General features: G+C 38.7%; 1 protein-coding gene across 1 annotated transcript; it reads right to left on the bottom strand.

The window, feature by feature from the left end:
• Nucleotides 1–61,405: 61,405 nt before the first annotated feature.
• LOC149182739 (plasma membrane-associated cation-binding protein 1-like) lies at nt 61,406–63,328 on the bottom strand. Its single transcript, XM_089418622.1, has 4 exons — nt 63,124–63,328; nt 62,781–62,870; nt 62,428–62,512; nt 61,406–61,882 (listed from the first exon to the last, which is right to left on the bottom strand). The coding sequence occupies exons 1-4, from the start codon at nt 63,232–63,234 to the stop codon at nt 61,584–61,586; spliced, it is 585 nt and encodes a 194-aa protein (XP_089274748.1). The 5' UTR covers nt 63,235–63,328; the 3' UTR covers nt 61,406–61,583.
• Nucleotides 63,329–144,179: the final 80,851 nt, after the last annotated feature.

Below are 144,179 nucleotides of genomic sequence, written 5' to 3'. Positions count from 1 at the left end.
AGCTCTCTGAAATGTTGGCATAAGGGGGTGGTTTAAGGATGACCACCAACATTGGAATGCTTAGTGCAGTTCTCAAAACTCTTCCAAATCTGGCAAGAAGCTGAAGTCTTCTACTAGAGGAAGTGCTCCTAATTCTTTGAAGAGGGAGACCTTCAACCTGGAAAAGGAGGTCTGCAACCTGCATAAAAAGGGAGAACCTCAACCTGAAAAGGGAGGTCTCAACCTACGATGGTTTAAGGATGACCACCAACTATGGAATGCTTAATGAAATTCTTGGAACTCTTCCGAAAATGTAAAGAAGCTGAAGTCTTCTCCTAGAGGAAGTGTCACCAATTATTTGAAGAGGAAGAAGCTCAACCTAAAGAAGGAGCTCTTAACCCCGCATAGATGGTTTAAGGATGACTGCCAACCAAAGGCATGCTCACGGGCATCTTTGTCACTGGCTACAACTTTGAATCTGGTATGGAATGTTGCGGCTTAGGCTGGCTTTATGTGGCTTTGAAGCTTGTAGATGACCATCATTTCTCCCCCTGTCAGATACAATGTCAGATGATGGAGAAAACTCAACTGCAATATTCTTTAATACTCTACAACAAGTTCTGACATATGACTAAAATATCTTCTTGGTTGTTGAAGCCCATTGCCAAGGAGCGATCCATCCAAGGTGAATATTTGTTCTTGCAATCAGTTTGATTTTGAAGCATCTATTTGAAGAATGATTGGTTTTATGAAAATTCTTACATGGATGAATATCAAAATAGTGATCCTTCAAATGGCCAACTAGGTCACAGTGTTGGCATTTAACAACTTTTGGTTGCAAATGTGGAGGAGCAGAATCTGGAACAGGTGAAGGTGAACTGCCATGAAGAAACCCATCACTTTGAAATTGAATGGGCTTGGAATAGTCTGGAATATGAAAGGATGCCTCCTTGTCATATCCAAGACCTATTCTATGCTTTTTGTTGACAAGCTCTTCCCAAGGTTTGATGATTGGCTTGGGAAGTGCAGCTTGAATTTCTTCTTCTGCATGCAATTCTGCTACTTCATTGGACACTGGATCTGAATCAACTTACTTCTTATGGGAGTATGTTTCAATGTTTTGAACATAAATAGGTTCAAAATGATGCTTTTTATGTTGTAACTCAACTCGTTGAAGGTTAGATTCAAGCTCCAAAAATTCTATTTCATCGAGTGTATTCTGTAGACAAGTTTTAATGTCACATAGAGTGTTCTTGCTGACTATCATCGTTCTTTTAGTAGTATACACAATTATATTTCTCAATAACTTTAAAAATTTGTCAATTTGAGCCATAACAAGTGCATCGAATAAAAAATAAATATGCAATAGTTCTTAAGGCAAGCTACACAAATAACTGAAGAATTCTTTTAATTTCCAATTCAATATACTTCTCTCTTAGCACTGATTTGTCGTGATTTAATGCGAGACTGAAATCAGCTATGAATGCACTTACATCTAGCGTTCCTTTTCCTATAGGCCACATAAATCAGAAGTCAATCACTCACTATTTATCTAAAGTTCAAGATTTTAGATGGATGATTAGAGTAGAGTGGAGAATAATAAAAAATCTCGTTATGCTCATTTATTCCAAGACAAGTCACCTATAATTTTTTACTTGACATATAATTTGTTTCGGTGATCAATGCTTCAACTCATACCCTTGAATGAATGGTAGAAATACTTGAATGGAGAGATAATTGAATGGATACCTTTTCTATTATAGAGAATCATCCACAGGAATACCTTTTATGTAGGTAGCATTCACACCATATGCATACACGAGTTTAATCAACGCACAGTTCTCATGAATCCATTCAAACTATTCAACGTTTAGACTTAGCTATTAAAATGGTGTTGAATACCACTATACTAGTGTTTTATGTCTGCTAATCCTGAGTGCACCAGGCCCTCAATGATCAGGTGCTCAAAATTAGGCTCAAAACTGAAAGTGGTAGAATTGCAATAAACTTAGCTTCAGATCAAAATGCTCGTCATCCTAATTCCAATGGTTTGAACGGAACTCGAATCCGAGCTCATATGAAGAAGTTATAGCAAGTCAAAGTTCAAGTTTGACTTGGAAAAATGGCAGGAGAAGATGATGTGGCAGGACTCTTTAGCGAATGGGGAAGCACAAAGTAGCAGGCCGACATTGGCCTCACATTTTTCAAATCACATATCATAGGTAGGTTGGCATTAAAGAATCGACCCCAAAACAATCCAAGGTGTATGCGATAATCACAATCGCACGTCGCAGAAGGGAAGTACTATAGAAATTGGCCCCTAGCGTACTAGGTTGCGATGTGATAATCACAATCGTAGATCGAATAGTGCAAAGTCCCATATATATCTTACCCCCTAACTTTGTCGATTGCGATTTGCAATGGATCCTAGATGCGATAAGATTATGGGTTCATTTGATAGTTCTGTCGGGTCCAGTGTTTATTGCAATCGCATATCGCCCACGTCACTTTCACAAACCATAAGACCCGTCGATTATCCCCAATTGCAATTTGGGATGAAGCTGTCAGTGCCAATAGTTTATTGTTGCCGCGCGGTGAAATTTTCAACCAGTTAGCACTTTTTGGAGAGAAATTGTAAGATCATGTCGGAAATGGTGCAATTTGTGGAGAAAATATTGGGAAAACTAGGAGAGGTCATAACTTTAGTTTTCCACCAAATTGGATGCAAAAAGAGGCTAGATAGCCATTTTTGGACATTCTAGACTCATTGGAGTAGGTTTCAGAAACATTTGAGCATTTTAAACACATATTTTTACACTTTTAAGCATAATAGAGAGGCCCAAGCCAATGGAAGTTGAACCAAGGAGACGTAGCCCAGGAGGGGTGAACTCCTTTATCATGTTCTTGTTGTAATGTGTTTTTGATGATGTTCTATACATGTTTATGTCATTGTTCAATCTCTTATTTATGTTAAATTTATGATAAAATTAACATAAAAACTCATCATTTCACTTTCAAAAATTCATGAATACTTAAGCACAATGAAAGCATTTTGTTTCTAATATGAGGATGATCTTAGCGCATCAATCTAATATTCTAAATCAGATCGTTTTGGTATAAGAGCCAGGTTTTCTTTGTGAAAGAAGGATTTAACTTTTTGTAAGTTTATTTCATGCTTACAAGTTTGAAAATCAAAAGAAGAGAAGGGAAGCTGGTTGGAAGCCCTGAAGTTGGGTCAAGGGGAAGGAGAGCAAGGTAGCCACAATCTCCAACGCTAGTTCAGCCTCAAGTTGCAGTTGAGACTCTAGAGATCATGTCTCATGAAGGAGAACCTACAAACATGATAGAAGATGAGAAGGCCTTCAAAAAGGATTTCTTTGATATGATAGAGATGGTAAAGGTCCTTTATGAAGAGAGGAATACTCGATTGCAAGGGGAAAGTTCCAAACCTCCCAAAGGAGAAGGCTCTTCAGGAGGAGGTAATGGAAATGGATACAAACCTCCACCCTCTCCACCATATTCTTCATCTTCTTATTCACAAGCATATTCACCCTCTTCCACTAACACAACCCTTACTCATACTCATCATCATACTTCAAAAGGAATTGGTAAATCACCTTTTTTAAAACCTGATGTTAAATTTGAGCTACCCATGTATAATGGTGAAGTGAATGCAGAGAATATTGGTAATTTGATTCGTTAGTTGGAGGTATATTGCAGGATTCAAAACCTTCATGAGGATGACATAAAAATTCAGTTGGCTTCCTTGAGAATGGAGGGTGAAGCACTTGGTATGGTGGGAATTAAAGACCCAAGAGGGGATTAAAAACATGGTAAGATCTCAATTTCTTGGAATGATTTCATTGCTACAATCAAAAGACAATTCTACCCTCTAGCTTATATGCAAAAAGCCATCATAAATTGGCAAAACTTTAGAGAGATTAAAGGTCAAAATGTGCAAGATTACACCAAAGAATTCAGAAAAAGGTCTTTGATGTTAGGTGTAGATTTGCAATCACAAGACACATTACCGAAGTACATAGGGGGTTTACACATTTACCTTAGGCATAATATCTTAATGTTTAATCCCAATAATCTAGATGATGTGTGTGTGCAAGCCACTCATCTTGAGGAAAGAGGGAAAAACACCCCAGAAGAAGGTAGTAAAAATCCATTTAAGAGTAAACGAAAGGAAAAGGATTTCAAAGGGAAGGAAAAGAAAAATGTGTCTATCAAAAAAGGAGAGAAAGTTACATGCAAACATTGTTCCAGAGAGGGTCACGATGAAGCTCATTGTTGGAAGCTTCATCCCGAAATGAGACCAAAGAGAAACAACAACAAGGGAAAACAAAAGATAATTGCAACCACTTAACAGGATTTGGGATCTGATTTGGGTGATGAAACTAAAATCATAACCATGGGGTTAAAAGGAAAATAATCCATTTGCTAGCACTAGTTCTTCAAACTCACAAAACGAAACTCCAAACGAAAAGAGGAGAATATAACTTTTTCACATAAGGGTGATCTAAAAACATAACAAGTTTGATACGCTTTTTGATGGTGGCTCTCAAGCCAATATTATCTGTGAAAACATTGTCAAAATTTTAAACTTGGAAACCATTCATCACAAACCATATCCACTTGGATGGGTGTGTGACAATGCGAAATTGCAGGTTACTAGAAAGTGTAAACTGAAATTCGCCATTACTGCAAATTTCATAGATGAAGTGGAGCTTTATGTTGTGTCATTAGATCTATGGCATAGTTTTGGGCAACCCGTACCTTTATGACAGAAAAAATATCTTCCATAGACATGAAAAAAAAATATCATTTATTCAAAGATAGAGTAGAATATATTGTGAGAGCTCATAGCAAGAAAATAAATCTTTCGCTTGTTAATGTAGGGCAGATGAAAATACTAGTCAATTCGAGCAAGAATTTTGTGCTTCTAATGATCAAACCCAAGAATGATGTTGATAATGAATCTTTTAAAGGTTGTGATTCAAATTTTAAATCTGAATTGGTTGATGTAGCTAACCAATATGATGAGATTTTTCAAGAACCAAAGGGATTGCCTCCCAAGAGAGGAATCCAACATGAGATATAGTTGCAACAATATTTTCCTCTTCCTAACATTGGCATGTACAAGATGTTAGTGACGGAAAGTGCAGAAATTAAGAAGAAAATTGAAGAGTTGTTGAATAATTTGATCATCAGACCATCTTCCTCGCCATGTGATTCACCTATTGTCTTAGTGCCAAAGAAGGATTGAACATGGCGCATGTGTGTGGAGTTTTGTGCATTGAACAAAATTACGGTAAAGAACTGCTACCCACTACCTAGAATAGATGATTTACTCGATCAATTGAAAGTTGCAAAGTATTTTACTAAGATGGACTTAAGAACTAGCTACCGTCAAATTAGAATAGCTGAAGGAGACATTTGGAAGACAACATTAAAAAAAAATAAGGATTGTTTTCATGGTTGGTTATGCCTTTTGGTTTATGTAATGCTCCTGCTACATTCATGTGTGTGATGAATGATGTGTTGAGGCCATTTCTTGATGAGTTTTTCATAGTCTACTTTGATGACATCTTAATTTTTAGTAAATCTCACGATGAACATTTCATGCATGTAAGAAAAGTACTTGATGTCTTGAAGAAAGAACAGTTTTATCTTAAGATGTCAAAGTGCAAGTTTGGAAAAACTTCTTTAGGTTACTTGTGTCATATTGTTGGAAGAGGTGAGTTGAAAATAGATCCCTCCAAGGTTGTTGTCATTTTGAATTGGCCAAGGCCCAAGATAGTTACTGAGGTAAGAAGTTTTTTTGGACCAGCCCAATATTGGAGGAAATTCATTGCTAATTTTTCTCTTATTGCTGCTCCTTGGCATGCATTGACAAGTGTGAAAAAGGCTTTTCAGTGGGGAGGAAAACAACAAAAGACATTTGACGCATTGAAGGAAAATATCAGTACAGTTCCAATACTTTCACTTCCAGAATTGAGACAGTCATTTGAGATTTAGACTGATGCTAGTGACTACGCCATGGGTGCAGTCCTCATGCAATATGGTAAGCCTATTTGTTTTCATTCAAAAACTTTTAATGGTGTGATGATTAACTATCCTACATATGACAAGGAATTGTATGCATTGGTGCAAAATGTGAAAAAATGGAAACACTACTTGATGGGTAAGGAAACAGTCATTCACACTGATCATCGACCATTGCAATACCTGCAATCACAATCAAAGTTGCAGCAATCAAGGAACTTATGATGGATGGGTTTTCTTCAACAATTTCACTTAGTAATCAAGTATAAGAAAGGTATCTACAATAAAGTTACTGATATACTTTCTAGGCCTATTGTTAATGCATCTACTTTACCCAAGCATAATTTTGTTTGACATAAAAGTTATATTGAGAAATATGCATTAGATAATGACTTTAAAAATGTTTATGCAAGCTTGAGTCAAGGTAACCAACTAGAGGAGTTGGATTATAATTTGCATGATAACTTGTTGTACCATCTTGGCAAGCTTTGCATTCCACAAGGAGAAAGAGTTAACATCATAAGAGAGGCACATATTTTTCTTATTGCTGGTCATTTAGGTGTAAGTAAGATGACGACACATCTACAAAGGTATTTTTATTGGCCTCGTATGCTTGAAAATGTGTCTCGTTTTATTAAAGGGTGTTCATTATGTGCAATTAGTAAGCCTAGAAATAGGAAGTTAGGATTGCACACACCACTTCTAGTTCCTTCACAACTGTTGGAGAGTGTTTCTATGGATTTTGTAGGAGGTCTTCCATTGTCAAAAATGGGTCATGATTATTTGTATGTAGTTGTGGATAGATTCAACAAAATGTGTATTTTGATGCCCTGTAAAAAGCAAGTTACAACTGAACAAACTGCTTAGTTATTCTTTCAGAATGTTTGGGTGCATTTTGGATTGCCCATATCCATTGTTAGTGATAGAGATTCTCGCTTTGTTGGGAAATTTTGGTCAAGCTTGTGGGGATTCATGGACACCAAATTGAAAAAGAGTACATCTTTTCATCCACAAACAAATGGTCAAACAGAAGTGGTGACCATAACAGTGTTACATCTTCTTTGTGGCTATTGCAGCGAGCATCCTAAGTCATGGGATGAACATTTTCACTATATTCATCATGCTTACAACCAAGCCAAGCACTCTTCAACTCAAACTTCGCCATTTGAGGCATGCTTGGGATACTTGCCTAAATATCCTTTGGATTTTATTTTTGTCAAAGATGTTGTTATTGAAGGTCATAGCGACATAGATAAAGTAAGAAAGTTCATTGAACAAATCCAATTAGTACACCAAAAGGTTCAAGATCAGCTTGAGAAAAGCCCAAGCAAGTACAAAGCAAGGCATGACAAGCATCTTCAAGATCACAAGTTCCAAGTTGGTGATGAATTTTGGCTTCACATTGACAAAGAGAGGCTCCAAGGAGAAGGTAAAAGCTAAAACCAATTAGATATGGTCCATTCAAAATTTCGGAAAAGATTGGTAATAATGCCTTCAGGTTGGATTTGCCTTCATATATGCAAATTTATGTTGTTGTTAATGTTGAGAATTTAAGGTTCTATGAGCCTCCTTCGATTGAAGATCATGGAGAGAATATTCAAATTCCATCTATCGAAGACTTTTCTCCAGAATTCCTTGATGAGCTTCAGCAAGACACTATACTTGACAGAAGAAGAAGGATATCAAAAATGGGAAGTGTCGATTATCTTCGAGTGGGGATTAAGGGTAAAAATCCTTTAAAAGCCAAATGGATAGAGGTTGGAAAGGTGAGGGAACTGTACCCTCACCTGTTGGACAATTGAAAGTGATATTTTGGGGTCCAAAATGATTCCAGTGGGGAGGAGTGATCACGTGCTCAAAATTAGGCTCAAAACTGAAAGTGGCATAATATCGATAAACTTAGCTTCAGATCAAAGTGCTCTTCATCTTGATTCAAATGATGTGAATGACACTCAAATCTGAGCTCATATGAAGAAGTTAGAGCAAGTCAAAGTTCAGGTTTGAATTGGACATATGGCAGGAGAAGATGATGTGGCAAGACTCTTCAGCGAATGGGGAAGCGCCAAGTGGCAGGATACCATTGGCCCTGCATTTCGCAAATCACATATCGTAGGTGGGTCAACGTTAAAGAATCTACCCCAGAACAAGCCAAGGTGTGACGCGATAATCACAATCACACATCGTAGAAGGGAAGTACTACAGAAATCGCCCCCCATCATACCGGGTTGCGATGCGATAATTACAATCGTAGATCGCACGGTGCAGAGTCCCATATATATGTTACCCCTTGACTCCACCAATTTTGATTTGCGATGGATCCTAGATGCGATACAATTATGGGTTTCAGTTGATAGTTTTGTCGAGTCCATCATTTATTGCAATCGCATATCGCCCATGCGGTGTTCACAAACCATAATACCCTCTGGTTCTCGTCGATTGTGATTTTTAATGGAGATGTTAGTACCGATAGCTTATGGCCACCGCACGATGAAATTTTCACCCATTTAGTGCTTTTTGGAGCGAAATTGTAGGATCATGCTGGAAATGGTGCAATTTGTGGAGCGAATATTGGGAAAACTAGGAGAGGTCATAACTTCTTTAGTTTTCCACAAAATTGGATGCAAAAGAGGCTAGATAGCCATTTTTAGACATTCTGGACTCATTGGAGTAGGTTTCATAAGCATTTAGGCATTGTAAACACATCTTTTTACACTTTTGAGCATAATAGAGAGGCCCAAGCCATTGGAAGCTGGACCAAGGAGATGTAGCCCAAGAGGGGTGAACTCCTTTATCATGTTCTTGTTGTAATGTGTTTTTGATGATGTTATGTACATGTTTATGTTATTGTTCAATCTCTTATTAATGTTAAATTTATAATAAAATTAACATAAAAGCTCATCATTTCACTTGCAAAACTTCATGAATCCTTAAGCACAATGAAAGCATTTTGTTTCTAATCTTAGGAGGATCTTAGCACAACAGTCTAATATTCTAAATTAGATCACTCAATGTGTAGGAAAATCTTGACACATTCTCTCATTTGTCAGAGCAGATGTTAGGTAGTGACTGCATAAATGATTTGTATTTCTCATATGTGTAAAATATAATGGATGAATAAGGAAGTCAATGAGAAATTGTGACCAAATTTCCCAAAAAAAAGCTATGGTTCCTTCCTCAGAAACAATCTAGGATGAATCATTGAAAATACTTGCTTTATGAAAACTCACACCATCAGAGTGCATACCTTGACCCTGAAACAAAATGGTACGCCGAGCCAATGGAGCAGTGCAGGTCTTGCTGACAACACCTGCAAAATCTCCTACTAAAAATTGTGAAATTGTCCCAATCTGTGAATGTTGTACTGATTTCTTCACAAACATTTTCACACCTCTTCCTACATCACCATGTTGGAACTGGTCTGAGCTATTCAAACATTGCATAACCTTCAACACATTTTAAACAACTTCTCAACAAACCTCCAAACTAAGTTTCCAAAATACTATTATAAAGCATATAACACGATGTTATTCTTCAATACCATCACCATAATATTCAATTCGACCTTCTATAATATGATACATGCCATAAGCACTATATTCCAAAAATTTCTACGCACCAGATTCAATGGTATTAAGTGCACATTAAAAAAGCAAAATCATAGAAGTCATAGTTATTATTATTTTATTTTATTTTCACACCAACACACTCATGGAATGGATAGGCGTTCATCGTAGCATCGTTCACAGTCTCTAAAACACATTCAACTTGGTGATTAGCACTCGCTCATCGACTTCATACACTCATTCAACAACTCTACTCATGAGCAATTCTCTTTAGAAATAAAAAAAGAGGTTGAACCATAACCGCAAGAGATTTTCTGTTGTCATAAATTGAGTCCGTTGAATGGAGCATTGGAGTGGAATACTCACTGCATCCTCCTCCCATGGCATTTCCAGTAGAGTGGTTGCATCTCTCTCTTTTTTTACAACACATCGACTATGTGAGAGCCTGAGTAGGAGTTAGGTAACGGATGTCAGAGACCAAGCTATCAAAAATAACTAAGTGGTAGCTGAGAATGGTGCTGATATCGCTGAGGGAAGGAGCGTTTCAACATAGGGTTTGAATCTTCAATGTTGTCAACGCATATGACGTACCAACCAGATTCATGGAATTCAATAACTTAGATATAATGCTTCAACTCTTGGACAGAGACTCGATGCTTCAACGGGCATCATAGGTCGGCTTCATGCGTACACATTGTTCACAAATTTAACGCAACACACAAAGAATTATCTCTTCAAATTTCCAGAGAAGGAAACGGGATACCATTCAAGCAAGGAGTCAAATGAATGTTTATAGTGAGGGCAATATTAAATGTGGTATTAAATAGCATATGGACAACGTATGGGAGGAGGCGATAGAGCGCGTAACAATCACCACCATTCAACGTAATATCAAAGTCGAGACACTGTATATAAAAAAATATTTATGTATACTAACACTCCAACACTCCAGCATATTCATAAAACAGACACAGTCATTAAATATTGACATTCCATTCACACAGGAGATATTTAATGCACCTTCATTCAACTCTCACCACACAACAACACCTCCAAGTAGCAAACCTTCAGCACCCTCATGCATTCAACATCTCCAGGAAGTAGACTATAAATGGGAGCAGAAAATTTGTAGAATAAAAGTTTAAAAAAGGGACCTGTGCTCTGATACCATGTCGGGAGCATATGAATGTAAACAATCATAAATGATATAACAGTGAATTGCCTTTACTATTACATAGATGTGCATTTATAATACATTCTTGTGACTGTTAGATTCATCTTCCAACGTCTCTTGGACTCCTTTGACCATTCATCTCCCACACCTTAACCCTTGGTGGATTAGGTGTCCAACCAGAAATACCTTGTATTCTCATCTTGTTTATGGAAAGAATCAACAAATTCTGAAACATTGCTAAATTTGTAAGGTTTCCCAGACTAGACAACCTTAAATTTGAGCAATAAGTATCGTTCCAGCAAATATAAGGCGTAATTCCTAGCTAGGGACCTGCATAACAAAGCATCCTAGTATATAGAGTAGACTTATTTTATTTGTTTTGTGGCTTTTTCAAGTTGTTTCTCCAAATTTTTAATTTTTTTCTTGGCTTCTCGCAATTTAGCATAAGTTTCATCTTCTGTGACTGTCAATGCCTTGAAATTTTGCAATAGGTCATGATGTTATTTTTGAGGAACTACCTCCTTTTGATATTGTATGATAGTCTCTCGTTGTTCTTCCATATTCTTTTTCAAGACTTGAATAGTAGCTTCCACTATCAAAGGAGTATATGGAGGCACGAGCTTAATCTGTGCTTCTCTTGTGATAAAATTTGGTACTTCTATCTAAATTCCAGCTTCGGCAGTTAAAACACCAATATTAGCCATGTCTGACTCAGTCTAGGTCCCTACAATAATGGAAACAACACAATTTTCAGTTTCAGTTTGGGTCCTATTTTCTCGAACTTCCTTCTTTTTCTTGTTTCTTTTCTTAGACTTCTTTTTGGTTTTGATATTTCAAAACCATTTCTTAAGTTTTCAGACCCTTCTCTGTAATTTCTTGTTTTCCTTCTTTAACAACTTGTTCTCTTTACTATTATTATCTTCTTGTTCATTTCCCAATCCTCTATTAACCTTCTCCATAAAATTTCCGGCGAGGGTGAGTGGAGAAGAGGGAACAACAACAATGATCGCTAGGTTTTCAATCGCCAATTCATTAGTAGGCTCAATTGTAGCATCAATTATAGACTCAACAAGGTTTCTATCATCTCAGGGTCCCTTTGGAGAGTCGACATTGACTTATATTTCCATACTTTCACAAGGAGATTCTAAGGATACCTCTTCAGTAGAGGAGGGTTCCCAGATTGTGGCGATAGAATCAATAGAATTTTCTCGAAGAAACGTATTCTTAGTTTCTCCCAAAGGTTCTAAGATAACAATAGCAACGGAATTGGAAGGAGAGACTGGAGATATGGGTGATGTCCTTTAATAAGGAGAATCCTTTGAGCAACCTACAACTCCTTCAAAGTCCATAAAATTCACAAAATTTTCCAATCCCTTTAACACTTGGGTTGCCTCCATTTCATGTTCTAGAGGAGGGTCCTCCTCATGATTTTCGCTATGTTCAAAAAAATTGTGGTTCACTACCCTCCAATGGATATTCTGCATAGTTTATGGAATTTCGGGACTTAGCCAACTTGGATGATTTCCTTATTTTCCTGGGTAAGGAGGCCAAGAGAGAGGCCATCCTCTTTTCTAACCTTGTTAATTATTGAGGGACAGGGATCTGCAAAGTCTCTTCCATTGTAATGTTCACATTTTGATTGGTTTCTTCATTTCCCTTCAACTGCTTATCATCAAACAAAATATGTTCGGGTTATTCACTAGGTGCTTCGTTTCTTGGTGGAGTTTTAGGAATTCCCAATAATGCTTCCCAATTTTACTGTGATTTATTTAGGTTGCAGATAATTATCAGTTTTATAAGCCCATGGTGGCTCACCACTAAAGGCCGATCCTTGGACCTCTTTAGTCTTACAACGGTCTCATGCAATAAAGAATTCAGAAAATGAGGTAGGTTCAGGGTTACCTTTTGTCTCAGTGCTGCCAATAACTTTAGGTGTTGCCCCTTTACTACATCATAGCAACCATCGTATGTAACATATCTTTGGACCACACCTGCTAATTATTTCCACAGTTCTTGTAGTGAAGTAGGGTTGTACCCCTTCCCTTTTCTTACCAATTATTCCCTAGGATTTACAAATAAGGATGATGCATTCTGTAACAGAGTGTGCATCTTGAACCATTTCTCACCTTCCAAGGGTAAGCCTATTTCTTTTTTCTAGTACATCTGTATTAACATGGAATCGTCTACCTTTCACTGTTGTTGTTTCATTTTTTAGATTTTTTGTGAACTCCAAAGCCACTTCACTGTCGAAACCTTGCAACCATAGGAAATACTCTGACCATCCTCCCTGGTCTAGAATGCTTCATGATGCTCGAAAACCTGTAGCTCTGAAGGTTCACTTTGTATCGAGTGACCACCCTTTTCTACAGGGAGAAACTTGGAAATAAACTAGAAACAACAATCTTAGCAGATACAGGGTCAAAAATATTGTATAGAGTAGAGAATTCAAAGAAAATAGCATACAATGATTGTTACAGAGTTTGTATGCATATCCTACAATGATTGTTGCAAAGTTTGCACGCGTCATGTATTTAATTTTTAGCCCCCCCCGATGAAATTAATGGTCGTCCTTAACCATTCATTATGTATTTGATTTGGCAGGACAATTGACATGACTATTTAGATAAGAATGCATTAATTCGGCATAATGGAGCAACCACCAGATAAATGAGAGTAATGGTGAAGTGTGCGATATACTTATTGAAGGAAATAATAAAAAAATATGCTGACGAGACTTAGATATTTACGACGCCCGAAGCATTAAAATCAGAAAAGAAAAAAAGGACGACGCCCAAAGCATTAAATTCGAAAAAAGCATGTGGAGAGATCTTTGAGCCGTGATCGTGGATAAGATAGATTACCTTGAAATATTTCTTTTGGGAAAAAAACATAAATAAAATTTAAAACAGATTTAATAATTCTCTGAAAGTTACATCTGTTAACACCCAGGTTGTTCCCTATGACTCCCAAGGGAATACAGCCGGGGTAACCACTAACCAATCTTTGGATTACAGTTTCTAGCCAAACTGTAATCAGAGAGGGCTCTCTCTTTATGATTTGTCTCTGTTATGATAGTATTTTAGGCTAGCTATTATGCTCAGGTTTTTGTTTATGTTTTGGTTGAAGGATGTCTTTCAATACCTAAGATGTAATGTTTAGACAGTTGTATTTCATTGGGCAATGGAGTCTAGAGCTGTGAAATGTTTGAAATGCTTCAGTGGGAATGTTCAGACTGCAGGGCCTATTGGGTATCTCAATAAACAAAATTCAAAGCTTAAATGATGATGTATGATGATGCATGTTTAGCCAATGGAAAGCAATTAAGAATTCTCCATTAAGCTAATGCTGTGAGAGTGAAATATATTGCTCAGGAGCAAACTTGAATTCCTGAACAAAGGATCACTGTGAAAGATATATTCTGAAAGAGTAGCAATTAAGAATTACACTTATCAAGATTATAACTGAGGAAAACATTCATTAACAACATAGATTGAGCTCAGGGTATTCCATGAATAAATCCTGAAGGCTATTCTTTTTCTTTGCTGCCAAATACTTAGAACTTGGAAACATTTATGGATTGCAAAAGACAAAAACACAAAACGAAGAGAGTTACAGAAAACTTATTGTATATGAGATGCACAGGGATCCTGCCAACTTCAACAAACACCATGAACGCATTTAAACAACTCAGAACTTCAGAAATTCCATTACTTCTGTTATTAAACTTTTGCAAAGATTACAGCATAGGAACTTCTTCAAAAGAAATCAACAACAACCCCTGCAAGCTTATGCGAGGGGCAAATATATACAAACGGTAATACAAAATATCTAAGGCGTTGAGTCATCTGAGAAATAAATGTTTCACCAACTTTGTACAGAACAGCAGATAAGAAGTTATTGTTGCTTTTAATACAATATAAATGCTCATTTCTATCAGTCAAAAGATATTTTGGCCTTTGGAGGCCACCGAGTCGGTTGGAATGATCTGCTTTAAATGCTGGAAAATGCGCTTTTGTGGATGCTCTGCTGTAACTTTTCGGCCCTGTCACCTATAGCTGTCCATCTTGACCTGATAGCCGAAAGTTCTGCTGAGTTGGCTCAGCTTTCACCTTTTATGCATGCTGGTTTTATTAACTTTTCCTGTGCATGCCACCTTGTAGTTTTGATGAAAAAACTTAGTGAATGGCTTCCTGGTCTATAAGATCATTTGTATTGCCTTAGTCCACCATTCCTGTGTGGGCAGTTGATGCCTAAGAATTGCATCCATATTCTCATCTGCCTCTGTGTATTTATAGAAGTTAGGAGGCACTTCAAACAGGTGATTAATTTCGTTCATTATAAAGAATAAATTCTCTACTCTGTTGTAGAGACTTTGTCCTGTAGCTGGCCCTGTTTCCTCTGAGGTGCTGGGCCTTTTAGTGATCTGACTTGTGGCGAATGTATTGACCCTCTTGGCATACTGCTCATGGGTAAGCAGTCTTCCTGTACTGTTCAGTAAGCCAGGGAGACCTCTGTTCTGTAATACCACAAATTTGTCCATAAATCTGTTCACCTCGGTCTGCATGTCTTGGGTCCTTCTCTCCAATGTCTGCACTAAGTTTCTCAGTGTAAGGACCCTTTTTATCAACAAAATAGTCTCAGTCCTGTTAGGAATTCCCATAGTTGCTAACTGAGAACTTGTTCTATTATTGAGCACATTGATCATCCTGGTGGCAACTTCAGGCATATTGCCTAGAGCTTCCCTTGATCTCTGAATTTCCTTCTGTGCTTTTGCAATGAGCTCCAACTGCTCATGGATTGTGTCAATATACTGCCATTAGTCAGTAATAGACTGGCCAATATTAGCCCATAGCACTGTCTTAATCTCAGCCACTACTTTATCCAGTTGGAGCTCCTTTTCTAGCTCCTTTATCCTGTCTTTGAGGGCTTTTATTTCCCTGCCCTTTTTTGCCACAGTCTGCTTGGATTTGTCATATCTTTCATTTACCTTGGCTAGTTTCTCCCTGGCCTCATTCAGTTCTGTCATTTGTGCTTCCAAGGCCTGGATCTCATTTCTCAGCTTTTGCATGTCCAGGCTTGGGGCCTGCTCTGTTGTTGGTGGTGGTGCTGAGGTGGATGGTGCTGCCTGTTCTGTTTGTTGAGGAGGAGGAACAGTAGTTGGAGCAGTTTCCTCAAGGTTAATTATTTCAGGAGGAGGCTGGGAGGTCTGACCTTCTCCTTTTTGCTTCAAAGCTGCCTGTAATGCTGCTTGTGCAGCCTCTGATTCTCCCAGCTTTTCTTGACTCTGGATTAGCTGCTTATATAGAGACACTAGCAAAGCTGTGGCATCTTGATCATGCCTCTGCTGGGCAACTTCATCTGTTTGAGGGTGAATTGTGGCTGGAATTTTGATCTTTCTCCTCAAATCTACCATGTCTACATCCCTCAACTTCAATATCTCTTGTATGCCCTTGATATCCTTGGGATCATGCCCAATCTCTATGATTATATCTTCTAAGGACCTAATTCTGTTGTCCTTTGCTTGAGAGGATGCTCTCTCCAACTCAAGTTGGGCTGCTGTATTATTAAGGCTATTTTCTAGCCTATAATTATCCAATGTCTTGTCTGCCAACGAGGCATACACCATCTCACCCGTTTGCTTATGTAATTCAATTTTGTCCATCGGGTGGATGTCCTTGGCAAGGACCTCAAGATTGGTCCTTATATAATCTGCATGGGACTGAGGCTGTGCTACAGCTGGCAAAAAATGGCTCATGATCATTTTCATATGCAGACATCAGTCTTTGCTGGTTAGTGGGAGCCATTTTCAACAGATGATTGTATAGTTGTATCTTTATTGGCTCATTCCTCCTCTTTATGTCAATGAACTGTTGTTTGATGCTCAGTTCACCTTCCCTCTGCTGGCTTGAGGAGCTGACCTTTCCTCCCACTGTTCTGTCCTCTTCCTATTGAAAGGAACTTGCGAATGCTTCCCTGCTAGGTGGGCCCATGCCCAGAGACTGTCCCATTGGCATTTCCTCCTCTGAGAAAGGATTCATTCTCTGTCTTTTCTCCCCATAAGTTGCCGATGTTGTAAGGGGAGTCTCTCTGTCTCTTTTTCTGCTTGTATCCTCCTTTTGTGGAGTTTGGAGGATTGATGCTTCAGCTGATGTTTCTTGCCTTGGAGGCACAGTTTGTTGTGGTTGTTGCTCAGTGGATTTTGGGGTTTCCACTGTCTGCTCTTGCTGTACAGGCTGCTACTGTCTTTGTTCTTCTTGTTGTTGCTGTTGTTGTTGATGTACTCCCTGCTGCTGCACTCCTTCTTGCTGTTCCACCTCTTTTTATGTTTGCTCTTCAGTCATGGGAGGTGGTTGCTCTTGTTCCACCTACTTTTCTTTGCCTTTGCTGGATGTCTGTTGAGTGTCCATGGCAGCTTGCTGATGTGTTGTTGAAGAAGAGGCAGCTGCTCCAAGTTGCCTTTGATAAGAGAAGGAAACTTGTCCACAAGTTTCCAAGTCAGCCTCTCTTTCTAGCGTCTGCTCTCTAGTAATTGGCTCTTCTAGAGTGCCCTCTTTCCAGCTCAAAGAATTTGCATACTTTTCAACATGAGGCAGCCTTACATGTGAATAGTTACCCAATTTGTATTTTATCCTTCTGAGGGAGATAAAATGATTAGGGTCATAAGGTGTCCATTTGAAGCTGGTTTGCAATTTGAAGCCCTCTAGGATCATATCTGCCTCCTTCCATCCCTCCTCTCTTTTGTTGTATAAAAAAGGGCCTAGCTGGTTCCTTACCTTCAGCTGCACCTTCTTATTCCTACTTTGGAAGTGGAAGCAGTCTGCATTTCCAAACTGCCTGAAGTATTCTAGGGCAAAAAGTCTCATAGGGACATACCTTGGCAGCCTATAAGGGTCCAACTCACAGCCATATACTCTGATTACTGTGTGGTGTTGGTAAAAATACCAATCACCAATGCTGTAGGATTTGGAGAGATGGAGAACTCTCTGCATGTCATCGGTCAACCTTGGAGGAGGGACACCATACAGCAATGTCATAGCTGGGTGAATGAACAGGTCTATGAATTCATAGTATGTGTATGGTGATTTAGAAATATCATGAAAAACTGAAGTCCAAAACACAACTGACCTTGGATTCCCCTGGGCATTAAGTTTCTTGAGGGGAATGGAGAAACTGTCTGGTTGATAAAATAAGAACAGATGGTAAATGTATGAGGTGTATCTAAACACCCTTTCCCTTTGTAAATTCATTAACTGTTCATCGATCTTCTCTGCAATATATGTGGCATAGTCATAGTGCACAGCTGGAGGTTTTCCAGGAGAAAATATGGACAGCATTGCCATTATAGTGTCATCAACATCCTCAATTCCCCTGTACCCCAGGACGTAGCTGATCAAATCCACCAGCATTCTGCCCAGGTCATTTAGGTAGTGATATCCAATAGGAGGAGTTCTCATGGTTTCAGAGCTTGGCTGTATGAATAGCTGATTAATTTTTATGATCTGGGCACTTGAAAAATTACTCCCCTTCTTCACTAAGTCCAACATGGAGAGAGGAGTCAATGGCCTTGCAGTGTGGAAATGCAGCATCTCATTTATGGTTTCTGGGGTGATATGGAACAAGATTGAGCCTGTAGGACTGAGAACAGCTCTTTGGCATGGATCATAGCATTTCTGGCACTTGTGGATCAAGTCTGGAAGGGCATTGACTTGAGGGAGGTTGTAAATGGGCAAATTTGAGTCCCAAATCCCTAAAATATCAGCTACACCAAGGTGTTGGGCTTTCAATTCATTTAGCATGTGAATATTGAACTTGGAACCCATTGGGAACCAGTCTGTCATCTGATAATCTACATCTCCCAGGGCTTTCCATTCTAACTCCCTTTGAGGGGCATTCAGAGGCTGGATATTCAGGGCTATTGGTGTTTCCATGGCTAGTAAGGCTTCTGAATTGTATGTAAACTGTTTTGAGTGAGAAAAACAACGCAGAGGAGTTTCTTTACAATGTAAATGTGAATTGTAGGGAACAGAGGGTGAATTGAGCCAACAGCAATTGAAATACCGTTTATAGGACTAATTAAAACAGTAGCAGGACTGACAAGAGTGTTTCTATGGTGAAATTATGTAATGGAGGTTTCTAGTTCACGATTGTGCGAACTACCTGTGAATTCAGGTTAATTTTGTCAAATGCAGGCTTGGCAGAAGGTTTATTGCCTCGCTGGTTGGAAATGAGTGCAGGTCACTGGATGCTTAATGGTGATTTCGGTGCTTTATACTCTCTTAAATAGTTTGCTTGCAGAAATATGGATAAAACCAGGTGCAGGGAACAATTTTGAGAAATACCTTGCGAATTGTCGGTAACAGTTGCAAATGCAGGTACGACGGAGGTGCCCACAGTTTCAGAGTCGAGTTGTGCAGGTTGGCGCTAATTTGGTTGTAAAATGCATGCAGGAAAATCAATAGTTGCTTTGGCAAAAGTGGGAAAAACACACATTTTTTGGCTAAAATATGGATTTTTGGCATATTGGCGCGTTTTTGGGATGACGTCAGCATGACATCATCAGGTGGGGTCAAGGTCGGATGACGTCAACATGACGTCACTGGGTGATGTGGCAAGCTGTGATTGGTCCACGAGGATAATGAGGTGGAAGACATATCAGCACAGGGGCGGACAAGAGTGCTGACGCGACGGCGGGGTGGCACTGACGTGGGTCTGACGTGGTGATGACGCAGGCATAACAGAACCAGCGGCAAATCATAAGCGGTAATGGTTTTTCTCGGACCGCCTTAGATACGGTCGCAGTTTTGTCAGAGGGCGACCCGAGAAATTGTGAGGGCGACGCGTGGCAGAGGCCTGACGTCACCCTCTGACAGTTTCTCGGGTGCTAATCTTCGGACGTCGGGCCCAACCCGATATGCATAATGGCCGTCCGATCAAAGGCGCCCGATCGGACGGTTGACGGGTCGCTGAATAGTGCGGAGGATACGGCAGCGGGGAAGTAATAAAATATTATTTTCTTTTGAACGGCGTGCCCAGCGGGACATTGGGTTTCGGCGGGTTTATATGGTTTTTCAATGTAAAATAGAAATAAAAATATTACCGCGCCGATACTTTGGATAAAATGGAAAAGTGGGTATTTTGTGCGCTTTTTGCAAATGAAGCGGGTTATGGGAAAAAAAAAGGGTTTTTCATAAGGTTTTCTTAGCAAATGAAGGTTTAATGGGTCAAATGGTTTCAGAAGGGGGAAGGGGGGTAAGGCTTAGGTTTCTCAAACTGACCAGATTTCCATTTGATCCCTGACAGAGGACATATGGCTATAGTGCCAAGGGGAGGGATATTTATACAATGCTTGGGGGTTTATACACCATGGTGTTATAATAGTAGGGAAAGGGTAACATAGGGGAATTATATAATAGAAGTTAGGATTTAATGTGGATGAAAGAGTGGATGAGGGGTGATATCACTAAGTTGATTTGAAAATAACTTGCCTTAGGGAGTAGATCAAAATGAAAAGAATTTTTAGACAAGAAATGTGGCTTTTAAAGGACTAAGAACCACCATAAAACCACCATTTCTTCCATGAATCTCAACTGATGAGAGGATGTTAGTAATGAATGGAAAAGGGGAAAATTGGGAAGTTAGACATGCTTCTTTGCTTTGCTGCAACCTGATAGAGAAGAAGACCTTCTCAATCCATTGATTTTGCTTTGTGAAATAGGTTAGCACACCTTCAATTGTAAGGAGTGACACTTCTGCAACCCCATCTGCCTACCCATCTATTTGCCTAGCATTTTTTGTTTCTTCTTGGAGGGTGCACTTAGACTTGCAGACCCTTATTTGCCTTTTCTTTTCTCTGGCTTTTTCCTTTTGACTTTCTATCTAATGCTACCCTTATTGCTTCCAAGGTCCCTGATTAAGCAGTTGGGAGCCTTACTTCTCTACCTAAGCTACGGCCTGCCAAGATTAAACAGTTTGGACAGACTTCTTTCTCTATTCTACAACTGAAAATTTAAAACATGGCATGATCCAGATTAGGCTGTTGGACCATCCATCAAAATTGAGTCCAGATCAAGCTATATACACACCTTGTCTTTTCTTGGAAATATGGGATCTTTGCATCATCAAAGCAGAGCATATTTGGGACTTTCCTTGCCAATCATGAAATATGAAACCTATTGGTATAGGTAGCTAACAGTGGCTCCACATGGGGATGGTTTTTCATTAGAAAGACCAAGAACAGCAGGTCAGAATGCCTTGGCCTTTGCCTGCTTTCACCAATATTTGAAGTATGCTGCTTTAAAATGCCAAATTTGTGTTCTTCCCATCTTGGTAGGTCTCTGATTCTATTTGCCTTTTGCTGATAGTTAACAAAACTTAAGAAACTGCATTTTTACCTTTTGACAGAAAGTAATATATACACTTGAATATCTACAATGGAAACTCAGGCTGCACTTATGGGTAGTAGTCAAAATAGTGCTTCAGCATCCTGCCATTCACAGGACCTTCGTCCAAATCAGTTTCATTAAGACTTTTAAGGAAATAAGTATTGTTTCCTTGTACTGCTTGGACAACAAACGGTCCTCTCCAAAGGGAATCAAATTTTCCATGTTTTCCTTTATCTTCCCTTCTTGAATCCCATTTGAGGACCTTGTCACCAATGTTGAAATCTTCTGCCTTAGTCCTTCTGTCAAAGGCCTTCTTTAATTTTTCTTGTAAAACTTGAACTCTGCTGTAAACCTGATCTCTAGTTTGTTGCAAACATATTATTTGATTGATCCTTCTTTGCATATCATTTGGTTCAGCTTGGCTTTCTTGAAGAAGTTTCATAACAGGAATTCCTAGTGATGAAGGGAATTTGGCTTCTAATCCATAAACCAACTCATATGGGCTGACCCCAATTGATCTCTTGGTTGTTAGTCTATCTGCCCATAGGGCATTCACAAGCTTCTTATGCCAATTCTTTTTGTTCTCTTCTAGCACTTTCTTTATAATGTTTACCAGGCTTTTATTTGATGACTCAGCAAGGCCATTTCCTTGGGGATAGTATGCAGTAGAATGGCCCAAGGTAATGTGAAATTTGTGGCAGAAATTCACCATCTTCTTGGATCTGAAAGCAGCAGCATTGTCTATTATTATTTTGTCAGGACAACCAAATCTAGCCAATATGTTATTCTCCAGAAACTGAATGATTATTGAATCATTTGCTTGTCTGCATGGAGCAGCTTCAATCCACTTAGTGAAATAGTCTGTAGCTGTCAGAATCCATCTGTGCTGGCCTGAGGATGAGGGATGAATTTCCCCAATGAAATCCAAGCCCGATTGTTGAAAAGGTCTCTTTGTTGCAATAGGCCTCAAGGGAAGTGGCAGTAAATGTCTCTTTCCCTCAAACACTTGACATTTATGACATGAGGTGGTGAATTTCTTGACATCAGAGAACATGGTGGGCCAGTAGTAACCAGCCCTCAGTATTTTATCCACAGTGGACTTCCAGTACAAGTGTCCACCACAGTCACCTGCATGAAATTCTTTTATGATATTGTTAGTTTCATTTTCAATTAAGCAGTTTAACAATATCCCTTCATGGTTTTTCCAAAGTAAATTTCCATCTATAACACAAAATTTAGAAGCTTTCATTTTTAGGAACCTACATTTAGTTCTGGACAATCCTGGGGGAGCACACAGGTTTTGTAATACATAACATATATCAGAGTACCAAGGGGATTGTTCAAAGGCTACATTGATCTTTGGAGTCGCCAGCTCCGGTTCACTGTCCAGCTGGTTGATGTCTAAGGCTTGGAAGTTTGCTTCTGTCATTAGTTTGGCCAAACCTTGCCCTTTTATTAGTTTTGTAGGTTTTATCTCAATATCAAATTCCAAGATGTTGGCAATCCACTTTCCTCTTCTGCCCTCTAAATTTTCTTGGGTGAGAATGTCTTTGACAATGGGACTTGGCACATAAGCTATAACATGGGAATAAAGGATATAAATCCTAAAGTCCTTAATGGCTTTAACCAAAGCATAAGCTTGTTTTTCCATGATTTGGTATTTCAGAGGTGCATCTCTAAGAGCTCTGCTAAAGAAAGCAATGGGCTTTTCATTTCCTTGGTCATCTTTCTGTAATAAAACAACAGCAATAGTATGTTGGGAGGCAAAGGAAAAAATGATGAATTCTTTTTCAAATTGAGGATTTGTTAGGACTGGAGTCTGAGTAAGGGCCAATTTTATACCTTCAAAGGCTTGATTTGCTTCAACAGTCCATTTCACTTTTGAATCCTTCTTTAGCATGTTATTCAGTAATCTGCTCAATTCAGCCGGATTTGGGATAAATCTCCTCAGGAAGTTGATTTTACCCAAAAAGGCTTGTAATTCCTTTATATTTCTTGGGTGGGGCATTTGTAGGATAGCTTGTATCCTATCTGGGTCAATTCTAATGCCATGGTTTGAAATGATATGTCCCAATAGCTTACCTTCCTCTAAACCAAATAAGGATTTCTTGGGATTCAAGGAGATTCCATATTTCCTACATGTTAGGAAGATCTGTCTCAAATGTTTCAAATGTTCTTGGTCTGATTTTGAGAAAGGTGTAAGGTCATCTAAGTAAATGACAAGAAAGTCATGAATCTCCTTGGCAAAAGCAATATCCATTGCTCTTTGAAATGTTGCCCCTGCATTTTTCAATCCAAAAGGCATTTTTACATATTTGAAAGTTCCCCATGGGGTTGTAAATGCAGTTTTGTCTTGATCATCAGGGTGTACCAGGATTTGATTAAAGCCTGAGAATCCATCAAGTAGTGATATCCTTGAGGCACCTACCACTCTTTGGAGGATGTGATCCATCTTGGGTAAGGGATAATTATCTTTGAGGGATACTTGATTCAGATTTCTTAGATCTACACAAAGCCTTATTTCACCAGTTTTCTTTCTTGTAGGGACCAAATTTGAAATCCAATCAGAAAACCTGATTGGTGCTATGATGCCTGCTTTAAACATTTTTTGCAATTCCTTTTCAATTGAAGGGAGGAGCATGGGATTAATCCTTCTCAATTTTTGTTTGAATGGCTTTTGATTAGGCTTGAGAGGGATAGTATGTTGGATAACAGAGGTGTCATAGGATTTTAAATCCTCATAACCCCATGCAAAGACATCCTGAAACTCTTTGAAAAGGTCAATGTATTTGGGTTTTTGATCAGGAGGCAGAGATGCAGATAGCTTTATTATCTTGGGCTTGTCAACAGTGCCAATGTTGCATTCTTCAATGGCTGCATTTAAGGGCTGCATTTTTGGTTTTCTAGGGATGTCATTGGAGTCAAAGATGTCTTCTAATGGAGTTAGCCCTGTTGGGAGAAAATTGTCTCTCAGCTCTATGATTTCATCCTCTACAACACCTACTTCCTCATGATTGGTTTGTTGAATTTGTTGTATGTTCTCCTTGTTGAAAATAGTTGGATTTAGCATTTGTTTTGCTGTTTTGGGTGATATTGGGTGGTTAGTCTGTTCAAACTGTATTTGTGATTGACTTGCTCTTTCAAGTATTTGTGATTGACTTGCTCTTTCTGTGTCAATACTTAATCCTGCAAATTCTTGTTGCAGGGTCAAGAAGTTGTTTATTTGTGCATCATCTTCAAATACTTGCCAGTCCTTGACATTGTTTGGGACAGAAGGTCTGTGTTTTACCTCAGCTGTAAAACAGTGGTGGGGCTCAAAAGGTAGCTTGCAGGTACTTGCAAATGTGGCTAAACTGTGGGCATGCAAGTTATGGGTTCTGGGAATCTTAGTAATTTGAAATTCAGTGAAGAAGCTTAGTATTTCAGCCACAACAGACCTATAAGACCTCAGTCTCTTGTCATTGGTGACAAAATTTCCCTTCACTTGTTGGATGACTAAATCTGAATCCCCCATAATTGAGACCTTTGTGGCTTGTAAGAACTTTACTAGCTTGAGGCCTAGTAAAAGAGCTTCATATTCTGCCATATTATTAGTACACTTGAAATTCAGTCTATAGGCTCGGCCTTCTGCATGACTGTCTTGTTTATTATGTATCCAAACTCCAGCTCCTGCCCCTAATTTGTTGACTGACCCATCAAATTCAAGGAACCATAGGATCTCTTGTTCCAGGGAGAACTTAATGACCTCCTTATGTGTTGGAATTGTAAGTCGAAGCTCTGGTTTGCCATCTTGTTTGTTTTCTAGGGCAGTCTCCTCACTTGATGGGACCTGTTCGCTTTCTTGAGCAGCAACTGTGTTTAATGTTTGCTTAATCATTGTTTCTTGGGTAGCAGTTTGCTCATTGGTGTCTTCCTCTTGTATGAGTGTCTTGGGTTCAACCTCATTATCTGAGAGAGTTGTATTATCATTGAAGAGAATGTATGAGTCTATGTCTGAATGGACAGCATATATGGGAAAGTTTTGAGGCTTTTCTTCACTGCTGACCATGTATTTCATTAATGTTTCTCTGTATAATCTCTTTGGTTGCCCAAAAACAGTGATGGTGGCATATGACATATCTAACTGCAGGGAACCTTGAAGTTTAGCCCCCCATGACCTTGATAACAGCATCCCATACTTGGGTGGGATGTCAGCAACTACAACATCCATTAGAATTGTTTTGTTTGGGTACTGAACAAGAGACACACATAGATCTTTTATTAGGCCTAAGCACTTGACTTGGCTGGAATCAAAGGAGAACAGGTCCTTGTATGGTCTGGTAATATCCAGGTTTAGTCTTTCCATGACTGATTTGGGCATCAGGTTGTGAGAGGCACCCGAGTCAAACATTGCATTGTGTAATATCTTGTCATGAACATGCAGGCTGACATAGAAAGGTAAAATGCCTACACCTGCTGTCTTTCCATCCACCTCTGGGCCAAAAAGTAGCTCTGGGTATCATCCAACACATTAACATCATCTTTGTTGCTAGTAAGTTGGAGGGATTTCCTGATTTGTTGTTTGTAGATGCTGTGTTTGGCCAATTCTGAGAGAGGAATTGCTATCTTTAATTTACTAATTTCAGTTTCTAGGTCAAAGGGTTTTTTGGATTGGGTCTTTTGGCTGTGGATGACATTTCTTTCCTTGTTCACTAACTCTTCTTCTTGATTTTTGTCCTGATTTTGAGGCTTGCCCTTCTTGCTCATCTCTTGAGGGGTGACACTTGGGTTAGGGTGCAAGGATGATGCATCCATGGGCTGCTGTTTTGAAGAAGCTGGTTCAGTGACTTCTTCAATGGTTACTTCTTTTGCAAGCGAATCTATTGGGTCATTTGGCTCTGTAACTATGGCTCTTTTGGGCTGCTGATTATCTTTTATCTTTTCAGGCTGTGTTACATTTACAGTTCTGCTCCTTAGCTTGTATTGCTTATGGACTTCATAAACAGCTGTGTCATAGCCTTGTTTGAAGTCAAATGACTCACCTGATTTGATTGGGAACAGCTTGATTACCTCATCCTCATGGTCTTCTTGTGTCAAAAAGACTTGACTTTCACCATCTAGACCCATTAAATTAATCTGAGAATCTTCATTGGGTTCACTTGATGTGGAAGTTTCAGCATAGTTTTCTTGGAAAGGGGGTCTTATGTCTTGGTCAGCACTGGCCTTGCCAACGTTTGGGTTTTGAGTTCTCCTAAAATTTGGATTCCTAGGAGGGTTGTTTTGTGGTGCTTCCCATGATGATTTTCTCTCAACCGATTCCACCCTATCCCCCAATCTCTTCATACCAGTGAGTATTGCATCCAGTTTTTGATCAAAGGCTGAGGGTTCTTCTTTGAAGGTGGTTCTCTTTTCCAACCTTGCTCTGTTTCTTTTGGCAATCAGGTTAGCTTCCACTGTGACAACAACCTTTTGGGCATCTGCAAGGGTTTGAGGATCTCTCTCCTTTAACTGATAGGCCATATCAGGGTCAAAACCATCAGGAAATTTGTACAAGGCCAAATCAGGGGGAGGTCTTAAATTTTGCGGGATTGCGTTATATACATTGTTAAATCTTGCACAATACTCCAAAACAGTCTCTTGGGGACCTCTTTTGATAGTGTCATATTCACCAAGTATGTGCAGAGGATCCTTCTTCTTCTCCCATCTGCTAGTAAAGGCTTGATAAAGCTCATCAGGAGTTGTGATGGAATTTGCATTCAGGGATCTAAACCAAGTTCTTACATCCCCAGTCAGACTTTGAACAAACATCCTCATTCTCACACTGTCATCATCTATTTCATAGGTCTCAAAATGGTCTTGCATCCTTTTGGCATGCTGAATAGCTGTAAGATGGCCAGTGGAGTCAAAATATGAGATTTTAGTTTGGTAGTCTTGGGGTAGAGCTGCAGCATTAGCTGGTAACTGCAAGGGTGCATATCTGTTAGCCATATTCACAAGGTTTGGGGGATTTACAGGAGCAACTGGGATAAAAGGAACGATGTGTACCACAGGGGTAACAGGTGTGGCAGCACCTAGAGTGTTGGTCAAGGGGATATGTGCAGTGGGTGAAGATGTGAGAGGAGGGCTTTGAGATGTAGATGGTGAACTGGGGGAAACAGGAGTAGACCGAAATAGAACCTTGATAGGAGTTGGAACTGGTTCAGGGTGAGCTGTCTTAGGACTCAAATCACTAGGATTTTCCTGCCTTTGTTGTTTCCTAATTATTTTGGGGATTGTATTTGGGTTTTCAAAAACTGCTGGTGGATTTGGGTCAGGGTTTGACCTAGTGTGTCTGGTTTCCCTTTTAGGAGCCAGCTTCTGAATCTGTTTTTGGTGTTTTCTAAAATATTTTAGGATTGTTCAAGGGACTGTTTAAGCTTTTTTAGAACCACTGTCTATGGATAGACAACAGCTTGAAAATTATGCTTATTCCCCAGTGGAGTCGCCATTTATGTTAACACCCAGGTTGTTCCCTATGACTCCCAAGGGAATACGGCCGGGGTAACCACTAACCAATCTTTGGATTACAGTTTCTAGCCAAACTGTAATCAGAGAGGGCTCTCTCTTTATGATTTGTCTCTGTTATGATAGTATTTTAGGCTAGCTATTATGCTCAGGTTTTTGTTTATGTTTTGGTTGAAGGATGTCTTTCAATACCTAAGATGTAATGTTTAGACAGTTGTATTTCATTGGGCAATGGAGTCTAGAGCTGTGAAATGTTTGAAATGCTTCAGTGGGAATGTTCAGACTGCAGGGCCTATTGGGTATCTCAACAAACAAAATTTAAAGCTTAAGTGATGATGTATGATGATGCATGTTTAGCCAATGGAAAGCAATTAAGAATTCTCCATTAAGCTAATGCTGTGAAAGTGAAATATATTGCTCAGGAGCAAACTTGAATTCCTGAACAAAGGATCACTGTGAAAGATATATTCTGAAAGTGTAGCAATTAAGAATTACACTTATCAAGATTATAACTGAGGAAAACATTCATTAACAACATAGATTGAGCTCAGGGTATTCCATGAATAAATCCTGAAGGCTATTCTTTTTCTTTGCTGCTAAATACTTAGAACTTAGAAATATTTATGGATTGCAAAAGACTGAAACACAAAACGAAGAGAGTTACAGAAAACTTATTGTATATGAGATGCACAGGGATCCTGCCAACTTCAACAAACACCATGAACGCATTCAAACAACTCAGAACTTCAGAAATTCCATTACTTCTGTTATTAAACTCTGCAAAGATTACAGCATAGGAACTTCTTCAAAAGAAATCAACAACAACCCCTGCAAGCTTATGCGAGGGGAAAATATATACAAACGGTAATACAAAATATCTAAGGCGTTGAGTCATCTGAGAAATAAATGTTTCACCAACTTTGTACAGAACAACAGATAAGAAGTTATTGCTGCTTTTAATACAACATAAATGCTCATTTCTATCAGTCAGAAGATATTTTGGCCTTTGGAGGCCACCGAGTCGGTTGGAATGATCTGCTTTAAATGCTGGAAAATGCGCTTTTGTGGATGCTCTGCTGTAACTTTTCGGCCCTGTCACCTGTAGCTGTCCATCTTGACCTGCTGGCCGAAAGTTCTGCTGAGTTGGCTCAGCTTTCACCTTTTATGCATGCTGATTTTATTAACTTTTCCTGTGCATGCCACCTTGTATTTTTGATGAAAAACTTAGTGAATGGCTTCCTGGTCTATAAGATCATCTGTATTGCCTTAGTCCACCATTCCTGTGTGGGCAGTTGATGCCTAAGAATTGCATCCATAGTCTCATCTGCCTCTGTGTATTTATAGAAGTTAGGAGGCACTTCAAACAGGTGATTAATTTCATTCATTATAAAGAATAAATTCTCTACTCTGTTGTAGAGACTTTGTCCTGTAGCTGGCCCTGTTTCCTCTGAGGTGCTGGGCCTTTCAGTGATCTGACTTGTGGCGAATGTATTGACCCTCTTGGCATACTGCTCATGGGTAAGCAGTCTTCCTGCACTGTTCAGTAAGCCAGGGAGACCTCTGTTCTGTAATACCACAAATTTGTCCATAAATCTGTTCACCTCGGTCTGCATGTCTTGGGTCCTTCTCTCCAATGTCTGCACTAAGTTTCTCAGTGTAAGGACCCTTTTTATCAACAAAATAGTCTCAGTCCTGTTAGGAATTCCCATAGTTGCTAACTGAGAACTTGTTCTATTATTGAGCACATTGATCATCCTGGTGGCAACTTCAGGCATATTGCCTAGAGCTGCCCTTGATCTCTGAATTTCCTTCTGTGCTTTTGCAATGAGCTCCAACTGCTCATGGATTGTGTCAATATACTGCCATTGGTCAGTAATAGACTGGCCAATATTGGCCCATAGCACTGTCTTGATCTCAGCCACTACTTTATCCAGTTGGAGCTCCTTTTCTAGCTCCTTTATCCTGTCTTTGAGGGCTTTTATTTCCCTGCCCTTTTCTGCCACAGTCTGCTTGGATTTGTCATATCTTTCATTTACCTTGGCTAGTTTCTCCCTGGCCTCATTTAGTTCTGTCATTTGTGCTTCCAAGGCCTGGATCTCATTTCTCAGCTTTTGCATGTCCAGGCTTGGGGCCTGCTCTGTTGTTGGTGGTGGTGCTGAGGTGGATGGTGCTGCCTGTTCTGTTTGTTGAGGAGGAGGAACAGTAGTTGGAGCAGTTTCCTCAAGGTTAATTATTTCAGGAGGAGGCTGGGAGGTCTGACCTTCTTCTTTTTGCTTCAAAGCTGCCTGTAATGCTGCCTGTGCAGCCTCTGATTCTCCCAGCTTTTCTTGAGTCTGGATTAGCTGCTTATATAGAGACACCAGCAAAGCTGTGGCATCTTGATCATGCCTCTGCTGGGCAACTTCATCTGTTTGAGGGTGAATTGTGGCTGGAATTTTGATCTTTCTCCTCAAAGCTGCCATGTCTGCATCCCTCAACTTCAATATCTCTTGTATGCCCTTGATATCCTTGGGATCATGCCCAATCTCTATGATTATATCTTCTAAGGACCTAATTCTGTTGTCCTTTGCTTGAGAGGATGCTCTCTCCAACTCAAGTTGGGCTGCTGTATTATTAAGGCTATTTTCTAGCCTATAATTATCCAATGTCTTGTCTGCCAAGGAGGCATACACCATCTCACCCGTTTGCTTATGTAATTCAATTTTGTCCATCGGGTGGATGTCCTTGGCAAGGACCTCAAGATTGGTCCTTATATAATCTGCAGGGGACTGGGGCTGTGCTACAGCTGGCAAAAAATGACTCATGATCATTTTGCCTTCACTAACATCATATGCAGACATCAGTCTTTGCTGGTTAGTGGGAGCCATTTTCAACAAATGATTGTATAGTTGTATCTTTATTGGCTCATTCCTCCTCTTTATGTCAATGAACTGTTGTTTGATGCTCAGTTCACCTTCTCTCTGCTGGCTTGAGGAGCTGACCTCTCCTCCCACTGTTCTGTCCTGTTCCTGTTGAAAGGAACTTGCGGATGCTTCCCTGCTAGGTGGGCCCATGCCCAGAGACTGTCCCATTGGCATTTCCTCCTCTGAGAAAGGATTCATTCTCTGTCTTTTCTCCCCATAAGTTGCCGATGTTGTAAGGGGAGTCTCTCTGTCTCTTTTTCTGCTTGTATCCTCCTTTTGTGGAGTTTGGAGGATTGATGCTTCAGCTGATGTTTCTTGCCTTGGAGGCACAGTTTGTTGTGGCTGTTGCTCAGTGGATTTTGGGGTTTCCACTGTCTGCTCTTGCTGTACAGGCTGCTCCTGTCTTTGTTCTTCTTGTTGTTGCTGTTGTTGTTGATGTACTTTCTGCTGCTGCACTCCTTCTTGCTGTTCCACCTCTTTTTCTGTTTGCTCTTCAGTCATGGGAGGTGGTTGCTCTTGTTCCACCTGCTTTTCTTTGCCTTTGCTGGATGTCTGTTGAGTGTCCATGGCAGCTTGCTGATGTGTTGTTGAAGAAGAGGCAGCTGCTCCAAGTTGCCTTTGATATGAGAAGGAAACCTGTCCACAAGTTTCCAAGTCAGCCTCTTTTTGCATATTCCTAGCCTCTCTTTCTAGCATCTGCTCTCTAGTAATTGGCTCTTCTAGAGTGCCCTCTTTCCAGCTCAAAGAATTTGCATACTTTTCAACATGAGGCAGCCTTACATGTGAATAGTTACCCAATTTGTATTTTATCCTTCTGAGGGAGATAAAATGATTAGGGTCATAAGGTGTCCATTTGAAACTGGTTTGCAATTTGAAGCCCTCTAGGATCATATCTGCCTCCTTCCATCCCTCCTCTCTTTTTTTGTATAAAAAGGGCCTAGCTGGTTCCTTACCTTCAGCTGCACCTTCTTATTCCTACTTTGGAAATGGAAGCAGTCTGCATTTCCAAACTGCCTGAAGTATTCTAGGGCAAAAAGTCTCATAGGGACATACCTTGGCAGCCTATAAGGGTCCAACTCACAGCCATATATTCTGATTACTGTGTGGTGTTGGTAAAAATACCAATCACCAATGCTGTAGGATTTGGAGAGATGGAGAACTCTCTGCATGTCATCGGTCAACCTTGGAGGAGGGACACCATACAGCAATGTCATAGCTGGGTGAATGAACAGGTCTATGAATTCACAGTATGTGTATGGTGATTTAGAAATATCATGAAAAACTGAAGTCCAAAACACAACTGACCTTGGATTCCCCTGGGCATTAAGTTTCTTGAGGGGAATGGAGAAACTGTCTGGTTGATAAAATAAGAACAGATGGTAGATGTATGAGGTGTATCTGAACACCCTCTCCCTTTGTAAATTCATTAACTGTTCATGGATCTTCTCTGCAATATATGTGGCATAGTCATAGTGTACAGCTGGAGGTTTTCCAGGAGAAAATATGGACAGCATTGCCATTATAGTGTCATCAACATCCTCAATTCCCCTGTACCCCAGGACGTAGCTGATCAAATCCACCAGCATTCTGCCCAAGTCATTCAGGTAGTGATATCCAATAGGAGGAGTTCTCATAGTTTCAGAGCTTGGCTGTATGAATAACTGATTAATTTTGATGATCTGGGCACTTGACAAATTACTCCCCTTCTTCACTAAGTCCAGCATGGAGAGAGGGTCAATGGCCTTGCAGTGTGGAAATGCAGCATCTCATTTATGGTTTCTGGGGTGATATGGAACAAGATTGAGCCTGTAGGACTGAGAACAGCTCTTTGGCATGGATCATAGCATTCCTGGCACTTGTGGATCAAGTCTGGAAGGGCATTGACTTGAGGGAGGTTGTAAATGGGCAAATTTGAGTCCCAAATCCCTAAAATATCAGCTCCACCAAGGTGTTGGGCTTTCAATTCATTTAGCATGTGAATATTGAACTTGGAACCCATTGGGAACCAGTCTATCATCTGATAATCTACATCTCCCAGGGCTTTCCATTCTAACTCCCTTTGAGGGGCATTCAGAGGCTGGATATTCAGGGCTATTGGTGTTTCCATGGCTAGTAAGGCTTCTGAATTGTATGTAAACTGTTTTGAGTGAGAAAAACAACGCAGAGGAGTTTCTTTACAATGTAAATGTGAATTGTAGGGAACAGAGGGTGAATTGAGCAAACAGCAATTGAAATACCGTTTATAGGACTGATTAAAACAGTAGTAGGACTGACAAGAGTGTTTCTATGGTGAATTTATGTAATGGAGGTTTCTAGTTCACGACTGCGCGAACTACCTGTGAATTCAGGTCAATTTTGTCAAATGCAGGCTTGGCAGAAGGTTTATTGCCTCGCTAGTTGGAAATGAGTGCAGGTCACTGGATGCTTAATGGTGATTTCGGTGCTTTACACTCTCTTAAACAGTTTGCTTGCAGAAATATGGATAAAACCAGGTGCAGGGAACAATTTTGAGAAATACCTTGCGAATTGTCGATAACAGTTGCAAATGCAGGTACGACGGAGGCGCCCACGGTTTCAGAGTCGAGTTGTGCAGGTTGGCGCTAATTTGGTCGTAAAATGCATGCAGGAAAATCAATAGTTGCTTTGGCAAAAGTGGGAAAAACACACATTTTTTGGCTAAAATATGGATTTTTGGCATATTGGCGCATTTTTGGGATGACGTCAGCATGACGTCATCAGGTGGGGTCAAGGTCGGATGACGTCAGCATGACATCACCGGGTGATGTGGCAAGCTGTGATTGGTCCACGGGGATAATGAGGTGGCAGACATATCAACGCAGGGGCGGACAAGAGTGCTGACGCGACGGCGGGGTGGCACTGACGTGGGTCTGACGTGGTGATGACGCAGGCATAACAGAACCAGCGGTAAATCATAAGCGGTAATGGTTTTTCTCGGACCGCCTTAGATACGGTCGCAGTTTTGTCAGAGGGCGACCCGAGAAATTGTGAGGGCGACGCGTGGCAGAGGCCTGACGTCACCCTCTGACAGTTTCTCGGGTGCTAATCTTCGGACGTCGGGCCCAACCCGATATGCATAATGGCCGTCCGATCAAAGGCGCCCGATCGGACGGTTGACGGGTCGCTGAATAGTGCGGACGATACGGCAGCGGGGAAGTAATAAAATATTATTTTCTTTTGAACGGCGTGCCCAGCGGGACTTTGGGTTTCGGCGGGTTTATATGGTTTTTCAATGTAAAATAGAAATAAAAATATTACCGCGCCGATACTTTGGATAAAATGGAAAAGTGGGTATTTGTGCGCTTTTTGCAAATGAAGCGGGTTATGGGAAAAAAGTGTTTTTCATAAGGTTTTCTTAGCAAATGAAGGTTTAATGGGTCAAATGGATTCAGAAGGGGGAAGGGGGGTAAGGCTTAGGTTTCTCAAACTGACCAGATGTCCATTTGATCCCTGACAGAGGACATATGGCTATAATGCCAAGGGGAGGGATATTTATACAATGCTTGGGGGTTTATACACCATGGTGTTATAATAGTAGGGAAAGGGTAACATAGGGGAATTATATAATAGAAGTTAGGGATTAATGTGGATGAAAGAGTGGATGAGGGGTGATATCACTAAGTTGATTTGAAAATAACTTAGCTTAGGGAGTAGATCAAAATGAAAAGAATTTTAGACAAGAAATGTGGCTTTTAAAGGACTAAGAACCACCATAAAACCACCAATTCTTCCATGAATCTCAACTGATGAGGGGATGTTAGTAATGAATGGAAAAGGGGAAAATTGGGAAGTTAGACATGCTTCTTTGCTTTGCTGCAACCTGATAGAGAAGAAGACCTTCTCAATCCATTGATTTTTGCTTTGTGAAAATAGGTTAGCACACCTTCAATTGTAAGGAGTGACACTTCTGCAACCCCATCTGCCTACCCATCTATTTGCTAGCATTTTTGTTTCTTCTTGGAGGGGTGCACTTAGACTTGCAGACCCTTATTTGCCTTTTCTTTTCTCTGGCTTTTTCCTTTTGATTTTCTATCTAATGCTACCCTTATGGGTAGCAAAATTCCAGCAGGGACCTTCCCAAATCAGATTAAGCAGTTGGGAGCCTTCCACTTTTCCTGTTTTCCTTTATCTTCTTCTTGAAGCTACCAATTTGAAATCTTCTGCCTTAGCCTTCTGTCAAGATTTTTCTTGTAAAACTTGAACTCTGCTGGACAGAAACATATTATTTGATTGATCCTTCTCTATCTAGCTTCTTTCTTGAAGAAGTTTCATACTGTGATGAAATTTGGCTTCTAATCCAAAACCAACTCATATGGGCTGATTGATCCTTGGTTGTTAGTCTATCTGCCCAGGCATGTTGGTTCTCTTCTAGCATCCATCAAAATTGGTCCAGATCAAGCTATATACACACCTTGTCTTTTCTTGAATTAATGGGATCTTTGCATCATCAAAGCAGAGCATATTTGGGACTTTCCTTGCAAGTCCATGAAATATGAAACCTATTGGTATTTCATTTTCAATTAAGCAGTTTAACAATATCCCTTCATGGTTTTTCCAAAGTAAATTTCCATCTATAACACAGAATTTAGAAGCTTTCATTTTTAGGAACCTACATTTAGTTCTGGACAATCCTGGGGGAGCACACAGGTTTTGTAATACATAACATATATCAGAGTACCAAGGGGATTGTTCAAAGGCTACATTGATCTTTGGAGTCGCCAGCTCCGGTTCACTGTCCAGCTGGTTGATGTCTAAGGCTTGGAAGTTTGCTTCTGTCATTAGTTTGGCCAAACCTTTCCCTTTTATTAGTTTTGTAGGTTTTATCTCAATATCAAATTCCAAGATGTTGGCAATCCACTTTCCTCTTCTGCCCTCTAAATTTTCTTGGGTGAGAATGTCTTTGACAATGGGACTTGGCACATAAGCTATAACATGGGAATAAAGGATATAAATCCTAAAGTCCTTATGGCTTTAACCAAAGCATAAGCTTGTTTTTCCATGATTTGGTATTTCAGAGGTGCATCTCTAAGAGCTCTGCTAAAGAAAGCAATGGGCTTTTCATTTCCTTGGTGATCTTTCTGTAATAAAACAACAGCAATAGTATGTTGGGAGGCAAAGGAAAAAATGATGAATTATTTTTCAAATTGAGGATTTGTTAGGACTGGAGTCTGAGTAAGGGCAAATTTTATACCTTCAAAGGCTTGATTTGCTTCAACAGTCCATTTCACTTTTGAATCCTTCTTTAGCATGTTATTCAGTAATCTGCTCAATTCAGCCGGATTTGGGATAAATCTCCTCAGGAAGTTGATTTTCCCAAAAAGGCTTGTAATTCCTTTATATTTCTTAGGTGGGGCATTTGTAGGATAGCTTGTATCCTATCTGGGTCAATTCTAATGCCATGTTTTGAAATGATATGTCCCAATAGCTTACCTTCCTCTAAACCAAATAAGGATTTCTTGGGATTCAAGGAGATTCCATATTTCCTACATCTTAGGAAATCTGTCTCAAATGTTTCAAATGTTCTTGGTCTGATTTTGAGAAAGGTGTAAGGTCATCTAAGTAAATGACAAGAAAGTCATGAATCTCCTTGGCAAAAGAAATATCCATTGCTCTTTGAAATGTTGCCCCTGCATTTTTCAATCCAAAAGGCATTTTTACATATTTGAAAGTTCCCCATGGGGTTGTAAATGCAGTTTTGTCTTGATCATCAGGGTGTACCAGGATTTGATTAAAGCCTGAGAATCCATCAAGTAGTGATATCCTTGAGGCACCTACCACTCTTTGGAGATGTGATCCATCTTGGGTAAGGGATAATTATCTTTGAGGGATACTTGATTCAATTTCTTAGATCTACACAAAGCCTTATTTCACCAGTTTTCTTTCTTGTAGGGACCAAATTTGAAATCCAATCAGAAAACCTTATTGGTGCTATAATTCCTGCTTTAAACATTTTTTGCAATTCCTTTTCAATTGAAAGGAGGAGCATGGGATTAATCCTTCTCAATTTTTGTTTGAATGGCTTTTGATTAGGCTTGAGAGGGATAGTATGCTGGATAACAGAGGTGTCATAGGATTTTAAATCCTCATAACCCCATGCAAAGACATCCTGAAACTCTTTGAAAAGGTCAATGTATTTGGGTTTTTGATCAGGAGGCAGAGATGCAGATAGCTTTATTATCTTGGGCTTGTCAACAGTGCCAATGTTGCATTCTTCAATGGCTGCATTTAGGGGCTGCATTTTTGGTTTTCTAGGGATGTCATTTGAGTCAAAGATGTCTTCTAATGGAGTTAGGCCTGTTGGGAGAAAATTGTCTCTCAGCTCTATGATTTCATCCTCTACAACATATGCTTCCTCATGATTGGTTTGTTGAATTTGTTGTATGTTCTCCTTGTTGAAAATAGTTGGATTTAGCATTTGTTTTGCTGTTTTGGGTGATATTGGGTGGTTAGTCTGTTCAAACTGTATTTGTGATTGACTTGCTCTTTCAAGTATTTGTGATTGACTTGCTCTTTCAAGTATTTGTGATTGACTTGCTCTTTCAAGTATTTGTGATTGACTTGCTCTTTCTGTGTCAATACTTAATCCTGCAAATTCTTGTTGCAGGGTCAAGAAGTTGTTTATTTGTGCATCATCTTCAAATACTTGCCAGTCCTTGATATTGTTTGGGATAGAAGGTCTGTGTTTTACCTCAGCTGTAAAACAGTGATGGGGCTCAAAAGGTAGCTTACAGGTACTTGCAAATGTGGCTAAACTGTGGGCATGCAAGTTATGGGTTCTGGGAATCTTAGTAATTTGAAATTCAGTGAAGAAGCTTAGTATTTCAGCCACAACAGACCTATAAGACCTCAGTCTCTTGTCATTGGTGACAAAATTTCCCTTCACTTGTTGGATGACTAAATCTGAATCCCCCATAATTGAGACCTTTGTGGCTTGTAAGAACTTTACTAGCTTGAGGCCTAGTAAAAGAGCTTCATATTCTGCCATATTATTAGTACACTTGAAATTCAGTCTGTAGGCTCGGCCTTCTGCATGACTGTCTTGTTTATTATGTATCCAAACTCCAGCTCCTGCCCCTAATTTGTTGACTAACCCATCAAATTCAAGGAACCATAGGATCTCTTGTTCCGGGGAGAACTTAATGACCTCCTTATGTGTTGGAATTGTAAGTCAAAGCTCTGGTTTGCCATCTTGTTTGTTTTCTAGGGCAGTCTCCTCACTTGATGGGACCTGTTCGCTTTCTTGAACAGCAGTTGTGTTTAATGTTTGCCTAATCATTGTTTCTTGGGTAGCAGTTTGCTCATTGGTGTCTTCCTCTTGCATGAGTGTCTTGGGTTCAACCTCATTATCTGAGAGAGTTGTATTATTATTGAAGAGAATGTATGAGTCTATGTCTGAATGGACAGCATATATGGGAAAGTTTTGAGGCTTCTCTTCACTGCTGACCATGTATTTCATTAATGTTTCTCTGTATAATCTCTTTGGTTGCCCAAAAACAGTGATGGTGGCATATGACATATCTAACTGCAGGGAACCTTGAAGTTTAGCCCCCCATGACCTTGATAACAACATCCCATACTTGGGTGGGATGTCAGCAACTACAACATCCATTAGAATTGTTTTGTTTGGGTACTGAACAAGAGACACACATAGATCTTTTATTAGGCCTAAGCACTTGACTTGGCTGGAATCAAAGGAGAACAGGTCCTTGTATGGTCTGGTAATATCCAGGTTTAGTCTTTCCATGACTGATTTGGGCATCAGGTTGTGAGAGGCACCCGAGTCAAACATTGCATTGTGTAATATCTTGTCATGAACATGCAGGCTGACATAGAAAGGTAAAATGCCTACACCTGCTGTCTTTCCATCCACCTCTGGGCCAAAAAGTAGCTCTGGGGTATCATCCAACACATTAACATCATCTTTGTTGCTAGTAAGTTGGAGGGATTTACTGATTTTTTGTTTGTAGATGCTGTGTTTGGCCAATTCTGAGAGAGGAATTGCTATCTTTAATTTACTAATTTCAGTTTCTAGGTCAAAGGGTTTTTCGGATTGGGTCTTTTGGCTGTGGATGACATTTCTTTCCTTGTTCACTAACTCTTCTTCTTGATTTTTGTCCTGATTTTGAGGCTTGCCCTTCTTGCTCATCTCTTGAGGGGTGACACTTGGGTTAGGGTGCAAGGATGATGCATCCATGGGCTGCTGTTTTGAAGAAGCTGGTTCAGTGACTTCTTCAATGGTTACTTCTTTTGCAAGCGAATCTGTTGGGTCATTTGGCTCTGTAACTATGGCTCTTTTGGGCTGCTGATTATCTTTTATCTTTTCAGGTTGTGTTACATTTACAGTTCTGCTCCTTAGCTTGTATTGCTTATGGACTTCATAAACAGCTGTGTCATAGCCTTGTTTGAAGTCAAATGACTCACCTGATTTGATTGGGAACAGCTTGATTACCTCATCCTCATGGTCTTCTTGTGTCAAAAAGACTTGACTTTCACCATCTAGATCCATTAAATTAATCTGAGAATCTTCATTGGGTTCACTTGATGTGGAAGTTTCAGCATAGTTTTCTTGGAAAGGGGGTATTATGTCTTGGTCAGCACTGGCCTTGCCAATGTTTGGGTTTTGAGTTCTCCTAAAATTTGGATTCCTTGGAGGGTTGTTTTGTGGTGCTTCCCATGATGATTTTCTCTCAACCGATTCCACCCTATCCCCCAATCTCTTCATACCAGTGAGTATTGCATCCAGTTTTTGATCAAAGGCTGAGGGTTCTTCTTTGAAGGTGGTTCTCTTTTCCAAACTTGCTCTATTTCTTTTGGCAATAAGGTTAGCTTCCACTGTGACAACAACCTTTTGGAGATCTGCAAGGGTTTGAGGATCTCTCTCCTTTAACTGATAGGCCATATCAGGGTCAAAACCATCAGGAAATTTGTACAAGGCCAAATCAGGGGGAGGTCTTAAATTTTGCGGGATTGCGTTATATACATTGTTAAATCTTGCACAATACTCCAAAACAGTCTCTTGGGGACCTCTTTTGATAGTGTCATATTCACCAAGTATGTGCAGAGGATCCTTCTTCTTCTCCCATCTACTAGTAAAGGCTTGATAAAGCTCATCAGGAGTTGTGATGGAATTTGCATTCAGGGATCTAAACCAAGTTCTTACATCCCCAATCAGACTTTGAACAAACATCCTCATTCTCACACTGTCATCATCTATTTCATAGGTCTCAAAATGGTCTTGCATCCTTTTGGCATGCTGAATAGCTGTAAGATGGCCAGTGGAGTCAAAATATGAGATTTTAGTTTGGTAGTCTTGGGGTAGAGCTGCAGCATTAGCTGGTAACTGCAAGGGTGCATATCTGTTAGCCATATTCACAAGGTTTGGGAGATTTACAGGAGCAACTGGGATAAAAGGAACGATGTGTACCACAGGGGTAACAGGTGTGGCAGCACCTAGAGTCTTGGTCAAGGGGATATGTGCAGTGGTGAAGATGTGAGAGGAGGGCTTTGAGATGTAGATGGTGAACTGGGGGAAATAGGAGTAGACCGAAATAGAACCTTGATAGGAGTTGGAACTGGTTCAAGGTGAGCTGTCTTAGGACTCAAATCACTAGGATTTTCCTGCCTTTGATGTTTCCTAATTATTTTGGGTATTGTATTTGGGTTTTCAAAAACTGCTGGTGGATTTGGGTCAGGGTTTGACCTAGTGTGTCTGGTTTCCCTTTTAGGAGCCAGCTTCTGAATCTGTTTTTGGTGTTTTCTAAAATATTTTAGGATTGTTCAAGGGACTGTTTAAGCTTTTTTTAGAACCACTGTCTATGGATAGACAACAGCTTGAAAATTATGCTTATTCCCCAGTGGAGTCGCCATTTATGTTAACACCCAGGTTGTTCCCTATGACTCCCAAGGGAATACGGCCGGGGTAACCACTAACCAATCTTTGGATTACAGTTTCTAGCCAAACTGTAATCAGAGAGGGCTCTCTCTTTATGATTTGTCTCTGTTATGATAGTATTTTAGGCTAGCTATTATGCTCAGGTTTTTGTTTATGTTTTGGTTGAAGGATGTCTTTCAATACCTAAGATGTAATGTTTAGACAGTTGTATTTCATTGGGCAATGGAGTCTAGAGCTGTGAAATGTTTGAAATGCTTCAGTGGGAATGTTCAGACTGCAGGGCCTATTGGGTATCTCAACAAACAATATTCAAAGCTTAAATGATGATGTATGATGATGCATGTTTAGCCAATGGAAAGCAATTAAGAATTCTCCATTAAGCTAATGCTGTGAGAGTGAAATATATTGCTCAGGAGAAAACTTGAATTCCTGAACAAAGGATCACTGTGAAAGATATATTCTGAAAGAGTAGCAATTAAGAATTACACTTATCAAGATTATAACTGAGGAAAACATTCATTAACAACATAGATTGAGCTCAGGGTATTCCATGAATAAATCCCGAAGGCTATTCTTTTTCTTTGCTGCCAAATACTTAGAACTTGGAAACATTTATGGATTGCAAAAGACAAAAACACAAAACGAAGAGAGTTACAGAAAACTTATTGTATATGAGATGCACAGGGATCCTGCCAACTTCAACAAACACCATGAACGCATGTAAACAACTCAGAACTTCAGAAATTCCATTACTTCTGTTATTAAACTTTTGCAAAGATTACAGCATAGGAACTTCTTCAAAAGAAATCAACAACAACCCCTGCAAGCTTATGCGAGGGGCAAATATATACAAACGGTAATACAAAATATCTAAGGCGTTGAGTCATCTGAGAAATAAATGTTTCACCAACTTTGTACAGAACAGCAGATAAGAAGTTATTGTTGCTTTTAATACAATATAAATGCTCATTTCTATTAGTCAGAAGATATTTTGGCCTTTGGAGGCCACCGAGTCGGTTGGAATGATCTGCTTTAAATGCTGGAAAATGCGCTTTTGTGGATGCTCTGCTGTAACTTTTCGGCCCTGTCACCTATAGCTGTCCATCTTGACCTGCTAGCCGAAAGTTCTGCTGAGTTGGCTCAGCTTTCACCTTTTATGCATGCTGGTTTTATTAACTTTTCCTGTGCATGCCACCTTGTAGTTTTGATGAAAAAACTTAGTGAATGGCTTCCTGGTCTATAAGATCATTTGTATTGCCTTAGTCCACCATTCTTGTGTGGGCAGTTGATGCCTAAGAATTGCATCCATAGTCTCATCTGCCTCTCTGTATTTATAGAAGTTAGGAGGCACTTCAAACAGGTGATTAATTTCATTCATTATAAAGAATAAATTCTCTACTCTGTTGTAGAGACTTTGTCCTGTAGCTGGCCATGTTTCCTCTGAGGTGCTGGGCCTTTCAGTGATCTGACTTGTGGCAAATGTATTGACCCTCTTGGCATACTACTCATGGGTAAGCAGTCTTCCTGTACTGTTCAGTAAGCCAGGGAGACCTCTGTTCTGTAATACCACAAATTTGTCCATAAATCTGTTCACCTCGGTCTGCATGTCTTGGGTCCTTCTCTCCAATGTCTGCACTAAGTTTCTCAGTGTAAGGACCCTTTTTATCAACAAAATAGTCTCAGTCCTGTTAGGAATTCCCATAGTTGCTAACTGAGAACTTGTTCTATTATTGAGCACATTGATCATCCTGGTGGAAACTTCAGGCATATTGCCTAGAGCTGCCCTTGATCTCTGAATTTCCTTCTGTGCTTTTGCAATGAGCTCCAACTGCTCATGGATTGTGTCAATATACTGCCATTGGTCAGTAATAGACTGGCCAATATTGGCCCATAGCACTGTCTTAATCTCAGCCACTACTTTATCTAGTTGGAGCTCCTTTTCTAGCTCCTTTATCCTGTCTTTGAGGGCTTTTATTTCCCTGCCCTTTTCTGCCACAGTCTGCTTGGATTTGTCATATCTTTCATTTACCTTGGCTAGTTTCTCCCTGGCCTCATTCAGTTCTGTCATTTGTGCTTCCAAGGCCTGGATCTCATTTCTCAGCTTTTGCATGTCCAGGCTTGGGGCCTGCTCTGTTGTTGGTGGTGGTGCTGAGGTGGATGGTGCTGCCTGTTCTGTTTGTTGAGGAGGAACAGTAGTTGGAGCAGTTTCCTCAAGGTTAATTATTTCAGGAGGAGGCTGGGAGGTCTGACCTTCTTCTTTTTGCTTCAAAGCTGCTTGTAATGCTGCCTGTGCAGCCTCTGATTCTCCCAGCTTTTCTTGAGTCTGGATTAGCTGCTTATATAGAGACACCAGCAAATTTGTGGCATCTTGATCATGCCTCTGCTGGGCAACTTCATCTGTTTGAGGGTGAATTGTGGCTGGAATTTTGATCTTTCTTCTCAAAGCTGCCATGTCTGCATCCCTCAACTTCAATATCTCTTGTATGCCCTTGATATCCTTGGGATCATGCCCAATCTCTATGATTATATCTTCTAAGGACCTAATTCTGTTGTCCTTTGCTTGAGAGGATGCTCTCTCCAACTCAAGTTGGGCTGCTGTATTATTAAGGCTATTTTCTAGCCTATAATTATCCAATGTCTTGTCTGCCAAGGAGGCATACACCATCTCACCCGTTTGCTTATGTAATTCAATTTTGTCCATCGGGTGGATGTCCTTGGCAAGGACCTCAAGATTGGTCCTTATATAATCTGCATGGGACTGAGGCTGTGCTACAGCTGGCAAAAAATGGCTCATGATCATTTTGCCTTCACTAACATCATATGCAGACATCAGTCTTTGCTGGTTAGTGGGAGCCATTTTCAACAGATGATTGTATAGTTGTATCTTTATTGGCTCATTCCTCCTCTTTATGTCAATGAACTGTTGTTTTATGCTCAGTTCACCTTCCCTCTGCTGGCTTGAGGAGCTGACCTCTCCTCCCACTGTTCTGTCCTCTTCCTGTTGAAAGGAACTTGCGGATGCTTCCCTGCTAGGTGGGCCCATGCCCAGAGACTGTCCCATTGGCATTTCCTCCTCTGAGAAAGGATTCATTCTCTGTATTTTCTCCCCATAAGTTGCCGATGTTGTAAGGGGAGTCTCTCTGTCTCTTTTTCTGCTTGTATCCTCCTTTTGTGGAGTTTTGAGGATTGATGCTTCAGCTGATGTTTCTTGCCTTGGAGGCACAGTTTGTTGTGGCTGTTGCTCAGTGGATTTTGGGGTTTCCACTGTCTGCTCTTGCTGTACAGGCTGCTCCTGTCTTTGTTCTTCTTGTTGTTGCTGTTGTTGTTGATGTACTCCCTGCTGCTGCACTCCTTCTTGCTGTTCCACCTCTTTTTCTATTTTCTCTTCAGTCATGGGAGGTGGTTGCTCTTGTTCCACCTGCTTTTCTTTGCCTTCGCTGGATGTCTGTTGAGTGTCCATGGCAGCTTGCTGATGTGTTGTTGAAGAAGAGGTAGCTGCTCCAAGTTGCCTTTGATAAGAGAAGGAAACCTGTCCACAAGTTTCCAAGTCAGCCTCTTTTTGCATATTCCTAGCCTCTCTTTCTAGCATCTGCTCTCTAGTAATTGGCTCTTCTAGAGTGCCCTCTTTCCAGCTCAAAGAATTTGCATACTTTTCAACATGAGGTAGCCTTACATGTGAATAGTTACCCAATTTGTATTTTATCCTTCTGAGGGAGATAAAATGATTAGGGTCATAAGGTGTCCATTTGAAGTTGGTTTGCAATTTGAAGCCCTCTAGGATCATATTTGCCTCCTTCCATCCCTCCTCTCTTTTGTTGTATAAAAAAGGGCCTAGCTGGTTCCTTACCTTCAGCTGCACCTTCTTATTCCTACTTTGGAAGTGGAAGCAGTCTGCATTTCCAAACTGCCTGAAGTATTCTAGGGCAAAAAGTCTCATAGGGACATACCTTGGCAGCCTATAAGGGTCCAACTCACAGCCATATACTCTGATTACTGTGTGGTGTTGGTAAAAATACCGATCACCAATGCTGTAGGATTTGGAGAGATGGAGAACTCTCTGCATGTCATCGGTCAACCTTGGAGGAGGGACACCATACAACAATGTCATAGCTGGGTGAATGAACAGGTCTATGAATTCACAGTATGTGTATGGTGATTTAGAAATATCATGAAAAACTGAAGTCCAAAACACAACTGACCTTGGATTCCCCTGGGCATTAAGTTTCTTGAGGGGAATCGAGAAAATGTCTGGTTGATAAAATAAGAACAGATGGTAAATGTATGAGGTGTATCTAAACACCCTTTCCCTTTGTAAATTCATTAACTGTTCATGGATCTTCTCTGCAATATATGTGGCATAGTCATAGTGCACAGCTGGAGGTTTTCCAGGAGAAAATATGGACAGCATTGCCATTATAGTGTCATCAACATCCTCAATTCCCCTGTACCCCAGGACGTAGCTGATCAAATCCACCAGCATTCTGCCCAGGTCATTCAGGTAGTGATATCCAATAGGAGGAGTTCTCATGGTTTCAGAGCTTGGCTGTATGAATAGCTGATTAATTTTTATGATCTGGGCACTTGACAAATTACTCCCCTTCTTCACTAAGTCCAGCATGGAGAGAGGAGTCAATGGCCTTGCAATGGGGAAATGCAGCATCTCATTTATGGTTTCTGGGGTGATATGGAACAAGATTGAGCCTGTAGGACTGAGAACAGCTCTTTGGCATGGATCATAACATTCCTAGCACTTGTGGATCAAGTCTGGAAGGGCATTGACTTGAGGGAGGTTGTAAATGGGCAAATTTGAGTCCCAAATCCCTAAAATATCAGCTCCACCAAGGTGTTGGGCTTTCAATTCATTTAGCATGTGAATATTGAACTTGGAACCCATTGGGAACCAGTCTGTCATCTGATAATCTACATCTCCCAGGGCTTTCCATTCTAACTCCCTTTGAGGGACATTCAGAGGTTGGATATTCAGGGCTATTGGTGTTTCCATGGCTAGTAAGGCTTCTGAATTGTATGTAAACTGTTTTGAGTGAGCAAAACAATGCAGAGGAGTTTCTTTACAATGTAAATGTGAATTGTAGGGAACAGAGGGTGAATTGAGCCAACAGCAATTGAAATACCGTTTATAGGACTAATTAAAACAGTAGCAGGACTGACAAGAGTGTTTCTATGGTGAAATTATGTAATGGAGGTTTCTAGTTCACGACTGCGCGAACTACCTGTGAATTCAGGTCAATTTTGTCAAATGCAGGCTTGGCAGAAGGTTTATTGCCTCGCTGGTTGGAAATGAGTGCAGGTCACTGGATGCTTAATGGTGATTTCGGTGCTTTATACTCTCTTAAACAGTTTGCTTGCAGAAATATGGATAAAACCAGGTGCAGGGAACAATTTTGAGAAATACCTTGCGAATTGTCGGTAACAGTTGCAAATGCAGGTACGACAGAGGCGCCCACGGTTTCAGAGTCGAGTTGTGCAGGTTGGTGCTAATTTGGTCGTAAAATGCATGCAGGAAAATCAATAGTTGCTTTGGAAAAAGTGGGGAAAACATGCATTTCTTGGCTAAAATATGGATTTTTGGCATATTGGCGCGTTTTTGGGATGACGTCAGCATGACATCATCAGGTGGGGTCAAGGTCGGATGACGTCAGCATGACGTCACCGGGTGATGTGGCAAGCTGTGATTGGTCCACGGGGATAATGAGGTGGCAGACATATCAGCGCAGGGGCGGACAAGAGTGCTGACGCGACGGCGGGGTGGCACTGACGTGGGTGTGACGTGGTGATGACGCAGGCATAATAGAGCCAGCGGTAAATCATAAGCGGTAATGGTTTTTCTCGGACCGCCTTAGATACGGTCGCAGTTTTGTCAGAGGGCGACTCGAGAAATTGTGAGGGCGACGCGTGGCAGAGGCCTGACGTCACCCTCTGACAGTTTCTCGGGTGCTAATCTTCGGACGTCGGGCCCAACCCGATATGCATAATGGCCGTCCGATCAAAGGCGCCCGATCGGACGATTGATGGGTCGCTGAATAGTGCGGAGGATACGGCATCGGGGAAGTAATAAAATATTATTTTCTTTTGAACGGCGTGCCCAGCGGGACTTTGGGTTTCGGCGGGTTTATATGGTTTTTCAATGTAAAATAGAAATAAAAATATTACCGCGCCGATACTTTGGATAAAATGGAAAAGTGGGTATTTTGTGCGCTTTTTGCAAATGAAGCGGGTTATGGGAAAAAAAAGGGTTTTTCATAAGGTTTTCTTAGCGAATGAAGGTTTAATGGGTCAAATGGTTTCAGAAGGGGGAAGGGGGGTAAGGCTTAGGTTTCTCAAACTGACCAGATGTCCATTTGATCCCTGACAGAGGAAATATGGCTATAGTGCCAAGGGGAGGGATATTTATACAATGCTTGGGGGTTTATACACCATGGTGTTATAATAGTAGGGAAAGGGTAACATAGGGGAATTATATAATAGAAGTTAGGATTTAATGTGGATGAAAGAGTGGATGAGGGGTGATATCACTAAGTTGATTTGAAAATAACTTAGCTTAGGGAGTAGATCAAAATGAAAAGAATTTTAGACAAGAAATGTGGCTTTTAAAGGACTAAGAACCACCATAAAACCACCATTTCTTCCATGAATCTCAACTGATGAGAGGATGTTAGTAATGAATGGAAAAGGGGAAAATTGGGAAGTTAGACATGCTTCTTTGCTTTGCTGCAACCTGATAGAGAAGAAGACCTTCTCAATCCATTGATTTTGCTTTGTGAAATAGGTTAGCACACCTTCAATTGTAAGGAGTGACACTTCTGCAACCCCATCTGCCTACCCATCTATTTGCCTAGCATTTTTTGTTTCTTCTTGGAGGGTGCACTTAGACTTGCAGACCCTTATTTGCCTTTTCTTTTCTCTGGCTTTTTCCTTTTGACTTTCTATCTAATGCTACCCTTATTGCTTCCAAGGTCCCTGATTAAGCAGTTGGGAGCCTTACTTCTCTACCTAAGCTACTGGCCTGCCAAGATTAAACAGTTTGGACAGACTTCTTTCTCTATTCTACAACTGAAAATTTAAAACATGGCATGATCCAGATTAGGCTGTTGGACCATCCATCAAAATTGAGTCCAGATCAAGCTATATACACACCTTGTCTTTTCTTGGAAATATGGGATCTTTGCATCATCAAAGAAGAGCATATTTGGGACTTTCCTTGCCAATCATGAAATATGAAACCTATTGGTATAGGTAGCTAACAACATCCTTGTTATGTAGAAGAGAAAAATTATTTATACACATTCATCGTTACCACCTTCCAAGGGGGAAAATGAGTTTCTATAGTAGTTCAATGACTTTCCTTTTTTTATTGGTAATGGAGAGAAAATAAAAATTGTTATTTTGGAGATGGTAATTTTTAGATGTACTTCAATACCACAGGCATGGCATCTACTACCAACAGGTGTCTATAGCCTTAATAGGGTTTCCTTTTAACCCATTGGTATGCCACTATCCCATTCCGCTTTAAGAAAGAATTTATAACTTTTTATTATTTCATAATTGTCGAAAAAAGGCCATTGTTCTGGCGTGGTGACCAATTAATAACAATGCCACTCACGAGAGATAATGAGGTGAACAAGCCAGCTCGTGATGATACCTTTTTTCCTTCGACCTAATGATCGAAGGCCTTTACCCTGGCTTGGTGACCAGAGTGGTAATGTCACCACATTAAATCTTATGATCATGGTAGTTTGGCTCGTGATGAAACCTCCTATGCTTAGTCCATTTTTCTTATACTTTATTTATTTTATTATTATTATTATTTTATGATAAAGAATTAGCGAATGGGGTAACTTATCAACTCCTTAAGAATTAGGGATGTTGTAAAAAGTATCACAATGATTACCTTTTTAATTGTCCATTTTTGCTGCCTAGAATCAATATTTTCAAGGAGATCAAAGAATTATAGGAAACTTTAAAAAGAAAGGAAACTCTTCTAGTGGTATTTGAAGAAATGCAGTATAAACATCTTTATAAATTTACAATATCAGGGTTGTTTTAGAATTTTAGGAGTTTTTCAAGGTCTACTTCAAAAAATTATTATAAAACATTCTCTAATGGAGATCATTCAAGGAACTTATTAATTTTACCATGATTCAGAGAACGACTTAAAGTAAATAAAAAGAATAACTATTTCTAGAAAAATAATTATGACTAAAAAGCAACAATCAAAAGTAACAATTAAAACTAGGGGAACTGCAATTATGACCTAGGAAACAACAATCGTCAATAAGGGAACAATGACTGCAACCAAGGGAACAACAATTGTGACTAAGGGAACAACAACTGTGACTAAGGGAACATCAACTGTGACTAAGGAAACAACAATTGTGACATAGGAAACATCAACTATAACTGAGGGAACAATGACCACGACCAAGGGAACAATAACTGTGACTAAGGAAATAACAACTGTAACTAAGTAAACAACAACTGTGATTAAGGGAACAATAGTTGTGACTAAGGGAACAATGACTGTAACTTAAGGAAACAGTAACTTCCCCATATATGTTTTATTATTATATACATTATATTATTATTATTATTATTATTATTATTATTATTGTTATTGTTATTTTAAAAAATATTTTCACAAGTATATACAGTATGTATAGAATGAAAGGAATTTTGAAAAAGAATAAATAAACTAGTTGTAGCTGTAGGGTGACCTCCCCAATTAGCTATAATCTGCAAATTAGATTCATTGTTTACCTCATGAAGAAAAGACTCTTATGTAAGTGACTGGTGATATAGACGTAATCAATGTCCATTGGCAAGGAGAGAGATGTCAGGTCCATCAATAGTAGTAAGGCTCACCATACCATTACTATGAACTTCAGTAACTTTATATGGTGATCATGCCATTTGGCCCTCAGCTATTGAATAATAGTTGTGCATTGTATGACCAATAGGCACACTTTGTCCAGTTCATTAAGTTGTTACAAGTGTTGTCTCTGTGCTTCTGTCAAATCCAGTCTGAATTCCCTTTTGGTTTTGAGAGTCTTGATTTCAAATTCTTTCGGAAAGGTGAGATCCTTCCCAAAAACAAGCTGGTATTGTGAATAACAAGTATTGTTGCGCCAAGTTGTTTGGCAGGCCCATAGGGCATTAGGGAGCTTGGCAATCGAGTTCTGGTAATTTGTAGATACGATTTTGGTTAGAATCACCTCCAAAACTTTATTAGTACTTTCCACCTATCCATTTTCTTGGGGATGATAAGGGGAAGTAACCCTATCTTTAATGTGATACTTTTGCATTGTAGCAGAAACTTTGTGGGAAGTGAACTGTGAACCCCCATCTGTTATGATCTCTCTAGGAAATCCATACCATACAAATAGTTCAAACAAAAAGTTAATAACTACACTTTCTGTAGCCTTTGAGAGAGATATTGTTTCCACCCATTTGGTTATGTAGTCTGTGTAAATCAAAATGTATGCCTTTTGGTTTGATGGTGGATTAAAGGGGCCTACAAAATCTAATTCCCACCTTTCAAAGGGTTCAAGTACAATTTGAGGTTGCAGGGGCATTTCATTATCTTGAATGGGGCGACCCATCCTCTAAAATCTATCACAGCTCTGGACATACTTCTTTGCATATTTGAATATCAAGGGCCAATAATATTCCATCTGCAACACCTTATACCTAGTCCTTCGGTCAGAAAAATTCCCACTGCATGGTTCGTCATGGAAATCCCTAAGAATATTGTAAACCTTGTCTTCTCTAATACATCTGTGGATTTGAAGATCAAATCCTATGTGAAAAAAATATTTGTCAATCTAGGAAACTGTGTGTTGTGTTGAACAATGAGCTTCCTTTCTCGAGATGGTAAGTGTGTCAGTAGCTTCCCTACTGCCAGATAATTGGCCACATCCACGTACCAGGATTTTTTAATCGTTATGAAAAATAGATGCTCATATGGGAACTGATCTTCCACAGGTAAAGGGTCAGCTATTATAGGAATTGTGGATAGAAAATCTACAACCAGATTTTCCTTTCCTGGTTGATCTTTTATGGTGATATCAAATTCTTGTAATAACAACAACCAACATGTTATCTGACTATTAGTAACAAGTTTTTTAAGTAGACACCTAATGGAAGAATGATTGGTATATAAAAAAATGGATATCCTGTTATATAGCAACGAAATTTATTAATAGAGTAAACAATAGCCAGAAACTATTTTTCCATCACTGTGTAATTTAGCTGTGTCAGTGTAATATTCTTGCTCATATAATAAATAGCATATGGATTTTTGTCTTCCTCCTCGCCAAGTACAACTCCTATTGTTGTATCAGATGCATCAGCTGAAATGTGGAATGGTAAGTTATAATTTGGCCCTCGTAATCTAGGGGTTGTTGAGACCAACTTCTTAAGATATGAAAAAGCAACATCACACTTGTCAGTCCATTCAAATTCCACATTTCCCATTAATGCATAAAAGGGTGTTGCTATATTTGAATTTTTTTCTATAAAGTGATGATAATAACCAGCATAACTGAGGAAACTACGCACCTCAGTTGGTGTACAAGGAGTAGGGAGCATAAGAATTACCTCAATATTTTCTGGATCTACTTAAATACCTACGACCTTCTGTCATCATCATATGACACTTTTCATTGTTGAGGCATAATCTAGTAGCTATGCATTATTAAAGGACTTTTTCCAGGTTCTATAAGGCTTGCTCAAATTCATTACCATAGGGAGTAAACTCATCCATGTAGAGTTCACGTCCTTCACTTATTAAATAAGAAAAAATACTCAAGATTTCTCTCTGGAAGGTGACTGGTGCATTGCACAACCCAATTGGTAGAACCATGTATGCAACGGTTCCCCATGGATAGGTAAACATGGTATTATCCTGATCTTCAGGAGCAATTTGGATTTAATTGTATCCACTAAAGCCATCCAAGAAAGAGAAAAATTTCTTCCCGACTAGAGTATTAAGGACCTGATATATGAAAGGAAGAGGGAAATGATATTTTTGTGTAGCTTTATTCAATTCCCTGTAATCCACAAAAAATTTCCATTTTTCATTTTCTTAGGGACCACAACCAGAGGTGAAACCCACCCGGCTGTCATAAATAGAATATATAAAATTAACATCAAGAAGTTTCTGTAGTGCCTATTTTATTATATTCCTAAGGTGAGTATTTAATCTCCTTTGTGGTTGGCAAATGACATGTGCATCTTTCTCTATATAGAAGTGGTATGTATATAATTGAGGATCGATGCCTCTCATATCGGAATATTCCCAAGCGAAGGCCTGTTTATATTTCTAGAGGTTCTAAATTAATTTTTCATGTTGTAGTTCATCCATATTAGCATTAATGTTCAAATTGTTTCCAAGTTCAATTTCAATGGGAATACTATTATGAACTATAGTTGTGGGTATATGATCGTTATTCGAAATATTAAATGGGTCTTCTTGGGCCTCGTTATCGAACATTGCTTTTAAAATTTGACATGTTGGATTTGAAATAGTAGATGGTTGGTTAATGAAGCCACTAATTACGTCGTCCTCGCTCTGTCCTTTAAAAGTGAGAGCCTCATCTAAAGTAAGAGGAGGACACAAATTTTCTTCCTGATACTTTGGGGGAAACAATTGATAGTTACCAATTGGTAGGCTAGGTTTGACAGGTGGATATAGGATGATGTTTTTAATAGTGGTCCCTTTTACAATTGTCATATTTCCTATTCGGCATCCAATATACACATCTACAGTTGCTATCCAAGGTCTTCCTAGTATAAAAGGGTGTCCATCCAAGCTATTTCTGGGGTTGATGACCAGAAATTCCACTGGGTAATCCCAGGAATCTACAAAGAAAATAATGTCTTCTAGAATGCCTTCTGGTCTGACTACTGATCTGTCATTCAATTCCAACATAATGGTGGTCGATTTAAATGTTGTAATACCAAGTATCCCACAAGTTTCTACAATCAAGATATTTATTGCATCTCCTAAGTCCACAATGGTATTTGGGAAATTATGTCCTTGGATTTGGACAATAACACTGGATTTCCGATATCGTCATATTTAATAGGTATTTGCTTCCCTAAGATAAGATCAGAGAGTGTTCCCAATACATGGAATATAGGAGGGTCTTTTGGTTTTCTTCCAAGCTTTCTAACACAAAATTCCTAAATAGTTTTAGCATAGATTAGAACATCTCAAATAGCCTGGAGAAGAGGAATTTTAATACATAATTTTTTCGATACCCCTAAGAGATCAAAATCAAAATAAACCAGTGGCTTAATCAAAGAAAGTATCTCGGGGTTCAGTGGAGAAACATCTGTAATTGTAGTGGACTCTTATTGTTTGGTTGGTTTATTAGGTGTCTTTGTTTCAATAACAACTACAATGGATGGAGAGTGTTCTGTTAAGGGTTGCTTTTAAACAAAATTCTCATTATCTACCTGCGTTTGATTTTCTATGCCATCTTCTAGAAATATCATCCATCCAAATCTTAACTGTGGCTCATTACACTCCAAGGAAGTGGAGTCATAATGCAGGTTTTCAACAATTTCCAAATACTAGACGAGTCTATTATTAGGATTAGGATTTGGCTGAGCAGGTAGTTGAGGACGCAATGGAGATGGAACATTTGGAGGTAATTGGAGCAGAGTTTGTGATGGTGGTTGTGACTGAGGAAATGACCCAACAGATGGATTGATTGGTCCCGTCGAGCGTTGCCAATTTTGAGACCACATTGGTCCTTATGTAGGTGAATTTTCCCAATGTGATGGGTATAAGTTATTCGATGGGTTTTTCCATGAAGATGTAGAATATTGTTGATTAGGCCATGATTTGTCCATGGCAGTATAGGGTATCATTGAGATTTCCATGTGGTATTAAAAGGTTGTTGGCCCTTCCACTATGGTCCAGGAATATGTTGCTGAGTATATTGTCCAGAATGAAACAAAGTAGGATCTTGGATCATACTTGGAGGGTGTGTCTACCAATGCCATTGTTGCGCCATGAGATACGTTGGCTCAGGATCTTCATTTGCCTCCTTGAATACAACTTTCAGTCTTAGGAGCGAGGGATAGTGTTCTGTTGAATGATATTTAGTGTAGATGGCACATATTTCAACCATGTCCAAGGGGCACTCTTTGCAGCTATGCTTCTTTCGACAACAAGGACAAAAAATAGTTAAGGCATGTTCTACCTCTGCTTGTTTTTTCTTCACTTATAAGACATCCAACTGCGTAGTTAATGTACTCAAAATATAAATTTTAAAGTCTTCTAAGAGATTACCAATTTTTGCGTGAGTCACTCCACCCCCTGTAGTCCTGCTAATTATGCTGACAAGATCTCAAATCCCAAATCTAGATCGTGTACTTTCTTGTGATCACCTAATACACAGTTTTAGGATGTCGTCATATTATTCCTTAGAAATATCACCTTGTCCCATTAAATTAAGTATTTCTACCCATTCATCTTTCATTCCTTTAATCAAAGCAATTCTCAGTATTTCTCTAGGTAAAGTGGTATAAGATGATCTTCGTAAGTTATATTGGAATCTTTCGACATACTCTTCTAAAGTCTCATCTTCTTTGAACATAATTTTAAATATTTCTTCTTTCATATCCCTAGACCTACAATAGCCCTGGTATTTAGTGAGGAAGGTATTTTTCATCAGACCCCATGAAGTTATGGTACCTCCTCCTAATCCCATAAACCAACATAAATATTCTCCCTTTAAGGTGGAAGGAAACAATTTTAGTTTTTGAGGGTCAGTGGTATAGTCATAACCTCGACATAAGACATCAAATTCCAACAGAAACACATCACGGTCCTCAGAAGCCATTCCATGAAAATTTGGAATATTTTGTAATGGGATGGCTTTCATTAGTGCATTAGAATGTGGGTTGACAATAGAGTATTCTATCATCGAAGTCTGTGCTTTTTTCCTTGTGTTTTCCATTTGGTAAAAAAATTTCCAATAGTCCTCAGGGATCTCGTGGTGAGGAGGTATTATCTGAAGAATTATGTGTTGGCTAAACTTTGGGTTTTGAGTAGGTCTCACAACACTATTTAGATCAAGAATTTCATATTCTTCCTTTACAACAAGTGTCACTAGAAATCGGGTCTCAAAAAGTTGTGGATGTGGCTCACTTGTCTCACTTTCCTTGTCTCTTAAATTACAAGAATTATCATCACCCTGACTAGAAGGACCGATATTATTAATAGATGTATCTTGAAAACTTTGTTTAGGCCTTACAATTTTGTCATGAATCTCAGTGTATGCTGTAGTGGATGGTCCTTCCGCTTGAGGGGCAACATTAGAACCCTTTCCAGTAGGGAAAATGTCAAGGATGGAAAATTATCTTGAAGTTTAAAAACATTGGCAAATCTCACTAGTCCCTAATATGCAAACTATAAAATGTTTATTGATGTATTTGTAAAATTATTCAAATTTATAATGATTTTATATATACTTTCTATATAATGTTGGCAATTTTTAAGGTAAAATAATTTTATATTGTAAAATTTGTGCAAATAATTTTTCTTAAAAATGGAAATTGGTGAATCTTTTGTTTGGAAAAATCATGTAAAATTAGCCCACCTGCAAATATTAGCCCCTAAAATTTTCCATGCTTCCCAGATGTTGTTTGGGGACCTACTAATGCTTGAGACTCCGAATGGAAAATTATTTCATATATAAAGGTCTTTCTTCCAATGCTAGACTGGCCTTGAGTTTTGATGGTTTTTGAAATAGGTTTTGAATCTATAACTACTTGATTTGTAGTCCTAGGCTTTTTACTATTCATGCACACCAAACAATCTAAAAATATCGGCTGAGGGTAGGCACTAGAAAAATATTTTTACTTGGTGCATGCACAGGTTCTTACCTTTCATCTTTAATACCCAACCCTACAGGGATACAACTAACACTTCTTTGACAACCTCCCTGGCAACGACACCAAAATGTTGGGTTACTTAGTTTCTCTTAAAAATACCAACTAAATTCCATTCATTAAATTGTCAACTTGGAACTCGTTTATTTATTTCAAGGCTATCTACACAGTATGTGAAAATAATAGTGTCAATGTGTTCTAATCAGTCTAGCCCTACTAAAAGGTAAATGCATGTAAAATACAAGGAACAAATAGGATTTCCTAAAGGAACAACATAAACAATCAATGCTACTTTACTATGATCAAAGCATTAAATCTTCTACTATGACATTGAAATACTTCTACTAATCACAAGTTGTTTCCTAGGAAACTACAACTATAAGAAAGGAACAACACTTATGAGAAAATGATTCTCTTGAAAGAAATATCAAATCTTGAACTTAACAATTCTTTATTAGTCACAAGAAACTATAGAACAAATAATGCTTTAGAAAATCAATTAACAAAAGTATAATCTTATAATCTCCACTCAAGTATTGTAGCATCTATCATTATGATAAAACAATTTAATAACCAATGTTTAGATCCAAAAAGTGACAGAATAATTGCAAAGAAAGGATTGAAGGCATAACTGAATAATTGCAAAACAAGAAATGAAAGCTAAAATGTAAATTTAATAACACAAGGAAGGGCAGTAGTCGTTCCAGGATTGGGTCCATGATCACTATAATTGAACCGCCTTAGAGAAAATTCAGTGCAAGGAGTTAAATATCCACTGTGAAAGTCTCTGTTAAATTAATCAAGAACAATATTACAAAATATGTTTGTAAACCTTATAGCATAGATTAAAAAGACAATAATTTCTTCTCTGCTCCCCTTACCGAGGTTTAGTTCCTCGCCTTTATACTACAAGCAAATATATTTTTAAAAGTAATGAAGCAAATTCTGGGAATCTTAATATTCTCAGGATGCTCAATTCAAATTACAAAATCTCCCATATTTCCTCGGAATAGGTGGCCAAGATCACACTCACATCTGATCTTCCCATGATAATTTCATGTTTCACCCAGTCAAGTTATAACTAACCCAAGCAGATCTATGTGACTCGTTCATATCCAAATATCCTAGGGAACAACATCTGCTATCGAAATTCCCTGTCAGTTAACACTTCAAATTGTAAGTGTAACTCATATTTTCATAGTTAAATAAACTCTTTTACAAAATAAAATGATGACATGCTTGTTAACCACTTCTAAGGTTCACATCACACAAATTACCATATTATATACATAAAAATCTTAGAAATCTAATAAAAATATAAGGAAATAAGGTAAGAGAAAGTATTAATTCTAAGGCCTAACAATGAGGTATTGCCATCAATGCCAAAGGGGGATATATTGGCCAGCTAGCATTATTAGGATCGTAGGTGGCATCAAGTATGTTGGTATTGATTTGAACTGGGCTAGAATTGATTTCAACTAGGTTAGGATGGTAGATGCATAGTGTGTGGGGCATTGATGAGAAGTGTTGCTTGTTCAGTTGGAGTTGGAGCCTTGGCCAGAGCCAAAAGGGGAGTTATAGATTTGAAGAATTTTTTGCCTTGGGATTTCAATTCAAATACTCCTAGAAATTTCATAGTTTGATAGTTCTCAGAAAGAGCTTTCCAATGGTATGCTAAAGTCTAAAAAAGGCTTCTTGGATTGAAAGATATGGTTTGTCAAAGTTACTAGACCAAAATTCAAATTTGGTGTCTTTCACATGGGCTTTGCAGCATAGTCAATGTATAGACAACAAGTAGAAGATAGGTGGGTGTGTAGGTGGAAAACAGGTGCACTATGGATGGACACATGGAAACAATAGACAGGTGGGCATACAGGTGGAAAACATGTGTATAATGGATGGACATGTAACCCCAGAGGTATGATCTCGGCGATTTCAAAAGAGACTCAAGTTTAAATCTCTAGGGTGACAGGGCACCAGGATACAGTGGCATACAGGTTAGTGAGCGGTGGTTTTATGATTGGCTCATGGATACACATAGTGGTCCCACATGACACATCACCCCGACAATCATAGCAGTTTCCTTTGGGACTCGAGTTTGCATCTTTGTGGTTACAAGGCATCGAGATGAGGTGGCAGACATAATGGCTAAGACACGTAACCCTGACAGAATTTTGATTGCCTCACGATTGCACTAGCGCGGACCCCACAGGACACATCACCCCAGTGGTCATACCCCGAAGAAATTTGAAGGCACACCGTAGGAAATCTCTAGGGAAATGAGACTAGGCTCAAAATTTTCACGGCACTTAATGTTTCTATCAAGTGACCAAAGGGGTGCTCAAGTCTCAGTTTTTTGCATGTTTTATGTGTTATGGATATCGTGGGCCTTAGAGCTTATTAGAATGAAAATCTTCGTGGTTATGTGATGAAAAGCACTAAGGGCTTAGCACTTGCAGTATGAACGGGTCAACAATGTATTTAACAAGGTCCCTCTATATTTGGTAGTTATTCGAAGAATGTCATTGCTTTATAGTCGTGGTTAAAATGAAATGAGCGAGTCCACAACAAATTTGGTAAGTTTCCTCTATATTTGGCAGTTTTTCCAAAGGTAGCAACACCCACTAGTCATGGTTAGTGTGGTATGAATGAGTCACAATCATTTGGTGACTTCACTAAGTTTGGTAGTGAATCAGAGGCATTGTTGGAGTTAATGGAAAATGTAGAGAACGAGAAAACATGTTAGCGAGGACCATGATCTATAGAAGAGTGTTAATGGAAATTTGACCATAGCTCAGTGAGCCATGATGGAGTACATATTGAGCTCTCTAAGCCTCAATTAATAATTATGGAGAATCTCATTGATGTTCAAAGATTTATTAGGAATAATTTAATTGTGGTACTCCTTAAGTGTGTAAGTTAGACTGAGATTCAATCCTCTGCATGGAAAAACCTCAAGATCCCATTCTCTGATTAATGTAGCTGTAATGACTAAGAAACATGATGTAACAGGAGAATGGTAACCCATGCCAAACGACCATGATCGCTAAGTGAAGGTGGTAGAGCTAGCATTAGTCTCTATGTTGCAGAGGATCAAAACTCAGGAACACAAATTTAGACTATGGGGGAATGCAACATGTTGTGCATTGAGTGGAGAGCTTTGTGTGTGTCAAAACCCTACTAAGAAATTCCAAGAGGGTTTGTGGAATAGCCAAGGCCGAGAGCGAGCATGCTGACTGTATGAAGGCCAAGTGCTGAGTGGATTGTGATCTAAAAGAGTGGGTAAAATTACCTGAGGGTTGTATGGGTTGTGTATGAGTGAAGGTTGTTAAGGTGAATAGATGACAAAGATTTGGTTATTACAGAGAGCCAAAGTGTGAATGAAGAGATATCATAAGGCTAAGTGAGAGCCAAAAACAAAGAGAAGTGGTTTCATTATCGAGTGTAGGTTGGAGCCTACAAAACAGGGAGTTGGAGCTTCTGACTTTGTGGATATCTGAAGAGAGCTTAGGGGTTGGTGCTCGCAACAAATCCATGAAGCTGCAAGTTAGTGTTTGCAACAAAGCCAAGAAGTCAGTGCTTAGTTGGTGCTTCCTACTAATGGGTGGTAGCAAAAAATGTAAGGGAATTAGTGCTTCCTATGAGTGGATGCTCACAAAGACATATGGCATAAATACAGTAGAAGCTCATATTTTGCATCATAATAACCAAACATATTGGTGTTTTTCCCTTTTGGGTTTTTAAGTTAAATCCTCTATGTTTATATGTGTATGTTTCCCATGGTGTTAGTGTGTATATTCATGTGTTGAGTTGATCGTTTAATTACATAACATGCTCATGGTTGTTCACATGAATGGTTGCCCAATGAAAAGAAGTATATATTGGCACTAAAATTAAATTAGCCTTAATATTGATTCAACTCCCCCCTAGTATTAAACATCATTTCCAACAAGATTCCTATACAAGAGACCCAAAAATCCAATCCATTTTCAAGAGAATATTAGAAATCCTATCTTCCATCCCCGAATATCACTCCATCCATGTCCTTAAGGCACTCAATATGATGGAAGACTCATTAGCAAATCAAGTAAACACTCACCCCCTTAGAACCCAATGGGTGAATGGTTCCACTTGATTCCATCCAATAATCTCTCACAACATGAAAGGTCTCCATGATGGCATCCACCAGATAGAGGCTTAAGAGGTCACATAGTGGGGTTCTTTAAAATGAGGCACACAATTGGGTTTTAAATTCTTCATCATGAATGCAACGAGGTAAATCTTACTCATTTTTGTGAGATCAATAGGAATTTGCATTAGCTCGAATGGAACAATGTGGAAATTGATATTGGTTTGGAGGTTGGACTCTCTCCAGGCAAGGGTGTCCAAATTTATGGCTCACATTTCCTTCATTCTTGGAAACTAGAAGCTTAGAGAATTCTGATTTATTCAATTATGGTGGAATGCATTGAGCACACATGTTGATAATTAGGAAGGTGTAGGCTCTCCTCCATTCTTTGGAATGGCCCATTTACAGAAGCAGTGAAGGTCGAATCCTTGTTAACGATGGTGTAACTGATAAGCTTCAACACCAAATCACTTCGCTCCAAAGTTGTGTAGACCAACTAATGGCTTCCAACTACAAAATGATGAAATTGATGCCTTGAGAAGCGAATTGGATGCACTCCAACAATGGGTAGCTTCACATTCTCTATCTTTAGCCTATGTGGTGAACTCAATGTGTCCTCCTCCTACTCCCTTGCCATTCATGAATTTGGAAACTTCTTTGGAAAATATAGTTTCCTTAGATGGATCCAATGATTTTCATACTTTGTAGGTCCAATATGCAATCAAAATTGCCTATTTCCGTGGTATTATTTAGAGATCTCACTTTTAAAACTATCAATTATGGCTTTGGTTTAGAAAAGTAGTTAAGCTTGGTATCTTCTTGGAAGTGTTTTGGTATAGTATGTAGCACTAAACCACATTATGCTTATAATACAAATTTTGCTAATATTACTCTTTAAAATTTGCATTCCATTAATTTTCCAATCAAAGTATAAAGAATATTTAATTTGCAATTTATAAAATGTATGTAATATACATTAAAATGTGAAAAATATTTATATTGAGAAGTAATATATTTACTTATTTATTTTAAATTATTTATAAATCATCTTAACCTTGGCATGGTCAATTGAAAACCCTCGTAGGCATAATTATGAAGGAGAAACAAGAGTAGTAGTATGACATTTCTTTGACCTGAATGACATTAAGTGTGCCTAGCAGTTCCAGCTTTTGTGTTTGGATGGTTGGATATGTTCCAATGCCAAAGATCCCGCTCCAGTGACTTCCTCGCACTCCTATTTTCTGCTATATACTCCAGTGACATTTTTCTATGTACTTACATAGCTAATAGGGTTGTTTATTTCCAGTAGTTGTTTTTATCTTGTTATGACTTTCTCTTTCATAGGCAGTCAATATATCTAGTTTCCCTTGTGGTAGATTGGGACCGCCTATGATAAACTCGAGAAAAACATAAACACCTTACAGTTGTGTCTTGATGTCTTGATATTTTAAAGTAATATTAAATTTAAACAATAAAAAAATAAAAAAATAAAATCTTTTAATTTGGAGAATGGAAAGGAAACTAAGGTACAATTTTTTAAAAAAATATCCATGTCATTAAATTGGCGTTAAATATCCATGTTATGTCACATTATAGTGATGTAAATTTGTACCAAGTTTTGTTTATCTTTGATCTAAGAGGCTTCATTAATTCTAATGCTGCCATCTCATCACAGGTAGACAAATTATATATATTATTTTATTTTCATTGATTTCAGACTTGTGTGATTCATATTATTATTCAATATAAAATGATGATCACGAATTCCCAAACTCAATGAGAAACAAATTATTCGTTGATGGTTGAAAAAAAAGCTATCAGAATTTTAATATCTCTGTAACAAATATACGCCGGAAACGATCTATTCCCACAAAGAAACAACAACGAAATTAATTTGCATTGGAGCATGTCTAATACAAGGCACAAATCAGAACCTTTTTTTGAGTCATGGTGTGGCATGGAATATCGGTAGAAGCTGGGACTGCAAATAATAGAAAAAATAATTCTGGATCCATAAACAAATCATCATAAATAAGCGGAAACCTGGCCATAATTTCTTTAGCACGTCTCTGAACGCCTTTTTCAGTTTATAGGTGGCCTTTCTCCTCGGTGCCCACGATCTCAACTTCTTTTTCAATCTTGGCTGCAGTTTCTTTCACATTCTCATCACCTGCAGGAACAGCTGGTGCCTCTGAGATGTCTTTAGCAGTTTCCTCTGCAGTTTCGGCTCCCCCTTCTACCAAATCAAGCTCTCTAGCAATGACAGGAGATTCTTCATTGGCCACAAATGGAGAGAGCTTCTCTAGCAGGTATTGGATCTGAGAAGACAGAAGAGCAGTGCCATACTTATCTCCAGCCTCCTTCAATATTTGTGCTCCAGGACAACCTACAATATACAACAAATATTATTCACCTGAGAAACATCAATTAACTCATTATGGTCTAAGAATATGAGCATAATTTGATGGTAGATTCTGAAATATTTAAAAGATCTCATGAATATGAGTTAATTTAGAGAGTTGACTACATGTATATATTCATCACATTTTTATGTCCATTGGGATTGCAAATTTAAGGAATATCCAATAATCTGACCGTGGAGAAAGAGGTTAATGAGCTTTTTCTTGACAGTCAAATTCCAAGATATTCTAGGAGTCTGTCAAAGATATTCTAGGAGTTTGTCAAATTCCAAGATATTCTAGGAGTCTACAATCTACATTAGTTTAAGAATGTCTATCAAATTTTCAAAATATTTCAAAATCTACGATGTCAATCAAATTTTCATTTCCAGCAAGTTTTCAAAATATTCCCATATCTACTATCCAAATCAACATAAAAATAGCTAGCTGAAATCAGTTATTTAAATTATCAATTGCACTGAGAAAAGCCAAGCTATAATTTTAACATTGGCTTAGTTTTAATATGTTCCACCTGCTTCCACAAGCCGCTGTAACAGATCCTGAACAGCTTGGGCTTCTTGTTTCACCTTGTCTTCAATTGGCTCCTTGAAAAGCAACTGCCAGAAATATGGTGCAATGTAAGCAATATTACTTGAATTGTGGGGAGGATGGAGATCGTAATGGAACTTCATTTGTGAGGAGGAAGGAGAGAACAATACAATTGTGAGGAAAGGAAATCTTTCAGATTTATAAAATGCCACAGAATCGAACCATATATATATTGCATTATTACTGATGGTCTTGGCATTATCAGAAAACTCATTTTCATATTAATATAGAAAGAGAAAAATTGTCTATATAGAAACAAAGAAATTGTGCATTTACCTTGGTTTCTGGCTTGGAGTCCTTGTATATCTCAATTATCTTTGGCTCCAGTTCAGGTTTCATCTCTTCAATTTCTTTTTCAATGGAATTCTGTGAAGAAAATCACCAAAAGAAAACTGATTAAGGTGCTTTATCATTCCATGAAACAGTGTCTTATATATTGAGAAGTTGTTTTCAGGGTTGTTATGATCAGAGTTCAGAGGAATTTTTTGCTTCTAATGGACTAAGAGTTAAATCAAATCCAAAGTCAAGAATCTATACTAAGTAAATATGATTGATGATTTTGATTTAGGGGATAGGAAACAATAAAAGAAATTAAAGAGATACAGATCAAGTTTCTTGCCTTGGCCTTGTTGAAGGATTTGGCAGCTTCTGCTGCTCCTTTGTTGTTGGCATCTCCTTTGCCAAAATATTTTTTGATCTTTGGCAGCACCTTTGCCTTCCAGTAAGTCATTTTGATACTTCCAAAACCCTTTTGATCACCTGAACAGAACTTGTTCTCAGAGCTTGCTCTTGGTCAGATCTCTGAAGCTTCTCTACAGCGTATAGAGAGCTCCAATATCTGATGGAGCTATTGTACTTCTGTTATCTTCTTAAAGGCAATTTGGGCCGGTTGTAGGGCTACAGACAGCGAGGATGACAGGCAAGCCCAGACAAGGTCCTCGCTGGATTGAAGACTGAACTTGGAATATTGTTTCTACTTTGGTCTATATGTTGCGTGTATTTTTCCAAGGAAAAATATGTTGTGTATTTCAATTTGCATCACATTTCCCACTCATAAGATAAAGATATACTGTGATCCGAACATTCTGATAATATAAGTTTTATTATAATAATAATAATGCATCATTAATTTAGAATAAAATAAGGATTTTTGGTTTCCCTTATCAATGTAATAATAGTGTGATTTAAAAATATAAATATATTGTCTTTTGAATAAGTTAGAATGCAGATCATAAAAATGATTAGGGGTTAAATTTTGGTTGCGAGTTATTATCATATTTTTTTTGGTTAAATATATATATAAAAGCATTAAATGGTTTTATCAAAATTGTAATAAGCATTTTTCTATTGTGCTTAATTTCCAGAGTAAGTTGAATATAAGTAATATTCAAAGTACATATGTAGCATGGTAGAATCTAGTTTCTTAACTCAATAAGGTGGTTTTCTGGGTTGATGGTAAGCATAATAGGTTTACCTCGAAAAATTATGTAGTTGTCCTTCATCTTCTCAAAGCATTTCTAGAGGAAGGTATGCTTTTTATTTATTATTATCTCTCTTTCAAATTGATGTTTCATTTTCCTCTGTCGTTAAGTCTAGTTCTAGCATGCTATGAGTGGCATTTTGTGTTGGTTTAAATCTTCTTGCTAGCACCGAAAAATTTGATCTTTGACTCTAAAGTTTCTTTCTATATGTTTAACCCTGCCAAGGTTCATGCCTCTGTTCCTTTTGTTATTATTAACTCCCATATTTCTTCCCTCTTTTCTAACTTCTCTAAACCCTTGGAGCTCTATTCTCCTCTTGATCCTTGGGCAGTCCATTGTTGTGTCTTGTACCCATATTTTTTTCAGTGCTTTTTTATTTCCTCCATTTCTATGGTGTGTCTCTAGTTCTTGGTTGTAGCTCTCTCTTGTGCTTATTAAAGCCGCTTCTCAAACCCTGTGTTTATTTTGGCCAACCCTCAAGTCTATCCTATCCTTTACATTTTTTTCCCTTTTGCCCCTTAAGAGAAAATTTGGATTTTGTTAAATCCCTTCAATGAAATTCATGTACACTTTTCTTTGTATTCTGTGGCAATGGTCTTACAAGTGTGAAGTCTATATGTTTACTTAGTTGATACTCCTCCAACCGCTATGTGGACCTCCTTCACCTTTCTTCTCTCCTCCACTTGTTCTACTTTCAACATCATAGCCATAGTTAAAGGAGCATGTAATAAACAAAGTTGTCACAACAATTTGAGACCTTCCTAATCCAAGGCTCAAAGAGAAGCAGAGAATTCCACAAAAATTAATCACGAGAGTACTCCTCTAGCAACTCAATAAAAACCACAGAAAGAGAACTCAGGATAAAACACTTATTTATCTCAAATGCAAATGTATTGGAGCAAGTTGAAATTGGATTTTGACTACATGCACTACAAGGACTAGGAAGACCAAGTATATGCAAATTGTGGACATCTACTAGCAACTTAAAACAAATATGGACAAAGTTCTAATTGAAAGACTGAGGAGAAAGAAAAAATCTACTTTGCTTGGATGAAACCCAAAAGCAAGTTAGAAAACAAGACATCAAAGTGATGAAGATGGCCAAGAAACTGGCAAACATAAAGTTCTCATATTCAAAGGAAGACACTAGTCCACTTGTTACAATTTAGGTGGATCCCTCTGCTGAATAGTTGTCATTTCCAATAACTTTTGTTGTTATGTTTTGCAAGTTTTTGAAATCAAAATATGATATGGATAAATCTATAGCAAACTATGGTAGAGCAAGCAAAAGTATATTCTTAGCTTTTATTTCAAATTCAAAATTTTCACTGGACTAAAACAATCAATTTTACTATGTGACTTGTCTGACTTCCCTAATAGCAAACCAATACCTAAAAAATACATTTTTTATTTTATCTTTTTTTTATATGATTTAATACCACTTATCTACTTAACTTACAATTAAAAAAAATTACTTAAATTTAATAAAATCTACATAAAATTTTTAAATATTTATATATTAAAAAAATGTGAAATACTTTGCGGTTTATATATTAAATACTCTGTAGTTTATATATTAAAAACTGATAAAATCCGCCAAATTTTTTATAATTAAAAATAAATTTATAACTTTAAAATTAATTAAAAAAATAAAAAATTAAATAAAACCTCACCCTTTAAAAACAATATTTTCCATAAAAACTTCTAATAATATATTGATATTTGGGTACAAGCATTTCCATATGCCATTTTCCTTTTTTTCTCCCTGGCCGGAATCTTGGACCTAGCTAAATGTTTCTTATGCCAACTCTAACCTTTTTGTTTGTCTAATTAATATAAGATGTTTTTAGGGTTGAATGAAGTTAATTCATGGATATGCTTTTAAGATTGAATGAAGTTAATTTATGGATTTTGCAGATCACATGCTTTTTTTTTTAAGGTTAATTGATGTTAATTTATGGATTCTCTTCATAGAAATGGTGTATTTTTCGATAGATTAAAATGATTAAAATTATAAAATATTTTAGTATAATAATAATATATTTTTTTAATTTAATAAAAGTTTATATTTTTATGCATTGTTGGAGTTTGGATTTTTTTAGCAAAACTTTAACCAAGGATTTTTTTAGCAAAACTTTAACCATGTGTTTTTGATATTGTTGCTTTTAATGCGTTAGTTGTAAGGGGGCGTGATTTGAACAATCTAAACCAACTTTATTTGTGAATAAAAATGGATGATGTCCCCAAAATTCTAATCCATGCTAGTTGATCATGCATAATGGATCTCTGACTTGCTAAGCGAGGTCTCATTGGGAAATTCACACGCAATTGATCATCGCCTTGTTCACTAAATTTTTGGCTGGGAAAATTTTGGGGAAAAATTTGGTGACCTCATATTGAGCAGAAACTCTCAGTCTTATTCTAGGGTAGGGGTTTCTTAACCTTTCTATTTGAGAATAAAGCATATGAAGATATCAACTTTTGCAATGCGCCTTATTTCTTGGGAGCCCAAGGGATTGTAGAAATATGGTGATAGAATTACAACTTCTCAAGAAATTTAATCTAAATTGAGAGACACAATGCTACTAAACTGCTCTGTGGAAATTAATTCACAATTTAGAACAACATATGCATCAATCACATACAAAAGTACACAAATTTATCTAGGGGAAACCAACTGGTAAAAACCCCTTAATCCTGCTTGCATTAATCAGATGAATAGAGAATGTATTACAATTGCTTGCTCGCTCTGAGCTCAACCTGCAAGTGAATAATTGTTCTCTCTGCTCAATGAAAAGCTTTGACCCAGACTTAGTCAATTTCTGCCTCCACCTGAGCTCCTATTTCCTTGCATAAATCCTAAGGAAATTGGCCCCTATTCTTTAGGAATTTCCTCCAAATTGATTGCGCAATTCCCAAGGATTGATCATTGATTGCATGCAACACATGTACACTCAAGACTAGTCTACAACTGATGTTACACTACCTTGGAATCTCCACCATAGCTGAGCAATTCAAATTCCTTGCATGCATGAGATATTTTTGGTTGATTGATTAGTTAATGGATGATCTCTAAGTTAGATTGTTGTCCCACTACACAACTGATCTCCAACTAATTCTATTAACTATTATAACTAGTTTAACTGAGTACAACTAGAAATAACTAAACTTGATCACTGCAAATTAGCAATCAATGCATGCAAACTGAACTCCAAGCCCACTAACTCAAATTTACTGAGCTAACTAGTGAAAAGAGCCATGCCACCTCAGTTAACTGCCTCCAAGTTGTCTGTTGGTGTGGAAATTTGGAATTTTCTCAATTTGACCAAGGATAGGTCAAATTGAGCCTTCTTGCTACACTTCTCAACACTCCCTCTTAGCAAGAAAGGGATTATCAACCACCCCTATCCTGCACCTGTGGAATTCAAACTTCCCTCTTGATAAAGCCTTTTTCAAGATGTCAACAACTTGTTCCTCTGTCAGAGTTTATTGTAGCAACATTATCCTCCTCTACACACAGTCCCGTAAACAATGACACTAGATATCTATATGCTTGGATCAATTGTGAAATATCAGATTTGTTGAGCATGGAATCCCCCCAAGGCATTTTATGGGGATTAAAGCCCAAGTTTTGACTGAATCTTGTTGTAAAGCTCTGCGAACTGCAGGCGCCGGGCGCGAAAGTATGATAGGGTCACATGGTTTTCCACCCTAGTTTTGTAATGTAATGTCAGCCAGATAGACCTACCCATGGTCCGCGGACCATGGGATTGTATAAATAGAGCGAGGCTCTAAGTGTAAAAGAAGATTAACGAATAATGAAGGAAGAATGAGAAGTCTAAGTGGTGGATTCAAAGTGTAGAGTGTGTCTGTGGGTCGTAGAGTAGGAGAAGGCTTTGCAGCTGAGTGTGCAGAGGCCTAGTAGTCCGCAGCTGAGTGCGCAGGGTGAGTCGAGTCTGTAACTGGGGAAAGAATCAATAAAGAGAAGCTTTGCTATAATTCTGTGTATCTATTCTTGGGTTAATGCATGATTGATATAATTTGCAAATATATTGTTTATTTACTGTGCGCACGTGTATGAAGGTCCTATGTTGTTAATTATAACTTAAAGCACTCAAGTAGGCAAAGATAATTAACTAATATTGGAATATAAGCAAGGTTTTGGGTAATAACGCAGAGCACGGTGCACAGCCCTTGGGTAGGGTTGCGCGAAGGAAGTATATCAGGCCATGAGGAACGGGAAAGTGTGCGAAGAAACCTATGCTCAGGGACAAACTGCAGACTAGGCGAACTCATCAGACATCTCCATGGTGCGGAAACCTGGTTCTAGCACCCTCCCATACTACTTCGGGTGAGACCTCAGTCTGCGCTCCGCGGATTGTTGCCGAAAGGGCCAGTAGTATCAGGATTGTTTGGCTAATTAAATCTAAACCTAGGTCAGGCCCCAACAAGCTAACAAATGGTTCCATTGTCGGGACCGAGATCTACATAGAGATTTCTGATGTCATATCACTGGAATCTGACAAAGAAATGAATTGAAGAGTGGTTGGACAGAAAGATTCACGAGTTCGCAGTGCAGGAAAACATGAATCCACGATTATCGAAGGAAGAGTGGTTAGATTGCTACTTATATATAGAGATACACAAAAATTTTTGTGCATCCTTCCCTACTGAGTTGTACGAGTGGATCGCGAAGCTAGCAGATTGCTAAGGAAGGTGTAAACTCGAAAAACCTATTGTGTGGACTCCAGAATTGGTGCGCAGACTGGAAGCATCGGAAGATAAGATCGCGTACGTTGTCGATCACTGGCTGGATCGAATCATAGGAGGATTCATCACTGAATTCACGGTAGATACTTCAGTTAGCTATAGCGAGGTAGAATGACGCTTCCTCAAGGGACCGCGAGGTAAGTACATTAAATCTTTGAACACTTGGATTAAAATTCTACTGTGTGAAAAGCGGGTTATGTGAATAAATTGATGTTTGGGGTTATGCAGAGTGGGAAAATCTACAGAAACAAAGGTAGCACAGAACTAGAAACTAGCCCCTTGATATCACCTCCACGAGGGGGCAAAGAAGAGCTCGCGAAGGTTTCGCCAAGAAGTACGATCAACCTAATAAGGCAGAGAATTCCACGCATACCACTCCCACCCACACCACCACCATCTTCACCCCCAACTTCGCCCATACCAACTCCGCCACCACCGCGAAGCAGTATGGCCAACACGATAAAATTACCAGTGTTCAAGGGAGTAGGGAATGAAGATCCGGACCAGTTTTGGTTCATGATAAAAGCTGGATTGGAAGCACAGGGTGTCATGAACGACAATATAATAAAGGAAACATTGGTCAGTGCTCTGCAGGATGACGCACTGACTTGGTACATTAAGCATTCCAATGGCAATCTGAATGCGGGGATAGGGGATATCCAAACTACGCTAAACAAATAATTTAGCAGGCCAAAGTTAGAGGCACAGTCGATCATTGGATTCAAGGAAATCTCAATGCTACCAGGTGAAACCCCGTGGGAGTTGGATCAAAGACTGAAGTGCACAATTCGTGAAGCGAACATGACCTTAACAGATGGGCAACACTACGAATGGTTTGTAGCCTTGTTAACACCACATCTACGGAACGCGTTGTTGCAACAAAGGCTAACCACTCAGGCTGAGGCTTTGGAGGTCGCGATGAGATTGCACGAGACTCTGATATAAGATCCTAACCTGGGAGTCCAACAGATTCACGTGTAGTTGAAAAACTTGTGCCTTGAGATGCAGAGTTTGAAACAAGATAGGACGGCTCGTCCAGAAGTGCGCAATGAGGTATGGTGCGTAAAGTGCAAGGGCCAAGGGCATGACAAGGACCACTGCCCGATGTTCGCAAATTACCTTGTGAGAGGAGGACCAATACCATTGAGACCGGAGGCACAAGTAGGACCAAGCGCGGTGCCTGCATTATGGTGCGTGATTTCTCAGATAGGAAGAAAGCATGCTACAGATAACTGCCATCCATTACAGAAGTATACGAAGAATTCACAGCAGTTGTTCTGTAATTTTTGGTAGATTAGTAGGCCATGATGAGCGCACCTATAGAATTTATGAGCTGATCATGGATCAGACTCCTACCTACAGAGTTCAAGCCAAAACACGGCCCTTTGAGCAGAACGCAGGGATGGCGCGAACCAGATTTCATGGGCGTGGACGAGGTCGAGGTGGAATGGGACCAGGAAGAGGTCGCAGACAGTTGATATGTTATAATTACGGAGGGTCGGGGCATTATGCCCGCGATTGTATAAATCCAACGAGACCATCATGCTTATATTGCACACAGTTTGATCATGAGACGAAGGACTGTCCCACACTGATAGTGAGGTTGCGCGATAAAGGAGCACTCCAACCTCCCCTACTCAGAACTTGCAAATGATGAGGTCTGAGCCGCATGAGGAAGACCCCAATGTAAATATCATGCTCCGAAGTGGTATTACGATAGGGGAGGACAAAGGCAAGCAGCCCGAAGAAAGTACCTGGGTTCGCAAGGCTCCAACAAAGGAACCATAATTTGACTTGGAGCGTGCTAAGGAGACATTCATGGAAGCTAAGAGGAGCTTCGCGGATGCCTCCACTTCAGGAAGTAAAGACAGACTGGAGCCAAAAATGGACCCATCGATGCTCACTACATTCTTGGAGACATGCATGACGCTGCTACGTGACAAAAAGGGTGTAAAGGGGCTGCAAGAACTCATAACTAGATGCATTGGGACCGCGCCAGGAGAACTGCGCATAGTCTGGAAGCTCGGGAAGCACACGACGCGAATAGGAAGGGAGATGAGATTGACCATGCAGATCAGGGAATATGAGATGGATCAAGTGATTCTGGATCTAGGATCAGACACGAACGTCCTGCCAAAGTAGACATGGGAGCACATGGGGCAGGCCTGCACTGCAATGACCTCCTATCCAAATGCGAATGGCAAACCAACAAAAGATCCTACCTATGGGGAGATTAAAGGGAATCATAGTAGACATCAAAGGAGCGAGTGCACTAATAGATTTCGAAGTGATAGAGATTGTGGATGAAAACAATCCCTATCCCATGTTATTAGGAATAGATTGGGCCATTGACATGAATGGAGTAATAAATCTAAAGAAGAGCAAGATGATCTTTGAGAAAATGTCACTTCACGTAGTGGTACCTTTAGACCCTGCAGAAGGATCACGCTACACAGAACTAGTGTGCGACAACGACAATGATGACGATCTGGACTGCATCTACAAGATAACCACATGGGAGAAAGATTGGGTAAATCCAACCGTGGATGGTCGAAACTCTTAGGAACGCGAAATCTCTTGCACCTCAGATTCTGACGAGGAAATAGAACAATGGTAGAACCAGTTACATGAGGTAACCACACTCAACTGTAACATGATGACAAGGTTGTTGCGCTGCATAGCAACAAAGGTAAGATACCTGCCTACGTATGATGGGTTGGGCAAGGTGGATGATTTCCTAAACAAATTTGAAAAAGAAGTGCTGAAACAATAGCGTCTAGGCACTCTGAAATGGGTGCTGTGCGCTACGCCCGCAAGGTGGTTGGGTACGCACCAGAAGAGTTTTGAGGATTGGCACGACTGTCGAAGGATGATGTGCCTACGATTTAGGAAGCCTCAGACGTGGTTAAAAGACAAGTATGACGGACGAAACGGCTCGCACGCCCACCTTTCCAAGTGGGTACAAGCATATGGTACAAAAATTGCAGGGATACACATAGTACTCATGGTAGGAGACATGATCAATTTGCAGGTGTGGGCAAGACAATGGCACAAACGACCCCTCCGTTTGGGACCAGGAAGTATGGTAAGACCAAGCATGCAGAAGCATATTCATGCAGAAGATTTTGACAAAGTATTCGAAGCATTGAACACGGTCCACCAGGTGAAGTGGGCTGACTGGGACCCGTGTGTACCAGTGGTTCTCTGGGCATATAGGATCGTGTGAAAAACCCTGACCACGCAGGTACTGCCAAGGCTGGAATATGAAGCAACTGAAGTAAGCCCTATAATACTTGGATAACTTAGATTGTGCATGATCACACCAATAGCTACGACAATTCATGGAACCCTGAAAGCAGAAATCCAACAGGGAAATTTAGGCTCCAAGAACTTGAAAAATAAAGGGTGCGATTAAGGAAGAAAAGCGCTTTGGTAGAAGCAGAAGTCAAGTAGTTGGAAGATGAGATAAGGGATGATTTTCTCGATAAGAAGAAAACAGTGATAAAATAGGGTGTGCACGATCATGCTGACAAGTTTGAGCACTATCGACGTGAATTGATCAGTCTGATGTCTTGGCTTGGACTGCATATTACTAAGAGAATTAACCAAGGTGATGCGCTATAGATAATAAGGTGCGCGATGCCGCCAGTAATGGTAAAAGGTAGGTATTCCCAGGAAGAATGCTAGATGACCAGAGGAAACCACACACAGGTGGCACGGCTACTTGACTAGCCGAGGGAGGAACAGTCTTAGCACTCCAAGCAATTGAAAGGGAGCACAGGACTATAAACTATTCTACCCGGAAGCTGTGCAATGTTGGAGTTGCGCACAAAAGAAGAGAGTCACAAGGTCTGCCACTAGGCATGGGGGGCTGCACTACCACATGGGTTGACCATAAAGTGACCATTGAAGTCACTATTCACGAAGGGATGCTCGACTTGAGGCCAAATGGAGTGGGCGGCAGGCATTTAAGATGCACTTTATGGGAAAGATTTGGGAAAATCTACTGCCAAGGGAGCATTAATGAACCGGATTTGGGGGGAATGGTCGAATTCAAATTCAAAAAGCACTATAAATTACAAAGGGCTACCTAGCAAACAACACTTGGTCATTTGCGAATTGAGCTATTGAGCAGAGCCCTGATTATTGAGTGTCAAGTGTTGATTGAGCCCCTGAGATCGTGAGTGATAGATTTCTACATAGATACAATGGAAACAACTAAGGATGTTATGGAGATAATAGAAATAACTGTCGAGGAGGCTACGTAGGCCTTGACTATGGGGGATGTTCCAAAAGGCGCTAGGATTATGGAAGAAATCCTGAAATCACTGCGCACGCCAAGACCCAAGAAGGAAAAATAAGCAATGGTCCCCGTACGTGTGTCCCCGCAAAACCCGCTATGCACCAAGCTATCAATGGAGGAGAATGGGAAAGTTGTCACCATAAAGACCGATGAAGAAGAGGAAGATCTCGAGGATCTTATCATTGCAAAGGAGGAGGATGAAGGCATGGAAGAGGACACTCAACTTGTGCACCTCGCGACAAAATTGCCTGCCTATGTCCCCTCATGAAAAGGGAAGGCTAAATTACCAAAGGATCTGGTTGAGACCAAGAGCTCGCTCTAGACCCCGCTCCTCCCAGACAACATTATGTTTGAAGGCACGCACCTGGGACGCATGCCGAGTCTGAAATTTGAAGATTGGGAGCTTGCTGACCACAAGAAGTTCCCTCACCTTGAGATGAGGAACCTCATGAAGCTCAAGCAGAACATCACAGTGAGGGTCACAGATCTAGAGCCACGGAAGTGGTTGCGCGGAGTGGAAAAGGCTGGGCTACTGAATCTACTCTGGGTGCCACACTTCCATCGTGCACCAATAACCATTTTTGTCATCAGGCAGCGGCTCTGCTTGGTGCATGATGGGTGTTTGTGGCCGGAGGATCCCATCCCCATCATGGCAGACATGATTCACTAAATCTCTTGGCTTCCATGTAAAGGAGTGGACCTCGCGGACATATCAGAAGGGAAGGGCAGTGACTTGGCCATCGTGGATGCCATGAAGAAAAAGTACAAGCTGAAAAAGAAGAAGAAGGGCTAGGCCATCTCTAGCATCAAGGAGAAAGCAGTGTGTGTGGTGACCCAAATCTTGGTAGGAAAGGTCATGCGCAAGTGCCACACAAATGAAGTACCCACACTAGTGGTAGCACTGGCTGAGCAGTGCATGGAGGGGTTCCAGTTTAACTAGTCTGAGTTCCTCTATAATGAATTTTTAGAAAATTGCTGCGAAGCTCAGGAACAGGGAAAAACTTTCCACTATGCATGGCTTCTACTATCCATAGTGCTCGTGGCAAGGGAATTACCAGAGGATAGTCAATTCCCTATAATTGAAAGGGACTTGCCAGAGGCTGTGAAGTACGCTTCACTCTGGGCCACAAAGGACAATAAGAGGATCTCTGACAATAAAATCTTCTGGGTGTTCATTAAAATGAACCTCAGAATGGGGATCAACCGTAAGCCATGGTTCTCGCCCACTGTCTACAACAGTCTGCAGAGTTTTACAGAATTCAAAGTAGACATGCATAACATTTATATAAGGCCGCACAAGGACCCGACCAAGCAGTGGATAAAGCTACGCTTCGTAGCCACCGATGATGTCATTTTTAATGTATCGGAGGCATGGTCGCTGGAGTTGTGTGCCCCATACATTGCAGAGATCGAGAAGTCGATGACACAAAGAAAGAAAGATGAGGCCAATTTATGCATCGCACAGTTGGCCAAAAAATTAAGAAAGGAAGCAGTGATAGCAGAAGTGAGGGCAGTGTGGGATGCGACACAGAAAGAAACTGAGCAGGAAAAGGCCACAACAGTAGCAGCAACACAGGAAGTAGCTACGAAGGCAGGTGAGGGCCAAACAACGCCTTGTTAGGGGTAGGAAGCAGAGGAAGCAGAGACAGAAGAGGGAGGCATGGACCCACAAATCGCGTCGATACAGCTAAAGCGCCAGCACCCAACAGAGTGGGCAGGGTCGCGTAAGAAGGTCAAGGAATCCAAATTTTCTATTGAATCGATCACCCTAACTGAGGGTGATCTGCATGACAATGGTGAGATGGTGCATGATGTCACCAATGAGGCTCTCCAAGATTTCATGCAAGAGAACCAAATTGTGTTGGGGGCCCTTAGAGCACAGTTGTAGGAATTACAGGTGTGCCCTCCTCAGGTTGGTACCATTTTGACCAACCTGGCAGTCGACTCCACAGCAGTAGAGCAGATGTTGCGTGCATGGATGACGAACACCATAGTGCTACCGGAAGGTAAACTAGTCACAAAAAATGAGGCCGACAGGCCTTCAGTCATTTCACTGAAAGGTCTCAGTATCAATATAGCTGCACTCCCGCGCGAGACCTTATATGTGTTGCAAAATGGGATAACTGAAGAGCTGCGAGCTAGGGAGAGCCGCGCGCTCCAAGTCCTCAGTGAGAAGAAAATAAATATGGAACAACTAAGCTTGCAATGCGACGAAGTGGTGTCATAGAATCAATAGCTGGTATCGGTGACAGATGACGCTTGCCAATGCATCTCGGAGCTGGCCATCCCAGCAGACATGCCATTAGAGGCACGGATCCATAGGTTAGCAGCAGGGGTCCATGAGGTAAGGGAAGAAATGACAAAGGTTTAGCTAGAGCTGAACCTTCAGATCACCGAGCTACGATTGAAGGCGCAGCCGTCCACCCCCCCGGAAGGCAGAGAACAGTGCGTTAGCGCTATCACAACGGGACTGGAGGAGATTGGCGGTGCAGTGCGAGACTACACCAATATGTTGGACGTATCACTTGAGGTCCTCATAAATCTGCAAGAGGACCCCAACATCCAGTGCTTAGAGACAGAGGCGCGATAACTCCAATAGCAATATGACAGTGTCTGAGGAACTGCGTAGATGGTGGTCCTCACTCAGAGGATTGCATGGATGCAGCAGGCTAAAGTGTTGAAGGAGAAAGTGGACGCGACACAACATAAGGAAGTAGTCCTGAAGGCCCAAGTTCAGCCTTAGATCGATGAGGCCTTCACCATCACGTCAGAAATTGAAGGCAAGCTCGCACACATGCAGGGGATGCATGTCCTAATTTAGAGAAGCACTCCTGACATGGAGGTCTCGAAATAGCATATGTAGCAAATCCAGTAAACAATAACTCGGTGTGTTGCTGACCTTGCTATAGTTCGAGAACAGTTGGAGGGTCTCCGCGCAAAGATCATCGCACCGACAGAGTGACTCAAGGGTGAGTCATAATGTTTGTGTTGGGGGCTTTTTGGGCATGGAATCCCCCCAAGGAATGTTTTGGGGCTTAAAACCCAAGTTTTGACCGAATCTTGTTGTAAAGCTCTGCGAATTGCAAGCGCGGGGCGTGAATGTATGATAGAGTCACAGGGTTGTCCACCTTAGTTTTGTAATGTAATGTTGGCTAGATAGACCTACCCATGGTCCGCGGATCATGGGATTGTATAAATAGAGTGAGGCTCTAAGTGTACAAGAAGACTGATGAATAATGAAGGAAGAATGAGAAGTCTAAGTGGTGGAGTCAAAGTGTAGAGTGTGTTTGTGGGTCGTAGAGTAGGAGAAGGCTCTGTAGCTGAGTGCGAAGGGCGAGTTGAGTCTATAATTGGGGAAACAATCAATAATGAGAATCTTTGCTATAATTTTGTGTATATGTTCTTGGGTTAATGCATGATCGATATAATTTGAAAATATATTGTTTATTTACTGTGCACACATGTATGAAGGTCCTATGCTGTTAAGTATAACTTAAAGCAATCAAGTAGGAAAAGATAATTAAATAATATTGGAATATAAGCAAGGTTTTGGGTAATAATGTAGAGCACGGTGTACAGTCCTTAGGTAGGGCTACGCGAAGGCAGTATATCAAGCCGCGAGGAACGGGAAAGTGCGCAAATCAACCTGTGCGCAGGGACAAACCGCTGACTAGGCGAATTCATTAGACATCTCCAGGGTGCGGAAACCTGGTTCTAGCACCCTCCCATACTACTGCGGGTGGGACCTCAGTCCGCGCTCTGTGGACTATTGCCAAAAGGGCCAGTAGTACTGGGATTTTTTTGGCTAATTAACTTCGAACTTGGGTCAGGCCCCAACAAGCCAACATGATTCTCAGAGTTTAATGCAGATCTGATTATCACAATAGATCACAATTGGATCGATCTCCTGACCAAACAATCCCACAAGTATCTTTCTCATCTATATCGCCTCACATGTTGCTTGACTTACAGCCATGTATTCAAATTCTACTAAGTTGAGCGCCATAGGCCTTTACTTCTTATTGTATCAGGAAATTGTTGCGGACCCAACACTGAAAATTCCACTTGATGTACTCTTTCTTTCAGATGGACTCCCTGCCCAATCTACATCTGTGAAGCCATGCAACTTCACTCGCTCTGTCCTTATGTACCATAACCCATGTTGGGTAGTGCCTCTAAGGTACTGTAAAACATGCCTAGCTTCCTTCCAATACAATTTGGTCGGCCTATCCATAGCTTGGCTTAGCTGGTTGACTGCATAACACATATTTGGTCGTGTGTTCACAAGATACATCGATGAACCTCTTCACATGAAGTGGCATTCTCCTTCCTCTAGTTGGTCACTAAATGTGTCTCCATGGACTTACAACTCTCCATGTGAAATCTTTGTAGTATCTTGGTGGCATACTTTCCTTGAGACACAAACAATTACCCATCACCTTGTTTTACTTCTATCCCAAGGAAGTAGTGCATGAGACCCATGTCTTTCATCTCAAATTCCCTTGCAAGGTCCTCCTTGCAAGAGCTAATCAACTACTCATCACCTGTCAATATTAAATCATCAACATATAAAACAACGATAAGCAATTTACCTTCTACCAAAATATGATAGAGGTTCACACCCGCTTCACTTTTGGTGAAGCCAAATCTAGTGAGATAACTATCAATCTTAGTGTACCAAGCTCGGGGTGCCTGTTTGAGACTGTATAATGCACACCTAAGTCTGCACACATGAGACTCCCGATCAAATGTCTCAAAAAATTATGGTTGTTGATGAGAACCAGTATTGCAGCAAGGATGCTACAACTCCTAGGGCTACCAACTTTACTTCATCAACCCAAGGTTCGTACAAACTTGGAGGTGAAAGTGTTGTATACACAAATAGATGTAATGGGTCCACTCTTTTTCACTATTGAGCTGGGGTGATAGATCACTCGGGTTTCTCAAACCTATTGATTAGAAGAAGTATGATTACCAATTTAGAGAGGAGAATTTTACCCTAATTGAGAGAATTGAAACGCTACTTACCGCAGTAATGAAAGACTGAAAGAAATGCCTACAAAACAACATAACTCATCTAGCTATTTGTTAACATACCTTGCTTGAAAAAGAACTCTAATTTCACACATGTGAACTCTTAACTAATATAAGCATGAAGTCTGATCTAAACAAGCACTTAATTGCTGTGTTTATGAATAAATATAAAGACCTTTTTTCCTCTTTATCTTTTTGTAAAACTGTAAATGCTAATCCTTCTTTGTTGTCTGGGAGGTGAGATAGGTGTGGAGGGAGATGAGTGCAATGGTTCAGTTGGATTGGAAGGTAGCAGGGGTCTACTCCTAGGATTTAGTGATGCTTTTTTCACAATTCAGGCTCAAAACAGGCCACTACATGTTTTCCTACACGATGTTTATAGGATGTCCTAGTTCACCTACAAGATCCCTTGTTTTACTACAGGAATAGAATGAAAGCATATGGAGTGGTTTAAAAGGTGGGATGGAGCTTGGAAAAGGTGAGTAAGGAGGGAATAAGGCAAGGGAGTTGTAAGTGCTCACTTAGAACTCAAACTGAAGCTCTACGATGGTTGGATTTGCTCAATCAGCATGGCAAGTTTTCCTTGTAAAACGATAATTCGAATTGAGACCTTAGTGTCTTTTGGTGATCATGGGTGGATATGGTTTGGCTTAGGCTAATGATATGAGGTATTCATGCAATGTAGAAACTCCTGCAACATATACATCATAGTTTCCATTTATCCATAAATTCATCACAAAATAAGAAGGATTTACTTAAACAGAAGAAAACATAATTTCATCATTTATTTGCCAATTTCATGCATGAGAAGGCTTGAAACCATTATGTGAGCAACATGGAATCAATGCAATACCTAAGATATCAGAAATTCCAATTCAAACCTATCTTCTACAACTAGAAGATGATGATCTAATTAGCAGAAAAACCCTAAATTTCATAAGAAACTAGAATTTTGTCTTTCTTTGGGCTAAATGGGAAATGTTCCTCAAGCCATGGTCCCTAGAAGGGAGAAATGAGGTATGATCCACTTGTTGTCAGCCTTTTCTGAATATTTTCTTATCTATGTAATGTTATTGTTAGAACTATCCACAAATGGAAGCAAACTAATAAAGCATAGCCATACTTTGCAAATTAGCAACACATAAATTAGTGTAGCAACTAACTATGAGTACAAGCCTAAACATACCTATACAAAAAGAGGAACCTCTGTTGCTAGGGTTTGGCCCTAACCCAAGAGCTTCAGCCCTCTGAGTCAACTCAGTGCTGGATCAAGGGAATTCTTCTCATTTTCATTAACATATCAAAAATACATAGAAGTGTTTGGTCACAATCCTTCAACTCGAAAAATTCTTAGCTATCTTGCACAAAAAATCTGAATCCTAATGAGGCTCTAGGCCTCTTTATTTATACAACTGAAATTTCCAAAAACTTCCTTAAATCTAGGGAGGCTTGGCTCCCAATCTTGAGATTAATTGATTCTTAACTGTCACTGGCTTGGTTGCTAATGTTCCTCCTGACTCGGCTGCTTACAACCCTGAGCTGGTGTGATTTGATTGAGGGATCTTCGAGGGAGTGAGGAGTTAAGGAGGGAGATCCTATCTCCTAGAATCTCTCCTGCTTGTCTCATTCAAGTTCCTGCACCCTAATTAGCCACAATTTTCTCCCAAAACCTGCAATTAATGCACATTAGACCATTAGACATGACATCTTACTTTTACTCATCTCATTAAGCAAAATATAATTAAAACATGTTAATAATTATGAGATGAGTTTATTTTAGTAAGCTGGAGGTGCATTAAGGTCCATATATTTTACCCATTGATGAGCCTCATCATCATCCCCTATTGAAAGTGTTTCTCATCCTATGATAAACTCAATCTATGTCCATGTCCTTCATTTCTTTGGTGGCCTCCCTGACATTCCATGCTTCTACTGTAGTCTCTTCCTCCTGTGAATAAAACCTTGCATTCTTCTCTATCTCCTCCCACTGCTTTCTTTCTTCTTCTTCTTTTCTTCCTTCCAACATACCTAAAATCAATGGTGGACTGAGCTTCAAGCCAATCCAATTGAATTTGAGTCTTTGTAATGCTTGCTTATACATTGGGGTTCTATTTAGTGCATCTCTCATTCTGTCAGGAGAATGATATTCTCTGATTTTTAGGCTGTAAGGTAAGGTGTTCCATCTCCTTTGGCAGGCTTGCTGGCTATCATCTCCTAGCAATCTTAGCATGTCTTCAAAATGAGTGACTGCCTGTTCTTGTACAACAAGGTATCTTGGTGCAAGCTTGGGATCATTTGCAATGAGGTTGTGAGTGCTGATGACAACCATTGGGTTAGACTATTCTACTATGATCATAAGGGTTTCTACTTCTTCTTTTTCCAATACCTTTTTCATTTCTGTAGCTCTGGCCTCCTCATGAATTATCCAAGATGCTAAGGCCATTAAGTCTAGGTCCCCTAGCTTTGGATTTGGGTTCCACACATTTAAATCTGTCAAAGCTAAATTGTGTACATAGAACTCAGATATCTTTGCTCTATCCTCCAGGGTGCTTTGATCATAGAGGTCAATGAATTGTATGTAGTCTTGGAAAGGCATAGTTCCTCTTTAAGTGGGGGTCTTTATCTGGAATTGTAGCCATTGTTCCTTGAGGTATAAGGCATATGACTTTGTTGGCATCCTGCATTGGATTTCCTCGATGGATAAACTGGCCATAGTTTCCAATTGGCCTTCCTTTTCTTGTAGTTTCTTCCTTAGCCATGTGTTCTTAGCCTCTAACTAAGATTTCATTATTGTTTCCCTATCTCTTATGCTACTTAGTTCTCTACCCATTTCTTGCAATTTTTCTTCCATGTGGCCTACATCCTCTACCCCTTTTGATTTGGCAATTTGCATCCACCTATGTGTCCTTTCCCTCTCTTTTTCAAGTTCAAAGAATAGAGGAATGGAAAATTTTTGTGGTATCATCCTACCTCCTTCAATGAATCTGTAGTAGGATATGAGGTTTGGCTGTGGGCTAGATTCCTTAAGTTCTTAGGCCTCTTCCTCTATTTTTTCTTGAGTAATTCCTTCCTAGTATCTTTTCTGTGTTTCTTGTAGGTTTGACAAGGTTTCTTGTAGGATTTTTCCTGGTTCCTATAGGTCTGATTGTGTCTCCTGTAGGGTACCTTTTCCTTTTGTTTAGGCTGACCTAGTGACAGGCCTCTTAACATAGGTGATTGGAGACTTGGGAGAAGCTTGTTTTGATGTTCCTTCTCCTTGGGATTGCTTTCTCTTGTTGTTTTGGTGAGTCCTCTATGATAATTGGAGTTTTGGTAGGGGTTTGAAGTATCCCTTGTCTAATCTTGGTGCTATTTGTTTTCCTGAAGCAAAGTGGAGTTTGTCTTTGTCTATTTCCCTTTGATTTGATAGGTGTACTTAGGGAAGTTAGAGAAACTACTACCTCTTACTCTTTAGGCTCTCGAGACACTCTTGGTGATTCTTATTCTTCCCTTCTCTGAGTTGTAGACTTCTATTCATCCATTTTTCCTTCATCCTCTTTTCCACTTCCTTTTTCATCCTCTTCTTTGTCTACTTTTTCTTCTTCTTTGTCTTCCTTTGTTTCTTCATTTTTCTCATATCTTTCTTCTTGTCTTTCCTCCTCTGTTTTTCTTCATTTTCCTCCTTTATTTCTTCTTCCTTGTCATCCTCTATTTCTTCTTCTCCCTCACTAGCAGTAGGGCTTTTGTCATACTCAATGTCTTGAATTTCTCCTTCTTCCTACATGTCTGCAAATGTTGACCATGCAATAGGGATTCTTAAATTGTGTAGATCACCTTCAAGGATGAGTTTGATCAACCCATGATGGGCTAGTTGCTGATGTTTTCCTTCTTGTACCTTGATGATCATGTCTATCATGGATTGTAATAGAAAATAGGGTATACTAAGTCTACTATGAGGAGGTGTCTCTTCTCCAAATCTGAGCTCATGGAGGAATCTAAAGTGGTATCCATACACTACGTTGTATCTACCTTCACAAGAAATATACTTGAGGATGTGGTAACTCACCTCATTCCATGGATATGGAATGATTTTCCTTCTAACCCCATTTTTATATTCAATTGTTTATTCTTCTTTCAAAAAGAAACTTTTCTTTGCAAGGGTGTTGTTAGTCTTGTCCTCTTTTCTCCATTGCAACCCTAGAGGGAGTGTAATTACCTTGCTTATAACCTTAGGGGTAATTGCTACTGAAAAATGCTTCACTACAATAGTGGCACTGGCTCTAGTGAGGGGTATGAGTGACATGGCAAATTCTTTGGCCACATCATAATCATATCCTCTCATCTTCTCAAAGAACCCCATCCATTGATTGCTTGTAAAAAAATTCCACCACAGGAGGATGCTGGTGGATTCTTGCTATGTTGGTGGGTTCTCTTTTATTGAAACCTCCTATCATATTTCCCTTGTAATTATTGAGGTTTTGGTGGATACAGTTTGTAGGTTTTAACCCCGTACAAAAATTACCTGCATACGAATTCTAAAACACAGAAAATAAAAAATGGAAGAGCATAACACATAAAACACATATACACAGAGATTTCCCTTGGATCCCAAAATCAGGACTACCATCTTGATTTTTCATTATGTTCCTTTCAATGTTACAATACATATTTATACATGCCGAAAAATCCAATACCATGGACCAAAAACCATCGCGTCCAAAACCATGTGCAAAAATCATGCACAAAACCATAGGTAGGTCCACCCTACCTAATATGGGGTCCAAAAAACAATTTTCCAGGGCACTGCTGCCCCCCCTGTGACCCCCCCGCTACGCAATCGGTGCAACAAAGGGGGCGCTTTTCCCCCCCTCTAACCCCCCAGTTCACTACGTGGGCTAGTCATGGAAAGAATAAAACAACCCAACATTCTCCCACTTGTTGTTTTCTTTCCACAAGGGGCCACAAGAGAGCTTAGTCATTTATCCAGCCCTACAACACCCATTGTTTCTCTACACCAAGAGAACTTCTCAGAGCTCACAGATTTTGTCAATGCATCTGCAATATTCTTCAAAGTGTCCACCTTTACTAGCAACACCTTTTTGTCTTCTATCATATCCCTCACAAAGTGATACTGAACAACAATATGCTTTGTCTTTGAATGGTAAGCAGGGTTCTTTGCCAAGAAAATTGCACTTTGGCTGTCATAGTCTATCCTTATAGCTCCCTGTACTAACCCCATACTTGAACACAATCTCTACAGCCAAATTGATTCCTTGCTTGCATGAGTGGCTACCATGTATTCTGCCTCTGTAGTTGATAGTGCCACTACAAATTGTTTCTTACTTATCCAACTGACTGCACCTCCAAATAGGTTAAACACATACCCACTTGTAGATCTTATTTGATCCATATCTCCAGCCTAGTCTGCATCAACAAAGCCATGAATCCAAAATGCTATCCAATCCTGGTCTTCCTTGGTAGGACAAACCATAGTCAATAGTGCCATGCAAATACCTGAAAACCCGCTTCACTGTTGTCCAATGCTCCTTCCTTGGTTTTGACAAAAACTTGCTCAATACTCCCACTGCATGTGCAATGTGTGGTCTAGTACAGACCATCGCATACATCAGGCTATCAACTGCACTTGCATATGGAACACGGGACATATCCTCTTCCACTTCTTGTGTCTTGGGACACTATTCTACAGATAACTTTACACCTACAGGAATAGGAACCTTCACCGGTTTACTATCCTGCATATTAAACCTCTGCAGTATTGTCTCGACATACTTCCTCTGGTTTAACCAGAGCTTCCTCTTTGCTCAATCTCTTTTAATTTCCATGCCCAAAATATAGTTTGCAACACCAAGATCTTTCATGTCGAATTTGGAGGACAATTGGGTCTTCAAATCCTGAATAATATCTTTGTCATTTCCAACCAGCAACATATCATCCACATACAAGACCAGATAAATAGCATGGTCACCAATTAATTTAAAATACACACAGTGATCTACTTTGCTTTTGGTGAAGCCAGTCCCCGTATAAATGTATCAAATTTATGATACCACATCCTTAGTGACTGTTTTAACCCATACAAAGACTTCTTTAACTTGCATACCAGTTCTTTCTTACCCTTCACTGCAAAGCCTTCAAGTTGCTTCATGTAGATCTCCTCTTCCAGATCCCCATGAAGAAATGTTGTCTTCACATCCATCTATTCTACCTCAAAACCAAAAGCAACAGCAACAGATAAAAGTAATCTAATAGAAGCTACCTTGGCAACAAGAGGAAAAATATCACCAAAATCAATTCCCAGCACTTGGGAATAACCTTTTTCTACCAACTCAACTTTGTATTTCTCCACCTTTCCTTCTACGTTTGTCTTCTTCTTGATCACCCATTTGCTACCAACGGGTTTCCTTCCAACCAACAACTCCACCAGAACCCAAGCCTCATTATTGTGCAAAGATGCCATTTCATCAACCATGGCCTCTTTCTAGAGTTTTCCATCCTTTGAATCTACTGCTTCCTTCACAGTTCTGGGATCACGTCAGTAATAGATAAAGAAAAATTTGAATAGAAAGTAGATGGACTATACCTTTCTGGCTACCTTCTTTCTTGAATTGATCTTCTCACTCTTGGAGTTTGTGGCTCTTCATCTTCTGATTCCTCCTCTGTTGTAGAGTTTGATTCTTCCTCCTTAAGCTCAAACTCTATTTTCTTAGGTTCCTTTGGTTGGACTTCATGTTTAATAACATTTTTTACCTCTCTGAACACCACATCTTGGTTGTACACAACCTTCCTTGTCACTAGGTTCCAAAGCTTATATCCCTTTAAACCATCCTTATACCCAATAAAGATGCACTTTTCAAATTTACTGTCTAACTTGGTTCGTTTCTACTTTAGAACATGTACATATGCATCACATCCAAATACCCTTAGATGTGAAAGAGAGGGCTTCTTACCAGTCCATACCTCTTGTGGAGTCTTATCCTCCAATGTTGATGAAGGTGATCTCTCGACCTGGTAACATGCTATCTCCACTGCCTCTGCCTAGAATTCCTGTCCTAACCTGGCACCACTGAGCATGCTTCTTGGCCTTTCCATTACTGTCTTGTTCATTCTTTCTGTAACTCCAGTTTTCGGAGGTGTATATGGAGTAGTCTTTTGCCGTGCTATACCACACTTCTTACAAAATTCTTCAAATTCCTTACTGCAAAACTCTCCACCGTTATATGTCTTTTGCACCTTTATCTTCTTCTCTGTCTGGTTTTCCACCAAAGCCTTAAATTCTTTAAACCTGTCAAAGACATCAGATTTATTCTTAAGGAAATATATCCATGTATTCCTTGAAAAGTCATCTATAAATGATACATAGTACACAGACTTACTCAGTGATAGAATCTTCATAGGTCCAAACACATCACTGTGCACAAGCTCTAATATTTGTTTCGCCCTCTTACCACCAGAGGGGAAACTCACCCGATTCTACTTCCCATATACAAAATTTTCTCAAAAATCAAAATCGAGAGAGCTATTACTCATACCTTCTACCATACCTTTACTAGAAGTATTCGAAGGCCCTTCTCTCCAATATGTCCAAGCCTTTGATGCCACAGCATGGTCTTCTCTCCAGAGACTACTATATTTTCTACTCCACTTTCAGGAACCACAGAGCTATTGCACCCATCAACAACAGTGCTACCTTGCATCTTGTACAGGGTTCCAATCCGAACTCCACGCATCAATACCAGTGCTCCCCGAACAATCTTGCAGGTATCCTTATCAAACACTATTTTTACACCTGAATCATCCAGCTTGCTTACAAAAATTAGATTTCTGGCCAATGCAGGAATATGTAGAACACCCAGAAGTGTTCTAACCCTTCCACCTTGCAACTTCAACATTACTTTTTCGCGACCAATGATTCTAGCCTTCCTATCATCGCCTATGAAGACATCACCACCATCGTATTTCTCATACTCATAGAACCACTCTCTATGGGGAGTGAAGTGAAAGGATGCACCTGAGTCAATCAACCATGCCTCATGATCTACATGTGTACTTGAAGAAGCCAAGTACACATCCCCACCTTCATCTGAGGTGGTTTTTGCCTCTGTAGAAGGAGCATCATCAGATCCCTTTCCTTTGTTAGGAGCTTTAGATTTACAGTCCCTTTTGTAGTGCCCTTCCTTTCCACATTTCCAACACACCATATTTACAGGTTTTCCTGGAGATTTAGATCTCCCACTCGATGACTTATTTTTGTTTCTATTCTGGGACTGTCCTCATACAGACAAGGAATCACCATTTTGGCTCTCCATTTTTTTCCGTCTCATCTCCTCCATTAGAAAGGATGAGACTATTTCATCAAACTGCAAGGCAGTTTCATTGCTACCTATTGCAATAACAAGACTATCCCACGAATCTAGTAGAGAACACAACAAACTCATGCACTTATCTTCATCTAAAATTTTGATATCAACAGATGATAACTGACTTACCACAGTATTAAATGCATTTAGATGCTATGTCACTAAGTCTCCATCTTTCATCTTCAGGTTATAAAACTTTTTCGTAGGAACAATCTATTCACCAGAGACTTAGATTGGTACAAAGTCCCTAACTTGTCCCACAAGGCCTTTGCCATAGCTTCCCTTGATACATTCAACAATATTGAATCTGAGACACACAATCATATTGTGCTCTTTTCCTTCCGATCCAACTTATTCCATTCTTCATCAGACACTCCCGTCAGTTTATTACCCGGACCTACCGCGATCCACTGATCTTTATCCACCAACAGATCCTCCATATTGAGTTTCCACAACTCAAAAATCTGACCATTAAATTTCTTGATCTCTATTTTTCCACTGCTCGCCATCTTCTTTCACCACCAGAATCGATCCCGCAAATCTCCCACTAAATGGGGTCTACCACAGGCTCGAGTGAAACCCCTCAGCAACAAAGGCATCCCCTTGAAGCCAAAATAGCTTTGATACCAAATGTAGGTTTTAACCCAGTACAGAAATTACCTGCATACGAATTCTAAAACACAGAAAATAAGCAATGCGAGAGCATAACACATAAAACACATATACACATAGACTTTCCCCTGGATCTCAAAACAGAGACTACTAGCTTGATTTTTCATTATGTTCCTTTCAATGTTACAATACATATTTATACATGTTGAAGCATCCAATACCATGGACCGAAAACCATCACATCCAAAACCATGTGTGAAAATCATGCACAAAACCATAGGTAGCTAGGCCCAACCTAATATAGGGTCCAATTTTTTTTTTCCCGGCCACTACCTTGGACCCCCTATGACCCCATCGCTATGAAATTGGCACAACAAAGGGGGGGCTCTGCCCCCCCTCTAACCCGTCAGTTCACTACGTGGGCTAGTCGTGGAAATAATAACACAACCCAACACATTTCAAGAATTCTAGTAGGTGAGGAAGTTTTGGAGTTTAACCTTTATATGACCTTCAAAGCAATCTTTCTATCCTTATATGCACTGCAAACTGTTAATCGAAGTGAGGATTTATTCATTTTTAGATGGAAAACATAAAAGGTATGGCACCTACCTCCCTTTGCTATGTTCTGGTGATAATAACCCTTGAATCGATTTCCTTAGTGTCCACTGATAGCTCTGTATGCTAATCCCCTGTATACTGTAGGTTTCTTACTTGCTGTAGGTGTTGACTGTTTCCTGTAGGTGCTATTTTAGGAATGCCAACAGTAACCTCTTCTTTCAATGACTCGTCGAAGTTATCCTGCCTTCTTCATATGGGAGTCAATATTTATTTCTATTTATGGATGATTGTGTCGAGTGATGTACTGGCTGGCCGAGTACGAGTACCTTCTTTTGGATCATTGGTCCCACTACCATTTCATCATATCACCTTGTCTCGGAATCATCTCCCACTCTTATTCTGCCTAACTTAACCATTTTTGGATTCATTCCCCCTTTTCCTTTGATATGACCCTGCCATGTGTGTAGTGGACTCACCCTTTTCTTCTCGTTACCTAATCGAGGGTGGCCAAGTTAACTCGCCACCTTCACTTATAAAATCAACCCCTTCATTATTCCTACAGTTTAATCATATCATACTTATGAGGGAGTATTGGTAAGATGACATAATTGTGGGTCCTTTTCTTCGTTGATGATGCATGCTGGAGAGTGGTGCCAATTTGTTGTTCTTTTCGAGTTGCATATTTTCACCTGTATATTTCCTCTTCTGATGACTTGTTCTTTTGATGATGTACAGGTGTTGGACCTTTTTGTTGCCGGTCTTCCTACTATTGCTGAGCTCTGGAGGAGCTTTCTCATCCTTGTAGTCCTTGTGCTGAAGATGGCTACAATTTCTGTGGTCTATTTTGTGGAATAGGCTGCTACATGATTTCCTGCATGATGTATACATGATGTCCTATAAGTGCCTTTCCATTAAAATCTTGCAATTTTCCTCAACTTTGAAGTAGAAAGGGTGTTGAAATGAGTGGAATATTGGGTTATGGAATGGCAGGTGAGGGATGTTGCTTTGGTATGCCTCCTCTTTCCATTTTTTTTTCTTTTTTCTTTTTTCTTTTGAACTTGATTTCTTTGATGGATACGGGGGTGGCATGGTTATGAAAGGTATTGGCTGAGGTGTGTTGAGGTAAATGGTTTTTTTACATTTAAGCATAGGCTTGTGTCACCACCTTTCCATTGGACTGCTCTTCCTGTAGTTTTCAAGGCCTCCTGTAATTCCTACAGGAAAGTCCTGTAGTTCCTATAGGAAACTCCTGTAGTATTATAGGAAATCCTGTGGAAAACATAGAACTGCTTGAAATGATATGGAGTGGAGTATAGATGGAAGACTAGGGGGATAATGGAGAATATGAGATGGTTGAAGTAAAACATAGTTCTTGTAGGGCCTGTTGTCCTTTATATGATGTTCTTATCTTCCTCTTGTAGACCTACAAAACAGATTTTCATTTTTGTATCTTTTTCTCTTTTCTCTTTTTTTTTTTGAAAAACAACTAGTCTGCCTCCAAGGAGGTTTTCATCCTAGCTACCTTCCCTAGGTTCCTCAAAAGAGGTTTTCACCGAGAGATATTTTATTATTATTATTATTATTTTAACACTCTTGGGTTGCATCAAGAGGTTTTCAACCCAGTATTTGTACTCAGGTGCCTCATGGAGGTTTTCACCTGAGTCTCTTTATTTATGTATTTTTTTCAAGGACTTGGTGGGGTGGAAGCTGAGACTTCCTTAACCACCATCATTGTCTTGCTGATGCTATTGATGAATTCCTGCTTTGATAAGGACTTTTTGTAGATTTTTAATCTATACCCATTGACGAGCAAAGGGATAGCCTCTGCATCAATGGTTCTTATTTGAATAGCACCATTATCATGACACTTTTTTATTACATAGGGCCCTAACCATCTAGTCCTTAACTTTCCTTTGAAATCCTTGTACTAGGAATCATACAGCAAGGCCCAATCGCCTTCTTGAAACTATTTGTCTTTTATATTCTTGTCATGCCAGATTTTCCTTTGTACTTGAGTCACTTCTATGTGCAAGAGGGCCGACATCCTAAATTCGTCTAACCCATTTAGGTGGAGCAATCTTTCCTGTTGTGCCCTTCTGATATCTAGATCCAGTTTTGTTGCCATTCTTAAGGTGTTGTATTCAAATTCAATGGACAACAGGGATTTCTTCCCATAGGCCAACTCATAAGGAGTGAAGCCAGTGGTGGTCTTCCAGGTGGTATTGTAGACCCGGGTGGCCTCAACTAATCTATCTGCCCGATCCTTTCTACTGCTGCTAATCACCTTGGTTAGAATCCCTTCCAATGCTTGGTTGGTTACCTCCACTTGCCCATTAGCATGTGGGTGGTAAGGGGTGGATTTTTTGTGTTGGATCTTGTATTGGCTTAACATATTTTCAATCATGTGAGATGTAAATTGACTGCCTTGATCAGTGACCAATTCTCTAGGGTACCCAAACTTATAAAACACATTCTCCCTTAAGAATTCAACCACTTTTTCTTCTGTTTCTACTTTGATGGCTTTGGCTTTAGTCCATTTTGTTAAGTAGTCAGTGCACACAATGATGTACTACTTCTGTCTGGATGGAGGGTCAGTGGGCCCGATGAAATCCATGCCTCACTTGTCAAATTGATCGAAAGTCACTTGAGGTTGTAGAGGCATTTCATCCCTTGGGGTAGGTTTCCCCATCCTTTGGCACTGATCACACTGGCTGGTATACCTCCTTACATCTTGGTGAATAGTGGGCCAGTAATAACCAGCTTGTAGTACCTTGAATGCTATTCTTTTGGCTGCAAAGTGACCTCCACAAGGCCCATCATGACAGGCTAGAAGGATGTCGAAGACTTCCTCCTCCCTGACACATCTTCTCAGAATTTGATCCGGACCTAGCTTGAAGATATTTTCCCCAATCCAAGTGAATGGGGCACTTTTTCTTATGATTATTCTCTTTTCCTTGGAGGACAAATTTGGAGGGAACTATGCAGATACCAAGTAGTTTTCTATGTTAGCAAACCATGGAGAGAGAACTAAAATGGAGAATAAATGTTCATCTGGTAGTTGATCATCAACCATTCCTTCCTCCCCTGCAGGAAAATTCAATATGGATAAAAAATATGCAACTACATTCTCCTTGCTAGGATTATCAATAATAGTTAAATCAAATTGTTGCAATAAAATTAACCATATAATAATACAGGAATTTACATCAGGTTTATTCATCAAGTATTTAATTGCATCATGGTCGGTATGTATAAATGTCTAGTAAATAGTAATGTAATGTCTAAATTTATTCAATGAACACACAACAACTTGGAGCTCTTTTTTAGTTATTATGTAGTTTAACTCGACTTTCTATAGATTCTTACTGATGAATTAAATGGCATAAGGTAGCTTGTCATCTATCTGGCCTAGAGCTTCTCCTATAGCTTTGTGAGAGGCATTGGCATGAATATGAAAAGGAAGAGCCCAATTTGGGCCTCAGAGAATAGGTGCAATAGTCAACTTGTCCTTTAGGGTGTCCAGGGCTTCTTGGCAGCTTTCTGACCATAAAAATTCGAAGTCTTTGGCCAATAACCCAAATAAGGGAGAAGCTAACTTGCTGAAATATTTTATAAATCTCCTATAGTATCTAACTAAACCTAAAAATCTTCTAACATCCCTCTGTTTCTGTGGAGTCGAGACCCTTTTGATGATGGCTATCTTATTTGGGTCTACTTGCAGTCCTTCCTGGGATATTGAGTGACCTAGAACAGTCCCTGCAGTCATCAAGAACTCACATTTTTCGGGACTAAGGGATAAGTTCATTTCAATGAATTTGTTTAGCACCTTTCCTAGGTTAGAGAGAGCCTCCTGGAAATCACACCCATAGGGTGTGAAGTCATCCATATAAATTTCTACTGCATCATGGACTAGCTCTGCAAAGATACTCAGGACTGCTCTCTGGAAAGTGGCAGGGGCATTGCATAGACCAAAAGGAAGGACCCTATAATAGAAAGTTCCTAAAGGAGAGGTGAAGGTGGTTTTATCCTGGTCTTCTAGGCTGATATGAATTTGATTGTACTCACTAAATCCATCCAAGAAAAATAAGAACTTCTTTCCTTCTAGACCATCTAACACTTGGTCAATGAAAGGTAGAGGAAAATGGTCCTTCTTTGTGGCTTTGTTTATCTCTTGGTAACCGACGCAAATCCTCCACTTCCCATTTTTCTTTGGAACCTGCACCAGAGGAGACACCCACTCACTATCTGAGATAGGGTAAATCAATCCTACATCCAGCAGCTTCTTCAACTCTTCTTTGACTATATCTTTGAGAGTTGGATTCATTCTCCTTTGGGGTTGTCAGACTGATTTGCAACCTTCCTTGATGTAAATGTGGTGAGTAAACACTGAGGGGTGAAATCCCTTCATTTCTTTGTAATTCCAAGCAAAGGCATCCAAATTCTCTCTTAGCATATTACATAACTCTTCTTATAGGGGTACAAATAGAGAGGGGTTGATTTTCAATGCTCTTTCAAGGCCGAATTCTATTGTCTTAACATGAGTAGGGTTTGAGTCAGCTAAGAATAGATCAATCTGATGGTTGTCCTTGGTTACTTCACTACTTCCTCCAAAGACATGGTGTTGGGAGTTTGATTTTGGAGGATGTGTTCAATCAAATCATCTTCATCAGGTTATCCTCCTCTGATGGCAGTTTCTACAATATAGATTTGGGAGGAATATACTTCATCTTCTTCCTCCTCTTCTAACCATAAAGGTAAGACATGTTCTAGAGATGGCTGAGCATGAGGGTACAGGACCAATTGCTTTGATAGATGCCCAATTTTGATAGTCATATTTCCATCCATGCAGCTTATGTAGGCATCGACAGTGGCTAACCAAGGCCTCCCAAAGATGAGAGGATAACCATTAAATTTGGTCATAGGACCTCAAACGATTAAGATTATGGTCTATCCAATGGTAGACAGTGCGGTGAATAAACATTGAAATTTGTTATGCCATGTGTCTACTCCTCCTAAACATTGGGTTATGGTTAGCCCTAATCGCATAGTTAGCGTGCTAATTGTAGATTAGTGGTTAATTAAACCTATTTTATATTTAATTAACTCTAAGTTTAAACTAGTAGATTTTTGGCGGTTCTAACTTTTTTGGTGCCAGCTCCTAATTTAGTGGCCCTAACTGGAGTTTTCCAGATTTGGAGGAGCTTTTCAAGGGAAAAATTGTCAGAGGCATAACTGGAGCAATTTTCGACCAAATTGAGCTCAGGAAAAGGTGTTCCTAGCTAATTTCGACATTATGAACACATTGGTGCAGGTATCAGGAGCAGTAGAGATTTGTAAACAACATTTTTTTTTTCCATATTGAGATAATGCAGAGGCCCAAGCCATGGAAGCTGGACCAAGGAGATGTAGCCTAGGAGGGGTGAAATCCTTCATCAAAATACTATGTTAAAGTTTCTCTTTGATGGTTTACTATAATTTGAATGTTTGTTGTTTAGTACTTGTTTTTGAAGCTATTTTTTTCATGTCTGTCACATTAAACTTGATGAAATTTACCTGTTTCAATCACCAAACAACTTAAGGAAACTTATGCATAGGAAGCAATGAACAAGCACATGTTTATAAATATGTAATTGAAATCAGCACAACCAAACTAAAATTCAATAACAGATCACACAAAAACTCCCAACTTTGCTGTCGGCTCAAGTTTCTTCCTCAAATATTTGGAGACATGGAAGTAAATAGAGGCCTCAAAAATTCTAAAATGAGACACATCTGTCTTTCTCCCCGAGAAATCCTCCCCTAGTGTAATCATACCAAGAATCTGATGAGGTATGTGGTTCTGCAAGTAGACTATTGTGTTACATGCCTCTGCGCACAAATGAAATGGTAAGCCTTGGTCATGTAGCATAGCTCTCGCAACTCCCATAATGATATAGTTTTTCCTCTCATCTACCCCATTCTTTTGTGGGTTGTGGGGAGCTATCAATTCTCTTTGAATTCCTTCTTTGGCACAAAATTCCTTAAATTCATTCAAAACCCACTCACCTCCATTGTCACTCATGATAGCCTTCACCTTCTTGTCGATCTCTTTCTCAACTAGTGCCTTGAATTCTACAAATTTTGAGAATGTCTCATCCTTTTTCCACATGAAGAAAATCCAACACTTTATTGAGAAATCATCAATAAAAATAACATAGTACTTATGTCTCGTAATGGAGATTATTGAGAAGGGTCCACAAACATCAGAGTGGACTCTCTCCAAGGCCGCATGTGTTTTTTGTCTCAATCATAGAATGTGGATTTTACATACTTCCCCAAGGTACGACCCTTACAAACATCCTGCTGCTCAAGTGATCCTTTAGGGAGGCCAGTGGCAATTTGTTGCATAATTTTTAAGACGCCATGATGAAAATGGCGCAATATCCTATGCCATAGTTCACTGATATCTTGAATCTATACTTTCTCTTCCTTACTGCTTAATGCAACACAATCTTCCACATTAAGTATATACATTTTCTTCACATGAACCCCGATCTGCTTCACCTACCCAGTAACTATGTGTCTCAGAAATGATTTCCCTTTACTAAAGATCACATCATAGACAATTTCTTTCAAAATTGCTACAAATATGAGGTTCTTCTTTAGGCCTGTTACAAACATGAAATCTTTTAAGTGAAGAGGAGATCTTGAATCCCTCTTAAAGGTTATTGTACCAATCTCGGAAGCACTGTACCTTCTGTTGCCCCCAAGATCAATATGCATCTAGATATATTTCTGCTCTAGGTCACTAAAAAACACTCTACACCCTATCATGTGGAATGAGGCACCTAAGTCCAAGTACCACACACTCCCCATCATAGTGTTGGTCATGCATGCAATCAAGATGAAGTCTAACTCAAACTATGAAGCCAATGCTTCACTTATTGCTCCTCCTGAGTTATTCTTGCTAGACTTTTTGTGTGGAAACTTTGTAGAACAGTGCTCGAATTCATGACAATTGAAGCATTTTATTTTGGACAAGTGTTTCTTCTTGCTCTTTTGGCTAGATTCTCATTTGGCTTGAGATTTCTTCCCTTTCTAACCAATGCAAAATTTTCTTCATCCTCTCCCTTGGATGAATTTCCATCTCTGGTATTTCACTTGATTTCTTCTTGTACCAAATTAAACCATAAGCGTTCCCAATTCGGTAATTTATCCCTCCTAATCACTAAGTTTTGGTAGCTATGTGAGATTTTGGGAAGTCCTAGAAGAGATAGGTTCATGAGGTCATCTTCTGCAAAATTCACACCATCCCCTCCAAGCTCATCCTGAACTTATGTAAATATGGTGAGATACTATGGAATAATATAATTCTTCTACATCTTAACGTTTTGAAGTTTGTCTTTGAGGAACAGCTTCCTATGGTCATTTTTATTCTCGAATAGCTCATTCAGTGCCTTCCAAATTGTGAAATAAGTTTCTTTCCCATGGATATTTGAGAAAATGTGGTATCTCACTCCCTCTAGAATTATTATCCTCACCTTGGCTACATCTCTATTCCATTGGGCTATGTTATGGGCATCCGTTGATCCTGGTTTTAGAATTTTTGTCTTGACATAATATAGCAATCGATTTTCATCAAGCACTACCTCCATGTGATCATTCAAGGCAATGAAATTCGAGTTTCCTTCCCAGACATACTCTAATCTTAGTCCATTGAAGGTCATTCTACCAACTCTAAAGAAATATTAGTACATCGTGTTGGGTGTGGAGCCTGATTATCTTCTTTATTCAAAGGTATCGTTGCATTGGACCCCTGTTCATAATGTGGAGGCAACACTACCCATAAATGTGTGCCACCAGGGGGGTCCAGGGGGGCCGACGATGATTATTTGGAGCCCCCCCGGCGGGGGATCGGGGGCAATGCCCCCAAAGCTAAAAATAGATGTAAATTTTCCTTGTAAAGTTTTGTAATTTCATAGTCAATCTGGGCCATTCATTAGGTGGAAATCTGATGGTATAAATTATGTTTAATTTATGGTTTTTTCCCTAGAAGGAAACCCCTTGCTATATATGAGGGAATTGTATTGCACCTATGTAGATATATATTTTGAGGGAGAAAGAGAGAGGAGATTGTGTGAGAGTGAAGAGGGAAATACAATGGACCTATTGTAGGTTGTATCTCTTCATTTTGCTGGATAATATAAAAGGAAGGACTGGCTATTTCTCCATGGACATAGCCCAAATTGGGTGAACCACATATATCTGTGTCTCTCTTGTTTTATGAATTTTCTTTGTTTATATTTCTGCAATATATTTTATGTGTTCCATTGCTCTGTAATATATACTTTTCTAACACACCAAAGCTGAAAATTCAAACCTCCTTAGGAACAACTTCAAAATTCTTGTTCTAATGTGAATCCTACTCTGATACCATGTATAAATATGGTGATATAATTGAAACTTCTCAAGAAATTTAATCTAAATCAAGAGACACAATTCTACTGTAATGCTCTTCAAAAAATAATTCACAATTTTGAACAACATTCACAAACATGCATCAATCACATACACAAGTACACAAATTTATCTACTAGAAACCAACTGCTAAAAAACCCTTAATCATGCGTGCATTAATCAGTTGAAAAGATAATGTATTACAATTGCTTGCTCCCTCCGAGCTCAACCTTCAAGTGAACAACTATTCTCTTTGCTAATGAAAAGCTCTAACCCAGACTTAGTCAATTTCTACCTCCACCTAAGCTCCTATTTCCTTGCATGAATCCTGAGGAAATTGGCCCCTATTCTTTAGGAATTTCCTCCAAATTGATTGCACAATTCTCAAGGATTGATCATTAATTTCATGCAACACTTGTACACTCCAGACTAGTCTACAATTGATGTTACATTGCCTTGGAATCTCCACCACAACTAAGCAACTCAAATTCCTTCCATGCATGAGCTAGTTTGGTTGATCGATTAGTTAACTAGATGATCTCTAAGTTATATTGTTGTCCCACTACAAAATTGACCTCGAACTAGTTCTATTAACTGTTAGAATCGGTTTAACTGAGTACAACTAGAAATAACTGAACTGGATTGCTACAAATTAGCAATCAACACATGTGAATTGAACTCCAAGCCCACTAACTCGAATTTACTAAGCTAACTAAGTGATAAGAGCCACATCACCTCAGTTAACTGCCTCCAATTTATCTGCTGATGTGGAAATTTGGAATTTTCTCAATTTGACCAAGGCTAAGTCAAATTGAGCCTTTCTTGCTACACTTCTCAACATGGATTTATTTTGATTGATGGAGCCTAGATTTTAATCTGGAAAATGTTGTTCCCTCAACAATTTCATTTTCGGTGAAATTTCCCTTTTTCCCCTCCATTGCTAGAATGAAGAGACATTTAGGAATATTAGTAATGCTCTAAGCTAGTGTAATGATCATGTTGAACCATGAGAAGGGATCCAATATTGTGTCAAAATATGTGTGGAAGTACATCTAGATAAAGGTTGTCCAACAATGATTAATCTCTTGTTGGATAACTAGTCTCAGTACCAAGAGGTGGAATATCACCAACTTCCCTAAAAGTGCAAGATCTTCCATGAATATGGGAATTTTGCTCGAAGATGTATAAAATTGGAAGAAGTCCCAAAGAATAATGAAGAATGAGATCAATTATCATAGGAAAAAATTTAGGAAGGGAGATAATCGAAAAAATTTGTTTGTAAAGTCCCCTAAAGGTAATTGACCGGACCCCAAACATCCCTCTTCACCAAAGAAATAAACCACATTGGTTGGTGGTTCCGCCTCTAGAAAAAGTAAAGGCTTTGGAATTAAGGGTAATAAGTTCAAAGCCATGAATCATGTAGAGGAAGAAGGATAATTTCATGAAATTAAATCCCAAGAAAACCCCACTGAAGATTCCCCCCTCTGACGAGATTTAAGGGTTAAAATGTGAAAATGTGAAGAATCAGAGGATGAAAAAGTCTTCCTTTCGCCCAAAAATCCCAAAATCTACACAGAGTCCCCTACATTAGTTCAACATATGAAAAATATGAATGGAAAAAATAAATCTATGGGGAAAAGCATAAGAAATTAAGGAGGAAAACCAATAAGGATATGAAGAGTGCAATAGAGGAAAAGGACAAAATGTTGGGATCACAAAATTCCCTAGAGGTTGTATTACAATAGGTAGCAAGGAAATATAAAAAAAGGAGTGATTATACCCATGTGCAAGGGGTCCCTAAATCAAAAGGTATATGATGAAAATCCTCTCCTGGAAATATAGAGAATTAGCACTAAAGAAAAGAATAATGGAAGTTAAAATTCTAGTAAAGAAAGAAATTCCCTCGGTCCTCTTCCTCTAGGAAACAATAATGGGGGAATATGAAGCTGTCAAAAGATTCTCCAATTTATGGAAAGGATGTGAAATTCAGGTATTCAACTCTCATGGCAATTTAGGGGGATTATGCACTACATGGTCCTCCTCTCACTCTGCACTTCTCTCCTATCATTGCATTTTCCATTGATTGATTATATGTCTTAAGTAACTACATAGTCAAAATATTTGTCATCTTATTAGTGTTTATATGTTGGTAAATTATCAATAAAAACTATAATGTTGATCTTCTCTTTAGGCTTTAGAAGAATCTAAGGTGAGGAGAAAAATGCATCATGGGAGGGTATTTTAATACCACCCTTCACCCACAGGAAAATAAGAGAAGATCTCTAGTCTGAGATCCCTTTCAAGAACAAATGGAATACCTTATTAGAAAATTGGGATTATTGGACATCAAACCACAAACAAATAAATTCACTTGGACAAATCAAAGGCTAGGTCCTAGTCATATCACTACCTAATTAGACAGGTCTCTACTAGTAATCTCCTTGAGTCAAAATATATTTCCCTCTTCTCAAATTTTATTTGGAGTGGTTCAAACCATCATTCTTTCTCATTGGAAATATGGTCTAAAGTGGATTGCAACCCTCTTACTTTCTAATTCAACCCATTGTGACTTCATAATCCCAATTTAAAGAGGTAGTCATGAAATCATGGGGAAGATGGGTCTTAGGCTCTCCAATTTATAGATGGGATTAAAAAATAAAATACTTAAAACTAGCATAGAATAAGTGGGCCAAGAAAAATCATCCAGACACAAAAACTCAATCCTTCTTCATGAAAATCAGTTAGAAGATTTGTAACAACACACGGAAAAAATGATTATTTCTAAGGATATTCTTTAAGAGGAAAAGATTGAGTTTGAAAAATATCCAGGAAGAAGTGGAGGTTTGGAGACTTTAATCATGCAACTCGACACTTCAAGCAGGGGATAGAAACACTAATTTTTTTCACATGCAAGCCAGAATATGGACATGGAAAAGAAATATAAAATCAATTATTGTGGATGGGGAAAAAATTTCGTATTTCTCAAAGAAAAAAGACAGGGTAGTTCAACATTTAAGATTTCTTAATGAAGAGTTAGGTATTTAAGAGGAATTAGCCAAGCATCATATGTTGGCACACATTTCTGATTTGGTTATGCAAGTAGATAACGATTCTCTCCTCTAGCCCATTTCAAAGGAGAAGGTATGGAAAGTGTTAAGATCATTTCATTTTGACAACGTTGTGGGTCCAAATGGGTTCTCAACCCATTTTTATCAGCAACATTGGTATCAAATAATATTTTACTTTTGTAAAATGACATATTAGTTTTTCAAGCACAAGTTTGTTGGAGGTGTTATAACATCCTCCTTTCTAATGTTAGTACCCAAAGAAGTAAGTATGTGTTTGTTTTCCTGGTTTAGGCCAATCTCCTTGTGTAACATGTCAAACAAATTGATATCTAAAATCACTATGCTCTAGATCAAACCCTTCCATCAAAAGTTGATATATGAAAATCAAGGTGACTTTGTTAGCCATCAGTAGATAATGGAAAAAATTATTCTAGTTCAAGAGGCAATACATTCAGGCAATGTTAGAGGGAAGAGAGAGATGGTAATCAAATTATATATTTCCAATTCCTTTGATTGGGTTCATCACAAGTTTCTATTTGCAACCATGAAACAATTTGGGTTTGATGAAAAAGTGATCCATTGGAATTTTCTGTGCATCTCCTACCTACAGATTTCCCCCATGGTCAATGGACACCCAAATGGTTTTTCAAAACATCTCAAGACTTCCTTATTTCTCCTATTTTATATATAATAACAATGAATTATTTGAGTAGATACTTGGACTATGAAAGGAGAATGAATATGCTCCCTAATATTGGATTTGAGAAAGGTATAAAAGACATTATTCATGCCAAATTTGTTAATGACACATTATTCTTGGGAGGCTCCTTTATAATTATTGTATCCACATTCCAATCAATTCTTGATAGGTTTATCCAAGCTTCTAGAGGTTAGGTAAACAAAGGAAAACATCATATTTATACATGGGATACCAACAAACTTCTTTAAGGCTAGTTGAAGCATATTTTGGGATTCTCATTTGCGAACTCATGGAAAAAATTCAAATATTTGGGCATCCCAATTAGTTTTAAATATCATTCTTACCAGTATTGGTCCCCAATTATTTCTAAATTGAAGGTAAAATTTGAACAATGGGGTGCTCACTAGCTCAATCCTACTAGCCCAAACATTATTATACAATTTTTATCATCTGCTCTTTTGTTGTTCCAATTTTATCCCCATTGGGGATTCATAAGTAGATGTCACAAGAAATTCGTAATTTTTTTTGCTGAGGGGGAAAATCAAATTCCAAAAAAATCACATGGCTAAATGGCCCATCATTTGTACCCAAAATGTCATGGATGATTAAGCATATGTGTTACCTCACTTGTGAATATAATCATTGGAAAAAGATTACTTTGGAGGTTGATATCTGACAAAGAGGAGTGGTGGAAAAAGGTTATTAGTTTCAAATACTTCTCTGGTGGTTGTGTAAATTTCTTAGAGTCTCATACTTGTGCTTGAGGTGGATCTTCAATATGGAAACTTATGTCATAAGTTACCTTTATAATTAAAGAATGCCTAAACTAAATTCCAAGAAATGGCTAGAAGATTAATATTTCGCATTGTGGGATCCTTGGGTGTCCATCATTAGTTTGAATCCAAAATATCTAACCTCTTCATTATTGGTTATATTCTCATGATAAGTCATCCATCAATATATCTCATTGGTCTAGTGATGGAAGATGGTTTGGCTGGGATCTCCAGTTGATTCCACATACCCTCAAGGTTGTCTGTCACACATTGGAAATTCATATTTCTTGTTGTGCCCTTAGGCATACGAATGAGGAATATGTCAAGGATTGGAAATTATCATATTATACTTTTAAGCAAGGAAATTTACAAATGTTATTTCCTAAAGGCATTTCCACAAAATATAGCATTTGGGAAAAAGTGTTGACTCCTAGAAGCCCTCCTAAAATAAGTATCTTTTGTCAATCTCTAATTCATCAGAAAATTCTAACTGTGGAAAACTTGAAAAGAAGGGAATTTGAAATCAAACTTATTGTCTTCTTTTCTCCTCTCAAGAAGAATATATTGAACATCTCTTTCTTGAGTTTTCCTTCATTCATTTAGTTTGGAACTTTGCTTTTCTCTATCTTGAGGTAAGATTATTCTAGCCTTATGTCAATGAGTATTTTACTTCATGGGATCACCATTACACATGCTACTTTCTTGGCAAGTTTGTCTTAAAAAATTATGGATTTTTATTCCAAAATATATATGTGAGAAAGTCTAGCTAGCTAAGAACAAAAGTATTTTTCAAGACCAGGAACTCCTCCCTCAAAGTGTGGCTACCAATGTTCTCTCTTTATTTTAAGAATTATGGTTTTATAAATCTATGAGAAATAACTCCCCTCAAAACTTGATGCTTTGGAAATGGCATGGATATAGAAATAGTATTCCTTTTATTCTATTCCTCACATTACCCCACATCCCCCACATAAGGAAACCTAACAACTATATTTACCCACTGAGGAATTTGTAGCATGACTCAAAGTTTATACCTTTCCTATTCTTTGTTTTAATAGATCTTCCAAGAAAAATTTGAGAGTGGAAAGGGTGAGGGAAGGGAGTCATGTTGTTATCATTTACCCTGGTGGTAATATAGAATTATTGTATGCATGGGATATGGGTTCTCCCATTAATAATCTTGCATAGGCATATGCATTTCTTCAAGGGCTATTAATATTAAAACATCACCATCTTTCTTCTCTAATAGTGATTGTTTATTCAAATTAATTATGCAATATATCATTGCTGATACCATCCCATAGGATAAGAGGCTTAAGAATATTATTAATAAGATCAAAGGCCGCATCCATTTTTTCTCTTAATTATATTTTTAGCATATGCTAAGGATTAACAACCAAGAATCTAATATCATGGATAATAAAGGGGTTCAATTGAAGATAGGAGAAATAAATGTTAGTGGAATCATTATGTTTTTCCATATATATTGATTAAATGTTTATGAACCAAGGTAAAAAATCATCCCTAAAGTACAATAACTCTTTTGAAAGCATTGGAAGCATGACATTAGTTCATGGCCTAATTCATGCATGGGCAAAGTTAACAATTTAGAGAAGGTGGGGATTAATTCACACCTTTTTCATATTTGTGAGTATGATGATTTGGAATTATGGTGGAATCATGTAGGAGGGTGGGATATTATGGTGATACTTGTGTAGAATCCCTTGTTGCACTAGGATTAATCTACATTAGGTAGAATGGAAAATTCTCAAAGTAGGTCATGGGAAGAAAAAGGATAGTTGGCATTCATTTCTTCCCCTATCAATATTATTCCCCCTGAAATGGATTGTGTTGTACTTATACTATGTTGAGGTGGAATGGATTGGATCAATTGTTAGATCTAATCTAAATTATGAGGGTAAGAGATTTCATAGAATGATCATTTTATCTAGGACCAATTTGGTGGTTATTCTTGGTGTTACAAAGGATCGATAGTAGTGTGGATAAATATTATATAATTAGCTACGAAAGTATCTTTCTTTTTCGAGCTCTTGGTGGACTAGAATTTTTACATTTTTGTGGATGGGAATTTAGATTTATTCAAGAAAATTGGAAAGATGCCCATGGATGAATTTTATCCCCATAATAAATATTAGTGATCATTAGCTTTCCATGCACTATTTCCTCTTCTCTGTGAGTCTGGATTTTTCCTCTGGGTCTACTCGACAATTTATTTTTTTTAGTTAGTCCTTCAAGATCTACAAGGTGAAATTCATTCAAAGGTCATAGAATGGTGTATGTGCTTCATCATCTCAGGTATCCTCCCCATGCTCAATACTCAATGGATCTCCTCTGAGGACTATTATTCTCAATCTTGTTTATATAATATAGTATGATGGGAAATTGAATTATGTTGTTGTTGTGTGGGGTTAGCTTCTCCTCTTAGTTTTATCATATCATGCCTTCCCTTTTTGCACTATTTTATTGTTGTGTATCACTCAAGTTTCTTCTGATATGCATGGCCATATTTGGATGTAATATAGGGTATGCTAGGATTTTGAAGTTGTATTGGGTTGTTATAATTTTCTAAGGGACAAAATTGAAATTGGGGGAGGAGATTATGCATCTAGACACTTGTTCAATTCCATGGCTCCTTGATTATATGCAGTGTATTTGGGCATTAGTTTTATTTCTCTATGGAAAGTATTTTATTGGTATTGATTTTCCCTTGGATAGTACAATAATTCATTAGTGTTCCTTTGGCTTCTAAATAGTAATGGAAAATTCTCAACAAGTTCATTTAAAAATAATTACATGAAAATATTCTTTCCATTTAGATGGATCATAATCATATGTTCTCTAGCTTAACATCATCATTGAAAATATTGATTGAACATTGTACCTTCTTTTAGAATTTAGAAGATGAAATCAATGCCATTCATTGGAAAGTGGAGGATATCCAGTGACTTAGGACAACAAAATTCAACACTTTATTCAACTAGTACTACAACTAGTTGTTGGCTTGATGGGGCCTGACCCAGGTTCAGAAGTGTTTTAGCCAAACAAATCCCGCACTACTGGCCCTTTTGGCAACAGTTTGCTGAGCGTGGAATAAAGTCTCACCCAAGGCAGTAGGGGAGGGTGTTGGAACCAGGTTTTCGCACCCTAGAGATGTCTTGATGAGGACTGGAGGGGTTGCAATCCGATCTGTGCACTCGAACTGTTCTGCACGACTGTCTGTCCTTCGCGTAGATCGGCAATGGGTGCTTCCTAGATTCTTATTATTATATGTGTTTATTATAGCTTAGATCTACTTCTTAAGGTCTTTAAGCAAACAGTTATAACTAGTGTGTGCACCCATACGTCTTATAGATTTGCATAAACTCAGAACATAAGCATAAACATAGAGATTTGTGATAAAACACACAATGATTCAGAAATACTTATCTTTATTTATCTCCTGTTAATTACAACTAGATCTGCCTTGCGCACTCGGCTGCAAGGATCTGCACACACAACTGTAGACTCTACCAAGCCTCTGCACACACAGCTGCAGAGCCTACTCCACTACTATCACCCACGACTCGGACTTACAAACTCAGAGGAAATGCCACATTCATAAACCCATAATAGTCAAGATCCAAAACCCAAAAGCTACCTTCTACTCTTAGAGCCTCGCTCTATTTATACATTCCCATGGTTCGTGGACCATGGGCAGGTCGACTCATTTTACATTATTTTCAGGTGGACAACCCTTTGACTCGACCTATTACATATCACGCTCTACGCACTTCAGGGAAATTTTACAATATCATTACCCTAAATTATGGGCTTTAAGCCCCAAATCCGTTACGCGAGGCCTCCGCTACCCAACAGCCCCCCAACACAATCATCGTGACTCATCCTGAGTCACTCGTCGGTGCAGTGATAGGCGCTACCAAGGCTTCGCGGTCCACCATCCCTGTGAGTGACACACTATGTTCTACTGCTTCCTCCTTGTCTTCTGCAACTCTTCTTCAATCTCCTGCTCCATTGCCTCTACTAATTCACGCAACCAATGATGCTCATTCTGCTCTGCTTAGTTAACACAGAGCACCCCCTCATAGGATTTTAGCTCAAGCTGGGGTGCCACCTGCGGGAACTCTTCATGCCAACGCAACAAGTCTCCAATTTCTGGTCTACTATATGCACTGTCAGCTACAACTTGTGTTGCATTTTTGTAAGAAAGATGTTGCTGTCCGCGAGATATCAATATTCAAAGTGCATCAGAGATGAACTGTTAACTGCAATTTCATCATTTGTCTCAATATTCATGGTCTTTTCCTTATCTTTCGTGGGTCGTTGGCCAGCCCGTGGTTTAGGCAGTGGCATCCGAACCAGTTATGCTTCATGTCTAAGAATTTCCAGTACATCCCCTACCGGTGGTACAGAACTTGGTGTGGCATCCGTGGCCATCAACATCATACTATCCAAAAGGTCCTGCATCTCCATTGGCCATATTACAACCCCTGGGCTTACTCCTTTAGCATCAATGATCAACAGTTTCATACCAATGGGAAGGCACAATAGCTCACTTCTCTCGATACCACAGATCGTTCGTGGATGCCCCCCTGTGATTTATAGACGTGTTGAAATTCAAATTCATCTGTTCCCTGCTTTTCTGGCACCTTAACGTTACATCTACGGTAGATCATTTCGAATTTGGCTCGTACTTTGTATCTTAATTTCCCGCCGCCTGCTCCTTTTCGCCGTAGCTCAGACATCTTGTCATGAACAGTGATAGCAATGGTCACCTCCATGTTTATCCATGCAGTAGCATAGCCCCTTCTGCTCCCCCATGACCCTTGTGACATATTGATTCTACGCGCACCCTCGTGGTTGCATAGCTCTCGCGCAGACTGCTTTATTGTCCTGCGCTCTCTTTCAACTGTCTAGAGTGGTGAGACTGTACTTCGATTGGTTAGTCAGGAAGTCGGCCCACCCATGTATAGCTTCAGGAGATTTCCATTTACTCTTCCTGGGAGGGGCTCTCCATTAAGCTTGCCGAGCTGGACCGCACCTCCATCTGTGACTTCCTTGACTACATATGGTCCTAGCCAATGCATCCAGAGTTTTCCAGGGAATTTCTCGAACTTGCTGTCATACAACAATACTAAATCATTTTCTTTGAACATGTGCAACTTGATGTGGTGATCATGCCAAGCTTTTTCGTGCTACTTCTGCACCTACTGATGGAATCCAACTAGAAACCGTTCCTCCTCTAGTTCTTCCAGTTGTGCGAGTCTTTCTTCCAATGCTCCACAGTCTGCCATGCTTGTCATTAATACTATTCGCAAACTGGGTACAATGTATTCCATTAGCATGACGGCTTCCATGCCATAGACTAACCACAATGGTGTCTGACCCATCAACTTCTTGCATGTGGTTCAGTATGCCCATAGGATAGTAGGTATGTGCAAATCCCAATCATTTCACTGTGCATTACATACCTTGGTCAATGCAATCTTCAAAATCTTGTTGAAAGCTTTGACAGTCCCATTCACTTGCGGATGGTATAGCGTACTCTGTTGATGATACATCTGGAACTCCTTAGTGAGTGCGTTGATAGTCTCATTCAGGGAGTGCGTTCCACGGTCATTCATTAGAATTTTTGGGCATCCAAACTACGTTAACACATTTTCAAACAAAAATTTCGTAGCTATAGCGGCTATGCAGTCCTTAACCAGCTATGCTTCTGCCCATCAAGTTAAGTATTCTGTCACGGTGATGATATAGCATGCACTCATCTTTCCTTGAGGTGTGATAGGGCCCACACAATCGCCCATTTTTCAAATAGTTGTAGCCTTATTTGTGGATTAAGCGAAATTTCATCCCTCCGGAATGGTTTCCCAATCTGTTGACACATGTCGTAGGCCCGACTGTATGATTTTGAATCTTGATGTAGAGTCGGCCACCATAGTCTGGTGCAAAGAATATTCTGTGCTGTCACCCATCCTGCATAATGTCCTCCTGCCACCCCTCCATGTGCTTCTGTGAGGATATGTCATCTTTCAACTTCAGGTACATATCTGTGTAATATTTCATCGGTTCCAATTTTGTAAATGTGCCCCACAATAACAGTGAAGTCTGTTGCACATATCACCAGTTCTTTCTTCTGTTGAATTGAATACCCTTGCGGTGCGGTCCCAGTGGTTAAGAAGTGGATTATATCCTCAAAGTGGCCATCCGCAATGCGCACGGTCAGGTAGTTCTTCCTCTAAGTTTCTGGGCTCTTCACCATTCTCAATTCGAGACAAGTGATTTGGATGGACATTTAGATGTCCCGGATTTTACAATGACTTCGAAATCATATTCTTGAAACAATAAAAACCATCTACAAATGCGCCCCCCCAACACAGGTTTATTCACTAAGTATTTTAACACGAAATGATCAGTATACGTCTTAAAGTGTCCATTGAGTAGATAGTGGCGGTATTTCTGGAGCATGTATACCATCGCCAACCCCTCACGCTCAATAGTGGAGCAATTCTTTTTAGCTTTGGACAATCGTCAACTTGCGAATGCGATCGAGTGATCAATTCCTTCCGCTCCTTCCTGTGTGAGTATAGTGCCCAGCGTGATACACGATGCATCAACATGGACATGAAATTCAATGTCCCATTTTGGGAAAACCAAAATGGGGGCGGATGCCATTTTCTCCTTGAGAATCTCCAAACTTTTCTTACACTCATCATTCCAACAATATGTAGCGTCTTTCTTCAACAATTGTTCCATTGGTTCCATGATTTGTGCATAGCCCTTAATAAACTTATGATAGTAGCCAGTGTGTCCCAACGTGGTGTGGAGTTGTTTGACACTGCGCGGTGCTTGCAGATTGAGTATGACAACAATCTTCATAGGGTCCACCATCAGGCCTTGTTTGCAGACCACATGGCCGAGCAAGTTTCCGAAGGGGACGAGGAAAGTGCACTTCTTGAGATTTAGCACAATCTGGTGCCGTCGGCAAGTATCCAACATCAACCGTAAGCTCGCGATATGTTTCTTGACCAACCCAAATACAGTCCAATCATCAAAATAAACTTCCAAAAACTTATGGATGAATTCCTTGAATGTGGCCACTACTACATGTGAAAATATCACTGGGGCATTCTTTAACCCAAAGGGCATAATCGTGTACTGAAAACATCCCCATTCAGTCACGAAGGTGGTCTTGCTTCTATCTTCTGGTGCAATCTTGATCTGATGGTACCCTGAAAACCCATTCGAAAATGAGTACGCTTCTTGTCCACTGACATTCTCTAGGACCTCATCTGTAAATGGTGTTGGAATGGGTCATGAACACAAGCATCATTCAGTTTTCGGAGGTCCACGCAGATTTGAATTTCACCCTTCTATTTTTTCTCCTATATGATCATAGGACTCACCCAGTTAGACTCTTCCATAGGTTCAATAATTTCAGCTACCATCATTTTGTCCAATTCTTCGCGAACCTTTTCCTTATACTTCGGATTCAATCGGTAGGGACGCTACTTAACTGGCTTCGCATCCAGTTTTAGAGTTATCTTCATCATCCCTAGGTCGCCAAGGATCCCTTTTAACTTGGTTATTTTGGTTGGGAATAAGTCTTGATATTCGTGAAGTAACTCGACGACCTTATTCACCATGGCATCATCCCAATAATCCCCAAGTGTTGCGTACTTCGGCTCCTCCTCCGTACCAATGTTTACTTGTTTCATCTTCAATGGCATGGTGATGTCAGGGTCCTCAATCACGGGTTCGTGAACCTCGTGACTCCTCTTAGTTTCCGGAATATTGATGTTTTTGGGGTCATCCTCATCATTTTCTACCTGCACGTTGTAGCATTCTAGGGCCTGGCTCAACTGATGCGACCACTCTAGCTGCGCTATTTCTTCTGGTTCTAGTGGTATTTCGAAAATGACGACTTTCACAACTTGCAATGCATTTTCAACAGTATCCATCCATTGGTCTTCAAATAAGAATGTTAATAAAAATCCTTCACGCAAGATATCCTATTCGCCTGTACAATGTCGAAGTTCTGTCTTAGTATACCAATTCCTTGGAATGACATCCAAGGTATGATAAAATAAGTGTACCCACTACGGTTGGCATTATTCCCCATAGGATTTGGTCCATTTTGTGAGATGCATGTGCAAGTCATCGTGTCCATCGTATTCCTTAGTTATTCGTAGTTCTAGCTTCCCAAACCTTATCTCCATCATCCGCCTACAGCCGCGCCAGTCTTCAAAGGTTCCTTCATGTGTTCCCCACCAACACGCAGGCGTTGTGTGCAGCACCCATTTTAATGCATCAAACCTCTGGTGCTCTGGTACCACACTTTCAAACTTGGTCAAGAATTCATCCGCCGCTGTCAACCCATCATACGTCAGCAACTCTCAATATTGAGTTGTTACGTAACACAACGACATAGTCATCATGTTGTAGTTTAATGTTGTTACTCTGTTCAGCTGATTATGCCATCATTCATCTTCTTCATCTGAATCTAAAGTGTAGGCCTCTGTGCGCTCCCACGATATTCTTCCTTTAGCAGTTGGATTTACCCAATCCTGATCTCATGTAGTTATCTTGTAGATATAATCCAAGTCATCATCATTTTCATCGTCGCGTACGGGTTCAGTGTAGTGCAGCCGGGTCTTGTGGAATGACTATGCATAGGGACTTTTTATCAAATATCATCTTCTATTTCTTTAAATTAATGATTCCATTCATATTTGTGGCCTTGTCTATCCCTAATAATGTGGGGTAAGGGTTACTATCATCCACAATTTCTATTACCTCAAAGTTCATTTGTGTTCTCACGCCTTCTATATCCATTGTGACTCCTTGCAATCTCCTCATGGGCAAGATCTTTTGTTGGTTCACCATCTGTAATTGAATAGGAGACCACTGTAATGTGGGCCTACCCATGCGTTCCCATGTCTATTTAGGTAGCACATTTGCATTCGAGCCTAAGTCTAGAATGATCTGATCCATCTCATAGTCGCCAATCTGCGCCGTTAATCGCATTTCCCATCCAGTGCGCAAAGCATGTTTTCCCAGTTTCCAAACCACGCGAGGTTCACCTGACCCTGCGCACCTAGTTATCAGCTCTTGTAATCCTTTAACTACCTTATTGTCACATAGCAACTTCATACATGTCTCTAAAAAGGTAGTTAGCATCGAGGGATCCATTTCCGGCTCGGGTTGATCCTTACTACCTGAAGTAGAGACCTCCGTGAAGCTCTTCTTAGCTTCCATAAATGTCTTCTTCGCGCGTTCCAAGTCAAACTCAGGCTACTTTGTAGGGGTCTTGCGAACCCTTGGGTCTTCCTCGGTTAGTTTCCCCTTATCTTCCCTTGTGGCCACGCCACTTCTGAGCATCATGTTCACATTGGGGTCTTCCTCGTGCAGTTCAGACCTCATCATTTGGACATTCTGCGTCGGTGTAGGTTGTGCTGCCCTTTTCTCACGTATCTGCGCTATCAGCGTGGGGCAATCTATCATTTCATGATCGAACTGCTTGCAGTAGGGGCACAATATTCTGGTCAGGTTGGTACAATCACATGCGTAGTGCCTCGGTCCTCCACATTTATAACAAATTAGCTACCCACGGCCCCTTCCTAGCCCCATTCCTCCTCATCCTCGTCCTCGCCCCTAGAACCACCGCACGCTATCGCTGCGGTTGGATCCTAACCTCACGCCTCAGTCCATCAACAATTCATAATTATGGAAATCTCTTTCATCGTGGCCAACCGATCTAAGAAAATTGCAAAATAGCTGCTGGGGGGTCTACGTAAACTTTTGCAGTAGGCGAGAGTTATCCATGGTGTGCTTTCCTCCCACCTAACAGATTGCGCACCAGAGCGAGGGCACCGCGCTGGGCCCCACCTATGCCTCTGGTCGCGACGGCATAGGTCCCCCCCACCAAATAGTTCGCAAATACCAGACAGTGATCTTTATCGTGGCTCTGGCTTCTACATTTTATGCACCACACCTCTTCTCACGCCCCTAGCTAGGGCGCCTTCTCCTGTTTCAAACTCTGCATCTCCAAGCATAGGTTTTGTAGTTGCACATGGATCTGCTGAACTCCCAACCCAGGATCCTGTATTGGAGTCTCATGCACCCTCATCGCTATCTCTAATGATTTAGCTTGGGTTGAGATCTTCTACTATGACAGTGCCGTCCTCAGATGTGGCATCAAAGATGCTAAAAATGACGCACAGTGCTGCACATTCGTTGGCATCATGTTAGCCTCTCAGATCGTACTCTTCAGTCTCTGATCCAGATCCCAAGGGGTTTTGCCCGGAAGCATCATGATCTCCTTGAACGCGATGATCGACTACGTCTCTGATTTTGGCTGGCTAAACTCTTTGTTCAATGCATCCTGGATCTCCGCTATTCTGGCATTTGGGTGATCGCTAGAGTGCTTGATATACCAAGTTAGCACGCGATCCTGCAACACACTCATCAAGATAGCCTTTTTAATGTTATCATCCGTATCTTTGTGCGCTTCCCACACTACCCTTACTACGAACCAAAAATGTTTTGGATCTTCGCGTCCTACTCCTCTGAATATAGGCAACTTGATGGCACTCGCCATGCCAATCTTCTGGTTTGGCGAAGGTGGTGTGTGCATGTGTGCTGAGGCGAACCACGAACTCATACAACTTCTGATCCAACCAATCTTCAATCTTTTTCTTCGTTGGGTTCTAGCGTTTCGACATTAGACATCCCTTAGGTAGATCTCAGTCTCGACAATGAAACCATTTGTTGGCTGGATGGGGCCTGACCTAGGTTCAGAAGTGTTTTAGCCAAACAAATCCCACACTACCAGTCCTTTCGGAAATAGCTCGCGGAGCGCGGACTGAAGTCTCACCCAAGGTAGCAGGGGAGGGTGCTAGAACCATGTTTCCGCACCCTAGGGATGTCTTGATGAGGACTGGAGGGGTCGCGATCTGATCTTTGTAGTCGCACTGCTCTGCGTGGTTGTCCGTCCTTCGTGTAGATTGGTGATGAGCACTTCCTAGATTCTTATTATTATATGTGATTATTATAGCTCAGATCTACTTCTTAAGGTCTTTAAGTAAACAATTATAACTAGTACGCACACCCATACATCTTACAGATTTGCATAAACTCAGAACATAAGCATAAACATAGAGATCTGTGATAAAACACACAATGATTCAGAAACACTTATATTTATTTATCTCTTGTTCATTACAACCAGATCTGCCCTGTGCACTCAGTTGTAGGGGTCCGCACACACAGCTGCAGACTCTACCAGGCCTCTTTGCACACAGCTGTAGAGCCTACTCCACTACTATCACCCACGACTCGGACTTACAGACTCAGAGCGAATGCCACATTCATAAACCCATAATATTCAAGATCCAAAACCCAAAAGCTACCTTCTACTCTTAGAGCCTCGCTTTATTTATATGTTCCCATGGTCCACGGACCAAGGGCAGGCTAACTCATTTTACATTATTTTCACGCGGACAACCCTTTGACTCGACCTATTACATTTCGTGCTTTGCGCACTTCATGGAACTTTTACAATATAATTACCCTAAATTATGGGCTTTAAGCCACAAAGCCATTATGTGGGGCCTCCACTACCCAACACTAGCTATCATCATCTACTTGTTCCAAATTTAAATGAACCACTCCAAGATATTGAAATGGCCTCACCTAGGATGTTTTGTATTTACATGATGCTTAGGCTATATGGAGTTAAAAGTTCGTAAAATTTTGGGCATTTTTTAGAAAGTCTTCACTTTCTAGTGGTCCAATCTAGAATATAAATATAGTTGGCATTTTGTAGTCATAGTTTGGATTGAAGCTTTCCTTTATCAAGGCTAGGTAGTATGTTATGATATAGTCTAATGTATTTAATGTACTTGATGTACCCCAAACACATATTTTACTTAATACAAATTCTCATGTGAATCCACACACAAACAAACACACATATAAGTTATTAATATAGTGAAATCAAACAAATTCATGCCTTTTAGGAAAATATATAATTTTTAATAATAAAAAAATGATCTTTATTAATTGTGTAACTTTAACATGTTCCAAATATTTAAAATTATTAAAATACATCAACATATATATATATATATATATATATATAGATATATATATATATATTCCAAGGAAAAAAATATCATTTTTTATGTAAAAAAATGGCATTTGCATATGCCCAAGGGCATCCTTGTGAATAAGGAGCACAATGCGTTTCCAAAAAAAGTGGTGTAAGAATGGAAAAAGCATGCTTGTTGAGATTCAAAACATACCTTTTAATACTATATACATTGGAAAGTGGAGAAGATTAGTTATCTCGAAGGGTCAAGAAGACATTATGTGCTCTAGCCTTCCTTCTCTTCTATAATCTCCCAAGTCCGTTGCTCCAAGTCCAAACCAACTTTAAAGAGTGTGTCTACAAGTATGTTCCTTAAACTGTAAAGATCAAAGGTAATCAAAGAAGAAAATGGGATTTTTTTTCAAATATTATGATAAAGAGGCAATAGAGTATAGCTCCTCAATCTAGCTTGTCCATTCATCCATTTTACAACCACCTTTGAGTCCCCATATATGTGAAGAGAGTTTATCCTTTGATGAATAACAAGTTGAATAAGGAGATAGAGTGCAAAGAGCTCAACATAATTATTTATAGTTGGCCCTAAATTTATAGATAAGGAGGAAAAATTTGAGTTGTCCAAGTAGATAATTCCTCCTACCTCACCCAAAGTGGGGTTGGATTGAAAAATGCAATCGAAATAAGCCCAAGGAAAACCATTTTTTATGACAGTATCTAAAGAAGAATCAACATGGTCAAAATTTTGTTTGAGACTTAGGGAGTTCTACATATCAAAACTATAAATGGATATTTTGAGAAAGGAGATTCCTTGACCTTCAATTATTGCTTTATTCTTATCTAACCATATACCCAAACCCGCCACTAGAGGGAGTGCCTTGTGTTAAGGATTTCAATTTGAGGATAACCAATTTTTGAGTGAGCCTTGAATATTTGATCCCTGCCAATAATAAGAAGGGCCTTCTATATTTTTTATTTATTTCCAAACCAACTATGTAAAGGGATAGGTAATGGAGATATTGGGGATGGATACAAAATCCGACATAGAGGAAATTTGCTCAGGCTAGTGAAGGATATTTTCTTGAGGATATCCCAATTTGGGGCTCTATTTCAAACAAGTACCACATACAAAGATTAGATTTTGAGGCAAAATGAGCTTCCATAATTTCCCCCACCAAGGAGGCTCTAGTGGGCGTTCTTGGTGAGATAGATTGAGGTAACCATACTTAAGAGCATATGAACCATGTGGACTATGTGCTTATATTAAAGAATAATCCAAACAGGAAAGTGATACATGGGATTTCTTTAGAGATGTAATGTACGTTGGGTAATTTAATTTTTGATTAAATCACTTTCATTAAATTATCAATCTAGGGTTCATGAACTTGCGAAGTATACTTGTAGTATATATGCTAAGATTTTTGCTTTCAATCAAAGAATCTAATCTAATTGAAAGTTGAAATTTAAACCATTTTATGACAAGGTCTTAGTAACCACACACACATGTTCTATCTCAGAGGCCAAAATAAAATTCAAGACTTGAAAGTTAAATGAATTCAAAGTAAACTATGTTAATGTGAAAGATTCAAAATCTATTCTGTGGAACAAGGAAATGAAATCTTATTCTATTGAGCTTTGAAAAGTAAAATTATTCTACTATGATTTGAAAATAATTTTAAGTATTGAATTTGAAAAAGAAACTTATTCTGTGAAACTTTGAAGCAAATTTAATCTATGAGGATTGAAACAAATTCTAAACTATCAAACTTGCGAAAGCAGAGCTAATTTACCAAGCTTTGAATCAAAACTATTCGAGAAAGCAGTAACCAAAATGAAAGGAGATATCAACGGAAACTTGAGAACATCAGAGATTGCTAGTGTGTGTATTCTAAACCAAAGATATTCATAAGCATCTAAACATAAATCTTAGACTAAGATTAAAAAGGAAATTGAAGGTAAATGTTTTTTATGTTTTTGGTTTATTATTAAGCGCTTTACCTATAATGAAACAAAGAAAGATGAGGACAATGGTAATTTAAAAACAGAGTATTGAGATGAAACATAACATCTAAATGAATTGAACAACTAAAGGAAGAATATTCTAATATAGTTTCAGAACGTAAAGAAATTAAATCAAAATGACAAAAGTCATCTATACTATCTCACACATCCTAAAGGGGGGCTTCTAATGAATGCGAGAGGTTAAAAACTTAGATCACGAGACTGGAATTGCTAGAAAAATCGCTAAGATTCCATGAACAAATCTTGTATTACTTGAAGTGTAAAAACAAATTTCACAATAGAAAATGACAATATAATACTTCTAAGCTTAACCAACTATATTTCACTTTCAAAATGAAGCGTTTTTATAATGGTGTCAAGATTACCAACTTAAGGAATTATTGCCTAGAATCGAGAACTGAAATTGACATATAAGCTTCTAGATCAAAATAACACATTTGATTTTCATGATTCTCTACTGAAGAAGTGAATCATGAGAAAGCATTGTATCAACACATCATCAGCTTAAATTCAAGTCTTTAGATCTCACTCGCTTGTTATTTCCACGATCACTTTATTGTAGAATTTGTCTCTTGATACTTTGTGTAAAACAAGTATTCCGTAGCCACATTAACCACAATTTTGACCAATGAGACATGTTTATCCGATGGGTTTCCACCTGTGACTAGTAAGTGGACATCCATGCAGGTGACATTTGGTAACTGTTCATCTATCTTGGTTGTTCTCTAACACATGCAAACCTATAGAACTTAGGACTAATTGGCTGCAGAAATTCAAGTTCGCTGCAAAAAGTGCACATTTTAGTAGCTATAGTATATTTTAAGCCAATTTTATAAAGAAAACATAGATTTTGAGTTTTTAATGTATGATTACCTTTTCATTGTAACTTCCATAACTTGGATGACCTTTAATTCATAAACGAGATGGAATGAAGTGAAAATGTGTAACAAAATGGGTGGGAAAAAGCAAAACGAATTGTCAAAAGGAGAAAATATGGAGTTTAACTATGTATTCATTCCATTCCAAGACATGATCTTCCCTTATGACTACATCTGCAGATGATAACTAATGTTGCCTACCAATATCAAGACCCCCTATAGAAATTTGATTCAGTGTGTGGATCCATTCCTAATATAAATAATGAAGAAGGGGATTCAAGAGGATGTGTTATTATTGGCTTCCTATCCATGGATCCTTTCCAATGTGAGTATTTGAGCCACTACCAACTTTCTATCTAAGGCCATTTCCAGTAATTGGAAAGGCTTGGATTATAACTTTCCAAATAAATGAACCATGTTTGGAGGATTTATTTGGTAATATGATCAAATCTAATGCGAGGGATGAATGTATATATTTTTGATATATTACTTGTGACTAGAGCCTGATTCATTGAATAAGTTTCCAAACCCATTTTGTGGCTAGGTCACTTTCCAACTAGTGCACATTTTTGGAATCCCCATCCTCCTAGTGATTTTGGATATGCAATCATGTCTCAAGCTGTCAAGGAAAATGGATGTTTCTCATAATTCACAACCCATATAAATCTAAAGTAGAGTTGTTTGATTTATGAATAATACCTTTGTATATCCAGGAAAGGGAAGCCAAATATATTAGAATAGCTTCAAGAACCATATTTTCACAAAAAAAGTCTCCCTGCCCAAGAAAGACATCTATTGCACTATCCCCTTATTCATTTTTCAATTTTTGCCAAGAGCCAGTTCCAATATTCTTTTAAGTAATTTTTTTGTTTAGAAAGAAGCCCAAGTATTTAAATTAACCTCCTACCTGATGAGGATGAGAAGAAATAATATCTTCAATGTTTTATGCTTCTTTCTCTATTAAGCCATTTTCAATCAAAAGAGATAATTGTGATTTATAATCATTCATGTGGTTGTTGTGGAACTTTAAAGAATTTCCTTTAAGGATTGAATATGAGAAAGATTACAATCATAGAAGATAAGGATATCATCCAAAATTAGGAAGTGACAGATGGAATATTTTCGACTAATAGAGATACCTATGAACCTGTTTCTATGAATGAAATTACAAAGGAGACATCTACATCCTTTTTCAATAGGGAGGAAGATGAGAGAATATTAATGATATCCTTATTTGAGCCCTCTTTCTAGATTAAATAATGGGGAGGTAGCTACATTCATCATCAGAGCTAGAGAGGTCGATTTGATACAACTAAGAACGCAAGAGACAAAATTGTGGCAGAATCGTAAATGAAGCAATAAGAGTATGAGATATAGTTAATTTACCCTATCAAAATATTTTGATAAATCCACCTTGTACATGGCTACCCTTTGTCTCTTAGTATGAATGCTATGAAGACCTTCTTGTGGAATACCAATAGCTTCACAAATTTGACTTCCCTCAAGGAACTCAGACTATCATGTGTGCAAATAAAATGGGTTTAAGAAAAATGGCTATAATCTTCACTGTTATCTTATAGATGGCATTACAAAGGGAGATCATCCTAAAGAAATAAAAGAATGACAGGTTGTCAACTTTAGGAATGAGTGTTATGAATGTAGAATTAAATGAGGCCAAAATTTTCCCCTCCAAACTAGATAAATTTACAACTCTAAGAGGACCTTCTCCAACAAACTCTAAACACGCTTGGTAAAGTTCAATGTAGAGACCATCCAGTCCCAAAATTTTCCCATTTTACAAGTTATGAAGGAAGCTTTCTAAATCTTTTTTTGTGAATTCTTCCATTAGAGCATCATTTCAATCCTGATAAATAAAGTTGGGAAAGAGGATACAATTCTTAGGATCTTATCAATGGTTGGTTTGTGATCTTGGTGGAAAATCCCTTTGAAGTAGGTGCATCACTCACATGTTATGTCTTTAAAAGATGTGGTTGAGGATCCGTCAAATTTGTTGATAGCCCAAATAGTCTCAATTGATTTGGAAGTACTCAGTGTCATCATCCCTTTCTTGTAATCATATTCCAGAAGGATACTTTCCCTTTTATCTATAATATTTTTATCATTAATTTACTTTCTTCAAAAAGTGAGGTAGGTTCATTATCACTATAAAAGGAGTTCAATAAATCTTCAACTTTAGAAGTGGTTTTTTTTGCAGCTTCCTTCATCATTTTACCCCATGTGGAGAAAATGTTTTTAGCTATCCTTAGGTTTAGGTGAAATTTAATAGGGGGGAATCCCTCTTATTGGGATTGTAGGGGCTCTAAGCCTTCTTGATATCTTCCAAAAGAGAAGGATCTTCTAGCTAGTTTGGATTTAAGTTGAACGGGCTAGGGGACTTTTGAGAAGTAGGGTTAAATTCCAAAATGATGGGTTGATGGATTGAATATGCTCCAATTGAAACCCACTGTTGAATTCTAGGACCAATCTCTAGAAGATCATCTAAAATCAGGAAGCAATCAAATATTTTTGTCTATTTAGGATTGGCCATATATTTTGTTGTTCCAAGTAAGGTCCATATATATTTGGCACAATAATGAGGAAATCATGATCAAGAGATCATAACTCCAGGGCCAACCTAGATCAGATTGACCAAGTAGACAAGTAATGAAAATACGAACCTCTCCACCCAATGATTATTCCCTTGGATTTTCCAAAAGCATCAAGTTACATGAAACTCTAGGAAGGAATGATTTTACTTAATTGGTTGATAGGTTTTTCTCCTTCCAAAATTTTCTCTAGGAGGAAGAATATATTTGGAGAATAAGCCTCGACAAGCCTTTTGATTGTCAAATTATTTGAGGGGTTTTCCAACCCCTTACAATTAACAGAGAGAATTTTCAATTTATAATCCTCAATGGGGAATTTTCTTTGAAGGCCTCAATGATGGATTTTTGGTTTCCTAACCAAATTTCCAAGTTTTCTCTTTTTGGGCTAAAGATAAAAAAAAAAATTCTTCCATGGAGAGAAGCCTTTTCAACGTTGTTCTCTGAGGAACCTAACCCACCCCCTACAACAGGAAGAAATTAATCAAGAGGCTACAAAAGAGGGGGTCAATAGGAAAAGGATGAGATTAAAGGTTATAGAAAAGAGGCATTGTAAATGGGTTAGAGGAAAAGGCATGCATGTTAGATTGCATAAGAAGGGAGTGGAAATGGAAGGAAGGGGAAATGATGGAAATGGGGAATCAGGTGGTAGAAACGGTGAGGAGGAGTGTTATAGACATTTTTGTGCCTTACAGCTCTAAGCATGAAATGTCCATAATCCAAGGGATCCAAAGTCCCTAAAAGTGTTGTTCCTACCCCTAGAGGAACAAGGTCAACCAATGACAGCTTCTCCCAGAAGTTCTCCACCAAAAACTACTCAGAACTAGTCAAATCAGGATCAATTCAGATGCTCCACTAGCTGGATGCGTTGCAAAACACCCAAATACACTGGCTAGGTGCGTTGCAACGCACTTGAATGCACTACCCAGGTGCGTTGAGCGGGAAATGACAAGTGGCAGAGTCATTCAACGAGGTGGAGAGACAATGGAAGCTTCCAGAATCTTCCTCAATGACACTTGCCTCACTGAGTTCAACCAAGGATGAGTAAGAGGCTCTCAGCCTCCAAGTGGAAGCAAGAACTGACAGAGAGAAGCCACAAGTCAAAACATAGGCTGACTCATCCTCTCTGCTTACATCTATATATGGATCCCTCATCCCAGAGATCCAGAGGCTGGAATTTTGTACTTTGCAGAGAATTGTTGTTGGTTTTGAGATTGAGATTAGTGCATTGGGTGATTTATGCTTTGTTGGAGGTGAGGAAGGGATTCCTTTGCTGGGAGGTAGATGTTGGGTTGGGACACATTTGGTTGTATCTCCTCCTGGATCTTCTTATTGCATCAATAAAATTATTTGAGTTTCTCCTACATGCTTGTGTATCAGTGATGTTTTGTTATATTTGCATGTTTAGCTTAATCTAATCCTAAGCTTTTTATGAACGTAAATCTATATCTTCGTGTAGTTTCTCTCTTATGTGATCTTGCAGGAATTTGGTGAAGCTGGGCCGGTAAGGGAGCAGGGAGCTGGAAGCTATTGAAGAGGAGAGCGATTGGATCAACAAACTAGCACAAGACACAGGTTAGTTTATCCTTCCTCTTCGTTTACAATTCATAAAGAAGAATACACAAGTAGTTTTCTTTGTTTGTTGCTAAGGCACTGTCACACCTTAGAGTGGGATAGGGGCGTTCTGAATAGATACTTTTCCCAACAACAAAATGGCGACTCCGCTGGGGATCGTGTCTAGTTAGTTTGTTTGTGTTTCTTTTTTTGTTTGCTTCGTAAACACAGAAGTAGCAATCGAACTGCATTTTCCATTATCAAATGCAAAGTAGCTGCTACTTCAATCCACCCTTTGGATTTGTTTATGATTTGAACAGCTGATCCACAAATGCTCTAATTGCCCTTTGTGATAGCTCTTATTCCTCCTTTAAATCATCGCTCTAATTGTACCTTACTAATTGCTTTTACTCGGCCAAAATCCATAGATTAAACTGCAAACCGTGACCCAGAACCCGGATAGAAGTCTCGTTTCTACCCCAGAGGAGACTCTGTGAAGAGGTTCTGCATTTCAAAGCAGGTCCCGAGAGGGCTACCTGCGCTGCAATTCAGTTTCTCTATACAACAGGTGCGCTGATCAGCCCTTGCCCTGTGCAGCGGAGGTTCTTTGCTTCATTTTGTTCAGTTTTGTCTCTGATATTTGCAGCCTGTTATCAGTGTGTGTACCTATCTGAAAACTCCTTTTCTTTGCCTTAATTCCGCCTCCTTTGTACAAAAATAATGTAGGTGTTCTTTTTGTATTTGTTACATCATTTACAGTTTTCCATTGAAAAGTAAAATAGTCATACTGTCGTCCTTAGATTTAGATCTGTCGTAAGTGTCGATTTTGATCTTAGGAGAAAGTTTCTTTTCTGTTGACAGTTGATTATACTTTTTACTTTTGCTTGGGTTTGAATTTGTCTCTTTCTAGTGTTGAAACGAGTGTTTACTTCAGAATCATAAAGTGTCGTAATCTCCTCTACCTTTTTGATTTCGAAAAAGAAGCTTGTTTGTGTTGTTCACTTGAAAGCAAATTCAAATTTGTACATCAACTTTCTTTTTAGGCATCAATATTAAGAAAGTGAAAAAAAAATACATGCATTTGTGCATTTGCATATTGATAGATTGTATGGTTTGATTTAGGAAAAGTGCATTTACAGTGTGCTCTTTGCTCTTTGAGAAAAGATTGTGTCTTTCTTTTCCCCTTGTAGCTAGGATTTTCATTGTTGAAAAGAGATAAATTCTTGCTTATCATCTTTAGATTGCATTTAGGAATTACATCTACATCTCGTGGTGATCCAAAAAGGCAAAATTCTAAGAAAGATCAACTTAAAATAAATTGAATGAATCTAACAACGCAATGGAACTTAACGCACAACATAGAGGTCTAGGCTAGAGACGTGTTCCGGCGTCGTAAAACTTGGTAACTGTTGTCCTCACTGATGGTTGGGTGATTCCTCCACTGTGAGACGATAAGTGCCAGTACGGATTGTGCTCCCACGTACCGTCGAGTATATATTGGGAGACCACTATAGGCTTAAAACCTTTTATCCATAGGAAGCCGTGTCGGCCTCCCTACTGATCGCAATGCACCGAACACATCATTCGGGAAGATTGACTGCCGTACCGTAAAATGTATTCTGCAGTTTTGTGATTGGTTTGGCACACCCTCTACCTAGATCTCCAGAGCAGTCCCTTTCGTTCCTTTTCAGACTCCTTAACGGAAAAGGTCCATCTGAGCACTTGTCACTTCAGGCTCATTAAAAATCGAAGGAGACTAGAGTCATCTTTTGTTTTTTCTCGACTCTTTAAAATTGAAAAATCAAGTTGTGTCCAAGCGTCGTAAAATTTATTTTAAAAGGAATATTCATACCCTTTTCCTACGTTGATCTTAGGTTGAGAAAATGGAGTCTACCAACCAAGGAATTCCCCTTGGTGGAAATCCTAGTCCCTTCTCCTCTTGGGGAGATGTTGGTGCACCCCATATGGCCACATTGTCGCTTCCAGGACTGACAATTGGCTTGCCAGTCTGGCTCTTCTCAACCAATGTCGTTCAGAACACCACTATTCCTGAACAATCGAATCAGCAGTTAGACCAGTCCAGAGTTACCCACCAACCCTCTACTTCTTCTAATTCTTCCTCTCCTCCTTCCTCTTCGCTTGATGGGGCTGGCAAATCCGAAAGTCAAGTTCCTAAGGAGAAGAAGGAAAATAAGAAGAAAGAGAAGAAGAAGAAGGAGCAAAAAGCGAATGGGGGAAAACGAGTGTCGTCTAACGAAAATCCACACACTGCACTGACTAGGCCCAAATCGCCATGTGTCATTTGCAAGGGAGACCACTTTCACAGAGATTGTCCTTGCATCCCTCGGATACTAAGGGACTGGTCTCCCCGTTTGCACAATCTGGTGGCGTCAACCTCTGATAGCCATGTTGAAAGTACACCATCAACTAGCGAAAGTGAAGTCCCAAGACAAAAAGGGAGAGCTAGATCTCCCTGTAAACTGTGCGAAGGCGATCACGCCATCCACCATTGTCCCTTCTTAGATGAAGCTAAAAGAGTTTTGGATGATCGTCCGGTTTCACCGTTACGACTTCCTCCTGGATATAAAAAACTCTTGCCGAGTCCTTCGTTAGTTGAGAATCCAGCTGGCCCGCTCAAGTGGTCAGCTGAAATGCTGGTCATTGAAGATGAACCAGCTGAATCCATACCCGATGAAAGTCAAAAGGTCGAGGCGGCAGTTGACCCGGTCTTGCCTTCAGAGGTTTCATCTTCGAATGACACAGTCACTGGAGAGAACAAGGATGACACCATCCAAATTCTCTTCATCAACACAGACTCCGACGAACACGGGGGCAACCTACCCATTCCTTTATCGCAGGAAGGAAGTTTGTCAGAGCCATACCCGGCTGTCTACTCGGTCCCACCACCAAGCAACCTAGTTGTCTCCTTCGACTGGAATCAACTAGGCAGACCCCGTTTACTAGCAAGCATACCATTCAGAATTATCGTCCAAATATATAGAATGGTCATGGCTGGTACCATCATAGATGAGGGGGCTTCTGTGAGTATCCTTTCCTCTACTGCTTGGAAAGCGCTTGGTTCGCCATCGCTTTTGCCTGAGATGAGAAATCTGACAGGCTTTGATAAAGGAACCAGTCGACCTTTAGGGATCCTCCCCAATGTGCCCATAACATTGAAAGGGAAGACCGTTCAAATGAACGTAATGGTCATTCAAGGACCCTTGGATTATAACCTACTCCTTGGACGAGACTATATTTATTGCATGGGAGCCATCGTCTCCTCACTCTTTAGAGTAGTGTGTTTTCCGCACGAAGGAAGAGTGGTCAAGCTCGTGGACCAGCTTTCATTTCCTGGATCACGCATCGCAAATAGTCATATACCATCCCTAAATGGTCTCTTCATGCAAGAAATGTCTCAACATACGGTCCGTCCTCCCAATGAGCGCGAGTAATTCGGAGGGATATGACTGGAACCCAGGGGGCATGCGTCCTGGTCTGCTTCGGCAGGAAAACTTCGGGTATAGGGTAGGTTTCCGCGGGAGAATATGACTAGTTTGTACCCCATCCGTGATTGAGATAGGGGTTATTCTGGAATAAGATTCTTTTGTCAAAGTTATGTGAGTTGACGGGCATCGTCGCTCACCTTTGTTTATCTTGGTAGACATCGCCGAAGAAGTGTTTTGTTTGAAAGATTAATAGAACAATCTTTGGGTGACCTGTAAGAGGTAGGCCTCTCTCGGTAAAACAATTGTTTTGGCGGAAGTGAAGTAGAGGTAACCTTGAAACTCTGTTTTATACTTGGGGGCATGCAAACCTTTTGGAGTGCAAGCAAAGAGCGATTATTTATCAGTTTTTTGGATTAGTCATTTCCTAGCTTGCATAAAGAAAGGAAGTGGGGCAAAAATCTAAATGTTGTCGTTTTATATGAGACATTCTTATCATATGACTGGATTATCAAGCAGTTTTAGCACATAGTTCATGCTCGTTAAAAAATAAACATAAGATTGAGAAAGTGTTTCCACCCGCGTTTAAGCTCATTAAAAAATGAACTATTCCCTGGTAAATAACCACCGTGAATGAAGATTTCAGCCATTAAAGCCTTGGTCGTGTTTGCACCGTCACCTCCACTTTTCCATTGGCCGATCATTCACCTCCATTTGATTGTTTACCCATTTTGAGGAACAGCTGCGAAGAGTGATTCCACTAGCCATCCTTGTGAAACTACCGTGATTGGAAGATTCCAACCCTTACCTGGAATTAGCTGCTACCCATTTTATAACTCGTTCCTCAAAAGACGAGTCTTCTTTAAGCTCTTTTCATCCGACTCGTAAAATATGAAAAGATTGCCAAGTTTTGGCCTTCCAGCTCGTTAAAGCGACCGGAAGGGCTATCCATCCTCTAGATTTTAATCTTTTTGGACCTGAGGGATTATTGCACAAAAAGATCAAGCGCTTGTTTGGTTCGGCTTGTTAAAACTATCGAAAATTCATCCCTTCTGTATTTTTTTATACTTTTTCGGGCTTAAGGGATTAGATGACGAAAAAGGAATTCCGGAGTTAACTTTACGTACCTTTTCAGACTCTCTAAAAATGAAAAGGACCGAGTTATCTTTGTCGTTAGACTCGTTAAAAAGATTAATAGCGACAAACTTGTCTTTAGACGAGAACGAGTTTCACTATCGCTAGGGTCGTTAAAACATAGCGATGGGTTTGCCCGAAGGGCAAATTATAGAACAAGCATATGTTATCCTCCTCAAGCTTGACAAAAATAAAGAGGTACTGGTCAGCAATGACTGGGGAAAAATTGGGAAGAAACTCAAAAAATCTTTATTGGTAGCAAGTCGCTCTTGAACATGACACTTCCACTCCGTGCCTGAGTCGGGTTGGGTTGTTTCATTCACTGGTCACATCACCATGGTCTCGCCATACCATCCACATTTGGGGTAAATGCTACCGATCCATCACATAAGTGTCGCTGACATGTTCAAGAGAAGTCATCCAGAGAAGTCAACCGTGTCCCATCCACTGCCATACATTATACTTCATTCTTTCATGACCGCCACCCTGAACCATATATCATCAGTTCGTTTTCACCTCCATCAAAATCATTTGCTCCGTTCTGTGTCATTGATGTGGGATTCATCAAGGCCCTCCTTTGACGGATCGCTTCTTGTCGACATCAGCTCATTATCCAAGAAGTTGATCTAGGAACACCCCATTCAGTACTTTGAAGCTTGCATGCCTCAATGGCAAGTTTCTCACTTCCGGCGACAGGTATACATCAATGACCTTCGACTGAAAGATTTTGCATGGTGTTCAATGCCAAGTCCTTTATTCACACCACGTGAATTGTACTGCAGTACCTTGAGGGTCATCATCCTTATCGGTGATTCCTCTCGCGCTTGTTAACAGTTTACATCATCGACTGGTAATCAAGCGATGTCTTTCCGTGTTCGACTTCAAAACATTTTTCACATGGATCGACTTGTACTTCGAGTGAAGATCGGACGAGATTGAAGACCCCGGATCTAGTTTCATCCATCCGGGTTGCGATATATATTCAGGAAAAATAAAGACATTGACATGTACAACATTGCAGCATAGATAATCATCCTACCAAAAGGATGATGACTTCATCAAAATCATCAGTCTACCATCAGACGATTGTCTGTCCTGTGTACATAAAAATGAATTTATAAAGCTGAGCATGGGAATGCCCGCCTCAGCTAGATCATGAAAACAGTATGAAAAATAATGTATTGTATTGTATCTTATTACAGGTCTCCTCCCAACATTGAATGAACTTCAGATCCTCCTAATAAAGCATTTCACCCGATAAATGACCTCATACTTTAGGGGGCAACTGTTATAGACATTTTTGTGCCTTACAGATCTAAGCATGAAATGTCCATAATCCAAGGGATCCAAAGTCCCTAAAAGTGTTGTTCCTACCCCTAGAGGAACAAGGTCAACCAATGACAGCTTCTCCCATAAGTTCTCCACCAAAAACTACTCAGAACTAGTCAAATCAGGATCAATTCAGATGCTCCACTAGCTGGCTGCGTTGCAAAGCACCCAAATACACTGGCTAGGCGCATTGCAACGCACTTGAATGCACTACCCAGGTGCGTTGAGCGGGAAATGACAAGTGGTAGAGTCATTCAACGAGGTGGAGAGATAATGGAAGCTTCAAAAATCTTCCTCAATGACACTTGCCTCACTGAGTTCGACCAAGGATGAGTAAGAGGCTCTCAGCCTCCAAGTGGAAGAAAGAACTGACAGAGAGAAGCCACAAGTCAAAACATAAGCTAACTCATCCTCTCTGCTTACATCTATATATGGATCCCTCATCCCAGAGATCCAGAGGCTAGAATTTTATACTTTGCATAGAATTGCTGTTGCTTTTGAGATTGAGATTAGTGCATTGGGTGATTTATGCTTTGTTGGAGGTGAGGAAGGGATTCCTTTGCTGGGAGGTAGATGCTGGATCAGGACTCATTTGGTTGTATCTCCTCCTGGATCTTCTTATTGCATCAATAAAACTATTTGAGTTTCTCCTACATGCTTGTGTATCAGTGATGTTTTGTTATATTTGCATGTTTAGCTTAATCTGATCCTAAGCTTTTTATGAACGTAAATCTATATCTTCGTGTAGTTTCTCTCTTCTGTGATCTTGCAGGAATTTGGTGAAGTTGGGCCGGTAAGGGAGCAGGGAGCTGGAAGCTATTGAAGAGGAGAGCGATTGGATCAACAAACTAGCGCAAGACACAGGTTAGTTTATCCTTCCTCTTCGTTTACATTTCATAAAGAAGAATACACAAGTAGTTTTCTTTGTTTGTTGCTAAGGCACTGTCACACCTTAGAGTGGGATAGGGGCATTCTGAATAGATACTTTTCCCAACAACAAGGAGGGAAGGGAGAGGCTTAGAATGGATTTCAAGGGGTCATCGAGGAATGGAAAAGAGGAGAGGGAGAAACACAAATAAAGGAGATAAAGAAAGGGGAAAATAGGTATTGAATAGAGAAATAGGAGGAACCATGTTCATAACTACGGGGTTGGGGGCTCCAAACGAATGAATACAAGAGATGAGGGAGGAGGCATAGGAGAGAAATACTTGAGATCTAAACCCTTATAAATAGTTGAGGGTTCCACAACATTTTTTGAGTGATATGCTACTTCAAAAGGGGATTTCTCCTCTGATTGTGTTACTTCCCCATATGTTGAAGAATATTTCTCCCTAAACTAAGCTCTCCACACCCACTTTTTCTTAGGTTTCTAGAGGGAACATTCCTTGGCAAGGTTCCCATAAGCATGTCACTTACCAAATTTGAATAGTATACCTTCAATTCCAAAGCCTAATGATAGGAGTGTTGACTGGCATCAGTAGTTAAAGCATCTATAAGACTCACTAATAGATTTAAGCCAACAAGAATCTGAGCCATCTCCTTATACCCATTTTTCTTAAAGGGAAGGTATACCCTGTAATAGAAACTTGAAATCTTTCCAACTTTCTTAAACAGTTCGTCGAACCAGAAGATAAGTGGAATTTTTGGAATATGCATATCAGAATAATTTCAATATTTTTAGATTGGGCATAAAAGTCCAAAGACCATTTCTTGATGAAAAGGGCTTTGGGAACCCTAGTGCCAATTTTCCTATAGGATATTTTGTGTGTCTTCCCTAGAGTTCACTATCTGCCCCATCCAACCTTTCACCAATACCAACCAGTGACGAGTGTATCCCAAAGTCTTGGAAAATAATTTTGCAGTCCAAGTACACAAAACCACCATAAACATTATTTTAGTCTCAAATATTCCAACAATGGTTGTATCCTCCATTAAATAAATTTCATTTAAATGTATGTCCTTCCCTAGCACCACATACTGTTCACCCACTTTTAGTTTAATGCATTTTTTATACTATTTGCAGGGCTACATTTTTTTAAGTGGATCCTATGAAGGGGATGGAGGTGGAACAAGGTTGCAACCATGATCTGAATATGGAGTAAGAACATGGCTAAGGAACTTGGCTTGTGAGGTTTTGATGGTTTCGAAATCAAAGTGTCACTCCAACACTATATCAACATCTCAAACTTCTCGGCGGCTAACAAGAAGTAACAGGAACATTATCCAAAATTTTATAGTCATGTAAGGAGGGGTTGAATACATGCCAAGAGTGGTGTAATTCAACCTTCTTGTTTTCCAAAGGAATTGCAATTGACTAGGAAGAGTCATGCAACTCATACCCCTCACAAAAGAAACAAAATACTAACTAACTACACTAACCCTAAACACTAAATTATTTACAGAAGCAACAAACTAATAATTTCTCTAAGGTTTTGACCTGAGAGTATTATAGAGCCTCAATTGCATTTAACTTATAAATTAAATAGAACGAATTGGATATAATATCATTTGTACCAGGACCATTAAAACATTATACCTCTTTCCATTTGAAAACCTAATAATCATATGCATAAATCATTGGTCAAATTGGTAAAGACATACTTTTAATATTAATTTTATTTTATGACATAGTTTAATTGTTTATATATATATATATATATATATATATATATATATATATATATATATATATATATATATATATATATATATATATATATATATCTTTTGAAATTAGAATCTTAGTTGATAATGTAAAATATATGATTAAGTTGTTAGTGAATAAGATTATTTTAACAACAATTAAAAATTTGGACATTTTGTAGTTAATTAACAACTCTTTAAAAATAAAACATAAACATGTTATGTACAAAAGTAGAAAAACAAATTAAAAGAGTGTTGCTAACTAAAAGGAAATGTCAAATAAACTAAAAGAAAAAGGTAATAGTTAGGACATCATTTACAAGAGTTAGGATCTACATAAAATAAAGTAAAATGAAGTAAAAGTCATAGAATTTAAATGACATCCAAAGTGAAACACATATGTTATAGAAATTATGATAGTAAAAAGAATTAGAATAACAATTTTTTAAAGAGAGAATTAGAAATAAAATTTAAAAATCATTAAAGAATCATAAGCCCAAATGCCCAAAACCATTGAAGGGAAATATGGCCAACAAAGAAAATTTATTTTTTTATTACACTTTCAACATCTAGGTACATCTATGTAGGATGGAATATTTGTGAAAGTGAGAAGGTAATGCATAGTAAAATTTAAATTGATCCACATAGAATAAGAATATCATATCCTGTAAATCTGTCTCGTAGTTAAACCATCTTTAATGATAGAAACAGTGAAATAAATGCAATGAATGATATTAACCTTTGCTCGGTTGTTAACCAATGGAGTTTTGCATTCACATTCTAGGAGACACTTGAAAGAGGAACACATGCAAATGAACAAGCATAGGTTAATTCCACGAAGAAGGAATGAGAAATAAAGGAAAGAAACCTTACTAACTAGTCATGCCCTCACTCACAAAATGGGAAGCATCTGGGAATGAAAAGGAGGGAATCTCTTCTTAAATTTTTTTGCGTGATTTTATAGATCTCTCAAGGCAAGTGAGTGGTTTATATCCTCCTCAATTGGTCTTTGGATGAGCTTTGGGAAGTTAGATTTGTTGGAGCAGTTGGAAAATGTTTTATGTTTATTTTTTTATTTCATCACATTTGGCTCATAAATTAAATGTATTCTTTGTAATACGTATTTTGTTGGACTTGCTATTCCTTTTTTTTTTTTAATTTTATGTTACAAGTTACGTAAGTTTTTCTATAAGCCTATGTTCCTCAAGAATAATTTGAGTAATATACTAAAATTAAAATTCAAGATAGAGTGAGAGGATAATCAACAAAGTGAAACTTTGTCATTTAGAAAATTGACAAAATCCACTAACTCCACTGCTAGATAAACATTATAATACGATATTGCCCCAACTTCCTCCACGAGTTTATCTTTACCTCAATTATTATCCAAAGTTACTGTGTTAAAATTATAACGTATTAAGATAATTACAACCCTCTTTATCTTTGTTTATTTAATTCTTTTCCATTTGCAATGTTATTTTTCTAATTTGTAGGGGAAGCCAACCAATAACCATAACATTGAATCATATATCAACCTTGGTGTTCACTTTCACAAACCGTGTTCACATATCTTCATCATCCATTCAGATTAATAGTAGAGCCAATTTTGCATACAATGTCTTCCCATTTAGAATCTAACTCTCTTCACTTTTCCATTCTTGATCTCTAGTTCCCATATTTCACTCGACCTTTGCTGCATTTTCCAATAGATTCTAGTATTCCATGCAATTGAATTCTTTGACATTCAAATGGACATATACCCACACCAATTCCTGCTCTAGTTGTTCACCATTGATATGAAAATGTACATGCAATGGCATTTTGTCTTAAGCCTTTCGCCACATTATTTTCTTATACATATTTTCTTTTATTTTCTTAAAAAAAGGGGAATAGTGTCATGTTGTGGTAAAACACAACCCCCGACTTTTCACTTAATTTTCACTATGGGAACCCTTTAATTAAATGGTTGGCCATATTACTATTTGATTTTGAGAGTTTGGATTTCTTCAATGAGTTCAATCTATTCCTATCTTCCTATCATAACTTGTTTGATCTCATTTGGACATTTGGTTTGTAAATGGCGCCTTATTATTGATTGGATAATTTTCATTGCATTGGCCTAATGATATGTATATAATGTAGTTTATCTTTTTTTTTTTATAGGTTTTATTTCTTTATTTTTACTTTTGTTTGTAAAATATTTATTTATATTTGTAAATAGTATTTTTATTTTTATCCCTTACATAGCCCCTAAGACCAAGTTGTTATTATATAGTGGCTTTAGTTTCATTATTTTAAAAAACAAAGTGGCTTTGGCTTTTGAACTGTTATAATTCACTTATTATTGAAAAGGGTCATTTTTGTAATAAAATGGTCATATAACATAGCCGAATTCTTATAACGAGTGGTCATAGTTTAATACTTTGCAATACATATCAGGGTCCTGTAGCTTTTATATATCGATGAATTTTGTGTGTGACATTGTTAAAACCTCTGATATATCACTCCGCCAATGCTCCGATATCCATGACAATCTGACCTCCGATATATCACTCTGTTGATACTCGGATAAACATCCATCGCCAATATCCCAATGCGCATTCCCCTCCGACTTCCGATATCTACTAGGTTTTGATATGTCAGACCTAATATGGTATTAATTATGGTCTATAAAGATATCATGTTTGCTCCATCATGGAGCTCCCATATGTAACCACGTTAGAAATTTCTAATATTGAAAGATCTCTGACATACCTTTGCGCCCACCACCTTTAGACTACTTGCGTCATCACCTTTGGACTCTATATGGTTATAGAATTGGTTTAATTGTAAAATCGCATCCGCTTGTCTATCTGAACTTTTGTAATGACACACATCTAAAATATTCGATAAGGCCTAATCTTCTGATCTCTTATATTTTCACAGATCTGATGGGCTTTATCAAAATGGTTTAATATAATATTGCGTTCACTCCTCATCAGAACTTTCCATATATTATAAGTTTTGCAGAGTGTGCCATGATAAAAATTCGATACTCAAAACCTTTTATATGCATTTCTCCGATGCTATTCAATTCTTACCATTTTTCATCTCCAGGGGGGCACTGTCTTATTGATAGAAAAGTCATGATATATATTGGTTTCAGGTTTAATGAGAGTTTGTTCAAAGTTTGTTTTACTCTATTTTTAATATATAATGGCTAATTTTGATTTTTGTTTTGATAGAGAGCTTCTGATATATGGATGAAAACGAAAATGATCTAATGAAATTCCTCCTAGCTACAAATGAATCCTTTATTAGTAGAAAGCTATTGAAAACCACTGGGTTAATTCTAGCACTGTGCAGATTAAATTGGGGTATTCATTCTTAATTGTCCCATCGGCATTTTTCCAAATCCCAATCAAAGAAATCCTTTTATTTCATTGTATTTTTAATAACTCTATTGTTGAGAGATTCAGGGAAATGGTTATTATTTCTAAATCATGTATAAAAACCCATCGTTGGGCTGATTTCTTGGGAATTCAAATCCAAGAGAAGAAGGAGAATAATTTAGGAGCTTTCAGTCTGTTTGTAGAGGAGTTTCAATGCTTATTTGTACTATTGCAGTGGAATGGAAGTCTTCTTTACAGACAAAGATCGAGTTGCTAGCAACAAGGCATTCGCACTACTATAATCTTTTGAGGTTATGTAACTTGATTCATATTCATAATAAAGTTTATTTATGTAATTGTTGTATGGCACTATTCTTTGCATCAATTATTGAAATAAATGTTTTCAGTTTTCAATTAATTTTGTTGTATGAGTTATTTGTTGGATTTAGAACTATTGTTAAATGTTTTTTTTTTTTTTTTTTTTTTTTTTTTCCGAAGAAATAGAGCACGTAATTTCCATTAATTTCAGAAAATTACATGTTGTAGATGCTGAAACGCATATGCTGTAGTGTGGGTAAACCACTTACAAAAACCAATACTTCAGGGAAGTATGCAGATAAAGCCCTCAGACAGGGCATCCAGAAACAGGGTATGTAAACCCCAACAGGAGTATACGCCTACCCTTACAAGCTGATAAATAACAGAAATAAAAACGAAAGCTCCTGTGGAAAAGCAGTAATAATACAAAATGGCTGCCAAAGGACAGAGGGGAGAGGCACGAAATGGAAGCACCCCCATCCCCTCAACTCTCCACCAAAAAACCCCGAAGCCAGTGGAAGAAAACCACCCATAAAACCAGAGGAGCCAGAAAAGAAGCTAGCCAGCAACAGCCATAGAAAAGCGGCACGAATCGATGCAGAGACAGACTCCACACCTCAGATCCCTCAACACTCTCCATAGCTGCATTGGTAAACTAGCAGAGGACCAAAAAAGAAACCAGCATCAGCAAGGGAGGCCAACAGGTCCCGTAACGAGCTGAGGCGGGTCGGTTCCGGGGGCAGAGGCGGCTAGGGCAGCCACCTCGCCCCCATGAAGAAAGTCAGAAGCCCAAAACCCTTGTCCCTGCACAGCAACGCAGCACAAAAACCAAAGGCCAAAGCCCCTAACTGAAACCCCAAGGCGGAGGGTCGATGGTGCGCAGAGGGCCGCCGAGGATCAAGAGGAAAACGCCGCCGCCGCGAAGCTCAAAGCGCTGAGGAAAGTCCCGTCCACATCCGATGACTGGCAGCACGTAAACCAGTCGATGGCAGCCGGAAGGGCAACCAGAACCCCCACCAGCAGAAGGCCTGCCGCCGCAGGCACAGGCAGCTACCAGAGCCGAGAAACCCTAGGATCGCCGCCGCACAGCTCCCGCTCGCTCTATCCCTTTTTTGGTGTGCTTTCTTTCATCAAGGGTTCCTATTGTTAAATGTTAATTGTTAGCCCATTTAAAATTTTGATCAAGCTACCTTGTAGAATTAATCAGAAATGCATCTTTAAAACTAGAAATTGTATAAGAACAAACATTTATTTCTTTAGGTTGGCTAGTTATCTAACAATTTAGAGTTATAGATGTTTTCTTTTCTACATGGCATTTTATTTGAACTACTTCAGTACTATGCCATGAATTTCTCATTCTTATACATATTTTTATTAGGAGTTGGAGCTATTTACAGTTAAGTGTCTGGTAACTATTTATCATGAATTTAGAAGTTTCTATTTGTTTTAACAAGAATTAGATCTCGTGAACTATTTCCTTCATTCTAATTCCAATTCCTACATGCTTCATTTCCCATCCTTTTAGCTTTCTCTCGATTGAAAGAAAGACTATTCTTTTCTTCAATCAACATAGGTCTAGGATAAGTGCATCATAGGTTACATTTTACAATTTAATTCTTGTTTCTGCATCTTAGAAGTCCTCTTCCCAAAGAGGAAAAGTTTAGAGTGGTTTGGTTGAGCCACAAAGTTAGCTTAAGGATCATTCTCTTGCCTAATATTCAAGGAGAATCAATCTGATGTCTCTTCTCTGTTGGTAATTAAAAGACATACCTTAAACCAATAGAGAAAGAGAAAAGGTAACTGGACCTATTCTAACTAGTTAGAACCACCACTTCAATGGAAAAGGAATTTCTTTAAGTTCCTGGCCAAGTGATCTCCCTTAAAATATTGAAAGGTTCATTTTTCCCATTCAACATTTTTGGCGCTAGAAGGAGGGCCTTGAGCTAGTTGTTCTGTTTGAATTTTTTTTGATAATTTTTAACTAATCATGGCTCCTATATGCATTCCTACATTGGGTCATTCTTTCATCTCATCTAAACCTACCAGGGGCATGGCTAAGAAGCAGATTAAGTCCTTGCCTAATTTGAAGTTCTACAAAGAGAGTAATTATTTTGCCTTAGATCATCTTCATGATTTTGTAGACAAATGTGAACTCTACAGGATTTTTACTTTGACATTCCGAGGATGAATCCGCAAATGGTTCAAAGTATTTCCAGCGAAGTAAATTATTTCCTGGAACCATTTTATGCAGATATTTGTTAAAGATCATCAAAATTATAATTATGATAATTTGTGTTTAGAATTAGATAATATTTTCATGTACGAAAATGAATCTTTAGAAGTTTTTTCTAATATATTTTGGTCACTTTGTTATATATTTTATTTTGGTGATTTACCTTCGACTGAATATTTGATTGAACATTTCTCTTCTCTTATTTCTTCAAATTGTGAAGATATAGAATTAAATAATGAAGAAAAAAACACATCTAATTCATTTATTAGTCTTGAATCAGCAAATGATTTTATTGATCCTAAGCCTAAGATTGAAATTAGATCACAACCTTCATCTTTACAAAGCTGCAACTCACATTTTCTGTTTTCTGAAATGAATATTTCAAATATAAATAAAGAATTTGAAAATGTAATTGAAGAAACTTCTAATGATTCTCGTGATCAGAAAGAAATCCAAATAGACTCTAATCAACAACAACATTTAAATAATGAATATGATAATCTCTCTCTTGTTAAGGTGAATAATGGAAGTTCAGAACACATTTCTACAACTGAAAGAATTTCATTAAACCAAAATTATGATAATACAACAAATTTCAAGATGACTCTTTTTAGCCAACATTATATTCTAGTAGTCATTATTTTCTTTATCATGATATCTTTTAGATCATATTTCATTAAATAATGACCATTTTAATCTGTCAATTGAAAACAAGTTTATCACTAGTTTTGAAAATTATGAAATTATTTCTTATTCAAATGATAATTCTTTAGTCATTAACGACGTTTCAAAATATTCTTCTCTCATATTTTCTGATTTTGTTAGTACAAATCAGTCATTTGATTTCCAAGAGAATGAGGTAATTTATGATGAATATAGTGAAGATGATGACAATTTTTTTTATCCTATACAAAGTGACCTAATTTTAAAAACTGATTTCTCTCATGAAGATTCACATGCTATGATTTTGTCTACTATTGCTGAAGACAAATTTTATCCTGGACATTTTGATGTGTTAGTTTTGTAGGATTCTAATGCTTTTCATTCTGATTTTCTTTTGGAAACTTGCATCTATAGCATTTTGTTGGAATGCTCTTTTAGTGGAAATCTGATCACTTTAATGATAGGTTCCAGAGTTTCCATGTAACATTATGTTGTAATTTTAATCTCTATAGTGATTTGGTTGTGTTTTCTTTCGTTCGATTCTTTCGTCATGTTTAACTAAATACAATGAATATGTTATTCGAAATTTTAATCCGGAATATCAAGAAACTTTTCTTTTCCAAATTAACTTGATATTCATTTCATTTCAATTATCTCATTGTCGTCCAAATTTAACTCTTGAGAGTCTTCCTTCACAATCTGCCTTTCTATTTTCTCCATTGGTTAATTTTGAATCTTTGACAAGTATACATCCATACTTTTATGATCCCATAAATATTTGCTTGGAGAGAACTTTCCAAGAGAGATGGTTTATAAATAAGTTATTTGTAAATAAGTTGATGTTTGTACATACTTTAGAAATAGATGTACATAATGAATTTATACTTATTTTTGTTGCTTTAATTACAATTGTGCTTTTGTTACTAATGTTTGACTTGTATGTACATGCAGTAAATGAAGCACTTGAATGGATACACTAGAAGTTTTATCTCACCTAGCCTTCATCTTATTTTTAGATTGGGATTAGGAATAGATTAGATTTCCTTTTGTTAATGTTTTGTAGATTGAATAAAAAGATAATTTTTAAACATTTTGAAATACATGGAAGAAGATGAAGACTAATGAGGTAAACTTATTATCAAATTCTTCCATGTATGCATTTTCATCTTTATTACAATCTATTAGTTTGTTCTTTTTTACATTATTTCTTTCTTATACTTTTGTTATTCTTTTTGTAGGTTTTGGTTTGATCCAAATTTTTGGATTAAGACAGTTATGATAAACACAAATGCTAAATGGAGTATTTTTCAAGCCTTACTCAGGGAGGTTTCCTTAACTTTTAATTTTCCTATTCATTTTCATGATATGTTTTTAAAGAAAGTCTTGATTAAGGAAATAAATTCATGTTAAGCTCTTAAAATACAATTTTTATTCACAACTCTTCATTAGTTTGTCTTTAATAAAATCATGAATGAGAAATTAATTAAACGAGACAACATTTTTGCTTGACAAACACATAACAAGATTTTAATGCCTTACGTCAAGATACTGCTTTTATCTTATTTGAGGTATGCATATTTCATGATTTTACCTGTAATTATTTTCTTTATTTTAGTTTGGCTTGCATTTCTCTTCGCTCCTGCTTTCAGATCATATTTCATGACATTTCATTTTGTTTCCTTTTGAAAATCCCCTTGTGTGTGCTTTTGGTGATATTACCAACCTTTTAGTTTGAGGACTTTTTCCACCCATATTTGGTCTAATACATGGGAAATCTTTACTCTTATTTAATGAAATTCATTGGTAAAAGGAAGAAATTCAGAATAATTATCAAATTTCTAATTTTCATATTTAGATTCAAATCTCTTATTATATTGTTTTTTCTTATAATTTTGATAATCTCACTTTATAATATAAGAGATAACTCTATTTTGCAAAAAATGATCTTATAAACAACCATTACTAAAACAACACAAAGAAACATTAAAAAAAGGTTTAGTATTCTATAACTCTGACATCTTAGCCCAATCTCTTAAGGAGAAGATTTGTCTCCCCATCTATTAACACAAAAGTTATAAAATACTTGAAAGATAGGGGGTCTCCGTAAAGAGCCAGTCTACCATCATCATGGGTCTTGATGGTTATGACATTATCATATCTTGTTACCAAGGCAAGATAATAACTTATAGCAATTCATTTTAAGACAAGAGGTCTCATCACGAGCCAACTTGCTCATGACTATCAATGCTTGTGAATGGCATTGTCGTTATCTGGTCCCCAAGCCAGGACAATGGTTTTTAGAGTTTTAATAAAATAGGTTTCCTCTAAAATATTTAAACATAGATGTGATAATGGCATTTCCTTTGGGATAAGAGGTAACCCTATCGAGTCTATGGACACCTTCTAGCAGCAGTGGCTCTACCTATGACAATGAGAGTTCAACTTTTCTTACTAAACACAATTATACGCTTTTGTTCTTTAGTTTAAGTTATCATCAATTAAATAGTTGTTGTAACGAGACTCTTATAATCAATATTAGAGATACACAAAATGATAACATTTTGATATCCGTTATAATATATTTCATTGAAAATAAGAATCCTATCACTTTTATTGATTTAAATTTATTCCTTTTTCCTTAGAATTTCATCATTTTTCAAATATAACAGGTTCTTCCCAGTGTGTCGCCATTGTTCTGGTCAAAAAACAACCCCCCCATTTTTCACTTTATTTTCACTATGGGTACCCTTTAATTGATTGGTTGGTCATATTACTATTTTATTTTGAGAGTTTGGATTTCTTCAATGAGTTCGATTTGTTCTTATCTTCCTATCATAACTCGTTTGATCTCATTTGGATATTTGGCTTGTAAATGGTTCCTAAGTGTTGATTGGATATTTTTCACTGCTTTGGGCTAATGATATGTGTATAATGTATTTTACCTTTTTGATTTATAGTTTTATTTGTTTATGTTTACTTTTAATTGTAAAATTTATATTTATATTTGTAAATAGTATTTTTAATTTTATCCCTTAAATAGCACCCGAGACCAAGTTTTTTATTATACAGTGCTATAGTTTCATTATTTAACAAAACCAAGTGGATTTGGCTTTTGAGCAGTTATAATTCACTTATTATTAAAAAGGGTCCTTTTTGTAATGAAATGGTCATATAACATAGCCCAAGGCTTATAACGAGTGGTTGTAGTTTAAACCTTTGTAATACATATCGAGGCCCTGTAGCTTTTACATATCGGAGATTTTTGTGTGTCACATTGTTAAAACCTTTGATATACCACTCCACGGATACTCTGATATATCACTCCATGGATACTCTGATAAACATCCATCATCGATATCCCAATTCCCTTTCCCTTCTGACTTCCAATATCTTCCAGGTTCCGATATGTCGGACCCGATATGGTATTAATTCTGATTTATAAAAATATCGTGTCCGCTCCATATCAAAGCTCCCGTATATAACCACGTTAGAAATATTTGGTATCAGAATATCTCTAACATACCCTTGTGCTCGACACCTATCCACCTATGTCATCACCTTTGGACCCAATATGTTTATAGAATTTGTTTAATTGTAAAATCTTGTCCGCTCGTATATCAAAACTTTTGGAATGGCACACATCTATAATCTTTGATAAGACCTAATCTTCCGATCTGTGATATGGTTTCAGATTTGATGGGATTTATCACAATGATTTAATTTAGTATCCATCCGCTCCTCATCAGAACTTTCCATATATAGTAAGTTTTGCAGAGTGTGCCATGTTAAAGCTGTGATACTCAAAACCTCCGATATGCATTGTTTTCATATATGCATTTCTCTGATGCCAGTCAATGCTTACCATTTGTCACCTCTAGGGGGTCATTGTCTTATTCATGGAAAAGTCGTGATATATATTGGTTTCGGGTTTAATGAGAGTTTGTTTAACACTATTTTTAATATATAATGGCTAATTTTTATTTATGTTTTGATAGAGAGCTTTTGATATATGGTTGAAAATGAAAACGATCCAATGAAATTCCTCTAGGCTGCAAATGAATTTTTTATTAGCATAATGCTACTGAAAACCGCTAGGTTAATTTTAGCACTACATAGACTAAATTGGGGAATTCGTTCTTAACTGTCCCATCAACATTTTTCCAAATCCCAATCAAAGAAGGCCTTCTATTTCATTGTATTTTTAATAACTCTATTGTTGAGAGATTCGAGGAAATGACTATTATTTCTAAATCATGGATAAAAACCCATCACTAGGTTGAGTTCTTGGGAATTCGAATCCAAGAGAAGAGACAAAATAATTTAGGAGCTTTTAGACTATTTTTAAAGGAGTTTCAACACTCATTTGCACTCTTGTAGTGGGATTGAATTCTTCTTTGCAAATAGAGATCGAGTTGCTGGCAGCAAGGGATTTTCACTACTATAATGTTTTGAGGTTATGTAACTTGATTCATATTCATAATAAATTTTATTTCTATAATTGTTGTATGGCACTATTGTTTGCATCGATTATTGAAATAAATGTTTTCAGTTTTCAATTACAGTTCAATTGTATGAGTTATTTTTTGGCTTTAGCACTATTGTTAAATGTTAATTGTTAGCCCATTTAAAATTCTAATCAACCTACCTTCCATAATTAATCAGAAATGTGACTTCAAAACTAGAAATTGTATAAGAAAAACATTTCTTTCTTTAGGAGGGCTAGCTATCTAATAGTTTAGAGTTATAGATGTTTTGATTTTCTACATTGCAGTTTATTTGAACTACTTCAGTGTTATGACATGAATTTCTCATTCTTATACATATTTTTATTATGAGTTGGAGCTATTTACAATTAAGTGCATGGTAACTATTTATCAAGAATTTAGATGTTTATATTTCTTTTAACAAGGATTAGATCTCATGAACTATTTCCTTGGTCTATTTCCTTCATTCCAGTTCCAATTCTTATATGCTTCTTTTACTGTCCTTTTAGCTTACTCTCGATAGAAAGAAAGAATATTATTTCCTTCCATCGAGATAGGTCTAGGATAAGTGCATCATAGGTTAAGTTTTTCATTTTAATTCTTGTTTCTTCATCTTAGAATTCGTCTTCCCAAAGAGGAAAATTGTTTAGAGTGGTTTGGCTCAGCCACAAAGCCAACTTAATGATCATTCTCTTGCATGATCTTCCAGGAGAATCAAACTGATTTCTCTTATCTTTTGGTAATTAAAATGCATACCTTAAGACAATAGAGAAAGAGAAAAGGTAAATGGACCTAGTCTAACCAATCAGAACCAAAATTTCAACAGAAAGTGAATTTCTTTAAGTTCCTAACTAGGTAGTCTCCCTTATAATGTTAAAAGGTTCATTTTTCCCAATCAACGTGTCCCACATTCACAGTGGGAGAATGCAATGCTAGATATATAAACTACATTTGTTGAATTATAATTCAATGACATGGGGGCCTTTGGTGGTGGCGTTCCTTGAAACTTGTAGCATGGACCATTCTTGGCATGTAAACATGTGTGAGACTTTTGTAATGATCAAGGTAGCCAAGTGGAAGAGGTACCATCATTTTTCAATGAAAATATTTTGATACAAAGGGGCTTAAAGCAAAGATCACAATGTTTGGGCCATGTATGTGAGTATACACTTCTATATATATAAGCTACATTTGTTTCATTATAATTCAATGACATGGGGGCCTTTGGTGGTGGCGTTCCTTGAAACTTGTAGCATGGACCATTCTTGGCATGTAAACATGTGTGAGACTTTTTTAATGATCAAGGTAGCCAAGTGGAAGGGGCACTATCATTTTTTCAATGAAAATATTTTGTTACAAAGGGGCTTAAACCAAAGATCACAATGTTTGGGCCATGTATGTGAGTGTGCCAAAACTTCATGACATAGGGACTATAATATGATAAAATGGACATTATGATTAGTAGTACATCAAAGGGGTCGAGAGGGAGGCATAACTCTTTTGTTAAAGATAAGGAGGGCTTACACATGCAATTATTTATGATAAACCCACTTATTAGTTCACTTTATAATAGTATGTGAAATGCATTCTTCAATGTAAATTAAGGAGATATTTTTTCTTTGGAGGAGGCTCATGATGGATAGGCCACATGATGCTCATGTAAATGGAGATGAAGATAGGAAGCCATAGGCAATGACTTGTAGAACTTTTGAGACATTGATGTGCATCAACATTGGCAACTCCAAAGGGTGGTTTGCACCATGCAAACTAGAACTCAGAAAGACTTTGGTGATTCCAAGAAACTGACAAGGGGAAAGTATAAGAGGGTAAAGGAAGTGGGACAAGGTATGAAACATCATGGATGAGAACATGAAGTCACTAGTGTGGCAGAACACAAGTTTTTAGGGGGGCAACAGGGCAGGCCAGTACAGTCAAAAGGAAGAAGAGGGAAGAAAAGAACTCCATTATTGTTACTAGCATTACATTCATGTGGGAGCCTTCACATGTCAAAATCAAAGTTAGTTCCAACAAGCTCTGTAAATATCAACACAAGAGGCATTTAAATATTTCTTGTTTTTCTTGTTCTCTTCAAAAAATTGGTACGTTAGTGATAAGAAATGCATAAATATATCTTCTTTTTTAGCATCAACTAATTCAAATTTGACACAAATCCTCCTTTATTCATAACAACAATAGAGAATGTGGATTAGGGGATGCTATGTTAATCAATGATTACTGGCATGAGGTAAAGGCAAGTTAAAAGAAAGTAAAAGTGACAATAACTACAAACATAAACAAGACTAAACTAGAAGAAAATAAAGCTAAAAATTCCAAATCAAAGTCATCAGCATAACATGAAAGGAAAGAAGAGCATGACATGATGTTAAAAGCAAACAAAAAAAGCAACATGAAGAAATTTTTTTATGTCTTTTTTTGTATTATGATTTTTTTAAAGGAGGTTTATTTATGTATAATATTAAGGATTCAAGATTTTCTAATGATCATACAAGATGAAATTGAGAATATAAGAATTCATATTGAATCTTGCATGCAATATTAATGACTTGTTGGATGGTAATTAGGTCAGGGCGTCTGCCATGCCAACCAACCAGTGTGAGTGGCAAGTGTAGGTTTTAACCCCATACAGAAATTACCTACATACAAATTCTAAAACACAGAAAATAACCAATGCGAGAGAATAACACATAAAACACATATACACAGATATTTTCCCCTGGATCCCAAAACCAGGACTACCAGCTTGATTTTTCATTATATTCCTTTCAATGTTACAATACATATTTATACATGCCGAAGCATCCAATACCATGGACCGAAAACCATCGCGTCCAAAACCATGGACTAAAAACCATCGCTTCCAAAAAACATGTGTGAAAATAGTGCACAAAACCATAGGTGGGTCGCCCCAACCTAACATAGGTTCCAAAACCAAAATTTCCTGGGGCGCTACCCCAGACCCCATAAAGTGGGGTTACGAGTGCTCCTCAAACCCCCTGTGACCTCCCCCTCTCTAACCCCTGGTTAACTACGTGGGCTAGTCGTGGAAAGAATATAACACAACCCAACATTCTCCCACTTGTTGTTTTCTTTCCATAGGAGGCCATAAGAGAGCTTAGTCATTTATCTAGCCCTACAATGCCCATTGTTTCTCTACACCAAGATAACTTCTCAGATCTCATAGATTTTGTCAATGCATCTGCAATATTCTTCTAAGTGTCCACCATTACTAGCAACACCTTTTTTTCTTCTGTCATATCCCTCACAAAGTGATACTGAACATCAATGTGCTTTGTCTTTGAATGATATGCAGGGTTCTTTGCCAAGAAAATTGCACTTTGGCTATCACATTCTATTCTTATAGCTCCCTGTAGTAACCCCATACTTGAACATAATCTATGCAACCAAACTGCTTCCTTGCTTGCATGAGTGGCTGCTAGGTATTCTGCCTCTGTAGTTGATAGTGCCACTACAGATTGTTTCTTACTCATTCAACTTACTGCACCTCCAAATAGGTTAAACACATACCCACTTGTAGATCTTCTCTGATCCAGATCTCCAGCCCAGTCTGCATCAACAAAGCCATGAATATCCAACATTCTATCTAATCCTGGTCTTCCTTGGTAGCACAAACCATAATCACTAGTGCCATGCAAATACTTGAAAACCTGCTTCACTGTTATCCAGTGCTCCTTCCCTGGTTTTGACATAAACCTACTCAATACTCCCACTGCATGTGCAATGTCTGGTCTAGTACAGACCATTACATACATCAGGCTACCGACTGCACTTGCATATGGAACACGAGACATGTCCTCTTCCTCTTCTTGTGTCTTGGGACACTGTTCAATAGATAACCTCACACCTACAGGAATAGGAACCTTCACCGGTTTACTATCCTGCATAATAAACCTCTGTAATATTGTCTCGACATACTTCCTCTGGTTTAACCAGAGCTTCCTCTTTGTTTAATCTCTTTTAATTTCCATGCCCAAAATATAGTTTGCAGCACCAAGATCTTTCATGTCGAACTTGGAGGACAATTGGATCACCAATTAATTTAAAATACACACAGTGATCTGCTTCACTTATGGTGAAGCCAAGTCCCTGTATAAATGTATCAAATTTTTGATACCACATCCTTGGTGACTGTTTTAACCCATACAGAGACTTCTTTAACTTGCATACCAATTCTTTCTTACCCTTCACCGTAAAGCCTTCAGGTTGCTTCATGTATATTTCCTCTTCTAGATCCCCGTGAAGAAATGTTGTCTTCACATCCATCTTTTCTACCTCAAAATCAAAAGCAGCAGCAACAGATAAAAGTAATCTAATAGAAGCTACCTTGGCAACAGGAGAAAAAATATCACCAAAATCAATTCCCAGCACCTAGTAATAACCTTTTGCTACCAACTGAGCTTTGTATTTCTCCACCTTTCCTTCTGCATTTGTCTTCGTTTTGAACACCCATTCGCTGCTAATGGGTTTCCTTCCAACCGGAAACTCCACTAGATCCCACACCTCATTTTTGTGCAAAGATGTCATTTCATCAACCATGGCCTCTTTCCATAGTTTTCCATCCTTTGAATCTACTGCTTCCTTCATAGTTCTTGGATCATCGTCAGTAATAGATAAAGAAAAATTTAAACAGAAAGTAGAAGGACTATACTTTTCTGGCTGCCTTCTTTGTCGAACTGATCTTCTCACACCCGGAGTTTGTGGCTCTTCATCTTTTGATTCCTCCTCTGTTATAGAGTCTGATTTTT

Source organism: Pinus tabuliformis, chromosome 3_2, assembly GCF_031772625.1.
Source record: "Pinus tabuliformis cultivar Carrire ecotype Pingquan chromosome 3_2, CPIR1, whole genome shotgun sequence".
Lineage (NCBI taxonomy): Eukaryota > Viridiplantae > Streptophyta > Pinopsida > Pinales > Pinaceae > Pinus > Pinus tabuliformis.
The sequence above is the reverse complement of the archived record's forward strand: the minus strand, read 5'-3'. Positions and strand labels throughout refer to the sequence as shown.

Coding starts and splice junctions, on each gene's coding strand:
- LOC149182739 (XM_089418622.1), bottom strand. CDS start 63,234: ATGACTTACTGGAAGGCAAAGGTGCTGCCAAAGATCAAAAAATATTTT. Junction 62,513..62,780: donor ACTCCAAGCCAGAAACCAAG/GTAAATGCACAA, acceptor TATTTCTGGCAG/TTGCTTTTCAAGGAGCCAAT. Junction 61,883..62,427: donor ACAGCGGCTTGTGGAAGCAG/GTGGAACATATT, acceptor TGTATATTGTAG/GTTGTCCTGGAGCACAAATA.